Genomic DNA, 130,241 nt, shown 5'->3' on the forward strand with positions numbered 1-130,241 from the left:
AAAATTATTATAATAGTTTCAAACTTTTCCTTCCCTCTAAAAATAGCAAATTAAAAGAAGAAAAAAAAAAAAAAAAACCAAGAGCCAATGTCTTCTACTCACTGCTAAAGTAGCTATTCAACCTACAAATTATGGGTAGCAAAATATTTAGATGTAAACCAAATGGTGTAGTTGTTGATAATTAGTTTATAACTTAATTATTAATTAACGTACTTATTTATTGTTAAGAGCAGCTCTAGCGTATGCTGGAGCCCGATGGACAGGCGACTTTGAAGACCCACACGCCTCAGCAACAACCTCCAGCCCATGCGGGCGATTGGGGAGGGAGGGGGTCCGAGTGAGAGGCTCGGTGTGAATTGGTGGCCCAAGAGCCCGAGGGGAATGTGATGCAATGCTGACGTCAGGGTGGTGTCAGCCATTATTTTATTATTTTTGCGTCAGGCGCGTGCATAACACGCTCGCGTGGGGGCGCATCCCAACAACATTTCAAAAGCCTGGGGTCGGCGGTGCAGACGGCAGAATGTTACCATTGGTGGGCACGTGGCTTTTTCTTGTCCGTTAGATTTCAACCGTTACTTGTTCTGGATTGTTGGATTTCCAACGGGAAATTTTTTTTTTTGAAACCTTTCTAAATATCAACCATTGGATTTGAGATCAACGGTCCACATTATTCGCCTTTATAAATTTTAAAAAAAATCACAATTTAAAATTTTGAAATGTTACCATTGTGCCACGTGGCACAATTTGGAGGGTTGGATTTCAAAATTTTTTTAATCTAACAGCAGAAATTAATTAAGTTAATAAAAAATCGGAAAAAAAATTGATTTTACTTTTCTATAAATACGTTCTCATTATCTTCTACCTTACACCACAATTTCATATTTTCTCAAATACTTTCAACCAAGGTTCTAAAAAACACTAGACGCTACTCGGGCGGCGGGTTGGCGCCTAGCGCCTAGGTGGCTAGGCGGGGTCTAGGCGGGCGCCTAGGCAAATTTAGGTAAATTTCTTGTATATCTTGTAAATAAGTGCATATTGACACTTACAAAAAAAATTAAACTTGCATAAAATCTATGGATAAGATAATAAAAGAATAATAAAATGCAAAAAGAGTATCCAATAAGTCCAAAATTTAAAAACACATTAAGCATATATGTCATATAACCATAGTGAGAAGTATTGTAGGATGACACATGTACAATAAGTTCACAATTTAAAACCACATAAAATGCAAAATAGGAGGAAAATAAGGAAATATAGTAATGTAGACAGGATATATATATTTTTTTAATTTAAAAAAAAAAACAAAAAAAAAAACCTCCTAGCCGCCTAGCCCGCCTAGGCGGCCACCTAGGCCTTTTTTTAGAACATTGCTTTCAACCATATTCCAATCTTTCTCTCAAAGTTTCAATCCAATTGGTTTCCAACAAAATGACTAATGATGCAGTTACGAATTGGAAGCTTATTGAAGATGTTATGTTGTGTTATAGCTGGGTTGAAATTACTCATAATCCAATTACGGGTAATGAGATGCAATTGTAAGAAATGTGGAGTCTTATTCATACCAATTATCTTGAGAAAATTGGTGGGAAAAGAACCAAAAAATCAATGTCTAGTCGTTGGAGAATACTCAGCCAATCATTTAGTCTTTGGAGAGACACCTTAGCACAAACTAGTGCTAATCTTCGAAGTGGGGAAAATTTAGCGGATCAGGTAACAATATATTATTTGTTTGTTTGTACTATACCCAAATTTACATTTTTTTAGCTACTTTGATTATAATTATTTCTTCTCCCGCATTGTGTAGACACTTCAAGCACAAGGTTGGTATATTGCCAAAACCAAAAATAAAACAAATCATTTACCGATGGGAATGTTGGAATATTGTCAAAAATTGTCCTAAATTCAGAGTTGTGCCTGTTGGTCCATAAGTTATCATGAACAACACCTCTCTACACTCTACATCTGTTCATGACTCGCATATTCATAAAACCGAAACAGAAGAAGTGCTAGAAACGCCCCCTGAACAAGCATCGGGGTCGACCCGATATCCAATTAGGCCTTTAGGTAAGAAGGCTTCAAAGAGAAAAGGGAGTGCTTCCAAGAATGATTATGGAAAATATATGGAAGAACTTGCTCGCCAAGGTGAAGAAAGATTCGATTGCGGAGCAAAACCTCATCAAGAACTCAAAAATGGTTGATTTCTCCATCCTCGCTAGGGGTGGGAAATTTTGCCATAAACCAATTTACCAACCGAACCATACCGGTCGGCTCATAATGGTATGGTATAGTTTTGGCATTTTTTCATAATCGGTTGACATTTTATCAAACTGACAATTAATGGCATGGCTTTGGTAATTGATTTTGTATGTCGGCGGTATGCCATAACTACCAATATATGTGTGTGTGTGTGTGTGTGTGTGTATATTTTTCTATTTAGATATTTTGGGTATTTTTTACATGCTTGACCAGTTTTAGGGTTTAGAAAATAAATGACTCATTTGTTTTAGAGTTTAAAAAATATATGTGTATATATATGTATATGATTCATACTATAATAAATATAGAAAATATTGTTAACAAAATTGATAGCATGATGATTACTGATACTATATATACACGTACATATATATGATTTTGAATGTATATGCATTGCTTATGTTTAGGATGATGGAGTCTAGCCAATCAACCGATAGTATGGATTAACCTAAAATGAACCACACAATGCAACCGAACAAGCACCTCAATCTGAAAATCAAAGTGAGCCCTTGGAACTGGAAAATAGCGAGGAAGAAGTGGAAACCACCGGTTGTGCCATTTGCCAACTGAACCAGCCAATAATTTTGGCTAAACCAATTTTTGGCAACCGCAAGAAGACGGTTGGCTAGCGGTAATTGATTTTCAGTAATTATGTATATGTGGCTGGCAGGTGGCACAAGGAATTTGGCACGGTTTGCCAACCGAACCCAGCCCTAATCCTTGCTATCTCATCCACTTGGTCTGCATATACTCCATATGCAAGCATCCACATGGCAACAATAATTTTTTGCTCAAGAAGGAGACTCGTAACACCAAAATCATCATCATTTTGAAACAAAGTAAGAATCATGGTTGCAAATAGCATCATGATTTTGTTGAATAAATGTCGTTCCATTCTAAAATGACGCCTAAAGTACGTATGAGGGAATGCATTGTTACGGGCAAAATAATCGTCCAAAAGATCCTTACCTCGTCGTTGCCTGCTTCTATCAATGTTTGCGGAACGGTTGGGCCTGCAGATCTAAGCCACAACTTCGATGACTCGAGGGGAATGTAAGACTCTTTGGCTTCTTGCTTCGTCATCTCTCTTTTTATGCTCCTCATCCTCTTCCTCTTCCATCTCATTTTGGGCCACCTGGAGATTGAACATTTTATCCCCTTGCTTAAACAATTCTTTCTCTTGCTCCTTGGTTTCCCACAACATCTTTGAAGAAGAAGACATTGTAAGAATGAAGCATAAACTATAAATAATGATAGAGATTTTGATTTTGGTGAAGAAGGAAACAAAAACTATGAATAATGATAGAGATTTTGATTTTGGTGTGTGCTTTCTTAGGATGGATGATGGGTTATATAGAGGAAAAAGAAAGCATTAGGTTGTAGATAATGCCACGTGGCATGCCGTCATTCGTTAAAAATCTGATCGAAATCTATCATCAAAGATTGTAAACAGATTGTGACACATGATGTGACGTAATTGGTTAAAAATCTTATCGGAAATATATCCTCAACGATTCTGAAAAGGTAACGACACGTGGCACGACGGCATTATATAAAAATTTCATCGAAATCTATCACCAATAATTGTCTTTTCAGATAATGACACGTGGCGCAACAAAAACGATTAAAAAATCTTATCCGAAATTACAAATAAAATTATTTTGTATTATTTTATAAAATAAAAATTACTAATATTTTATTATCTATTGCCATTGTTATTCAGTTTAGAGGTGAAGATGCAAAATACAGTTACTGTTCATTAAAAAAAATTACTGTTTACTAGATGGATTCAATAGTGAGTAGCCCTAGGAGATATTTGTAACGCTGAGGTTGCTCTAAGGGCATCTATTAATCAGTGCGAGTGTATAAATAAACAAAGAAGCGAGGTTCCACCAGATTAGACACACCCAATCAACTAATCAGTTTCGTGGGCCCACCCCTCACGTTAAAAACATTAAACTTGTGCACATCATATATCACGCTTCAAATATTTTATTCTATTCCATCTGTAACCTTCTTATTTAACTAGTTCCCAAAAAAACCTCTTCTTATTTAACTATTTGTTAAATTTAGCTCACTTGATTAATTTTTTGGAGTGCTACACTACTTCTTAATTTGCAACCGTTGTCGAATCGATTGCATTAAAAAAAAGATTAAATGACAAAGGAGATATAAAAAGTAAAAAAAGTATATGAATATAACATTCTAATTTTTTTTTCTTTTACAAAGACGCCAGTTTCATTTATGAAAGAAAAACACGATCCATTATGTTCCTCCCGTTTCGTTTACAAACAGGTCCAGTCTAGTTTCTTTAATTTTGGACTCAGCCTGGTTTGTGGCCAACCCTAGTTCGAATCAGTGTTTAAAATATCGGAATCGGTGGAATATCGATATGCAAATTTATGTTAATAGTGATAGATATATTGATATCGGTTGTCTTCGATGAAAATAAAAGAAATTTGCTCAATAATGTGGAAACTTACAATGAAACTTTAGGAAATGTCTCATGGCAATTTGTCAATATTTAACCGATATGTCAAAAATATCGACGAAATCTATCAATTTTGACTAAAATTTAAGAGTTTTTTTTCGATATAATATGAAGTTTAAACTTTACCAATTTTTCAGATCTTTCTCTATTTTTATGATGGTTCTAACTAGGGGTGGGCATAAAAACCGCCAAACCGCAAAACCGCATCGAACCGTAAGAAAAAAAATCGAAAAAAACCGTGTTGACCGGAAAAGTCAACTTTGAGTGAAAAACCGAACCGAACCGTTCAAACCGGTTCCGGTTCCGGTTTCGAATGACCAAGAACCAGCCGAACCGAACCGAACCGTTTTATTAATAATAAATAAATAAATTATATATACACACACATGTCATGGTATAATAGGTTGAAAAATAGGTTGAAAATTGTGTACAAGAGCTGCTGCTTCTTGCTTGCTCTCTGAAGTCTGAAAACTTGCAATTTGTTTCATCATTTTTTTGTTTGTTGACTGATTGACCAGTGCATATGTATTTTAGTTGTCTCTTTTTGTTGACTTGGTGCCACTACCAAAGACATTTGCATTAAAAAAGATGTGTTGTATGCAACTTTATGTAATCAGTTTTAGAAGATGTATTTGAATGCATAATGATTTGGTGTTCAAATAATTTATTATTAGGAACCGTAAACCGACAAGAATCGAATCGGAACCTGTGTAGACCGAACCGTAATATTCTAGTCATAAATTTAAGTGGAACCGCACCGAATCGAACCGTTAATATATTTCGGTTCCGGTTTCAATTTAGGGGTGGAACCGCACCGTGCCCACCCCTAGTTCTAACTAACTTAACTATGTCAAAATACGCAATAAAAGATTAAATATAAGTTGACATGTTGGCCTTAGAAATCTCCTACTTAATATTTTTAGACAGAATATCTGCTAATTATATACCTGAACGTGTTTTTTTTGGTTCAAATTAACAAAAAAAATTTGTCAAAAATGTGGGAGGTTCCGAGTTCGATACTTTGAGTTAGTGAGTTTGCTTAACTGAAGCCTTAAGCAGTGTGAAATTCTCCATAATCTCGCAAGATCCGGAAGAAGTGAATACCTGGAACTTATCATCAGCTATTCCTTTTTGTAAAAAGAAAAAAAGAAAAAAACTTTTTGTCCCTCTTGGACATAAATAACCAAAAACTAACAATCAAACTTATCTTCTGTGGATTTACTTGTGCATAAAGAAAAAGAAGAATCAACTTCTCCTCTTTACTCTCTCTCTCTCCTCTCCTTGTCTTTTTCTAGATATTCTCTCTACATTCTCCTATTAATTGGCGGAGAGATGCTTCATGAGTAAATCCTTTCTTTAAAGCAGCTGTGTGTTTTTCTGTTATTTGGCTGAAAAGCTTGCCCCTTCAACAAATAAACTCCCAAAACGGACTGTGAAAACCTGCGCTGCAAAAGGACTTCCTTTCTGTTTCAGCCAGCCTTTGTTTTCTCCTGCAGAAAATCGACTCTCTCTCCCACTCTCTCTCTCTGTTCATCTTCCCTGCTTTAGTGCATCATGGGATGCTTCTTGATCATGTGGCTGAGACTCAACCACCCCACCAGCTGACCCCACCTGGGAATTCCAGTGGCAAAAGTAATAATTATCACTTCCTTGTTTCTTCTGTCGTTTCCTTGTCTGTGTGAGGTGTTCTTTGAGCTCTTCTGTCATCAATTGCCAATTGGGTTTCTGGGTTTTAACGGGTTTTGTTCAATTCCTGAATTTTGGGTATATTTGGCACTGAGTTGAATTATAAAACTTTAGTTTTATTTCATTTTCTTGGTGGGTTTTTATCAAAAGATTGGAACTTTGGTTTTTGTTCTTTCAAGCTTTTGGTGGGTGTCAACTTTTTGAGCTCTGACAGTTTCTGTATAGTGCTTTTGGATTGTCTTTTGTTGTTTTAAAAGATATGTTTTTTGAACTGGACATATCATCCTAATCAGTTTTTGTTGTTGTTCTCTTTTGCTGTGCAGATTGTATTGTTTTGTTTGTGGGTTTCTATGCAAAGTTGTATTGGGAGTAAATTTTTCAAGTGAAGATTAAAAATTGAAGATCTGGGTCTAGCTTTAAAGTCAGTTTTTTGTGATTTGATTTTGGTTTTGTTGAGTATTCCTGTTGTGGGATTTGGATTGTGAGGAGTGAGGGGATATCAGAAGGAATAAAATTGTGGAAGCTGCAGAACCTTTTGAAATTTCAATGGCTTCAAATGCAGAGGTTAATGGAGACAGTGATACCACCAACAAAGGCAGTATGTGGGTTCTGGATCAGAAGCTTGACCAACCCATGGACGAGGAGGCTGGCAGGCTGAGAACTATGTACAGGGAAAAGGTACCCTCTCTCTAATCCTCCCACTTCCCTCTTACATATGTGTATGTCAATCTGTAACAGTTCAGAAGTAATTCAATGAAGTTAAAACAGTTTTTACTCCCTGTATAAGAGTTTATACCTTCTCAGGCTAAACTATTAGCAAGTAGTTCTCTTTATTCTTTGTTGGACGTAATTCAACTGCTATGAAAACGACTGGAATGTGGTATATGCTTATAGGTTGAGTAATTGCCTGTTATTAGTTGATTTGCAAGATAATGTATGTTCTTGATTCTGTTTGCTGATCCAAATTTCGATTCTCCAGAAGTTCTCCGCACTATTGCTTATGCGGCTTGCATTCCAAAGTCTTGGAGTGGTTTTTGGAGATTTGGGTACTTCTCCCTTGTATGTTTTCTACAATACCTTTCCCCATGGGATTAATGATCCGGAGGATGTGGTTGGAGCTCTTTCGTTGATTATATACTCTCTTACTCTTGTACCGCTCCTCAAGTATGTATTTGTTGTTTGTCGGGCAAATGACAGTGGTCAAGGTAAACCAAACTCTACTTGTAGATTTGCTCCATTAAATTCAACTGTTCTGGTGTTTTATGGGATTGTAAAATGGACAAAGCACATGTTTACTATTATTTGCTATTACAGTTAAAATATGCCTACTTAAAATCTATGCTAGCGTATAAAGTGATCTCTAGCAGAATTGTTTCGAAAAGTAGCATATACTATTGTCTAGTGTTCGGCTTACATTAATGATGCACGCCTATAAATTTTTTACTTACCTTTTCAATCCCCAGCTCACATCATTGGTTATGTGTTTTAAGTTATGCGCAGCAATGTGTGAAGCTATTCTTACACATGAAGTGATTATTTTGGCAACACTGATACATGTACTTCTTAATTTAGAATAAAGGTTTGGTTTCTCCTGAAATTGATTAAATATGACATTGTGTCTGCTTTGTTTTCAATGTTCTCGAACTACATGCCTCCAAGAGTTGCATAGTACCTTTTGTGCTTATGAGTCACCGTAAAGTCTTATGGAGCTTGTGGTTTCTGCGTTGCAGGTGGAACATTTGCTCTTTATTCACTTCTCTGTCGGCATGCAAATGTTAAAATTATTCCTAACCAACACCGGACTGATGAGGAGCTAACGACATATAGTCGTTCTACTTTCCATGAACAATCATATGCTGCAAAAACCAAGAAGTGGTTGGAGGGGCATGCATCAAGGAAGAATGCCCTTCTTCTTCTGGTCCTCATAGGCACTTGTATGGTGATTGGAGATGGAATTCTTACTCCAGTTATATCTGGTACGCATTCCACAGTAGGAGTTATCCTAACCTTTCTCCTAGTAATTAATCTACCTGTTTGCCCTTTTTTTTTTATCTACTTTTTTGGTGCCACAATAAGTGAAAAAAATTAATTAGGAGAAGCCCAATGGTGCATTCAGGTACATAAGAAGTATACACACAAGAAGTAATCGAGAAACAGAGAAACTTCTTATTAAAAGTCCCAAAGAAGTTAAGAAACAAAGAAAAGCTAGAAAAGGATAATGTGTTCTGGAGGTCAATGTAGTTATCGACATGGATAACAATCTCAAAAGTCAGCCTTTAGCCAATACATAGAGTGCTGCACTCAGAAAGATCTAACATATCTGTCTAAACAGAAAAAGAAGTAATCCAAACTGTATGACTCCTCATCTTACTAAAGGGCCATGCCAAGAAGTAAGTGCCGAAGAATGTTCTTGGAAGCATCCCACGATCCACTAAATAACAAAAGCACAAGGGCCTACAAATCACATGACAATGTATCAGGAAATGATTTATTGATTTTCTGCATGCTTACTCAGTCTTAGGTTTTCCCATGTTTTTCTCGGTACTCAGTCGTTCCCTTATTAATCTCAGTGTCCGCAGTTTCAAAGAGTTAATATCTTCATCATTCTCAAGAGAAACAATGCATTCCATTAGTCTTGGTATCTAGTGATGTCTGGGAAACTGTCGCAGGTTTTATTGAAGAAAAATCTGGTTCCATTTCCATGGGTTGAAGTAATGAGTTGGAAGTGGAAGTTGGTTAATGTCATGTCATCCTGAACTATCGGACATGATATGGCGTATTTTCTTCATACATAGAAGACAATTAAAGTTGCAGATTTTAGGCACCATATAATTGAACATCTTCAATGTTCTTTTCTTGATTCTGGAAGCAGAAAAAATTTCGCTGCTTAAGATTTCCTACTTTGTCTAACAGTTTTCCGTAACACCCATACCCTTCTTATTTACGTAATTAGGAATGTACAACTCTCTTGCATTTTCCTTTATCTCAACTCATCCTTCATTCCAAACCATTTGGGTTGGCTGTGTTAATTATCTTTCCCAAACAACATGGAGTCCTCTTTTTTTCTACTCAGTTTGATAAAAAAAGTGACACATCAATATCAATTAAGTTAAATTTTTTCTATTTTCCTCAGGTTCACCGCTCATTAGAAAATGACTAACTATGCTTTGCTTTTGACAGTTTTATCAGCTGCTGGTGGGATCAAAGTCAGAAGTCCTGGCATGAACAGTGGTACCACTAAATTCTGTGGAGCTAAAGTTTATTTTTTATTCTTTTATAATTGTCAATTTTTTATGATTGCTGCCTCTGCATCTTTCTCCCTCATTACTTGAACTATTTCTTAACTTATACTTTCTTTGTTGTGGCACAGATTATGTCATACTCGTTGCTGTTGTAATATTAGTAGGTCTGTTTAGCGTGCAGCACTATGGCACAGATAAAGTTGGTTGGCTCTTTGCTCCCATTGTGCTGCTTTGGTTTGTATTAATTGGAGGTATTGGCATTTTCAACATCTGGAAACATGACAGTACTGTTTTGAGAGCTTTTTCCCCCGTGTATATATATCGGTATTTTAAAAGGAACGGGAGAAATGGTTGGACTTCCCTTGGGGGTATTATGCTTAGTATAACAGGTAAAGTTTCTGTATCCAAGTTTCACTTTCCAACTCTTTTAAGTTTCAAGAAAATTCTACCACATCTCTGATCTTGGATTCTGATGGAAAATTCTGAATGATTACAGGGACAGAAGCACTCTTTGCCGACCTTGCCTATTTTCCAGTTTCAGCTGTACAGATTGCGTTTACTACAGTCGTGTTTCCTTGCCTTCTTTTGGCCTATTGCGGACAGGCTGCCTTCCTTGTGAAAAATCATGCAGACAAAACTGTGCTTCAAGCATTTTATCTTTCTATTCCAGGTTTCTTCTAATTTATATTTTGCATTTAAAGGATGCTCATATCAAACATGGTGGTACACATAACGGTTTTCTCAAAATTGGGGCATAACATTTCAAAGTATAGTTTTTGATAGAATTAAAGAACATGCCCTTCACTCCTCAGTACCTTTTTTAGTCTTTTTAATCGTAACTAACGTAGATTGTTGGGTCTATTTTTTTGTACAAAGGAGGTCAAGGTGGGGATGGGCACGCTCAAACTTTAACTTTGAGTGTGAGAGTAAATACTTTCTACCTTTCGAGCTACAATCGAGCTACAAGTCCCCACTTCTCTATTTGCTGAGAGATTATTTGATCAAATATTTGAACGAATATGATTGCTTTGAAGAAACTCATCAAAATCGATATGACACAAAATATATTTAGTAGTCTTTTAGTTGGAGTGGGTATGTAATATTTCCTGTACAGAATTTTTACTGTGCCATCTCTAACATAATCTAAGAAAAGCGGGGAAACAAGTAATATAATGTCTGATACAGTAGGCAAGGCAGCATGCTGTTGTTCCAAAGATGCTTACTGTTTCTCTTACTGCAGAACAAATATACTGGCCAGTCTTCATTGTTGCGACTCTTGCTGCCATAGTTGCTAGTCAAGCGACAATATCAGCAACATTTTCAATAATCAAGCAGGCTCATGCACTTGGCTGTTTTCCTAGAGTCAAAGTTGTACATACATCAAAGAAGTTCCTCGGCCAAATATATATTCCAGATATTAATTGGATCCTTATGATTCTTTGCATTGCTGTGACTGCTGGGTTCAAAAATCAAAGCCAAATTGGAAATGCTTATGGTAAGTTCATCCTCTGCTAAATCTTGTGAAGCTTACGTAAGCCATATTCTCTACTCTGTGCAACTAGACTCGAAGAACATGTAATGTAATTGCGAAATCTTCTTTGAAAAAAAAAAAAATGGTTGAAAACTTCTTTAAATAAAATAAGAGACGGGAGAAGTATTTGAGATAAACTCAAAGGTGAATAAGTCGGGAGGTGGTGAACTTTTTTTGAGACAATGTAGAAAAATAGTTGCTGACCTGCCGTTGTGAAATTGATTTATGATGAAATTTTTACTAGTTTAAGCTCGTTCTTCCAAAATAAGCTTGCACTCACTTGAGTTATATTTTATGTTGCTACAGGGACGGCAGTTGTAATAGTCATGCTGGCAACCACATTGCTTATGACTCTAATCATGATATTAGTGTGGCGCTGCCATTGGATTCTTGTCGTTACATTCACCAGCTTGTCGCTGATTGTGGAATGCACTTACTTTTCCGCTGTACTCTGCAAGGTTGATCAAGGTGGATGGGTTCCTCTTGTGATTGCAGCTGCTTTTCTTCTCATCATGTATGTTTGGCATTATGGTACGTTGAAACGTTATGAGTTTGAGATGCACAGTAAAGTTTCAATGGCATGGCTTCTTGGGCTTGGCCCCAGTTTAGGACTGGTTCGGGTCCCTGGGATAGGACTTGTGTACACCGAGCTTGCAAGCGGGGTGCCCCACATCTTTTCCCACTTCATCACCAACCTGCCTGCAATCCACCAGGTTGTTGTCTTTGTCTGTGTTAAGTACCTCCCTGTATACACCGTCCCAGAAGAAGAAAGATTCCTTGTCAAGCGGATTGGCCCCAAGAGTTTCCACATGTTTCGTTGTGTTGCAAGATACGGTTATAAAGACCTACACAAGAAAGATGACGACTTTGAGAAGAAGCTCTTTGAAAACCTTTTCCTGTTTGTCCGGCTCGAGTCCATGATGGAAGGGTGTTCAGACTCAGATGAGTACAGCATCAATGGCCAGCAAACTGAGAGATCAAGGGACGGCCTCTTAACCAATAATGGCAACACAACCACTTCTACCGTAGACCTCAGTATCTTATCAGTGGACTCAATTGTTCCGGCTAAATCTCCACCGCACGCGAACAATACCGTGAGTTCGTACGGGCAGATGAGCAGCCAGAATGAGATTGATGAGCTAGAGTTTCTGAATAATTGTCGAGAGTCCGGGGTGGTGCATATACTTGGGAACACGGTAGTGAGAGCAAGGAGGGATTCCAGGTTCTACAAAAAGATAGCCGTTGATTACATTTATGCATTTCTCAGGAAAATTTGCAGGGAGAATAGTGTGATCTTCAACGTTCCTCATGAGAGTCTATTGAATGTTGGACAGATTTTCTATGTGTAATTTTTTTGTCTGTCATAAAATAATTACTTTATATCATATGTAAATGCCAATTGTATTTTTTTTAAATTCTGTATTATTGCAACTATAGTTACAACAATAAAGTCTTAGACCAATAAGTGGGTGGCTATATGTATTCTAGCATGCTAATGCGCCCGGTTTTGCCCCAAATCTTTCGTTAGCTCCAAGTACTGTATGTTTTTTTTCCTTAGAATCTCTTCATAAGTCTTCCTCTATACTTTTAGCCCTAACTCTGCCTGATATTCGCACCTTCTAACCAAAGCATTTGTAGGTCTTCGATTCACATGTCCAGACATTCTTAACCAATTTTTTCTCATTGTCACTTCAATTGCGTCCAATCCTACCTTACCTTGGATATCTACATTCTTAATCATGTATTTTCTCGTGTGCCAACACATTCAACGAAATATTCTCATCTCAGCTACATATTTTTTGCGCATGTTGATGTTTGACTACCCAACATTCTGAAGCACAAAGCATTATAAGCCTTATTGCCATCCTATCCTATATTTTTTTTCCCCCCAAAGCTTTAGTGGCTTACTACAGTCAGTATAATATTAGGAATGCAATTAGACTGTTCAGAAATGTTACAAAAACTTGTGAAAAATGGGATTATCTGTTTTTGCCTTCTGTTGAACTTGGTACTTGTTTATAGCTTTGAGATGGGAAATGTAAATTCTGGTATTTAACATACGTCGAGAATCTTCTTTGTAATTTTTTTTAACAGAAAACATGTCAAGCTCCAAAATTTAGATTTTTTTTTTTTTTTTGGTAGAATAGTAATTTTGAACTCGAGAAAGAGGAAGTGAATTCTCTCAACAAACTGAGAGGGAAACTCGTTGCATGTCAAGCTACGTGCTTGTTGCATCGTGTCACTCAGTTTTCTACAAAGGTCTTCTATTCTACGTAAAAATCTGGATATTTATTTCGTTTTATTTCCCTTTTGTTACATGAAATGCAAAATCTATAAATAGGCGAGGCATCAAACCATGATCCGATTGCATTGCCCTCCGTAAAAATATGAGACGAATAAAAATTCCTGCCCCTAATCCTCTACAAACTGTTGTCCCAAGCACCAAGCAAATTCTGGGGTACCACAAGAAAACCTCAAGAAAAAAAAATGGAAAAATAAAATTATTCAAGTGAAGAAATTGGAAAAATGTTGCTGGATAGGTGAAGTTCGAGCACGGGAAGAAGAACCCATTTGCATAAGTGAGCTGCTGATCACTGCAACAATGTCTGACAATGGAGACACTGAAAAAAAAGGTGGGGTCTGGGATTTGGATCAACAGCTCGACCAGCCCATTGATGAGGAGGCTAAAACGGTCAGAAACGTGTACAGGGAGCAGGTTCTCTCTCTCTCTCTCTCTCTCTCTCTCCCTCTCTAAAACCCAGTTCACCAAATTTGGAAATGTCTAAGCTAAAGTCTTTAACTTGTGTAAGTTGTTGAGATAGGGATAAGTAAAATGATTCAATGGACTGCATTTTCAATTGGGAGAGAAGTTTTGGTAGGGCTGCCCTACTACGGAAGCTCTCACATTGGTTGGAAGTAACATGGGTCAGGTGATACCAAAATATAGGAGGTCCCATGCATAAGTGAGATGTGCCCTACGATTGACATGGTCCGGATGTTGCTACCGATTTTTTTTCTCTTCAATTAGACGTAATCAGAATTTTCTTATTAATTGTAAACTCTTTGATGGCAGACATGTTTTGAATGCAATTAAAAGATATTTGAGGTAATGTGTTATTCCTAGGACTAGCTTTTGGTCCTGCTTCTGATTGCTCTTGGTTCACTTCAGACGCGTTGTTCAGTGGGAACGGTTCTACAGCTTGCATTTCAAAGCCTTGGTGTGGTCTATGGAGATTTGGGCACATCCCCCTTGTATGTTTTCAAAAATACATTTCCTGCAGGAATTGATGACCCGGAAGATTTACTCGGAGCTTTATCGGTTATCATATATTCACTCACTCTTATTGCACTCGTGAAGTATGTTCTTATAGTCTGTAGAGCGAATGACAATGGTCAAGGTAAACTGATGATTGATCTAAATTTAACTGTGTTGATTGTTCACTAATCGGTACAGTTGCATAAAAGATTATGGATGGTTTTTTGAGCTGTTGAGTTGTTTCATGTGGCCTCAACTTTGCGGTCCATTTACTTATTTCACCTTCGTCCTCTTAGGGTTGGTTGGTGGTTCTTATGTTTGTTTCCCTTGGGAGCGATTGAAGGAAGGTTTTCTTCCCGAAGATTTCATGAATTAGAAAGGGGGAGGATAAAGTTGGTGAGGGGGAGGGAACAGATGAAAGTTTGGTGTACAAACACTATGTAAATGTATACAAGACATCCGCGTAATACAAACGTTTGACTAATATCATGCATCCTTTGCTATGTGTACTTTTGATAGTAGTATACTGTAAAATGCAGTTCCTGTAAGCTTATCCTCCTCATGGTTGCAGGTGGAACATTTGCTCTTTATTCATTACTCTGCCGGCATGCAAAAATAAAGACTGTTCCCAACCAAGACCATAGCGATAAGGAGCTAACAACATTTAGCAGTTCTACTTTTGGTGAGAAATCATTTGCTGAATGCACCAAGAGATGGCTGGAAGGACATGCAGTGATGCAGAACATACTTCTTATTCTTGTCCTGATTGGCTCTTGCGCTGTGATAGGGAACGGGATCCTGACTCCAGCCAGATCAGGTATATTATCATCATGTCGTAGACTCGTAGGATCATTCTTCTGTCCATATATGTTTTTAATCATCTTACAGATTTAGATCATTTTCGACAAATATGAAAGTGAGTAGGTTACACGAGAAGGTAAATCGGTTTAGGCAAGTATAAAATGAACAAGTGATGGATAAGCCAGGTTTATCGGATACTTTTCGTAATTAGTAGACAAAAAGAAGGAAGCAAACAGCGGAGAACTTCTTGTATTCATGTTGCCATTTTATTAAGCATCTGCTCTTAAGTTGAATATGTAGTCCCACTTTCTGCAACTATCTGCACAAATTCGAGATGAAAGCGAGTTATATCAATGAAATGTCAAACTTCTCCTTGGACATCTTCGAGGGTATCCCTTATCATGCAATTTGTCTAAATTGAGGAGGAACTTTGAGTTGTTTTTGCACAAGCTTTATTTGTTGACCTGGCTGTCAATCTCTAACACGTATAACTCGCTTTCATATCGGTCTTTGTGCAATTTTTCTAGGGACATTAAGGCCTCGTTTCCATTGAGTTGAATTTGCACAAGGCCTTAATATGTTCTTTAATGCTAATGAGGTGAGTATGATTCTTTCTCAGTTCCATTGGACGCTGCTGAACCATATTCTATTTGATAATTATATGTAATACTTAACCATACTTTCTTTAACAGTACTGTCAGCGGTCAGTGGGATCAATGTCGGATGGTCCCCGAACAGTAACTGTATCTCCATGCTCCTGGATGTAAAGTTCTTCTATTTGCTTCATCGTTTCTGTTACTGAATCATTCAATGTTCCAAATCTGATTACACATTTTTATATACAGGCGTAGACGTGCTTGTTGCTGTTGTTATACTGGTACTTTTGTTTGTCGTGCAACAATTTGGTCCAGAAAAAGTTGATTGGCTGTCTGCACCAATTGTGCTCCTTTGGTTTATCGTTATTGGCCTGTGTTTGCTGTTGCAACTGCAGCTGCTAGTGTTGCAAGTCAGGGCATCATCACCGCCACTTTTTCATTAGTCAAGCAAGCCCTTGCACTTGGCTGTTTCCCTCGAGTCAAAGTTGTATATACATCGAGGAACCCTCACCATATTTATATTCCAGACATTAACTGGATTCTTATGATTCTATGCATCTTCATAGCAGCTCGGTTTAGAAATCAATTCGAAATTGGGAACGCTCTTCTCATCCTGCAGAATGTCCTATAGTTGTTTTCATCCTTTTCGATTACTTTCTTTCGTATCTACAACTTTTCTCAAGTGTTCAATTTCTCTGACGTTCTGACTGTTATTTGCATCAACTGATGCAATCTTATGTGTTGCAACAGGGACGGGGGTTCTTATAGTCATGTTAGTAATCACATTTCTTATGATGTTGGTCATGATATTAGTTTGGCGCTGTCATTGGATTCTCGTACTTATCTTCAGTGTCTTAACGTTCGTGGTGGAGGGCACTTACTTTTCAGCTATACTCCCCAAGATCAATCAGGGAGGCTGGGTTCCTCTTGTGCTTACGCTAGCCTTCTTTATCGTCATGTATGGCTGGCATTACGGTACAGTAATACGCTATGAGATTGAGATCCACAGCAAGGTGTCGATGGCATGGCTTCTTGGACTTGGTCCTAGTTTAGGACTAGTTCGGGTACCTGGGATAGGCCTCGTGTACTCTGAGATAGCGACTGGAGTGCCACGCATCTTCTCTCACTTTATCACCAACCTGCCCGCCATCCACACTGTTGTCGTCTTTGTCTGCGTCAAGTACCTACCTGTCTGCAGAGTCCCAGAAGAGGAGCGGTTCCTTGTAAAGCGTATTGGACCCCAAAACTTCCACATGTTCCGTTGTTTGTACGATATGGCTACAAAGACGACCACAAAAGGGATGATGAGTTTGAGAAGAAGCTCTTTGACAATCTCTTCACTTTGTCCGGCTTGAGTCCCTGATGGAAGGATCTTCGGGCTCTGATGTGTCCAGTTTACTGAACCAGGACGCCACATGGAACAATCACAGTGCCAATGCAGACCTGTCGATAGCATCAGTATGCTCACTTGAACCTGATGATTCTCCGGTGCATATCGGCCAGAGTTTGGCCCTTCTGTCCCGCAGAGCAAGCAGCTGGTGGAGCTCGACGGGATAGAGTTCTTGAACCGGTGTAGAGATGCAGGGGTGGTGCACATACTTGGGAACACTGTCGTAAACGGTAGGGGGAGATCGAATTTTTTCAGGAGGGTGGCGATTGATTACCTGTATGCATTTCTTAGGAAGACATGCAGAGGGAACAGTGCGTTGTTCAATGTTCCTCATGAGAGTTTCTTGAGTGTCGGACAGATTTTCTACGTGTAACACTTTTTTAATTTGTAAGTTAGCTTCTGCCTTCTCCATTAGACAAAAAAGATGCAACATTCAGAACTAGACTACTAGAGCGTGGATTTTCCAACAGGCATATCCTCAACTTCGTGAAAAACTTACGTGCAACATGATGTATATTCTTCTGTGTCCCTACAACACTCTCGGGATAAGAATTTTCACTCTAAATTTGCTAAGAAACACGATGGTTGGCTTAGAAAAACACAAAATCACTTGTGCAAGAGATTTTTTTTTTTTTTTTAATGACAAAATGACATTCTAAATTTTTGTGATAAGGTGAGATTTGAACTAATTTCACTTTTAACATATTACATTGGGGCTTATTATATTAATACCCCACAAATTGTTGAATAAACCCCACATTTGCTTTTTAACTTAAAAATTATCTTAATACACCCCACATACTTTTCCATAATACACCCACACCCCGCATTCTCAATATACAACTTATATTTTGTACATACACCCCACATTTCTCAAATCTTATAACACTCTTTTTTAATTTTTACAGATTGAATCTAATCATTTGAACGTTTAGTTTGCCAAAAGATTTCAAATCATCTGAACGTTTTGTTTGCCGAATGATTTCAAAATGATGATTTGCTAGGTAGGGTAACATCAACAATGGCTTTATTGTTAGGTTTAACTTCGTGCTACGCAATTTTTGTTTTGACTTTCACGAACTTCATTTCTGCAGTGTGGAGCACTTGGAAAACACAAGGTTCTAAAAAACGTTAGGCGCTAGTCTGGCAACAGGCTGGCGCCTAGCCACCTAGGGTCTAGGCGGGCACCTAGGCGGATTTAGGTAAATTTCTTGTATATCTTGTAAATAAGTGCATATTGACACTTACAAAAAATTATATTTGTATGAAATCCATGAATAAGATAATAAAATAATGATAAAATGCAAAAAGAGTATCCAATAAATCTAAATTTTAAAAACACATTAAGCATATATGTCATATAAGTTACATATATAAAGTGAGAAAGTGAAAAATGTGAAGTTTTCAAAAGATCAAGAAAGAAATTCTTCTCCCTATTTTAGGGTTTTAAAATAGAATAATAGAGATAAAATAGTAATTTAAGATATTTTAAAAGAAGAGATATAGTATTGGAATTTAAAAAAAAAAAATTTAAATGGGAAGAGATAAAATCCCACCTAACGTCTTGCCCCACATCTGCAACCCCTCTTTCACGTCACCAAAGAAGTCTCAATCCAACATAATGATGTAATAGTAGAGAAAAGATTAAAGAAATCAATTCTATTATTTAATGATTAATGAAAAGGCATAGTGGGTTTCTTTCTCGCACATATTCTTCTTCTTCTTCAATCTGGTTGTTTTCCATTTTCTCTTCCTCATCACTCACATATACATCTTATATTTTTCTCTGTAAGTTCCCTTCTTCGTCGAGTCTAACATTAATAGAGTTGATTTGCAGATGCAAGTCTGCCTAAGACGAGAGGGCATGGAACAGAAGACCAGAGTTGCAAAGGCATTGGCGATGGAAGAAGACCAGTATCAATCCGCCTAGACATGCCGCCTAGCGTAGCTTAGACCACCTAGCGAGCACCTAGCTCCTCACCGATTTTGTAAACAATTTTCTCTAAATCGTATCCAACAACCACTGCTCAACACCTAGGCGCCGCCTAGGCTGCTTTTTTTTAACACTGGGAAAACATTGGTATCCATTACTTCTAAACACTGAGAAATTGAAGAAAAAATTTATTGGACGAACAAAGTAATGATATTTCATGTAAACTCTCATTGTGATCCCTAAAAGATGAATATGAATATAGAAGTTTAAATAACACAGCAAACGTAAGATTAAATAATTATCGATGTCATCGAAATCACTAAAACAATGAAAAATATGAAGTCTTACCTCATATGAAGCTTCCGAAACATCGATTTCGTGTTTCATTCGTCAAAAACAATTTTTCTTAATCAACATGTTTATTGGTTAGTGTTTTTTCAACATGTTCGTAGCTTCCTAAATATCATAATATAATATAAAATTGATAATAAATCCCTTGGTTTATATTTTCCTCGCACTTGCTTTGACTAATGCCGTACTACTAAGCTAATGTTTGTACGACATTGACTAAGTCCATGTTTGTATAACGTTGTTAATTGGCACACAAAAGTAGCAGAACGTAGAAACATCACACTCATGGTAACATGGTAAAATAATGAGTATATTTGCCACATTTACAATCTTGCATGTTAACAAAAAGAAGCTCATAAAATAACATTCCAAATCTCGTGAATGATTTTGGCATTTGTGTCGGTTGCTTTTCACGTTGTTGGTAATTGTTGATTAAAAATATATATATTTCTGACATGCAAGACATTACACGTTACGAGATTTTTTTACCGTGCTTTAAAAACATTTGTAACTTGAAATTCTCCTGGACATTTAAGGAAGGAGTTGATTTTTAAAGTTGTTGTTTTAACGAAACACTTCTGGTACTGTTCATTTTTAACGAAAAATCACATTTTTATCTTTTTCTGGTACTATTTACTACACATTTAGTTGTCATTTTTCATTAAAACTAAAAAAAAATTAGACTTTGAGTTAGTTTCCCTTTTTAAATTTCTATTCGGAATTGGATCCGCTCCTGACCTTAGTATTCAGAGCTTAGAGTTCAATTCATCTAGACCGTACAAATTCAATCTAACGGTTCCCATTAACTCATTTTTCTGGCCTATCACACAAAATCAACGTCTCTGATTTCTTTTACATACCAATCAGCAGCACATATGATTTGATTCTTAAACTCTAGACATTAAGGTTCACGGATCCAATTCCTTTCTATTCAAAATTTTATATTAAAAAATTAGGCCAAAACACAAACTTGGCAATAACAATTGTCTTAGTGAGATCCAAGAAATTGACCGAGAAAAGGTAAATAACTAAACAGTCACCCCTGCAAGATTAAGAAATGACTCAATGATTGCCAAAACAAAAAAGGGAATGAGCTTGAAGTCTGTAACTCCTCTTTTGCTGGGAAATGGCGTTTTCTCATCTCTCTCACTCTTGTTTTATGCTTTAATGGCTACTCGAAGTCTGTAAGCCAAAACCCACCTGGGAATATCACCTGCAAGTTGCACCCAAGGTAAACACACTAATAAATTTTACTTCTTTTCCCATGTTATTTTACAATTTTTGTGTAAATTATATAATATATATATATATATATATCCTGGGTGTTCTTGGACTGTCATGGATTCAATGGAGTTCTGGGTTATTGTTCATTTTTGGTGTGAAGCTCTGGATTTGATTCATTCAACTTGTTCATCTTCTGTGTTGGAATTCTGGGCGGTGCACTTGTTTCACTTGAATGCTTTTTTAGTGTTTTATACTTGATGATGAGCTTTTTAACTGGGGATTGCATATTGGTGTTTAGTTATTCTGGGAATTTTCCCTGGTAAGTTGGTAGCAATTCAAAAGCAGAATCTTCAGATTTCTAACATTGATATCTGTTTTGGATCTTGTCCAGCAGGACTAAAGTTTCAAACTTTAAATTATAGAGGGGAAGGATTGAAAAGAATCTAGTGGAGAGGTGAATTGGTGGAAGGGAAGTAAAGTCCTTTGAATCATCGGGTTTCGAATGGCTGCAAGAATGGCAGCTGATGAAAGCACTGATAAGAATGGTAACGTTTGGGTTTTGGATCAGCAGCTTGATCAGCCCATGGATGAGGAGGCTAAAAGGTTGAGAAATATGTACAAGGAAAAGGTATTATCTCACTCCTTCACCCCTGTTCTGCAGTGGAACTGTTTGAAAACCGAATTCACCAGTACAAATAGAAATTCGACTTTGAACTTTCGAAATCTAGCAGTCCAGCAATTGGTTGGTTTGTTTATAATCAATTCATTAATGTCTTCAGAGATTTGTTATTAATATTAACTTTTCGTACGACACGGTTGAAACGATTCCTTTATGTAACCTTGAAGGTATTCTGCTATTTCTGAACTATATTTGCTCTTGTTGCTGATCACTTCTTTTCTTATTCTTCCAGAAATTTTCAGCATTATTGCTTGTGCGGCTTGCATTTCAAAGCCTTGGTGTGGTATATGGAGATTTAGGAACATCTCCTTTGTATGTTTTCTACAATACATTTCCTGATGGAATTGGTGACCCGGAGGATTTAATTGGAGCTTTATCTGTTATTATCTACTCCCTCACTCTTATTCCACTCCTGAAGTACGTTTTTATTGTTTGTAGAGCAAATGACAATGGTCAAGGTAATTTGAGCGCAGTCTATCATCGATATATAAGCTCTTCCTTCCCCTCCCCACCTTTGTAATGTTACCGTATTACCTTGAACGCTGTGCTCAGATCATTAATCAAAAGTATCTATGTTTTGATTATTCACTGATAGAGACAATAACATCGAGAGCTATAGATGCTGTTCTTCCAGGTTTTAGTTCATGTAAATTTATCCTCCCCATGGTTGCAGGTGGAACGTTTGCTCTATATTCACTACTCTGTCGATATGCAAAAATAAAGGCTATTCCTAACCAAGACCAAACGGATGAGGCACTAACAACATATAGTCGTTCTTCGTTTGGTCAGAAATCATTTGCTGCAAGAACCAGGAAATGGTTGGAGGGGCATGCATTTATGCAGAGCACGCTTCTTATTCTTGTCCTAGTTGGCTCTTGCATGGTGATTGGGGACGGGATTCTCACTCCAGCCATATCAGGTGCGCAGCTTCATTGTTGATATTGTAGGATCATTCTTCTGTTTAACCATCCTCAACGGTAATTTTCGTGATCATGTAGTTTTGTTTTATGGATATCCCAACACTTTCAACCTGCGTGATTAGTTCCTATAGGCGTAACTTGTAAGGGAAGCATATTGCAATCCCTTATACTCTAACCAATCTTAATTGAGAAACTATTAAAATACTCTACAGTTTATGATAACTCCCGCTGTGGCGAGTATGATTCTTTGTCAGTTCTATTGGAAGCTCTTAACCATATTCTGTTTGATAAATTTACTTAACGCTTAACCATATTATCATTTCCAGTTCTGTCAGCAGTTGGTGGGATCAATGTAGGCCACTCCAAGATTAGTAATGGTATCTCCATACTCTTGGACATAAAGATACTGTTTCATTTGCTTCACCATGTTTGTTACTCATCGAACATTGTTTCCAAATCTAATCATATCTACTCGTTTGTTATACAGAGGTAGTCGTGCTTGTTGCTGTTGTTATACTGATACTTTTGTTTAGTATGCAAAGCTATGGGACAGATAAAGTCGGTTGGCTGTTTGCACCAATCGTTTTTATTTGGTTTCTCGTAATTGGAGGAATTGGCATGTTCAATGTTTGGAAGTATGATAGTAGGGTTTTAAAAGCCTTTTCACCTGTATATGTATATCGATTTTTCAAGAGGGGAGGAAAAGATGGGTGGACCTCCCTTGGAGGTATTATGCTTAGTATAACAGGTAAAATTTCGATATTCCATCCTTTTTTATTTGTGAAATTCAAGCGAGTTTGTGACATAGTCCCTGAAGACTGGTTGTGAACACTTACAGGTACTGAAGCACTTTTTGCTGATCTATCCCACTTCCCAGTCCCGTCCGTGCAACTTGCTTTCACATTGGTTGTATTTCCTTGTCTTCTATTAGCCTACAGTGGTCAAGCAGCATACCTTACAAAAAATCCACACAACGTGATTGGTGCTTTTTATCATTCCATTCCAGGTTTGTTTGATTTCTTTAACTGCAAAATATAACATTTAGGTTTAGGTGTGTATTTTGCCAAAACTGATACCAGCTCAATATGTCTGAGAGATACCATGATACTCAAATTTCACGTAAAGTAGAAATCAGTCATTTAAGAAAAGCCGTTAAACTTTACATATATCATCAGAGTGGGATGAATGCCCTGGCTTTTCGGTAATGCATTGCGGAAAGATTCTGATTAATCGTTCTTGCAGACAAAATATATTGGCCCGTGTTTATTGTTGCAACTGGAGCTGCTGTCGTTGCAAGTCAAGCCACCATAACTGCAACTTTTTCATTAATCAAGCAGGCACTTGCATTAGGCTGTTTCCCAAGATGTAAAGTCGTGCATACATCAAGGAAATACCGTCACCAGATATATATTCCAGAAATTAATTGGATTGTTATGATTCTCTGCATTGCCGTGACAGCTGGGTTTAAAAATCAAAACCAAATTGGGAATGCCTCTGGTAAGTTTAATCGGATGTAGCTTATATTATACATATCTTCCTATGTTACAACATAATTTCATGAAATTTTCGTTGTTTTATCCATCCATGAAAAGACATCGACTTCAGTTAGTATGAAAGTTTTGGTATAGCATTGGTGAAGAAAGAATTTTCCTCCATATCATGCCATCTTTAAATTCTATGAAAATTTTGTAGCGTTAGGAAATCTACGATGGCAATAAGAATTCAGGGTAACCATTTCTCTTCTCAAAATTATGTTCTCACTGTTGCTTGTCGTATCTCATTTCAAGCTTCTTGGTTGAAATTAAGATTGCACCAACTAACAAAATCTTACGTGTTGCAACAGGGACGGCAGTTTGTATAGTCATGCTGGTAACCACATTGCTTATGATTTTAGTCATGATATTAGTGTGGCGCTGCCATTGGATTCTTGTCCTGATCTTCACTGGCTTATCATTGGTTGTGGAGGGCACTTACTTTTCTGCTGTACTCCTCAAGGTCAATCAAGGCGGCTGGGTTCCTCTTGTGATCGCAGCAGTCTTCTTTATCATCATGTATGTTTGGCATTATGGTACGGTTAAACGCTATGAGATGGAGATGCACAGTAAGGTTTCAATGGCATGGATTCTTGGACTTGGTCCCAGTCTAGGACTGGTTCGTGTACCTGGGATAGGCCTTGTATACACGGAGCTTGCAAGTGGAGTGCCCCGGATCTTCTCTCATTTTATCACCAACCTACCCGCCATCCATTCTGTTGTCATCTTTGTCTGCGTGAAGTACCTTCCTGTCTTCACAGTCCCAGAAGAAGAGCGGTTCCTTGTAAAGCGGATTGGACCCAAGACTTTCCACATGTTCCGTTGTGTTGCAAGGTATGGCTATAAAGACTACCACAAAAAGGATGATGATTTTGAGAACAAGCTCTTTCACAACCTATTCGCGTATGTCCGGCTTGAGTCCCTGATGGAAGCGTCTTCAGACTCTGACTTATCTAGTTTACTTGAGCAACAAACTAATCAGTCAGGAGATTGCGAGTTGAGCAATGTCAGCAATATGCACCACTCCAATCAAGTAGACCTGTCAACTGCATCAATGGACTCGATCATGCCTGATGATTCTCCATCGCATGCAAACAACCCGACCTCCTTCATTCCGGCAAGCAGCCAGGCCGAGGCTGATGAGATAGAATTCTTGAACAACTGTAGAGATGCAGGAGTGGTGCACATACTAGGAAATACTGTCATAAAAGCCAGGAGGGAATCAAAACTATGGAAGAAGATCGCCATTGACTACCTATACGCATTTCTTAGGAAGGTGTGCAGGGAAAACAGTGTAATGTTCAACGTTCCTCACGAGAGTCTCTTGAATGTCGGGCAGGTTTTCTACGTATAGCATCTGCGTCAATGTTGTAAACTTCTAACACTTCAAGTTTACATGTTGTCATCCATTTCAGTTCACTGCAACTTGTGGATCGAAATCTAAGTCCCTCCCACAGGGAGATTTTTCGGCCAAATTTGTTTCAGTAACGAGTTTTCTGCTGTACTCCTCAAGGTCCATCTATTGTTTCATATTACTTCAAGTCTTCAATGGCGAATAAATAGATTAAGCAATGTGATTTTGTACTTGTTTATTTGTCTTCAACATTCCACTTCGAATGCTTCTGCTATATATCAGCACAGAAATTATATACACAAGTAGAAGGAAGAAAACAGGAGGAAACAGAAGGCAATTAAATTAAGACAAACATTTAATAAGAGTAAACATAAAAGGTCCAGTAAAATTCAATCCAAGACGGAAATTTGCTCCCGCAATGGTGTCAAATGACTCGAATCTTTTTCATAGGTGGATAATAGTTTATATCTTTGTCGTAGGTAGATAATTAATGATATTAAATATTATCATCATTAAGTAGAAAAGTGCTACAAGTTGATAACAATATTAATATTTCCTTGAAATGTCGAAAGAGGTCTTAAGTTCGAGCAAGGTTTCTTCATTGATTCACAAGGGAGTCGGGACCACATGTTTATCTATCGTAATGTGACAATAGGAATCGAATATTATTGTCAAAGTCACTCTAATGTTTATTTAACTCGCTAATTAGTAATCAATGTTGGACAAGATTTCAAGTTCGAACTCCCCCTCCATTGATAATAAGAAAACGGAAAAGTAAGGAGGGGGGTGATGGGTTCAAATTGGATAGGTCCAGGGTTCGAAACTCTCAAAAGTAACCAAAAGGTTAAAAATCATATATACATGCGTCACAGTATTCTGCTGCACAAAAAGTCTAATATTCAGGCAACTAATTGTGCCTCCTCACTTTCAGGGACAACAATGTCAAGCCTCATCATGGGTTTATATTTCTCAGGGATCTGTGCACCTGCCTGCAAGCAAACCTCTACAACTGCCGGAGCCTTCCCGTAGAACTTCTTAAGCGCACCGCCCTTCAACGGAGGCCCTTTGGGGTCTTCAACATGCCATACGTAATTTGGAGGGAAAACTTCATCCACGGTAGCATCCTGCCAGCCATGCTTCCCATCCCTCCATTGGTGCTTGAATTCCCCACAAAGCTTTGCATTGTGACCCCAAGGTCCCACGTGAACCTCGGAGCAATACCCGCATGCCTTCACTGTGTATCTATCCATCAGCTTCGTCACCCCCAACTTAACAGTTTCATATGCATCCATTGTCTCCTGTGCAATCTTGGGAATATCTGATGGTGGTGGAGGTGGAAACCGCCCACAAGCCCCATGTGTATCGAGATCAATAAGTGATGATGGATTTGCAGAGATCCCTGGTTGAGGCTCCTCAATCAATCCACCTCGATCGATCACTTTCCTTCCAATCATACGGATTGGTTTGGTTCTTCGACGTGAAGGGTACTCAGGGATCTCAACACCAGCTTGGATGCACAGCTCTACAACAGCTGGAATCCTGTCGTATTGAAATCTAGTTTCATGCTTAATGCGCCGACCAAAAGGGTCATAGAGATGATATGCCTCGATGGGTACAAGTACGTCATTGACGGAACCCTTGATCCAGGAGTGGAAGCTCCGGCGTTTAGCACTGGTTGCACCAAGACAGTCCTGTATGTGATGACCAGAGTGGCTCACATGAACCTCAGAGCATTCACTGCAGAAAGAATTGAAGCATTTTATTGTTCCAAGTAAAACCTAGGTTTCTCAGAGGTTAGTACATAGCTATATACAGCCGCATCATAAATTTTGAAGGATTGCCACATCATACAAATAAAGCATACTTACGTGCAAGCGTATACCGGAATAACGTGCAACAGCTGCGCAATGCCTTTAATTAAAATTTTCCAGGAATCTAGTACATGGTGAGCAACGGGAATCAGATCAGGGGCAAGTAATCCATTTTTTGGAGGTTCAAGGGGCTTCTCTATACCCAATTCTGCAAGTTTTTTGTCCTCCTTTGCGGCCTGCTTGATCTTATTTAAGGGAATAGGATACGGTTTCTTCTTATTCTTAGGTAGTACAGGTGGAAGATCCACATTTTGGGGATATGCTTCTCTCTTCCTGTAAGTTGGTTCTACTCTGGTCTTTCTACTGGCAGAAAAGATGGTTCCAAATATACTTCCTCCTTTATGAAGCTTTCCATACTCAAACTGCAATGTGAACAAAACTTAAGCATTAGGTCTCAGGATGAAACTCAAACACACGACTGCTTATATGAATTTACAAATTAAGTAGGACGATATTCTCAAAGCAGCCATACTGTCAAATTACAGTAGCCTTAGAGTGTAACACCACTAGGAACACTTGTAAGAAGCTAATTGATTGGTTGTGAGAATCCCGAAGATATACGTGGGAACATAAACGGTTATAACAGAGTTTCTATTATCAGTATCGAGTTATTAACGGCAACTTTAGGAGGAATCCTTTCAATACTTTTTCATCCCTTTTTCTTTGCATTCATTTATTTTTCTTTAAAAAAATTCAGTCTCATATGGAAACAGATGATTCTGCCTCAGTAGTGGGCAACCAAATAGTATGACTGAAAAACACAAAGTTGAGCTCTTGTCAAGACTCAAAATTCAAAACACAAGAAAATTTACAGTATTCAGATGGGGGTGTGCTATCCACACACCCATTTTTACTTCTCACACACCCCTTGTTAATTTATGTCCGTTGATCTTCTTCAACTCATCCGATCCGATGGCCGAAAACCAAAAAGGTGTGGGAGAAGTAAAAAGGGGTGTGTGGATATCACACCCCTTCAGATATCCATAACCATTTCAAGGAGACGGACAATCCACAAATCGGAACCAACGCTGGCTAAGTCTGATAATTGACATTAGCATTCATATGTTCCATGCTATGATTAGGAATTAGTTGGCTCTAAATTGAGCTTACGCATAGCAAGCTCAACTAAAAAGCTCACAGCAACGGTTAAGGAACTGGGTAAGGACCTTTGCATAATATTTCTCCAAGTCATATGTTATGCATACTTGTAGCACAGTTGCACAATAACGAACAAACAAACAAGAAAGAAAATAAAAGATAGAATCAAACCTTCAACCCAAGACCATACGATGTTGCAGCTGATAACTGAGGCTGCTTGAACTCAATGGTACAGAGGCAAGCACCTACAAAGTTAAGCAAAACCAATACATGTTATTCGTAAACTTGTTTCTAAAAATAAAAAATCGAAGATCGAAAATGAAAGAAGAACTCGATCACCTTTCGGATATGACTCCCACAAAGCAGAGGATGCTATTGGAGGATTCTGGAACATCTAGCTAATATTATTACGAGTCTGCGGTCTCCTAATAAAACCAGTTACCCAATTATTAACATGGCATTTCAATTCCAATATGTAACAGCTGAGACAAAATTGCTAATGAGTGAACAATGATACAAATACAATAAAAAAAAACATGGGTATTCAACCAAAAAGGAAAAATATTTCCAGCAACACAGCACCCCCGCCCAAATCCCACTTTTTTTTTTTCTTGGTTAAAGCCAAAGCTAATGAAATGGTGTTGCTTTTGGACTGTAGAATTTACAGAACCCATCAAATTAATGTTGGATGGGTTCTCTGAGGCTTTTCGTCAAACACTTTGCGTGCACAGCAGACGACGGTCGGATAAACACAACGCAATTCAAAACTTTGAAACAGGCATGCGCCCGTGAGAGAAAGAGCTTACCTTTCGGCAATTTCGAGAACACGACACTGCGAGTCTGCTGCTGTCAAGAGTTCGTGGGTGGCTGTTGTTCTTCAATTAACGGTATTATTTACAGCAATCTTCTCCTTCATTATCTGTTGATGGAAAGGACATAGTTGTAAATAATGCACTAATACGAGGGCATATATAGGAAATTAATTATTATTTCTCGTTGGATAGTTTCTAGACCACGAGTATCATGTATAATCCATCTGCAAACAATTCAACAATGAGATAATGCACACACAACAAAGTTACATTATTATAATAGAATTAGCCGTATTTAGGGGTCAAATTCAAGAAAAACGAGCGTCATTGACTTATTGCACTCGGTAAGTCAAAATTGATATCTCGTCCAACCAAGTACAAACAATTACCGAAAAATTTAAAACTACATGATTTTTTTTTTTTTTTTAACTCCCATGTTTAAGTGTTTTGTTCTTAGTTTTCAACAAGGAAAATTTACTCAATCTTATCAACAAAGCGAATAAGAAAGATTTAAGAGATGGATTAATCTTGAACCAAATGATAAATTAAGTTATTAACATGTCCAGCTAAACCCTAATCCTAACATGAAGAGAATCCCAACTCCACATGTATTTATTGACATGAAAGTGATTAACTTTACCACGTTATGTTTTATATACAAGCAATTTCAAGAAAATATGATTCAAACACAAGATTGTAAGTCTTTAAAAGAGGAGTCAAACATAAAATCTCGAGCACATAACTTTAACATGTTAAAATGTGGGCAAAATACTTTAGAATGTGACCTTTTTATTTTTTTTCTAACCAGTATCATTGTCACATTATGTAAGGAGAACGGCTTGGCTCTTTAAGATTGAGATTTATGAAACTTTGTGTTTATATTCGAACCATTCATATTATAAATCATTCTACAAAAATTATATCTGCAAAAAATCAATTCAAAATAAGATTGTTTTGCCAATCAACTGTACCCTATAGATAGATAGACTATTCGTAATTCTTTTATCAAATCCGTCTATATTTTTATATGTTCGTTGACTATACAATCTCATATTTTATTGATTTTTTGCAATGATGATCTTTACAGAGTAAATTTATAATATGAACAGTTTCAATCATGAGCACAAAATTCCGTTAGTATCTTGAGAAAGAACTCCTCAATCTTGAGCAGCCGAAGTCTAAAACCAAAGTGACCCTTGAAGTAGATGATCAAATGAACATGAAACAATTGTCTTTCACTACTATCTTTTTTTTTTTTTTTTTTTTTTTTTGGTTTATTTCATTGAATTTTGAGCTTTCAAACAAAAGGAAAAATAAAAGTTTGTATTTCACTATGAACACAAATAAATTGATTTACGTATAAAACCCAATTCTTCCCGTTTTATGCACCAAAAACACAATCACTCCGTTCCGTTCTGTAAAATAGTTGGTTGGGAGCCCTTCTCCCTATTCATATAATACACACAACCTATATGGGGTATAAATAATTTATAATAATCGGCTCTCGTGCTTTAGCCGAGATTGCACAAGGGAATCATCGTCCAACTCTGCTACTTGGGGACCTGGTTCTGTGGCTGAACCGGTGGTTTAGTAGGCCGGCAAGCTGCAGTCATCACCCTCAAGCGTTTGGTTATTTCTGTAAACGACGGGCGAGCAACAGGATCCGCGGCCCAGCATTCCTCCATTAGCAACTTCCACTCAGAATCACAAAAGGGCGGCACATGTGGCCTCAATGTGTTATTCACAATGCCTCCTGCAAGTAACCAAGTGTCAGTATTTCCAGTTTTCTCTTTCAATCTCGGCTCCATACACACGAAAAATCAGCACGTCAGCAATGAACACACGCTAAAACACCAGGACTAATAAACAAGATATTATATGTGCTTGAATATCGGACTGAAGCCCAGTAAGACCATGAAGAGAGAACTTAGTGTACACACCTATGATTGCTCCGTAATGCATATTGGCATAAGGCTCCTCACCGGTTAGAATCTCCCATAAGACAATACCAAAGGAGAATACATCAACCTGTCAACAGGCATAAAGTGGTTCAATGACGTTGCATCAACGTGTGTGGAAAAGAAAATCAGCTGAAACTGTGTGGTAGTAACAGTCTTTTTCTGCCAGCAAGCATTAGATATGAATTGTACCATCCTACCTTTTCAGAAACCTTACTGCTGCCACCATTAAGAAGCTCCGGAGCCATCCATGGTAGGGTACCCCTAACACCACCAGTGACCAAGGTATTTCTTTTGATTTTTGACAATCCAAAATCTGCTACCTGCAAAATTATATAATTCTCTGCTAAATACAATGTTTGATTTTGGAACATAATAACAGTTTGGCAAAGAAGAAAGGACGATAAAAAAGACCCACATAATAAGCTCGATTCCATCATGAATTCCTGATCAACTATAGAATCTTATATAGACAACAAGAATTATACAAATACCTTGCAAATGGGTCGTTGAGGGTCTTTCAAGTTTACAAGCAAATTGTCGCATTTCAAATCAAAGTGCACTATGTTTTTTGAATGTAGGTATTCCATTCCAAATGCTGCATCCATCGCAATAATGAGCCTCTTACGACGATCAAGATGTCTGGGAATTCACAAAACCAATATAAGATAAAGATTGAAGTGCCTGGTACACTGGTAAGGATTACATCATTGACGTAACTAAAGAGAACAGTATTACCTTTCCTTGCTAAGTAAAACATGCCTCAGAGAGCCATTCACCATGAACTCGGCCACTGTGGCTAGTGTTCCTCCTGGTCCATTCTGGACAACGCCATAAAATGCCACCACATTTGGATGGTGAAGCTTCGAAAGAATTTCAGCTTCACGCCAGAACTCAACAGTCTGACCAGGGGGAAAGAAAAGAAAAAAAGAAGAAGAGGATCAATGGTTATTGTTATTGACATGTCACATGATGACAAGTTAATGAGCACAATGCTGTAGGTGAATGCTACCCTCCACCAGCCAGCACCGAGAGGTTACTGTAAATATCTGATATAACAACCACTACCAGACTAGACAATGGAGGGATGACAGCCATCTGAATTTGAATCGATGGATTGTTTATAGCCTTCATATTGTATAATATCATAATAGAAATATTTTTTCACGTTTGACTGGAAAAACATATTCACCTAACATGACTCACTCGACCTCTAGCTTAGTGAACTATTGAACAAAAAACCTATCTGTTCCGACTCACCAGTCTTTCTTGCTCTGATGAACGCCCTGTGAAACAGCTCTTTTTTATCCGCTTAATGGCCACATCTGTTCCCCTCCATTTTCCATGATAAACAGTTCCAAATGTGCCAGAACCCAATTCCCTAAGCTCTTCAAGATCTTCATTCTCTATGATCTGCAATGAAATACATAGATGGCCAACAAGAGAATTAACAGACTTCAAAAATCTCCAATTTGCACAACTGAACAAGGTGCGGATGATATTAATAAGGGATAAATGTATGTGTCTGACACTACATGATGAATACACGGCAAGATGTTCCATCAATCAATTTTGCTGTGCAAAAGTTGGGATATGTGATATTAGCATGACAATGAAGCTTCTACTAAACAAATCAAAGTAAAAAAAAATAACCAGGATTCATGTAGCATAGAAACAAGGCAGAGCTGGTATGCAATACATTCTATTAGGCAGTCATTTAGGTTTAACAGTTGTAAAATTAGAGGTGGCAAGATGCCAAAAATGGTATGAAGAAATAAAACTGTAAGTTAGTAATGGCAGTGCCATGGTAGTTTGGGAAGTATAATACTATATATTCTGATGTTTGAGGGATTAGTGGTTTCCATAAAATAGAACTACAGAAAAGGAACATGGTGGGAGTGTCAACACTGCTAATAAGCAGGCTGTGCAGGCAGAATTCTATAGTGGAAAGGCAAAATTTTACTTCCAAATACAACCCAAGTACTACCAGTTTTACTCAAATACTTCCTTGACTTTAATTGAACAAGGATACTAAAAATTCTTATAGTTGGAAGAACAGAAAGTAAAGAAAAACAGATCTGTATAGTTTATTGATTGGTTAAAACGAAGACCACTAGTTAACGTTTCCATAATGCAGATTGAAATTGTAATAGGTAAATTATCTTACCTGCAAGGTAGTAATATCAAATTCTTCCAAAGGAATATCGACAAGAGGTACACCTGTGTTCTGAATATTTAGCTCACCATCCTACAAGAAAGAGCAATAGAAAATTGGTCAGAGGCAATCAATATGATAAGTTGATAACAGTGTGATTTACTAGTAAAAGATACAGAAGAAATACCTCATACTCTGATTCTCTTACTCCATGATTTACCCCATCCAGCTGCTCACTTTCAATTCCCCTTAGTGGCGTAGGATTGTAATCTGAACCTAAATTCACTTTGTTTGGTCCAGCTAAAGCAGGCAAACCTTGACGAATATCTTCATCAAAATTTATTTGGGAATCAGTGTGACCAAAAACAACTCCATCAGACTTCAAAGGTGGAAAGCTGTAATCTACTGGAGCTCCTGATCCAATATCAGTCGGTGGGGATGAGAAACCCAGATGGTCCTGATCCATAAGGGAAACATCTTTTCTTACAAATTCATTCTGAGCCAAATTTCGGAAATACGACCAATGCTTAGGCTCGGGATTCTCCATGTTCAAGCTCAAGCCAGTTCCATCGCCAGGAAGTGGAGGAAGATCAGAAAGATCCCCTGAGATTCTAGCTTTAGAAAATATATCAGACAGGAAGTCACGCGGAAAGCGGTCATTAATATCAATGAGAATGTCTCCCTGCTCCGGAGTGCCAGCACCAGCAGCAGACTCCCCATGAGCAACACCTTTGGCTGGGTTCTCTGCCCTAGTCAATGGTTGTCCATGACCCTTGGCATTATTCTCATTGTCCTTATTGGCAGCAATCTCAGACCATTTAAATTCTGGTTGAACTGAAGCAGAATCATGTGTAAGCTTCCCAAATGTTTCCCGATCAGCAGTTTGTTGAGTCAGCGCAGCCGCTACTTTATCATTGCTACTTGGGTCTTTGTAGTTATCTTTTGGCCAGCCCATTTCCTGATCCAATTTTTGTACCTTTGACTCAAGCCCCTCATCATAAGCATCAGAACTCATTTTACTAATATTTTCAGCAAATGCCAGTCCATCATCAACGTGCAATAGTTTTGAAGGTAAGCCCGGCTGCACAGACTGCTCAGACTGCAAAGGGACATTCTCACCATGCAATTTATCCACGGATTCCGCAATTGGTTGTGAGTGATCAGGATGTGCTTGAGTTACCATAAACTGGGAACCAAAAGAATCACCAGATTTTGATAAACGGTTCAATTCTGCTTGTTCCCTGGGGATCCGCTCAGAATGATAGACACGCTGAGGAGCCACAGGTGGTTCAAGGTAGCTAAAGTCCATTGAATCAACCTCAGAGCCACCATATCCAGGAGTAGAATGTCCACTGGTTGTGTGGAATTGGTCATCTTCATTGATCTTTTTCCCATCATTTACATCTTCAGAGGCGATTGGTTTTTGTCGAGGTTCTTGGAGCTTTTTGCTGCTTCTTGAAGCCAACAAAGGTGATCCTGTCTCTGCTGCTGAATTGGCAACTGAAACTTGATCCCTAGAAATATGATTGGGAACTAAACCGTCAGATGAAGGGAGAGAAACAGTGTTTTCATTTTCTAAATTCCTCGGTTTATCGCTTTCATTTATCTTGTGGAGAGAACTCTCTCTCTTCATTCTTGCTTCCTTTGGTGAAACTTCCTTCTCTAAAGATTGAATTTTCTCAGGTTCACTTATCTTTTTTGCTGAGCTGTTTTTTTTCAATTTTGTCTCCTTTATGGGCAATTCTGAACCTTGCCCACGCATGCCACCATATAGCTGCTCTTCAATCAATCCCCCCTGTTGAGGGGATTGGCCGTGTATTGGCATTGAATCAATATTTCCTCCAGGTGTTGCATGATGTGAAGTGAGAGAACTAGAATCATATTGTAATGGAACCGATGAAGGCATAGCAGTCTGACCATCTTTCCCGGGGACAGAGTGGAAAGTTGACACTGGATGTTGTCTGGCTTCTCCACTATGCATCATCTGCCCCTGGCATGGTTGTGAATTGGATTCATTAGCCCTTGAAGAACCTGGAAATCCTGATTGAGAAGAAAGGTCAGTTGAGATAGGCACATTTGGTGCCGAAGGCGCTGTGCCAGCACCAACTGTATCAGGCACTGCTTGAGTGCTCTCCCTTGCAACGTTTAGACTGAGCAACTCTTCCAAGTTGTTGCCTGGAGAACTTGCCAAAGCAATAGAATTCTTTCTTGAACCTAAGTCAATACCATTTACAGCAACTACATACTGAATCTCAGAATCACCATCCACGCTTTCTACACCATACTGAGAATCCTCCAAATCAACATGAGAAAACAGGAACACCCTAGGTTTCTGTGATCCCCCATCTTGTAGCCCATTGAACTCATCCATCATGTTTTGCAGATCTTCATCACATGAAACAGAAACAAGTGCATCAAGATCCTCACCGGGAAGCTGATACTTTATTGCACGAGTTTGGTCATAAATTGTCAACATTTTCTGCATCAGATCCTGCCAAAAGATATCCCTGTTTAACCGTATAATACGTGTTTCGCCTCCAACATATCTAAGCCTTCCATCACTCGGACGAGGTAAAATTTTACCACCAAAGCTGCAGAGAAACTTCACTTTCCTCACTGAGCTATCAGACATTCCTGAAGAAGCATAATGAAGTCCTCGATTGCTGTCATTCCTTGATGAGGTTTGTGGTAATCGTACTGAATCAAAGTAACTCTTATCTTCGTGTGCATAAGATGCCTTTCTTTCAAATTCCTGGACACGCCCTTTATCTACCATGTTTGGTAACGAAGTATCAGACCCACTTTCTGAACCTGTATGGCTAATTCCCAGTAAGCCCTTTAGATCCATATAGTTAGGAGCACTATTAGGATCCCCAGAAGCTAAATGTTGCCTTGGGTTCACTCTTTCCCTCATGAATTCAAGAGCAAATTCCTCACCGGTCTGAATGGAGTAATTCAACACAGGCCTGGCTCCAACAGCAACATTGTAATCTGGAGGTCTCATGTTAGTACTAGCATTACTTGATGGATCCTGGAAGTACCTTTGATTGGATGACCCATTTCCGTCGTTTCTAGCTTCAACATTATTGTAGCGAACGTGCTCATAGTTTTTGTGTTGATCCATTGCACCTCTACCCATATTTCTATCCATGCTGTCTAAAGTCACATGGATAAACATCCAAGCAAACAAGCAGTAAATATGACACGTAAGCATGTTCCCATGGGTAGCCAACTGCAATCTTTGCCAACAGCAAACATTCTTCCAACAAAGCAATCCTTAACTAGTAACCTGAGAGAGCAAATGAGGTATCACTAGATCAGTTAACCATAAGGATAATTTCTAAGCATGAGCAACGTCTAAGAAAACAACCTTCTCCAACAAGACAGTAGTCAGAAACTTGAAGCATCTTAAGCAAATTATGAATTAGAATTCAAATGCATCAATGATCTGAAAAACAAAAATGTAATCCATATACAGATAATCCAAGTCTAAAGTGCAAACTACATAATCAAATATTTTAACCCAAAAAACCTCTCGTAATTATGTAATTTTCAGAAATGCTATGCTATTCACATACATTGTACTTTGAAGCACATTCATTCGCTTCGAATCACGCTTCTCCCTAAATAAGACAAAAGTGGCAAAAAGTCGTTTATAGGATTTCCTAATTTCTCAATCATTTATTCTTATTCTCAGTGATCAAACAGGCAATAAATCAACACGACTAGAATCCGAAAGACATCCTACAATTCACATTGTCTGGATCAACCTAAGACTGCATCATCAATGACCAACACGACTTCCATCGTATGCAAACCGTATACAGATGTTTGACAACCACACAGCTAAGAATGCTCAGCTTTTCGCTACAGTCAATGCCAGCAACACAATCTTAATAAAATTAGACACTCCACGAACAAATGCATAACTCGTAAAATTGACTAAATCATTAAAATTATTGGACCAGAAAGGACTAGAGGAGACTTCAGATAGATTTTGAGGCGCCGGCATGCAACTCAGATTCAAGATCCTAAACCCACCAAATTAATCCCAACAAAAAAATAAAAAAAAACCTAATTGAGCACACAGAAACACTAAAAATAAATAAATCAAAATTCGCAACAAAAACGCAAGATTTCAGCATACAAACTCCGACCAGTCAACCTCACACAAAATTAGCTCAAAATTAAACATCTAATCCCCAAATTAACAAAAAAAGACAAAATCTTGCGAGAGATCCAGCTGAAGTCCGTACAATAATCGGATAAACAAACACAAAAACGATCCGAAAATTAAAAAAATCAAAATACAATGATTACCTCCGAAAAAACTACAATCCATCAATCAAGAGCACGAACACTCACAGTGACGACCCCTCTCTCTCTCCGATGATAGTTGAACCGTCTCTGAGCTCAAAGACCCTCACTTTTTTCTATAATTTTCTTCTTTTCATTTGTGTTGTAAGAAGATTTGGGCGTCTCTGATTTTACGTCCCTCTCAGCACAGTTAAACGATTATTTAATATGCACGGCAGACAAAAAACAAAAAAACATTTACAAACAAATGAAAGAAGGAGAGCCACGCGTTTTTATGGAGCGTGTAGGACACATGCCAGTTGGAGCCGGAATGGATATTCCCGTGGGCGTACCCAGGTGTGAACTCGGTCACATTTGATATGACCCAATTCGGTGGATTAAATATCAAGTATTCAACAAAAAGATATTTGTTTCAATGCTAATCTGTCAATCTAATGAGTAAATTTTACTTATAGGTTAAGGAAAGGGAATCTGAAGACACAGATTTTTTTTTTTCTTTCTTTCCAACGAGTTCACCCAAAGGAAAAAGAATAGGCGATCTCAAATTTTAGGATACAAAGTCAATCTCAACTTCTATGTTATTTTCCTTCATTGAATTTCATAACCGTCTATTAATATGTCTTTCAAATTCTTCCATTTAATCATAAAAAATTTGCATAACTAAATCATACGTCTAAAAATTCAGGGATATTACATTCGACCCTCTTTAACATAAATCTCGTTCTAGAGATTTCCGATTAGTAAATAATAGAAGAGATGTAAAACCAATCCCACCATTCCATTTATATTGAACGAAATCAAAATCTTACTGTATGATTTCATTCTTATCCGAAAATTAACCAATAAATAATCATCACAGGCTTCCCACATATTATAACTTCCAATCACAATCAATGGCAATACCAATAATCATCATTGGCTATACAAAGATGTTAGCACGATTCTTCTCTCTAAACTCTTGTATACAATAATCCAACTTGATGACTGGTCTCACGGCCAATTACCCTCACTACAATTTCACAACAATGCGAAGTAAGGTGACGAGAGTGTCCATTTACTTCCTACACCACATATCCAAGTACCCTCCCTAAGGACTACGGGTACATGTTCGTTTGTGTAGGCCTCCAGAGGTTTAGGGGATTGAAACCCCAAGGTAGCGCACGGTGCCTCTCACTCCTAGTGCCACTCAATCTAGGAGTGTCCATTTCACTAGCTATACCATATAGACTATCTCGCAATAGTAGCCTGTCCGTATAACACCCTATGAAGATTTAGGGGATTGAAACCCAGGGGAACCACACAATCCCTTTCACTCTCAAGTCTTCGAAATAATTCATGTGAATGCACCTTCATTCACAAGACTCATGCAATGGTTCAATATCATTGCAAGTCATATTTCACACCAATAAGAATGGAGACAGAGCAAGTAGTTTAGCTAAAATTTAGAGAGAATAGAGACTAAATTAACACACAACACTAGCTACTCATATATGCAATTTCCCAATTCACTCCACAGTTTGATTTTAACCCAAAGCTGTGAATATATCAATGATCTTCCTTGTTAAACACATTGCACATGAAATATGTGAGTAGCCCCGTATACAATTCTTGTCAAACGCCAATGTCATAAAAGAGGGAAAATGTCCCGATAAGCCGAAATTATAGCACACATAATTTCTACTAATTAATGAAATCCTCTTTGTCAACCAAAAGAGGGTGAAAAGATAAATTAGTCTTCTATCACACAAAAAAATGATGGGCAATAATGTGATTTCACAAGTCCAAATTTTATTGAAGCCTCACCTACAGGTGATGTTAAAATACCTCCAATATTAAAAATTAAAAAATTAAAAAAAAAACCAAAAGAAAAAACCTCCCACTCCCCCCACATCCTCTCTTTCTCCTTATCTCCTTCTCATTTTCTAAAAAAATGTGTTTATACACAAAAAGTGTGTAGGCAAATGCTAATAACTATAAATAAAATCCTTGTAATCATACATTCTAACTAGAGTTTCCAGTAACTTGGAACTACCTATAATAACCAATGTAGCAATTCATATTAGAAATAGAATAGATAAATTCTTCAAATACAAAAGTCACAAATAATCTCACAATCTATAAAAATAGCTTTTAAAAATTTACCTTGAATTGTAAAGCTCAGCTCCATAACATTGTAGCTGAAAACAATTGCCAAAACTTTGTAGCTCAAAATGATTCATGAATAAAAATTTACACCAAAACTTAAGATTTTTGGGAAAAGGTTTTTAAGTGGAACAACTATTTTCTGCTTTCTGAGCAGCAAACCAACGAAGAACTCAAGAATATAGCATATTGTAGAGTAGAATTGTTTGTTCTGATACCACTTGTAACGCCCAAAAAAAAGAAAAAAATTTGGAAGCTAATCACGGTTAGGCTCAAAATAAAATCATAGTTAATCAATATTCTATTAACCACCATAAATAAAATTTGATCATTTTATGGTTGTATCTAATTTTCTTGTTAGACTGCCTACGTATCCTCAAATAGGATCAAGTCAATCGTAGTTCACGACCTTATTTAAACAGCATAACACTACACAAGAAACAATACCTTCTTGGCTAGAAATTTCAACAATTACATGAAAATAGGACTTACCTCAAAGGATTTCAACTGTATCTTTGGTCACCAGTTTAATTAGTTGTCCTTTCAATTCACTCAACCAATCAACGATATGTATACTATATGTGAAAACTGTCTATATATATATATATATATATATTCATACCCCACATATATGCATACACATAGGAGTTGAGATTGACTTTGTACCCTAAAGTTTGAGCTTATATCATCAAGGGCAAGTGTACAGTTTGAGCTTATACCATCAAGGGCAAGTGTACTGCAACTTTGGCTAAAGTAAGGGTATTGTACATACCCCTTAGCCTCATCTTCTACCCATGTGTTATTGTGTTTGTATATATTTGCAGGGATTTGTGAATATGATTTGGGTTTGATGACTATCTTTTGAATCTACGTCATTGGTGAAAAAATCTGGATGTGGTGTGCTTCTGGATGTGGGTTTGGTACTTTTGTGCTGTGATGTCTTGTCTGTTTTCACCACTCAGTCGTTTCCTCTAGTATTTTTTATTTGACTGCTGACAAGACTTTTGTGGCAGTGATGGTGGCAGACGCTACTTCTTGTGGTCAGAAATTAGAGATTTGGGTTTCCGTTTTAGTTTATTTAATTGGGCTGGGCTTTTATGTATCTGTTCCCCCAATGTATTTTAGTTATTTTGCCTTCCTTTGTCTTGGCTTGTAACCTTCTATCGGATTAATTAAATCATTTTTTCATACCAAAAGAAAATATCACGAATTATAATATTTTATTGGATCAATCATCGTTTGGTATCGAAACACGTGAGTTGAACCGCGAACATCTCAATTATAAGTACTGCTAGACAATAGTACTAGCGTTGAGTTTAACTGTAGTGAGAATATTTATCATTATGTTTAATACAATAGTTTGACTAAAAACGTTTTTGGTAAAAATATTTTTGAAATTGATATTTAGTTGAACAACACAAGTGAATAATTTGGAATCTCAAAACATTTTATTTAAAAACGTTTTAAGTCATCTAAAAAGTATTTCCAAACAAGCTTTTCAATATCATATATCAATATATTAGAATATTTTAATTGACCATTCGTAAGAAATACATCCAAAATAGAAGCAGTGAGACATGTGAGATGATGGGTTGATTCAAAAAGAAGTGTACGAAGAAACAGTAGATTTGGCATTTTCTTACTTTATTTTGGATGAATGTTTAATTATGTAAGAGCTAGTTGCGAAATCCACCCCTTTAATTTTGGGTCACTTTTTAAAAGGTACCCAACCTTTTCCCTTCTTTAACAATTCAAACCACTTTTTTTTTTCTTTTTCTTTTCCTACAAATCAAGCCACTTTAGTTCATACCGTTTGAGCCTACTCGTGCAACAAAGTGGGCCCCACACATGCCACGTAAGTAATTATCGAAAGACTGAAACGACTAGAAGTTTATTGTCATGAATTGTTTTTCTTTCTTTTTATTCAACGATGAAAATTTTAATTAAATTTGAATGAAAACGTTTATATCAGAGGGCAAAGTATTAAACAACCACTCCGTCTCAAAATAGCCCTATCTATGAAGGTCACCCCCCTCGAAACAAAAAAGTCAATGGATGTGCTGCCCTATTACAATCCCGGAGAGCAAAAATAATTTTTACGGCCCTCAATTGCTGTCGCAAACACTGTACGTCGACCTTCAAGCATACATAAGAACATGTACGCATTCATTCATCGTATGAATGTCGAGTGAAGGGAGAGACAGAACCAAATGAATTTGCATTTGCTATTCGACCCAATTAATATCCAAATGTTTTAGTTCAGAGATCCACTTTTGTGTATCTTGAGATACATAGGGATTAGATGCTACCACTTTCTTTTCCTCCTCCACATCGGTTGACACCACATAATCTAGTTTTACATCCTTCCCCAGGTTCGGCTGTCGATTAGGGTGCCTCACCTTCAGCGACAGAAGACGGGAAACCTCATGAAGCCCGCCCCACTTCTCCAATGCACGAGCAATGTCGTAGCGCCCTGTCAAATGTCATAGCAGAAACACAAGGGATATGCCATGGTAAAACATCTAACCAAATATGAATATTTCATGCTTCTGTGTTCTGTCCCGTTTCTTACCTGCGCGTTCAAATGACTTTCTACTTGGCATGAATGAAGGGTCCATTCCCCAACTCCTCTGAAACCGGTTAATCTGTATGCAAGGCGGAAATTTATTAATATCGAGGTTATAGCACAGGTTTTCCATCGATAACAAGAAATTTAGCACAATATGATTGATTACCGTGCCTATCACTTGAGGTTTGCTAGAAGTTGCAACATAAAAATCTTACCTCTTCCTGCATATTGTCAAGGCTGTCCCAGTAGCCCTTTGGTTTTCGGTTTTTGTAAGCAAGAGAGAGGTTCATCAATGATGCGATCCTTCTAAAACCGCCCATGCGTCTAATTGCTTTCTCAATATCCACCCTTCCATGTACACGAAGTTGCTTTCTCATGGGCATAAATCCTTCCTGCCCATGCTCTGAGATAAATTTCAGAAGCTCACTTTTCAAAACTTCAATATCCCTTTGCAAGCCTGGTACTCTCGGCCTTTTCCTAGATGAATTTTGAGCATCAGTATCGGAAATCTGGTCAACTGTTGCATTACTTTTTTCATCATCATGGCCAGTGCTACATGAAGCGGTTTCTTCCTCCGTATATATGTTTTCATCAGATGCTTTTGACCAGTGTGCCGCCTCCCCTTTTTCTACGTAATCCCGTATGGTACATAAATTTGAAGGGAGATCTTCATATATAACCTACAATGCCACAGATATGTGTCAATAGACTGTCCTTTTCAAAGCTCAACATGTAATTACAGATTAGAAATGGAATGCAGACTTGATTTCACAAGAGACAGTTAATCATTCCACCAATAACACCAACCACTTCTTCATATGAAACGCTCGTGAAATTAGTTTTCTTTCTAGCCTCATGGCAAGCTATGAGGTATCTACGCCGACAATGTTCTCAAAAGACTAATATTTGAAAGAATTAGGCAACCAGAAGATAAACATTTAGCATACAGTCGATGGCAGTATAGGCATGATAACGTTGAGAAGTACTATTCCAACCTCTTCCATAATAGCTTCGGAAAGAAAAGTGTCTTTGCGCATTTTTGATTCCACAGAGTACTTTAACAGCGTGTGATGACTTCCTAGCTGCTCTAGAACCCATTTACCTCGAAATGAGTCAAAGTCCCCTTCAACCTGTTCAAAACTTATCTCCTCTTCAAGCTGCTCACACAGGTCTAGGACAACCCGTGCGTGAAGTACCATATAAAGTAATCCCTTGCATCCTTCCTGCATATTACCGGAAGGGTAAGTTGACTTTTGTATCATTTATAAGATGATCTCTGCCTTCGCATCACTTACAGTACTTAAAAGACATGTTTTTAGCACCAAAATTTTAAGGATCAGAAAGTGCTTAACATAATCTGATCCCAAAATTAAATACCGACTATTTAGAAAACTTATGATCTTTATGAAAAGACTGCTAGTACCTGCAGAATGCGGACTTTGTTGTTTTCTCTTGATAATATCCTACTGATTGCCAAGTTTGGGACTATCCTGGAATTTGTAATTTCACAAGGAAAAAGAATCAGGTAGATGAAAGAATTTTAAGTAAATAAAATAGCGTGCCTTTCTTAGAAACTTGCCTGAGCACGAACTGCTAAAAGAACCATGTACTCAAATGAAAAGTGAATAAGCATACTTACTCAGGAAGACTTTCATAAGCAGTCAAAACATTCCATACTTCACGAACAGGAGCTTTTACTGTTACGCTAGCAACAACACAGCGATGAACGCCTCCATTTTCCTTCAGCCAAAATCATTTTATCATCAGTTGCTAAACGGAATAGTCTCTCTCAAGGACAGAAAGGCTTAGTTGAGAGTGTAGGGTTAATTGGTTACCAATAGACCATCAAATCTCCGAAGATGAACCTCATCCACCAAGAAAGGCTTATCAAGTCTGCACACTTTCCCAAAAACGCCCCAGTTACTGTTCAACTCGGTTGAAGGTGGGATCAATGGACCAGGAATAGAGCCAGGAATATTCTCTTTGAACTCATTAAGTGGATAATCCTTTTCACTCAAAGAACCGTCGATGTTTTTGGGGAGTGAACTAGTAGCAGCCATGGATGCGGTAGGCAAGGAACTTTCTGTCATTGTTATCTTCTGATCCCCTACAAAATTCTTTTCTGATCTGCAAGCCAAGGCCCGAAGATTCACCGGAAGATCTGATCTGATAATTCTCTCCAAGAAAATGGCAGGAAAGTTGAATCTTGGTATTACATTAAGTTCATATGATAAAATTGTTGATGATGACCTGCAATCATCAATGAGAAAATTAGAAAATAAAACGCAACTTCAATAGCTGATACAGCGAAGCAGGCAAAACGCAAGCACATTGTACAACCAGTTAAGATTACAAACCAAGTACTCTATCCTTACCTTGTCCCACATCTAACGGCCCATTTGCCTTCGAACTTTTTGAAGTCTCCATCGACCATGGAAAAGTGGAGCTCACGATTATTATGACTCTGAAAAATGAACAAAAGTTTCAAATTACAAAGTGCAACGAAACGAAAGATGCAAACATAAGAACTTTAAAGCAACTCACTTTGCTTATTAAACAACACCATCAAACCCACATGACCATAAATTGAACCAAATGGTAATCATTTTATCTTGGACAAGGCGATATTCTAAACTATTCTACCAGGAGGGGTTCAAACTCGGGTGCAAGGGAGCCAGTTGGACTAAACTGCATCTCGAAACAAACAACAGCATTAAGAATCCAAAAATTGGGTTCAATTTAGACAAACTCACTAAGTTAGAAAATTCTTGAAGGTCCAAAACAACCCGAGCTTCGATATGCCAATACAGCGCCCTCTGCAAGCCTCTCTGCTCCAACCAAATACGCCCCGGATGCGGACATGGAATTCTCCAACTGATATCAAACATTAAGCAAAAGGTCACTCATAAACTTAATAAAAATCAAATCTTTAAAACAAATTTTATATTCGAAAAACTGAAGGCGTTAGTACCTGGAAACAAGATTGGGGATGAAGTCAGCGAGACGCTCGTAATCAGTAAGAGCATTCCAGACCGAATCGATATCGGCATTGACCAAAATATCGGCCTTGATTCGGCGCTCCCTCCACGAAATCAACTCCACTTCGCACTGCACCTTCCTCTCTCCTCCTCCTCCTTCCTCCCCCGCCTCTTCCGCGTTTCTGGGTTTCTTGTAAACTGTGCTGCTGCCATTCCTGGTGCCGCCGTTCGTGAATTGGTGGTACTGATTCCATCTGGGTCCGTCTGCTAGGGACGAAAATACCACGCACAAATTGTTGTTCGTGTTGGTGGTGGTTGTGGTGGTGTGGGGAGTGTGGCATATTCTGTAAATTGGGGCGTGTTTGATGGGTCTTTTGGGAGGGTGGAGTGGGGAGAGAGCTCCATGGTTAGGGTTTGAAGCTTTGCAGGCGATCATGGAGGTTGTGAGAGGGAGTGAGAAAGCAGAGAGTGAGATGGATAGCGAGAGAGTGGAAGTGTATTTTTGGATTTTCGACCGTTAATTGGTAACCACCAGTTTTTGGGTGGTGTCGTTTTCTGTGGACTTGAAATTGTGTGGTGGGAAATACGACTTGGCACTTTTGGCGGGTTGGGCTTGTAGCGCCAAACAAAAACCCAAACCTTTGACCCATTTGGTTTATTTATTTTATTTTAAAAATAATGAAAAATAAATAAACTTTTTTTTGGGCGAAAAACAGTCTTAGTTTGTTTATAAAATTAGCTAAGATGTCATCAACAAAATTAGCATCCTGAAATACTCTTCAACAGAATTTTCTTTATTGGGTCGTCCATTTAGTATGAAAGTTCAATTTTTAAGGCCAAAGCTTCAACAATGAGCACCTTGACAAGCACAAGAGGTTTAGATGTTTTTAGTAGGTAGTTTGTGTTAGGGCGATATGTTGCTACACTTTAAGCCTTTAACAGTTGCGTTGTTGTTACGCTTTAACGGTTACTTTTGTCGTTGTTGAAATAGAAAGAAAGACGAATTCTTGACAAATGACAGTAACGACAAGTCTCGTTAACCTTACGTTTTGGATTATTCGAGCTCTTTTCAGTGTACTTCCTCACTCTGAAACAGATATGAATGCTGCACATCATAAATGTGATCCATGGCACCTTATAAATGTGATTAAGCGTATACGCAAACGCATTTCTACATTGAATATGAAAAATAGTTAAACAATGTAATAAATGTATGACAAACAATTAAGTGTGTAATATGACATTTTCTCAACACTTAAGTGTGTGTTTATGATTTTTAAAAATTGGGTGTGAACTATTGTATTTTAGTAGATAGTTTATTTGTTCTAATCCGTTGTTATTACGCTATAACGGTCATTCTTCTCGTTAAAGAACGGAGAAAGAAATCAAAATCTTGACAAGTGACAATAACGACAAGTTTTGTTTCACATTAAGTTTTGGATTATTCGCGCTCTTTTATTGTATTCTCATGCTTCATAATATAAATAAGTTGCACTTATTGTAAATGCAATCTAGCACAAAATTTATATACCCTTACGCACTCAATTTCAAAAGTAGTTAGACGACATAACAAGCATTTCACAAACACTTAATTTTGAAAACAAAAAAGGAAAATATCTATATTTGGATTTGTATGCATATCAGTAAACAAATACATGCATGGTGTTCCAAAATAAAAAATAAAAAAATAAATACATGCATAGCATATTTGAATGTCCAATTCCGTTGGACACAATTTTCATCCCTAAACTTGTCTTTTTTAAGGTTGTAAATTTCATTGGAAAAATAAGGAAGAAATACTTTAATGCTTTTATTATTTTATATAAAAATGACAATGGTTTGGTGAAGATGAATTTCTATGAATTAATTGTCTTTGAAATTCTATTTATGTTTGAGGTTTAAAAGAAAGACAGAACTGTTTAAGATAATGACAAGAATTAGATATGATCTGTTGTAGTTTAAGAAAAATAGTGGAGTACAAACTTAGTGAGTAGTTTATGTAATATTATATGTTTATGTTACGTTGTCACAACTGCTCTTGTCGTTGTAAAAAGAAAAAAACAATATTTAACTTCACATTTACGACAAGTCTTGTTCACATTAAGTTTAAGATTTTTCGCGCCCTTTCAGTGTATTCCTACACTTCGAAACAAACACAAACAGTGCGCATCATGAGTACGATCTAATGCATAACATAAATGTCATTCTACACCGAATCTTAAAAGTAATTAGACTACTAAACTAAGAAACAAGTGTTTTGCAAACACCTAATCGTGGGATGTGATTTGAAAACTAAAAAGGATAGTATCTGTAATTGGATTTGTATCCAGATCAGTAAACAACCACCGGCATAGCATATTTGAAAGTCCAATTCCATTGGACAAATCTTCATCCCTAAACTTGTCCTTGTTAGTTTCCAAAATAATAATAATAATAATAATAATAATCCTTGTTATGTCCTTCAAAGGTTACAACAACTTAAATTTTCAATTGGAAAAACAAGGAAAAATAGTTTAATGATTTTCTATAAAAATTAAATCACAATGGTTTGGTGAAGTTAAATTTTAATACATTAAATCACAATGGTTTGGTGAAGTTGATTTTAATAAATCAAATTGTCTTTGAATTCTACCTATGTTTTAGGTTTAAGAGAAAGACACAAATGTTTAATATAAATGACACGAATTGGGTACATATCAATTGTAACTAGTTTTTGTTACTAAGATGTGATTTTTGTTACGCTATAACGGTCACTCTTATCGTTATTAAAAGGAAAAAGAAGACAAACTCCAAGTAATTAACAATAACGACAAGTCTCGTTAACTTTAGATTTTGAATTATTCGCGCTCTTTTAGTATGCTCCCGCACTACAAAATATATAAGTGACACACATCATAAAATACGACTTACAACATAATTTAGATGCACTTCAACACCGAATCTCCAAAGTAGTTTAAAAGGAAAAAGAAGACAAACTCTCAACAATTGACAATAACGACAAGTCGCGTCAACTGTAAGTTTTGAATTATTCGTGCTTTTTCAGTGTATTCCCGTGCTCCAAAACAGATATAAGCGGCACACATCATAAATACGACTCACCACGTAACGTAAACCCACTTCAACACCGAATCTCCAAAGTAGTTTAAACAACAAAGCAAGTCTCTCACAAACACTTAATTGTGTTGAATAAAAATAAAATCTATAATTGGATTTGTACCCAAATCAAGTAAAGAAGCACCTGCCTAATATAATTTGCAAGTCCAATTCCATTGTACACAGATGTTCATCCCTAAACCTTGTTTCTCTTTTGGTTCAATATCCCTATTTAATCTTGTTTTTAGCTCCTCAAATAAGCACTACCAAATCCGAGTTACCAAACTTACGCTAAAGATTTCACGAAAAATACAGTAAACAAAAGCTGAGCAGAAAAGAAAAAGTACGAAAGAGAAAGCTGCAGACGAAGGAAGAAAAAGAAAGTTTTGGAAACAAGAAAACAGCCACTCCGTTCAAAAGAAACCAGCTAGCGAATTGATCATGAAAATGGAATAGAGAGAGAGTGAATGACATCCCTATCTCTCTCCTCTCTCTCTGTCTCTCTCTCTGTCTCTGTCTCTCTCTAAAAGCTATTACATAACACAGAAGAGGGTTGAGTTGTGGAGGTGTAATGGAGGGGAAGGAGAAAAGCAGAGAGGGATGATGAGGGAAGGGGAGAGAAAAAGGGAAGAATATGGGCAGTGAGAGAAAGTTCTGAAGAGTCTCTGGATCCGCCACGTGGCGAGTTTTGAGTGGTGTTGAGCTTTCAACTAAATCAAATGGCAACAACATCACCAAACCAAAACCAAAAAACAAGAACAAGATGGGAAGAGGAGAGAGAAAGTACCCGCATTACTTTCTCTCTCTTTCTATCTCCAACTCTCTCTATCTCTCTATCTCTCTCCTGCCATGTCAGAGTGTAACCCCGTCCCCATGACACCGGCGAATCCGTATTTGTATGCTTTCTCTCTCTAGAAAAAAAAATTTGAGAAGGAAAATAAATAAGATTGGAAAAACCAAAAACTCTCTCTTTCCTCTCACCCTATTTATTTTCCTTTCTCCCTTTCGCTTTCTCTCTCCTTCTCGTATCTCCCACAGCCTTGCCTTCCATGCCCTAAACCTCCCCCCACCTCCCCAGCTCTTCCTTCCAATCCAGCTGCCTCATACTGCTGCTCTGTTTCTTGGGTTTTTGATCCATTACTTGATTGGTAAGCTTCTTAATTCATCTTGGCAGTCTTTATTTCTCTGTTTTTGTGCTCATTTCTTGGTTGGTTGTATCTGGGTTTTTTGAATTCGTGTGAGTAGGAACTTGCCCGTGTGTGTTTTGGTGCTGGTTTTGATGTGGGTTTTGTTTGATTGATGAAAGATTGTGTTTTTTGAGGTTTGATTGTGGTGGAAAATGGTGGGGTGTTCTTGTTTAGTGGAATCTTGGTTTTTGTAGAATCTAGATTGTGTAATAAGTTATTAATAGGTGTTGAAATGGGGTTTGTGTTTAGCTGCAGCTGAATGTGTTTGCATGTTTAAGTTTTTGTTGATTTGATTGTTAATTTTATCGTAGTTTGCGTTTGGCATTTGAAAGTGGTAGCTTGGAAAAGATGGTTGAATTGCTCGATTGTCGGTTGTATAGTGTGTTGTTTTTGCAGTAATGTTGCAGTATATATGCTAGTTTCTTCGACGTGTTTAGATTATCTTGTTATCCCATGCTGCTACAAAGTTGACGTTCGGCAATGTACCTTATAAATGTTAATCCAATATCATACTGAAGTGAATTATGCTTTTGTAGCAGGTGCTAAGGTTGAGTTGTTTGGGAGCTGTCACTGTGGCCCGTGGTAGCCGATAAAGAATTCATTTTTAAGAATTTAAATTTTCTTATCCCTGCTGAATCTAACAATTACTCTGGTAAGTCTCCTGTATCCATTATCCTTGACAGAGCTTCTGTAGTTTTTATATACCATACCTTTTCTCCTTATGTTAACATTTTTTGTTTGCGTTTGCGCTAGTCTTATGCTTTTTTGCTTCAAACACTTTATTAAATTAGAGTTGTGTGCCAGTGTTTTTCTAGAAGCTGCAGTGCCTAAGTATGCATGTAGAAGCTCTGATGTGCTGACTAATCCATTATTCCTGACGTGCTTGCTGTCACTGTTGACTATGTTTGTAAGACCCAGGTCTAAAGATGAAGGAAGACAGTTCGTCACCTAGTAAAATGATAAACAGAAATTGGGTCTTGAAACGAAAACGTAGAAAGCTTCCTCATGGACCTGATCAGTCTAATGGCAAAGAAGACACTTCAGTGGCCTCAGAATCTCCAGGGAAGACTTCTTCTTCAGATAAGCGCAAGCTGAAAAATGAATTAATTTCTGAGCGGTTTCAATCCAAGAAGAAGGGAAATGACGGGGTTAGTTTTTGCATAATTGATTAATTACTGAACCGATTTCTTTAACCTGAAAGCAAATCTTCATTGGAATAACTTTATCATTGGGTGGAATTTGTTTTCCATTTTGTTCATTTTATATTACTCTTCATACAAAAGTTATTCTGCAGCCTACTCAACTTCTTTGTGATTTGAAACGCTATACTTCTTTACACACACAAAGCTTTGAAATGGAATAATAGCTCAACAATTTCAATATCGAGTTTGTTCAATTGAAATCTAGAGATTGGTATATACAGTTAAATTGATTCCTGGGTACATGGTATGTGGACGATCATCATAGGAGGCTTGATCGACTGAAGAGTCAAAGTTAATTTCTGACTGAAACGGTTATTTTAGAATATGCAACTGAGAAGTTCAGTTTAGTTGCTGAACTGTGAGTTCCTGGTCTGCCGAAGGGTTAGATAAACATAAAGAATGGGCTCATATTTTTTGGGTTTTGTATTCCTTTTGAGTTTGTTGGCACAACATATTGTCCCAGATACAGTAACAGCATTTATACTGCAGTTATTGCGTCTGCATGGAACATAATATTGTGCACATTAGCAGTCCGATGTTTGCATTCGGGCAATGAGTAGCTACTTATGTTTTATGCCTATTTTGTAGTATTAGTTTCTCTTAAGTTCTCTCTGACTTCATGCAAATTTTTGTCTAATCTAATTCTCTCTCATCCAGTATTTCTATGAGTGCGTGGTCTGTGACCTTGGCGGTAACTTGTTATGTTGTGATAGCTGTCCCCGAACCTATCATCTCCAGTGTCTTAATCCACCTCTTAAGGTAGATATATATTGAGATTGTACTACGATAGCTTGTTTTGCGTGATCAATTTTCTTTTTAGCTGTACTAATGTGCAATTATTGTTTTTCCCTTTATTGTAAAATCTTTAATTGTTGAATTCATCACGTGAAGCGCATTCCGAATGGGAGGTGGCAATGTCCAACTTGCTGTCAGAAAAGAGATCAGAAAAGTAATCTGCTTGAACCCAGAAACTTTTTGACAGAGACCATCTCAAAACGAGCAAGAACAAAACTTGTCACTACTAAGTCCAAAACTGGAATGAAGTCATCTGACAGGGAGAAAGTATCACAGATTTTTGGAAACTCTATTGTTGCAAAGAAAAGATCTTCAAGCAAAGGAAAAGCTGTTTTAACCCATCGAGTCAAATCCTTAGAGAAGAACTCCCAGATGGATATATGTAGCACCAAGCCGACTCATTCAACAGTTGGTGGTTCTGCAGACGGTATTTCATCATGTGTGAATGTTGATGATGAAAAACGATCCAGCATTGTCCCAGAAGAGGATTCCACAGACAGAAAGTTGAGCTCTCCTGCTAAAGAAGTTGCATCTCATTCTAAAGTTACATTGTCAGAGATGAATGATGGAGCTCCTGAGGCATCTGCCTCTCCTGATGTGAAGCCGGATCCATCTTGTACTGATGGATCTCCACATAAGACCATTGTTCTTGCGATCAGTGCTACCACTGACAAGGCTAAAAAAAGAAAACACAAAGGAAATAATCATAAGAGTAAAAAGAAGCCCAGGACTGATAAGGGAAAGTCTGTTGGTATTTCCAAACAATCTGGATCTAAAGCAAATACTACAAAACCGAGGATTGATAAAGCACCTCGTAAGCATAAATCTATCAACCATGGGGTTTCTGCTATTTTGTCAAGAGAAGAAATTGGAACCAAGAAGTCAGATGTCCAAAGCAAAGACGAGGTATCATTAAATTTTCTGATTTTTATATTGGACACATGTTTATATGTAGGAATTGTCAGTAGGCTTTTGATTACTTCTTAATAGTTTTCTGAATCATGCTGGTTTTTTATACTGTTATTTCTATCAAGTAATTTCATGTTCTTGATGTCGATAAACTGTTGCTATTGGGATAAGTCCTTTGTTTTGTTATGTTTAGTTATACGTAGTAATATCATTAATTTGTTTTAGGAGCTTCCTGAGGGAGCAAAAGACTCATCACATAATGCAGATAAAGCTGGAAGTCATGTAGTTGAAACAACAATTTGTAGAGATAGTTTTACTGCTCAACCTCTGCAGGTAAATGAGTTTTCTAGAATGTCAGAATGTTTTTATCACTGGATATATGGAAAATATGCTCTCTTGTTTTGGTTACTTGATGTCGCCATACAGATTAATTTGTTTCCTGTATGCCCATGTCACAGGTTGATCGGGTTTTGGGATGTCGAGTTCAGGGTGATAATGCTCAATCTTCTCGTCATTTATGTGTGACAGCTGCCCCTGACCTGTGTCCTGCTGATTTGCAAGTTTCTGAGACTCAAAACAGACTATCAGATGGAAATTCTGCTTTTGATAATGACATGGATGTCGGAGCTGCAGACAATGTTGTCAATGGTGCTGATGGGGATGAAAGCATGAAGGTTGAAAATCTCACTGAGGTTTGTGAAAATGTTGTCAGTGGTGCTGATGGGGATGAAAGCACAAAGGATGATGTTAGAGTGGACAAATTACATGTGTACAGAAGATCTGTGAACAAAGAAGGTAAAAAAGCTAATTCCATGGATTTGTCGAGGACGGGTGCTAAGGATTCGAGTCCTGCTAACATAATTTGTAAAGATCAAGATGAATCTGCTGTAACTGCAGATGATTCAGGAAAAAACCCTGAAAAAACAGCGACTATGGAGAATATCGAAGTTATTTTGAAAAGTCATGATAATGATGAGGTTCCTGAAATTGAAATGCATGCATCTCCTGACACCCAAGATAAAAAAGATGTAGATACAGAAACTGGAATCGGTAGCAGCCCTCAAACCAAAATTGAGGAGCCTTCACTAGCTGAGCCTGCAGGTGGTAGTGATGGGACAGTATTGTATGAATTTTTAGTTAAGTGGGTGGGTAGTTCTCATATTCATAATAGTTGGATTTCTGAATCTGAGCTAAAATCCTTGGCCAAGAGAAAATTAGAAAATTACAAGGCTAAGTATGGAACTGCTGTTATAAATATATGTGAGGAACGGTGGAAGCAACCACAGCGGGTGATTGGTCTCCGAGGTGTTGAAAATGGTTCAGGTGAAGCTTTCATAAAGTGGAATGGTCTCCCTTACGATGAATGTACTTGGGAAAGACTGGATGAGCCTGTCATTAAAAATTCCCAGAATCTGATTGATGAATTTTATCAGTTTGAACGCCAAACACTGGAAAACAATGCTTCTAAGGATGATTCATCAAAGGGGAAGGTTAGTTGTCAGCAAAGTGAAATAGTTACTCTGACAGAGCAGCCTAAGGAACTGAAGGGTATATTGTTTCCTCATCAGCTTGAAGCTCTGAATTGGTTGCGGAAATGCTGGCATAAATCCAAGAATGTAATACTAGCCGATGAGATGGGGCTTGGTAAAACTGTGTCCGCTTGTGCTTTTATTTCATCATTATACGTCGAGTTCAAAGCCACTCTCCCTTGTTTAGTCTTGGTTCCACTTTCCACAATGCGTAATTGGCTTGCTGAGTTTGCATTATGGGCACCTGAATTGAATGTTGTGGAATATCATGGGTGTGCTAAAGCACGAACCATAATACGCCAGCATGAATGGCATGCTAGTGATCCAAATTCATTGATTAAGAAAACATCTGCGTATAAATTTAATGTTCTTTTAACCACATATGAAATGGTTCTTGCTGATTCCTCACATCTCCGCGGGGTTCCTTGGGAAGTTCTCATAGTTGATGAGGGTCATCGTTTGAAAAATTCAGGAAGTAAGCTTTTCAGCTTGCTTAACTCCTTGTCTTTCCAACATCGCGTGCTGTTGACTGGTACCCCTCTTCAGAACAACATCGGTGAAATGTATAACTTGCTTAACTTCTTGCAGCCGGCATCATTCCCTTCCCTATCCGCATTTGAGGAAAGGTTTAATGATCTTACAACTGCAGAAAAAGTGGATGAATTGAAAAAACTTGTTGCTCCACATATGCTTCGGAGGCTTAAAAAGGACGCTATGCAAAATATCCCCCCCAAGACTGAACGGATGGTTCCTGTTGAGCTGTCCTCTATCCAAGCTGAATATTACCGTGCAATGCTGACAAAGAATTATCAGATATTGCGGAATATTGGGAAAGGGGTGGCACAGCAGTCGATGCTGAACATCGTAATGCAGTTAAGGAAAGTCTGCAATCATCCGTATCTCATACCAGGCACTGAACCCGACTCTGGGTCTGCTGAGTTCCTTCATGAAATGCGAATTAAAGCTTCAGCCAAGTTGACTCTGTTGCATTCTATGCTTAAGATTTTGCACAAAGAGGGTCACAGAGTCCTCATCTTTTCACAGATGACCAAGCTGCTTGATATCCTTGAGGATTATTTGGCCATAGAATTTGGACCTAAAACATATGAGAGAGTAGATGGCTCTGTTTCAGTGACTGAGCGTCAATCTGCAATTGCGCGTTTTAACCAAGATCAAAGCCGATTCGTCTTTTTGTTATCAACACGCTCTTGCGGCCTTGGTATCAATTTGGCAACAGCAGACACTGTCATTATCTATGATTCTGATTTCAACCCGCACGCTGATATTCAAGCTATGAATCGAGCACATCGAATTGGACAGTCAAAACGACTTTTGGTGTATAGGCTTGTTGTTCGTGCTAGTGTTGAAGAGCGCATCTTGCAGCTTGCAAAGAAGAAACTTATGCTTGATCAGCTTTTTGTGAACAAGTCGGGATCCCAAAAAGAAGTGGAGGATATTATAAAATGGGGAACTGAGGAGCTTTTTAATGATTCTCCAAGCACTGATGGAAAAGATACCGATGAGAATAACAGTAACAAAGATGAGGCAGTGGCAGATGTTGAGCATAAGCATAGGAAGCGGACTGGTGGCTTAGGGGATGTGTATACAGATAAATGTACCGATAGCAGCAACAAGATTGTATGGGATGAAAGTGCAATTTCAAAGTTACTTGACCGTTCAGACCTTCAGTCTGGTTCAAGTGATATTGCTGAAGGAGAAATGGAAAATGATATGCTTGGCTCAGTAAAGGTAAACTACATGTTGAATTTATCTAATGCATTTATTAAGCTTTTTTTCGATTAGAAGTTCATTGTTTTCATTTTTGTTGCATGCATATTGGTCTTGTTATCCTACTTTATGCTGTTTTTATCTTTCTTGAAAATTACCATAAAGACTGATAGTCAGCAGATTTGGAAATTTGATTTTCGTCTGCGTTGTTTATCTCATAAAGTTTCTAACTTATATTTTAACCAGGCCACCGAATGGAATGAGGAGCCTGCTGAAGAGCAGGGAGTTGAATCATCTTCAGGTGCAAGTGATGATACTGGGGTGCCAAATACTGAAAGGACAGAGGATAGCGTGGTTACGGAAGAAAATGAATGGGACAGACTTTTGCGTCTTAGGTAACAAATTCTTCTGTAACCCATGTTCACTGTTCCATGTGTTATCACAGCGTAATCTGCTAATTGATATTCTGCATCCAAACTTTAATGTTTCTGATGAGGTTTCCTGTGTACCAAGTGCTTTCCATCTCCCATTTTCTTGATTTATTAAGGACTTACTTGCATTTTGTTGGATTTATAGATGGGAGAAATATCAAAGTGAGGAAGAAGCAGCTCTTGGTCGTGGGAAGCGCCTGCGGAAAGCTGTTTCTTACAGGGAAGCATATGCTGCACACCCAACTGAAACATTGAGTGAGGTACTCAGAGTTAGATATATGCTTGATTGAAGCATGTTGCTTCTTCTACTCTACCTTTCTTTTGTATCTGCACTTTCACATTGCTGCTGAAAATGTCGCTAAGAAAAAACTTTCGTTTTGTTTTTTCAACAGTAGATGCACTTGGACCATCTGGGAAAATTATTTACTGCATAGTTACTTTGGGTTAAGTAGTTTCTTATTTGCAATGGTCTAATTGGTTGCATGTAAGCAGGGTGCTGACGAGGAGCATGAGCCCGAACCAGAGCCAGAGAGGGAGTACACACCTGCTGGACGAGCTTTAAAGGACAAGTTGTAAGTTCAGATCTCCTTCTAGTAGTTCCAAGTAGTTCTACCATAATTGCTTTAGTTCAGCAGCTTTGCAGTGTACCTAGTTGTGTTCTGTAAAAGGGATATACATGTGTAACTTTCACACTTTCACATTTTCGAAAGATGCACTATTCATTTGAGTCAAGCATCCTTTGCTACGTGGGTCAGGCTTTGATAGTTTAAATGATTTTAGAACTGGAGCCTTAATATATGGATTATCAAATCTGAAAATCTCTATGAACTATTTGGTGGATTGCGGATCTCGTTAATTACTTTTATTTTTACTCAACAGTGCTAAGCTCCGAGCTAGACAAAAAGAGCGGCTTGCTCAGAGGAATGCAGTTGAAGAACCTCAACCTAGTGAGGGACCGCCTGAGTCACTTCCTCAGGGTCCCACCAACACTTCCAAAGATGGGGATCAAGCAACTGAATTAGTTCAGTTTTTCAGAGAGAGACCTTCAGTAATTGACTTGGAGGACGATAAGTTAGATGCTCCAAGGGCCAAGACTGATTCTCCCTCACGATTGGGCCGGCTATCGAAGCATAAAAACAGTCACCTTGATCTTTCTGGTAATTCTCTTGACTACATGTCACCTGACATGTTCCTTCCCAGTCACCAGGTTCCGGGAACAAGCTTACTGCCCTCAAATAATTTATTACCTGTTCTGGGACTCTGTGCTCCCAATGCTAGTCAAATAGGATCATCAAATAAGAAATTCTCAAGGTCAAACGGCAGACAAAAAGGAGGTCGGCCAGAGTTTCCATTTAGTTTGGCTCCTCGGTCTGGGACTTTGAATGAGACAGAAGTAAATGGTGATGACACGAAACTATCAGATGCACCAGCTGAAGTATTACATCTCAAGAATAAGTTGAATAGCATCCCAAATGGTGGTTTCCCATTTAGGCCGGTACATATTCTCTCTCTCTCTCTCTCTCTCTCTCTCTCTCTCTCTCTCTCTATGTCTCTCTATCTGTGCGTGTGTGAGAAAATTTGTTGATGCATGACCACAATGCTTGGTCTGTTTGCAGTATCCTCCGACTTTTCAAGGAAATAGTCATGATCGTCCAGAAAGTTCCAGTGCTTCCTTTTCTGATTTCCAAGAAAAGATGGCATTGCCTAACTTACCATTCGATGCGAAATTGCTACCAAGATTCCCACTTGGAGCAAAGAGCATGCTGAGTCCACATCTGGACTTCTTACCTAACCTATCATTAGGTAGCAGACTTGAATCTGCTGGTGGATCCTTGCAAGAACTTCCAACAATGTCATTGTTTCCAAATTTACAGTTGCCACCAGATGCACCCAGATATAATCAGCAAGACAGAGATGTGCCTCCCTCATTGGGTTTGGGGCACATGCCAACTAATTTTCCGTCTTTACCTGATAACCACCGGAAGGTGCTTGAAAACATAATGATGAGGACCGGTCCTGGATCGAGCAACTTATTTAAAAAGAAATTTAAAGCAGATATCTGGACGGAAGATGAACTTGATTATCTATGGATTGGTGTTCGTAGGCATGGAAGGGGCAATTGGGATGCAATGCTGAGAGACCCAAGGTTGAAGTTCTCAAAGTTTAAAACTTCAGAAGATTTGTCAGCTAGGTGGGAGGAGGAACAACTCAAGATTTTAGACGGGTCAGCTTTTGCAGTGTCTAAGTCAACCAAAAGGGCTGCCAAATCCTCACAGTTTCCAAGCATATCTGATGGAATGATGGCACGGGCACTGCATGGTAGTAGACTTGTTACACCACCAAAGTTTCAATCCCATTTGACAGATATAAAGCTGGGTTTTACTGATCTTTCATCTGGCTTTCCACATTTTGAATCATCAGATAGACTCGGTTTGCAAAATGAGCAATATCCCCCTATTCCATCTTGGTTTCATGATAAATTCAGGACTAATTTTTCCGGAGATTCCGCTGCTGTAGCTTCTGACAGAGCAGGGACGTCTTCCAGTGTTCCTGCTGAGCAGCCATTTGTTGTCACTTCTTTTGGTACCAGTTGCTTGGGTTCGTTTGGAGGCTTGAATTCCTCAAGCAGCTATGATGTGCAGAAGAATGAAGATGAACAGGGTGGCCATAGGTACGGGAAGTTGCCTTGTCTGCTTGATAGATCACTGGATGCCCTACGTGATATGAATAATAATTTGGCAAGAGGTGAACCCTCCAGTTCAGGATTGCTGCCTAATCTCAAGAGAGGAATCTTAAAGGGAGATGATGTTGCTGGAAGTAGTTCTTCAAAGGACACGCTACCCCATTGGCTACGGGAAGCTGTAAGTGCTCCTGCTAAACCCCCAGTACCTGACCTGCCACCCACAGTGTCGGCAATAGCTCAATCCGTCCGGTTGTTATATGGGGAGGATAAGCGAACTATTCCTCCATTTGTGATTCCCGGCCCACCTCCTTCGCTACCAAAGGATCCAAGACGGAGTCTAAAGAAGAAAAGAAAGCTGAAATCACATCTATTCAGGCGGGTTCAACTAGATGCTGGAAGCAGCCAGGACTTTCAGAGCAGGCACTTTGGTGACAATGCTTCAAGCTCCATTCCTATGGCCCCATCATTTCCATTTCTTTCACAAGCAATGGCTGCAACTTCAGGCTTTTCACGGATTGAATCCGACCTCAGTGAGCCTCTGCGTTTAAATGTGGTAAACCCATCATCTGCAGCGCCACATCTGAATCAGCACAAGAAAACAACCATGGGATTGTCGCCTTCCCCTGAAGTGCTTCAATTGGTAGCATCCTGTGTTGCTCCAGGTTCACACCTGTCAGCAGCTTCCGGCATGACAAGCTCAAGCGTCCGTGACACAAAACCCTCATTGCCGAACTCTGTTGACCAAGTGGAACTCTTGGGCTCTCAAACTGCCACTGCAGTGGTAAGAACGGAGGCTAAGCAGGGCTCGCCTGTTAGAACGTGTGATACTCAAAGTGCGGATTCTAGCAAGACAGAGTCAGATCCCTCCAGGACAGAACAACCCGATGTAGAGGAAATTTCTTCTGAGGGCACTGTCTCGGATCATCCCATGAGTGATAGAGAATCTTAGCTGTAATATGCGGAGCGAAGATTGGAACATAAATATTCTTTCGTGCTATTCAAGGCTCCGTCGTGCTTAAAATTTTGTAGGTCTCTTGTAGTGCACGATAAACTAGCCGGATATAGGGTTGTTTTAGGATAATTGTGTAAAGCTCATGTAAGAGAATGAAAGTATAGTGTTGTTGCCTTCTTTTGCAATGTGTGTATCCATGGAGCTTTCTTCCTCCTTGTGGTCTCATCAATGAGGTCTGATTACTGAAAAAAATGGCTGGTTTTGGACTTTGAAATCTCTGGTGACCGTTCCATTTGGCGGTCTTGTGAACTGTTGATTTGTTTATAGTTGAATGAGAGGAGTTGCTGCTTTGTGCAACCAAATCTCCACTGCTTTTGTGTATATTTTGTTTTGTTTGGTTAAGTGATAAAGGTTCATCAGAAGAAGTTCGATATAACTATACTATTTTTATTGTCTTGTACACTTTTTTATTTCTGGTCATTCAATGGAATAAACTAAACGAAAACAATGAATAAGATTACACAAGCGCGTGTGTGAAGAAAAAAACGATGCGTGGTTATTATTTTTCTTCTTTTATCATGACCGATTGTGGAAAGAAAAGTGATTTCCGTAACTTCCTTTTTGAACAATTTGCACTCATCCATCTAATTTTTTATCTGTTAGTTCTTTTCTGATTTCCAAAACTTCTATGGTGGTAGGGCTCCCCCCATCTACTGACTGGTGAGAAAGCAAAAGTAGTCACAAATTTTGTCATTTGTTTTGCTTGGGAGTCAAAATTTTCATGTGAACCTAGCAATGGTACGATGATATAAATTTAATTTGGAATTTTGCTATCTTTTGTCCTTGCAAATCTTATTTTCTGAACTGACTCGACATCAGCAAAACATCACAAAAACAAAAAAAAAAAAAAAAAAAAAAAAAAATCACAAATCAAAGAAAATAAAGAACGAATATAAAAAGAAGAAAAAATAAGAAGGTGAAAATTGATCATCAAACTATTATCTACTAGTCAGCACAATAATTAACTATTGGTACAAAAATGTATAAGCTTAGCTAGCTACCCCATCATCATCAACTACCCCTCTCTCTCTCTCTCTCTCTAGAAATCTCAGATGCCAGCCTCTTCCAATATACAAAATACCCATTACATCCAAGTCAAAGATTACAAGCTCAAGCTCAATATATATATATATATATATATATATAATTCTAGTGAGGAGTGGTGGTGATTAGCCTTGGAGTAGAAGCTGAGTTTCCTGAGGGGTTGGCCACAAACCTGGAGGAAAATGCACAGAACTTGAAGTAATCTTGGTCATCCAACAAGTTCCCACATCCACTGGCATCAAAGTTGAGAGAATAGCTCAGTGGATCATAGTGGCACTGCAGTGAACGTTGCCTACTAGCTGCAGCCCTTACCCTTCTCCTATGTTTCCTTAGCTTCCCCACCAGTTTGCTTAGACAAGTGCAGTGGGATGATGAAACATTGATACACCAACTGGCGGCTGCAGCGGCGGCAGCGGCGGTGGCTGTGGTGGTGCCACCTTCTCGGCCATCGGTCTTGGTGGGGCAAGTGGTTTTGGGCCAAGAAATAAGCCACATTGTGAAAATATGGAACTTCTCTAGTTTTTTTGAGAAATTTGGAGTTAGCGAGTTGAAAATGATTACAGCGAATGATGTGGTGATGGAAGTGAGTTTGGATGCGTGTATATATGGAGGGGTGAGAGGGAGGTGTTATCTCACTTTTAAAAGTAAAAAAAAAAAAAAAAAAAAAAAAAAAAGATAAATTAAAAAAAAAGTTGCATGCAAAGCCAAATTTTTGAATGGTTTTGTGGTACTTTTCAATGTATAAAAAATGTATCATCCACATCACAGAAAGCCAATGTGAACCTTTTTAATTTGGTTTCGATGACCAAATGCGGAGGTTCCTAAATTCTAAATCTCGGTTCATTTTTACTGTTTTATGCGTGTTAGAGGATAATAATTTTATAGTTTGATGACCAAACTGTATGAGTAATTTTATTGGTTTAATCATTTATCATTCTCATTAAAATAAAAAATAAAATAAAAAGGTTTGGTTTCAGACATTATTTCCCGAGCACATCTAAATCACAATTAAATTATTAAAGTTAATATTTCATTTTGGGTATAAAATGAAAGTTCATGGGTGGTTGGTGCGAATTTCATTTAACAAATACACTTTAATTGAAAGAGTTTGAAATTTAAAGTATATCGTATAAGTATGTCATAACATTTGTAAAAAATATGTGAAATGTTTAATTTAATGAACTCGACCTACAAGTGAACTCAACAATTCAATGACTACAACGTGTTCATATGCTTTGTAGAGAATCTGTGTTTGTTATATCTGAATGTGATTATGAGATTAGGGAGAAACTACTGTCCTTAAGTTGAGCGTAAAAGCAAGGTTAACTTATGTGGATCACTAACCACCATGATTAAGAGAAAAATGATTAAAGCAAGTGTAGGAAGTGACGCAGTGAGGCAGTGGCATCCCAATCCAGTCTTTGTCAGAGGGCAGAGAAATAATTTGACTGAAAGGACACAAGTGGCCAGCCTCGGTTGGTATAATATTCTTTGCATAGGTCCCACCTATCAAACCAAACTGTCAACGATCAAAGATCTGAATCTGTAATTTTATAATGTTAGCAAACAAAAATAAGTTAATTATTAGAATTATTTGAGAACTATCTTTATATTAATTTCTATTTTTTTTTTATATTAATTCTTCAACTCATTCAATTTGATGGGCGAAAATTAAGATAAATGTGTGGAAGATAAATAAAAATGTATAGATAGCACCACTTAATGTTTTACATGCTCTTGATAGTAAATGACTAAATGATAATTACAATCCCGTAGGAGAGAGAGCTAGAAAGAAGATAGTTACTGAGCTCGCAAAAGACTTGCATTCACCATTACATATAAATTTCAGTAAGTGTTGTATACTATTCTAAAAATCCTCGCCTGGGCGGCGCTAGGCAGTTAGTCATCTCCCTGATTAATGTCTAAACGTTTGAAAATTAAGAAAGAACACCTAGATCTGCTGAGGTGCCCGCCTAGACTGCCTAGGCACTCACCTAGCCAGCTCAAACCAGCCTAGATTGCGACTCACTTAGACAGAAAATAGATAACTTTCATTTTGCATTTTTTTTTAATAAATTGTAAGAGATTTGTTGAATACTTAAATGAGCACACATTATATGCGTATTCCTCATGTTTTTATTGTGTTCTAATACTTCATAATATATATGCCACTCTATTTTATAATTTATGATGAAATTATATATATTTTAAGTATAAACAAACACTTATTTACACGAAATATAATAAATTACTTAAATCCGCCTAGTCCGTCTGAGCGCCCGCCTAGACCATGCCTATCCGCTAGATCTCAGCTCACCGTCCGACTAGCGCCTAATATTTTTTAGAACCTTACTTGTATATAGTATCGTATGCAAGTTTTTCTTATTTATGTCCAGTCTCATGAGTGCCCTATATTATGATTCTCATCATGCTCTTTTCGCTCTTTCTAGATCTCTTCTTGTAGATCGAGTAATAGTAAAAAATCATGTTAACGATTCATTAGATTCTCTGATTTTCCTCTTGTTGATGGAAAATTCTATTGCCTAATTAATGTTAAAATCAGATCTTATCTTTCTCTTCAAATATTACTACAAAGTTGAAAGTTGATGACATCCAAAAATCCATGTCATAACCAAGTATTCTTATTTTTGGGGTTGACACCAAAATCCACATGTCAGAAAATCAAATCATCTAGCGTTTGTTTGTTTTTGTTTGATGGGAGCTCTCTAGTGTTTTAGTTTTGAATTGAAGAAAGCATGCAAGTCAATGTGCATTTGTGTAAAGACGAAGATCAGAGAGAGAGAGAGAGGAGCTAGGGCGTAGTGGATCACGTGGTGGCCCTGGTCAGCAATCGGTTTATACAGAAAAAGAAAGAAGAAAAAGTCGAAGATCATGCAAAGCTGCACATGGCCTCTCCTTTCACCATGGGGTACCTGGATCTTATATACATGTATATGTCCTCTGAGTCTCTCTGTGGTTCCATGCCTCGCGGTTACATTTACTTGAAGTAAAAAGGCCAAAATCCAAAAGCCAAAGACCTATTATTATTATCGTTGTTTTCCTTAACGCATTTTTACTGTTTTTTCATGCATTGTAAACCCTATTTCCCTGCCTCTCTCTGAGATCTGAGAAAGAATTCTGAATCTATGATCACTTGGCTACATGGGCACGGTAAGACTTGTGCAGTATCAAATCTAAGTGTACTTTCTGACCTCTATTATGGACCCTAATACCCGGGCATTCTAGTGTCCTGAGCATTTCTGAACGTAGTTAATAAGATTTTGAGATCAATGAAAAGCATAGTGCAAGAGTAGTGAATTGTGCATTGGGTTTGTAGGTCAAGTCGTAAAGAAAATTTATTAGGATTTTATGCACTCGATGTTTTGTGTTTAATTTTTACATTCTCAAATATGGCTCATGATAAATTTATATATAGAGTTATTTTATGCAACGGTTAAGTATTTTTTGTAGATAATATATCGATAATAACAATTTTAAATTCGTTATGTGAAACATAGTAACGAATATTTAGTCCTTATCAACAACATATCTGCATTTTAACCGAACTTAGAAACACTATAGATATAATGTACAAACTTTCGTGTAATTTATCACACGTTTTGAGTGAGTGTGAACAAGACTTGACCGATCAATGAAATAATACCAACGGCTGAAGTTCTTGTTTTGTCAACTTTTACAGCAATTGCTTGAATTTTTTATCCTGCTTTTGTCAGATTGATTCTTTTACCTGTTTGACAGTTTGACTGTTTACTTTCAGGTCCAGTAAACCCTGACCTTAAGCATATTATTAAGTCTTTATATGTACAAACCTAAATAATTCGCATTGAATCCTAAGTTGCATTACTCCTCTCTTTTCATTGTTTTCGTGGATAAAATAATGATGGTGGGATAAGAACGAGGTCTGCATAGTCTTCCATGTGAAATCATGAATAACATATTCAGGTATATCATGTGCTTAAAAAAAAAAAAAATTTAATTGATAATAAAGAAATAATTTAATATTTTATAAGTTTTTGCATGATTTGATTCTTCATCGAATTAGACTTTGTCCTTGCATTCTTACAGTATACATGCATATTCTCTAATTTTTTATAAATGATATTGTGTAATTCTTTGTTTCATCATCCTTTGACCAAGTTGCTCTGATAAATGTCTTCTTCCTCACGAAAAGTTAGCATTCGGACATATATATTCTACTGTTAGGATCCTCCGTTCGGTCTTAGATTTTGTTTTCAGTTTTTTCATTCAAGGGGCTGAGGTTTCATTATGCTAACTAATGTTCAAGGCTGGTTATGGGATTTTAAGTGCTCAGTGCGAAAAATAATAAGTGGGTTCTTAATAAAAATTCTTGCTACAAAACTAATTTATATGTCTATAATTGTATTAATAAAAAATCTAGATGAATTATTATTACTTGAGCTATAGTTCAAATCAAACAATAACATGAAATAAATAAATAAAATATAAAACTTCATTTTAATCCTTAAAAAAGACGAGTTTTAGATTATATGTCACATCCCGGTCCAGGCCCCCACCACATCCCGAGCTCGACTCCACCGTAACACGATATTTTCCGCTTTGGGTCCCGACCACGCCCTCACGGTTTTGTTTCTAAGAACTCACACGAGAACTTCTCAATGGATCACCCATCATGGGATTGCTCTCGCGCGATCTCGCTTAACTTCGGAGCTCCTACGGAACCTGAATCCAGTGAGCTCCCAAAAGGCCTTGTGCTAGATAGAGATAAGAATATACATATAAGGCTTACATGATCCTCACCCCTGGACGATGTGGGATCTTATAATCCACCCCCCTTAGGGGCCCGACGTCCTCGTCGGCACACTTCCGGCCAGGGATTGGCTCTGATACCAAATTGTCACATCCTAGCCTATACCTCCACCACGTCCTGGGCTCGACTCTACCGTAGTACTATATTGTCTGCTTTGGACCTCGACCACGCCTTCACAGTTTTGTTTCTGGGAACTCACACGAGAACTTCCCAGTGGGTCACCCATCCTGGGATTACTCTCACACGAACTCGCTTAACTTTGGAGTTCCTACGGAACCCGAAACCAGTAAGCTCCCAAAAGGCCTCGTGCTAAGTAGAGATGAGAATATACATATAAGGCAACCGTTGGATCGTAATGAAATTTTAGTATGTTATTTAAGAAGCATAATGTAGATCTTTGGAAGTTACGGATCATAAATCCGAGGAGTGGATCTTCCGGATCGAGTTACGTAGGGTTATGGACCCTACCGTTTACCATTAACCAACAGTTGACTTTTGGTCAATGTGTCTCAAATCATTCTAGAATGTCCTTGGGGGATCTATTTTATGTAAGTTACGTGTTTTATAGATAAGAATTCTGAGATATGGTTTGATAATTGTTCTAGGCGCTAATCGTTCATGACGCCTCGATGTTTGTGCTAGGGAGTTATAGCGTTGACTCTAGGTGAGTGGGTTTTTGGTTTTCTATATATACGTGTGTGTGTGTGTATATATATATATATATGTTTTCCATTTTCCTAGAAATTGTTTTAAATGGATTTACGTTTTTAAATGTCATGTCAATTGCATTACATTTTAGTATATGCATTAGTATAGATATGCATATTATTGCATGACGTTGCGGACGCCCATGTAAGCTTCAGGTGAGTGCATATTGATGATAGCGATTGTAGTGTGTATGGTTATATTTAGATGCATTTAGTGCTCATTATCCTGCACCCCGATGTTAGTACTTCGCCCGAGGCCAGGGCCTAGCCTTCAAGTGATCATTCACCTCCTACACCGCACGCTCAGCTTGGATCCAAGTCAGGTGCCAGCCTGTCGTACAGGCCACATTAGGTGGTTCCGACTCGTAGGTGACATGCGATTTGTCGCATAGCCTTCACATGATTGTAGCACTTGAGCGCACTTATTTACACCCAGCCGGTCGTACAGACCACATTAGGTGGTTCTGACTCATGTGTAGGAATTAGTAGATAAGCTATAAATTCAGCCTTATAGGTCACGTTAGGTGACTCTGGCTGACATATCAGTTTACATTAATTTATTTCACCTGGCTTACTTATTTTATTGTTGAGATACTGGACATGGCATATACTTGGTTTTCACTATTCTCGAGCATGATTTCTACATATGTATGTATTACTATTTTCTGGGAAATTATACGGGTTTTAGGGTGAAGGGTTATTATTTTTGGAAAGAGAAATGGTTTCAAAAAGCTTTGTTATTGCCCATTCATGTTTTCTGTTTTTCGCCCCTCCAGGTTTTAGCTGCTGAAAATTTGTATCGACGAGGATTCTTGGCGAATCTCAGCATAGGTGGCTACCTCTGAGGGTATGATCCTTACCCACACTACTGTACTTTACTTATGCTTTGACGTCGCGTTAAAATGGGTTCGTTCTCGCTCACAGCGCACTCTTGTCTTTAGGCACTTTTAGGTTTAAATTTATTCCATTTTTCACATCACTATACTTTATGGCTTCATCACCTTCCAGGTGTCGGCCAGCGCAGCTCAATTCGGAGTCCTAGTAAACATTCCGGGTCGGGATGTGTCATTATAACCTTGTGTAAAATTAAAATCCAATTTATAGCAAAGCCGGCAAAGCTAAGCTAAAAATATAAAAATGATTTCTCTTTTACATATGGAGGCCATACTTCTCTTATTCACATACAGAACTTAGAAATTTACGAAGATGAAGTTCTTTTACCACAAACCAAGTACATATATATCGTCATCTATTGCACATGCTCAAAACCACAGCTGCTAATGGTTTGGATTGGCATAGAAATTAAAATGTAAACTTTAAAACATTATTTTATAACATAAGACATGAGCTTCCATTCTTCTTTTGCCGCCGTACTTCAATTACTGCCACGCTCCCCTCCTAATCTCCCTTTCTTCCTATTGAATGGTTACAATTAAGTCACGTTAACATTTTGTGTTAATTTTTTAATAATAAAAAAAAGACAAAAAACAATTTGTAAGATAAGAGAAGGGAAGGGGATAACAATAAGAGAGAAGAAAATCCTACTCCATCTTTGAGTTGCTATAATGATCTCCATCAATCTATTATAAATCATGAAAACAGACAACTTCTTTCTTTTGTTGTTGGAAGATAGACCATGTCCAGATACTATGAAAATAATTCTTATGGAGGTACAACCATACGGATGAACATATTCTATACTCATTAAGGAGGAAATACTGAAAAACCGTATTGGATAAAGTTACTACTTGCATCGGTTCACTTTTTACAGAGAAGTGAGACTCCAATTTGTAGGTCTCACTTCCTAAAAAATGAGGTGAGGCAGAGGCAGCCTTAACAAAGACTTATATGCCTAAATTTTGCAAAAGATAATATGTAGTGCTATGTTATCAATAAACTTGCATTCCAAATAATTTGGGAGAAAATAAGAAATAATGTGACGAAAATGGTGTGAATACAGGCTACAGTTTACAGCTTCTCTCTACACTTTTCACGTACACATTTTCCTAGAGCACGTACGTAGCATAATTGTTATAGTTTTAATTAGCACTTCCTCTTAATTTCGTCAAAGAGTAAACCAGAGTTTACTTAAATGGAGGATTTTGGTTCCACTTTTTATAGTCAAAACGATAGTGATGATTACGAAATTAAGGTTTCGATATCAAATATATAATAAGCCTTGACTGGTGATCAGCTGCTCACAAAGATTAATTATCTCTATTAATTAATTAATTAGGGATTCTAACTAGGTAGTGGCAACAACTAATTGTTATTCTACTCTCTCTCTCTCTCTCTCTCTCTCTCTCTCTCTCTCTCTCCTTGTGGTTATATCATACTCTTTGCACGAACATAATATTATTTTTACTTTCATTCACCACTTAAAGAACGTATATTTTTTGTTGAAATTTTATATTTGGAACAATTTAATTTTTTTATTTTTATTGACAGGCAAAATAATAATTTGAATCAAAAATTGTTTAGTTATCTAAATGTATCAATAAATGGATGGTTCTTCATGAGTACTTGGTACCTACAGCCTTGATGTATATGATACATTTGAATAACTAAATGAGCTCCGATTCAAACGATTTTTTGTAGGAATAATCTTTTAATGAAAATCAAGAAATTGAATGATTTCGATTATAAAATTTCCAAAAAAAAAATACATTATTTAAAAGCGGTGGAATGAGCTCATTCTCTCAAAGAGGAACGCAACCATTATCCTAATAGTATATAAGAAACACATATATTTGTGGGTGCATTAATGTTCGAGCTAAGTGTCTATATATGTCTAGGGTTTCTCAAAGTTTATGTGGCTGCATATATTGTAATCTCCTCCACATGCCTTGGGATAGGCCAGCTGCATACATATATATAGTAGTACCAAATTCAAATGGGAGTATACTTGTTATATAAACTGTAGGGAAAATTTCAAGATTTCACATTCCAAGTCCGAGCCAACCGACCAATATTGTGTAGGGGCTATATATATATGTATTGACTCTTAACGAGAGGGTATGTGGGAGCATCGTGCATGCCATACAGGCCCTTTCCCGAGACAGATTTATGCGATCCGTAAAAATAATATTTCCTGAGGATTAATGCAGCATTTGTTATTAATATAATTATTAATTATAAATGTGATTGTGTAAACTTAAAATACAATTTTAAGAAAATTCATCACGATTAGCATAAATAAAGCTACAAGGCAAAGGAATAATGACACAATTCTCATACACCTGAACTCTTCCCTCTTTGACGTCCCCTCTCTCTCACCTACTTTTATAATTAGTTTCAAAACAACATTTTATTTTTCAAGTAAAGTTTTAAGTAAGATTATGATATCATTTTTGTATAAAAAGTTTATAGTTTAAACAACCGTGTTGCCCACTAGAGCAGTTCTCTGTACAAATTGTTTGTTTTATATCACTTATTAAAGTGAATAATGAAAAAAATATATATTATAGTTAAAATGTGATAGTAGCATAAAAGCATGACAAAACTTGTCCAAAAAAAAGAGCATGACAAAACAGTCAGTAGGCAATACCATTCGAGAACCTAGCTAGACCATGGTATTACGTTTCAAATCCAAAGAAAATGTATCAATCAAGGGTGTGTTATCCACACATCTCATTTTACTTCTCACACACCCTTTAATAATTTCTGTTCGTTGATCTTCTTCAATTTATCTGATCCGAATGCCGAAAATTAAAAAAATATGTGAAAAGTAAAATGTGGTGTGTGGAAATCACACCCCTCAATCAAACGATCAAAACTGATAAGACCCAGCAGCAAAAAATAACCAGTACATGAACGCCACCATCTATCTTGCTAGGCACTAAACCAGTACACATATTAATTAATGGGTTATTTCTAGGATTTGTAAACCATGTTTATGAAAGATAATCATCCTAATTAACGGTTAATTAAGTTCTTCAATATAATTGGATGCCAGTGGAAAACTTTGAAACCTATGTTCTGCTACGCAAATACACGTCTTGGTTTAAGTCGCACCTTGAAAAGTGAAAACAAAAACAATCGACCCCCCTCCTCCTCCTCCTCCCCTAATTGACTGAAAACTAATAGTTAATTATTTAGGGTTCAATTCACTTGGAAGTTGGTTAATCATTCTACGACATCCATGCGACTGTGCAATGCATATTCATTGATCTTCAAACACAAGACATTGATCAAGATATCAATCCCAATTAATCAAAGTAAAACTCATGGCTCATCACCTGGTTATACATTGTATTTCTTTGGTCACCTTGAACATGGTGCTCTTAATTAACTACTACATGACTCATCTCATTGTCCTCAAAATCATGAAAAGTTATATATGGTTAAACATTATAAACCAATTCACGTGTTATAAGTGAAGAAATAGATAGTTTTGTTATGTTAATTGTCACACATTCAGTATTTATATCATATTAAATACCGAAAAAAAAACTTAGAGAAAAGTCTAAATTTGTGATAGCATTTGTCTTTATATTATAATTGTTGTATGTACTGCGCTCTTTTTTCTCTATCCAGAAGTTTTGTCTCAAAAGGTTTTCTTTATGGAGATTTTATCAACGAGACCCACATAATTGTTACTTTGGTTTGGTTGGCATTGTATTTTACACATAGTTGACAATGTTGGTTTGTATTTTATTTTACTCTGATAATTTTTCAAGCAACGTGTCTTTTAAAACGGCACAGCTTCAAATTTTAATGGTCATGTTAGAGTTTTGAATAACTTTTATACTTCTTAATCTATATTATCTATTGGTGCTTAAATAAAACAATTTTTACCATAAATATATATATGAGGTGATTAAAAATAAAGTTATGTTGTGGTCTATTTTATCTGACAAGAAGAGAGAGGGCCGACGGCAAGGAGAAGAGAGAGAGAGAGATGTGTTTGTGGAATTGTAGGGGAATGTGTGTGTTGTTATCCCTCCTACTGTGCCTTTATTTATAGTAGTAAAAGAAGAGAAGATATTCTTTCATCCCTAAGGAATACAAGATACAATAAGAAATGATAACTAGAATCAAATCAAATCTACGATCTACACAATCATACTTAAACTAGGAATGTTTACAACACTCCCCCTTGAGTGTGTAAATACTTAAGGTAGATTTAATATCATGCAGAAGTTGAGGAAGTCGACTCATTGACACTGATTCCAAGGAACAACACTTATTCTCAATAAGGTAGGAACTTGCAAGTCTCACTAAAAAACCCTAAGGCTATGGCAAAAATCCGAGGAGGGACAAAATCCATATTCTAAGGAAAAATGTATGAGAAATGCAAAGTCAAAGAAACGTCAACAGGACGTCATTCAGGGATATGACCAACCCAAGGTAGGTGCCTCTTTAAAACCTAGTTAGGTAGCAAAAACCCAATAGGAAAAATGCTCCTAATCGTAGGAAAAAAGAGTACATTAAGATCAAGCAAGTATCTACAGGATACTCCCCCTGAGTTTGACACAGTTCCAAAAGAGAAATAGCAAAGTTATAACTCAGAAAGTTTACGCATACCAATTCCATGAACAAGCTTCTGAAACGTTGTCTTCGGCAGTGATTTGGTGAAGAGATCGGCTAGATTGTCTTGCGAACGGAATTGCATGACTTCAATCTTCTGATGCTCTTGTTGTTGAAGTGTAAAGAAAAACTTCGGCGCAATATGCTTGGTGTTGTCTCCTTTGATGTAATCCTTCTTGAGCTGTTCGATGCAAGCTGCGTTGTCTTCAAAAATCGTCATCGAGCCATTAACGGCAGGATAAAGATCGTATGAGCTTCGAATATGGTCCACTACTACTCCCAACCAAAAGCATTCCCGAGTTGCTTCATGTAAGGCGATAATTTCAGCATGGTTAGATGAAGTGGCAACTGAGGTCTGTTTAGTTAACCTCCAAGAGATTACGGTGCCTTCAATGGTAAAGACATAACCCGTTTGAAAGCGCGCCTTGTACGGATCATATAAGTATCTTGCGTCGACATAACTAACAAGGCGAGAATCGACTCGAGAAGCAAATGGTGCGGCATCATTCGAGGATTTATAGGAATAGAATAAACCTAAATCCGTAGTACCTTTAAGGTAACCAAAGATGTCTTTCACGCCAGTCCAGTGTCTACGTGTAGGTGCATTATTGTATCTTGCCAAAAGATTAACAGTGAAGGAGATGTCAGGTATAATGCATTGAGCTAAGTACAATAAAGCGCCTATCGCACTTAGATAAGGAACTTCAGGCTCCAAAATCTCTTCATCATCCTCCTTCGGACAGAAGGGGTCTCGTTTTGCATCTAGTGATCAAACGACTATAGGAGTACTCGAAGGCTTCGCTTTATCCTCATTAAAGATGCGCAACGCCTTCTGGGTGCAGTTCGATTAATGTACTAGGATTTCATCCTAGCAATGCTCTATCTCGAGATCGAGACAGTATCGAGTCTTACCTAGATCTTTCATCTCAAATTCCGACTTCAAGTGCGCGACAGTTCTCGCGAGCTCTTCAGGAGTTTCGATGAGATTCATGTCATCAACATATACTGCAACAATCGTAAATCCAGAATGTGACTTCTTAATGAACACATAAGGGTATAGTTCGTTGTTCACATATCCCTGACTAGTCAAATACTCACTCAAACGGTTATACCACATTCTTCCAGATTGTTTCAAACCGTAGAGTGAACACCTCAGCCGAATTGAGAGCGTGTTTCGAGGTTTGGAAATATTTGAACCAGTTAATGTAAGTCCTTCGGGAACTTTCATATAAATTTCCGTATCAAGATCCCCGTAGAGATACACGGTTACTACGTCCATCAGCTGCATATCCAGTTTTTTGGAAACTACCAAACTGATAAGGTAGCGAAAAGTAATCACATCCATAACGGGTGAATAAGTTTTATCATAGTCAATCCCAGGGCGTTGTGAGAAGCCTTGTGCAACAAGACGAGCTTTGTAACACAAAATTTCATTCTTCTCATTACACTTCCGAGCGAAAACCCACTTGTAGCCAACGGGCTTCACATATGGAGGAGTAGGAGTTACAGGTCCAAACACCTTACGTTTCGCAAGCGAATCGACTTTGACTTGGATTGCTTGTTTCCAGTTTGATCAATCAGTTCTACATCGACATTCATCAACGGAACACGATTCAATGTCATTGCTCAACATGATCTTAGTAGCTACTGCAAATGCTAATGCGTTGTCGACAATCATCTCATTTCTACGTCACACATCATCTAAGCTAGCATAATAGATCAAAATCTCACGAATCTCGGGAGGAGAATTCGTCTATTCAAGGATGCTTCCATAATCTAGAATTTCCTCATGAGTTAGATAGAATGAGTAAGCGATAGTCAGATTCATGGTAGGCTCTTCGGGACCATGTGCCGTGATTTTCCTCTTCCGGTGGTGTGAATCCTTTGAACCAAGGGGTCTGCCATGCTTTTATGTAGGGCAGATGATTGGCTAGTTGTTAATGTACTTGGACCACCAAGATTGGTGTCCCGGGCAACCTGGAGGGCAATCCGTCGTACATTTGGTACATCCATCCTTATAGGCGTATTAGCAGCTGGAATATGTGATCTTGTCATGTGCGCTAGATTGGTGAAATCATCTGGCATGCTCTGAGCTATGCCTTGGAGATCTAATATGTGCTGCACTTCAGTTTCAGACTGAGCGGTGCAGATATCTAAATGAGACAAAGTGGGAGTCGTCCACGATAATTCGCATCGTTCTTTAGGAATGATAACGTTTTTATCTCCCCTTAACGATGGGAAGACTGTCTCATAGAAGTGACAATTCGTGAAACGAGCGGTAAACAGATCGCTTGTCAAAGGTTCTTAAGTAACGAATAATCGAAAGAGAATCATATCCGACACAGATTCCCATCTTTCACTGAGGCCCCGTTTTTGTAGGTAAAGACAGCGAGATCGGCATATATACCGCACAATAAAAAACGCGCAAATGCGATATGTCGGGTTCGTATCTGGAAACTAACTGAAGGGCATTAAATGGTTGTGTCGCAACAGGCTTTAAGGCAGACCAACTTTGTTGCGTGCAATATTGCATGGCCCCAAGCAGTGATCAGAAGCTTGGTATGTATGACCAATGATCGAGCAATCATTTGTAAGCGCTTAATGAAGCCTCTGCCAGGTCGTTCTGGGTGTGAACATAGGGTATTGGATGTTCAACTTCAACCTCAACTGACATGCAATAGTTATCAAAAGTTTTAGATGTGAATTCTCTAACATTATCCAATCGAATAGATTTGATCAGCTAATCAAGGTGGTGAGCCCTGAGCTTGATAACCTAAGCCAACAATTTGGAGAATGCAGCATTCCTTGTGGACAACAAGCACACATGTGACCAACGTGTGGAAGTGTCAACCAAAACCATAAAGTATCTAAATGGTTCCCAAGGAGGGTGAATCGATCCACAAATGTCCCCCTGAATCTGTTGTAGAAAAATGGAAGGATTCGAACAAATCTTGTCATAAGAAGGCTTAATGATAAGTTTTCCCATTGAATATGTTTGACATGCAATTCCTTGGATCGAACCTAAACTTTGGGTTAGTGGATGCCCGTATGAAGATTTAAGGATACGGCGCATCACTATTCGTCCAGGATGTCCCAAACGATCATGCCAAAGTGTAATTTCGTGCGTGGTCCCAGTAGTAGGGCCGGCCACATAGTGGCATTCAATGGGGCGTATGGTCGTAGTATACAGACCACTCGGGTTACGCTCCATCTTCTCTAGAATACGCTTCTGGCTATATTCGTATAAAGTTATGCACATAAATTCAACTCCGTTTCTACGTGGGTTTCAGTGTGGTAATTGTTATCTCTAATGTCCTTGAAACTTAGCAACGTTCTTCCGGAACATGGAAAATATAGTGCCTTATTAATGGTCAAGATTGTACCATTGGACAACATTATAAGTGCATTACTGTATCCTTCTATCAGGTTGGATGGGCATGAGATGGTTATCAGAGGTGCATTCTTAGGTATGAAGTTAGTGAAATAGATGCGTTCACGCAAAACAGTGTGCGTGGTTGCATTATCTGCCAGACAACTAACTTTCCTACTAGTCATACCTAGAATGAAAAATTAATTTGAATAGGTCACATGCATAAAAGTTCGTAAAAAAAAATATCAATCAAAGTAATTTCATTTATTCAAGGATGGTAATTAACTAAAACTTAATATCCAAAAACAAATCACCAACTAATAATCCAAACATAAAGGAAAATTGCTCAAAAATCAACCAAAAAAACAAAAGGGGTTCGGCCACTTAGTGGAATTCAGCCCCAATTATCTTATTTCAACCAAAAGATAAGTCTATGTCTAAGATTCTAATCTTCCATAGGGGTGGTATCCTCCTGAAAGTCAGAAACCTCCATCTTTGTAGTCTCCGATTTGTCCACTTGCATGAAGTTTGATTTAAACTTCTTACGACGAGAATGATATTCATCTACAACCTTCTTGTGAGCTTGGCAATTCAAACCATAGCGATATCACATATCTGCATCTATGGTTTCAAGTGCTTTGCCCTTATTCTTGAAGTTCTGCGCCTTTGGAGTGAGGTTTGGGCGCTTCTGGGCTTTTTTCCTCCTTTAGATGGGCCTTGGCTCTGTTGACCTTGGTGGGATGGCTTCTGACCGCCCATACCACGCCTCTTTTGGCGTTTTGGGCGTTGGTTTGTGTTATAATGTGCTTCAAGCACAACAGTCGCCCCTGTTCGAGGTTGATGATTCTTCATCAACAGCTAGTTCTGCTTTTTAGCAAAAAGTAAAACAGAGATCAAATCCTAGAATTTAGTGAACTTCTGAACTCTATATTGTTGCTGCAGGACAATATTAGAAGCAGAGAAGGTCGAATAGGTCTTCTTCAGTCAAAGTTTCATTGCAAAACTTTAGAAGTGATCGGATTTGACAAACTTCATAATTATATTCATTCACAGACTTAAAGTCTTAGAAGTGTAAGTACTGCCAGTCGTGTCTTACTTCATGCAAGAATATGTCCTTTTGGTGATTAGAGTGATCAGCCAAAGCGACCCATAATGCACGTGGATCCTCCTTAGCAAGATATTCAGTTTGTAGAGCGTCATGAATATGTCTTCGAATGAAGATTTTAGTGGTGGCTTTTTCAACTTCACCAACAGGCTCGTCTGTTGCTTCTTCAATAGCAGGACGCAAATTCTTTGCAGTGATGTGGAGTTTCACATCTTGAACCCACTTGAGGTAGTTCCTTCTAGAGACCTCCAAAGCGGTGAAGTCGAATTATTTTAAATTCGACATGTTCCTATCACAAAAGAGATGGACAAGATGTGGTTAGTGTAATGGAGAAAAAATCAATCCATTCACGTATGAGTAGAACATACAGGTTCTAATAGACATGTATTGGTTTAATTTTGCATGAAAAACTTTGAGTTTTCATGGGTGATGTTTTTAAGTGAAAACTTCAGATTTTCAAACAAGGCATGTTTATAAGAAACTTCGGGTTTCAAAATAATTATGAACTTTAGGTTCATATATTCCTACAGGCAAACACAAATATAAATGCAAACAAATATGCAAAAATAGAATTTTTAGGTTTATAATTATAATTGAATTGATTTATTTGGACTTCGTGCCAAATTAAAGTGTGGGTGAAAAAAATATAAAACTCATTGGGCCTAAAATAATTAGGCGAATAAAATTCGGGGCCCCAAAAAAATGAAGCCACGGTTGACTAAAAAAAAATGTGCCGTGTATCCCAGGCCCAAAGATTAGGTTGGGGGTCTCAAGTGGGGCTATAGGCCCACGGTGAGCACTGGGCAAGGATTGGGCTGCTGCAGGTAAACCCAAAAAAAACTAAAAAAAATGTTTCTTTTTTCTTTCGCGCAGGCCTTTTCAGGAGAGCCCCAAAAAAAATTCACTTTTTATTTTTTATTTTTTATTTTTATGCTAGCCGTGAGAAACTGTTTGGCTCGAGGGAGCTCCAAAACCCAACGGGCTGGAGTAGTATGCCAAAAAAAAAAAAAAGGCCAAGCCTAGTGGCTTGGGGCAGGCAAGGAGTCGATGGCTCCTAGTTTCGGCTCGACGCAAGATGCAAGCTTGGCAGCACATGGGAGACAATACGAGCCCAAAGGACTAACTATGTGTGCACGGTGTGACCCATCACCATGGATGGGGTAAGGCAAGACACAGGTTCAAAGAATCCTAACTGTTCTAATCGCAATTTTTTTTTATATTTTTATAATTCAATTATATGCATATTCAAAACAATAATATGTTAATTTAATTCAATGTGAGGCATATACAAATATATTTGATTTAATTCATAGCAAATATCAAATTCACCTAATTCAATAATTATGATTATGAGGCATACATAATTTATGTATAATCTAAAATACGTAAAATGTAAAGTTGGGTCATGCATCATGGTGAATGTTCATGCTATCAGGGCTGCAAAAATATCGAGATAAAAACCGTTGTTTTGAAAGAACCTAATTGTATGATGATATGGATGAACTGGTTTGATGCAGAAAAATTCTTCAACATCAGATTCCTAGGCGCAGCGGTAGGAGCGTGCTGATAACGTGTTGTGGTCTATTTTATCTGACAAGGAGAGAGAGAGCCGACGGCAAGGAGAAGAGAGAGAGAGAGAGAGAGAAGTGTTTGTGGAATTGTAGGGGAATGTGTGTGTTGTTATCCTTCCTACATTGTGCCTTCATTTATAGTAGTAAAGAGAGAGAATATATTCCTTCATCCCCAAGGAATACAAGATACAATAAAAAATGATAACTAAAATTAAATATAATTTAAAATTTACACAATTATACTTAAATTAGGAATGTTTACAACAAGTTACTATTTTTTTCGTAAACGAGACGATCAAAATATATTGTTGTAGTCAAAAGAAGAAGGGAAAATAAAGGGAGACGGTCAAAATCATTTTTGGAAATTTTAGGCGGGTCCCACGTGAAAGGGCAGAAGGGCGAGTATGGCAAAATGGAATGCGAGTACGGGAGTCGCAACTCGCAACTCCGAAGCCCTAACCTTCATAGCCCGAAGCTTTTCCTACTCGCGGCCACCGATTGATCTCTTCTACTCTCCGGACCCTGGCCGATTCAGTTCGGGTAATTCCAATTCTCCTTTCCTTATTACTATCAACCCAAAGTTCAATTTTGTTTATCTATTTTTGTTATTTTTGTGATTTTTAATTTATTACTTATTAGCTCTGCACTTCAGTGATTGCTTGCAGTTTCATTTTCCTAATCTGCTTCTAATTATTTTGAATTTTATTTTATCTTCCTTTTTTAGCTGTTGTGAACACTTAGTTACTCTTTCTGGGTTCATTTTCGTTAATTAATGTGGAATTTCTGTTCTAATTTATGATCAGTGTATTATTATGCTCTCTTACTTCTCACATGTAGGTTTTTTGTGTGAAAGTTTTCATTTTTTGACTGCCACTTGTTTGGTTTTTGTGTTCTTCAATTGGGTATTTGGCATTATGCTGAATTATGATGTTTTATGCTGAAATTTAGATTCTTTAATTTTTGTTTTTGTGGGTGAAATCTTCTGCATTGAGTGTTATGTGTAATGTGAAGTAGATAGTAATTAATTAATTCTTATCTCTATAATTTTCATTTTTGTACGTGTATCTTGGTATTTCAGTTTGTGTATGTATCTATAATTTTCATTCTCCTGTGATACTGCAGTGAAATGTTGTTAAAGTTTTTGACTTGTGATGATCCTGTCACCTTTGGTACTGCACCTAGTTTCCGGTTGTACTAAATATAACCCCTTTTTGCTGCCGTGCGCATATCTGAACAGGTTGCTTTAAGAAAATTTAGATTCTTCCAATGGGGATAGATCTTGAACGGCCTTCGGGAGAATGCCGTAAGGAAGGTATTAGAGACCATGCCATTGTGAAAGCTACTAATGGTCCTGCAAATGATGAGGAGGATACAGGACAAAATGAAAACAAGGTGGTTGCCAGAGACGAAATCAATTTGAATTCTACAAAAGATTTAGAACCTCATGATGGAATGGAGTTTGAATCAAAGGAAGATGCATTTTCGTTCTATAGAGAATATGCCAAGTCTGTGGGGTTCGCTGCTGTAATAAAGGCCAGTCGTCGATCAAGAGTATCCGGAAAGTTTATTGATGCAAAATTTGCATGCACTAGACATGGGAGCAAACGAGAATCTAATACAGCTGAAGCACCAGAGTACGTTTCAAACCCCAGAGAATCTAGTATCTGTGACTCTGTTAAGAGAAAACGAGGTCGCTCTAACCGATCTTGGGAGAAAACAGATTGTAAAGCCTCCATGCATGTTAAGAGGCAAGATGGTAGATGGATTATTCGTAGTTTCATAAAAGAGCATAATCATGAAATTTTCCCTGATGAAGCCTATTATTTTCGGGGGCATAGGGATTTAGATCTAGGTAGATATGATGTTGATCGCTTACTTGCTATCCGGAGAAGAACAAAGAAGATGTATGTTGATATGGCCAAACAGTCCGGTGGCTTCAAGAAGTTAGATAATCAAAAAGGTGGTGGGACAAATCAATCACTGAGCAGGAAGCATTTATCTTTAGAGGAAGGAGATGCTCAAGTTATGCTTGACTACTTTCTGTATATGCAAGATGAGAATCCTAACTTCTTTTATGCAGTTGATCTGAATGAGGAGCAGCGTTTGAAGAATGTTTTCTGGGTTGATGCCAAAGGAAGACTTGATTATTGGAATTTTAGCGATGTAGTATTTCTTGATACCGCATATATCAAGAATGAATACAAATTGCCGTTTGTTCCCTTTATTGGGGTGAACCACCACTTTCAGTTCATTTTGCTTGGATGTGCTTTACTAGCTGATGAGAGTAAATCATCCTATGTCTGGCTGATACGGGCATGGCTAAAAGCAATGGGTGGACGTGCTCCAAGAGTAATACTTAGTAGCCGAGATAAAGTCCTGAAAGAAGTGATTACAGAGGTCCTTCCTGATTCTCGTCATTGTTTTTGTTTGTGGCACATATTCGGCAAGATTCCTGATAAGCTTGGTTATGTGATTAGGCAACATGAAAAATTTATGGTTAAGTTTAACAAATGCGTTTTTAAGTCTTGGACAAATGAACAGTTTGAAAAAAGATGGTGGAAAATGGTTGATAGATTCAATTTAAGGGATGACGCATGGTTCCAATCATTGTATGAGGATCGTGGACGATGGATACCAACATACATGAGAGACACTTTTCTGGCGGGTATGTCTACAACCCAGCGGTTAGAAGGTATAAATTGTTTCTTCGACAAATTCATGCAGAGGAAAACTCCGTTGAAAGAATTTTTAGAACAATACAAAACAATCCTTCGAGAGAGGTATGAAGAGGAAGTAAAAGCTGATTTTGAAACATGGCATAAGCAACCAGCATTGAGATCTCCATCACCATATGGTAAACAAATGGCAACTATGTATACTCATGCGGTATTTAAGAAATTCCAAGTTGAGGTTTTGGGAGTAGTTGCTTGTCATCCAAAGAAAGAAACTGAAGACGGAGTAATCAAAACTTTCAGAGTTCAAGATTTTGTAGAGAGTCAAGATTTCATTGTGGAGTGGAACGAAATGACATTGGATGTATCCTGTTTATGCCGTTCGTTTGAATTCAAAGGTTTTCTTTGTAGACATGTGTTGATTGTACTGCAAATGTCTGGTGTACACAGTATTCCATCTCAGTATATATTAAAACGTTGGACGAAAGATGCAAAGAATAGGCAAACGATGAGAGAAGGGTCTGATGCAGCTGAGACTAGAGTTCAACGTTACAATGATCTATGCCAACGAGGCTTTAAATTGAGTGATGAAGGTTCTTTATCCCAAGAAAGTTACAGTATTGCGTTTAATGCATTGGAAGAAGCTCTGAGAAGTTGTGAGAGTATAAATAACTCAATCCAGAATGTAACAGAGCCAATCTCGCCAAAGACTCATGGTCCTCAAGGCTCCGAAGGAGAGAACCAAGGCAACAACAATATCGAGACAAATAAAAAAAATGGTGCATCCAAGAAAGGACAGGTTAGTTGAACTTGTGGTGATTATTATTCTTATATTCCTGGTTGTGTTTTCTTTTGGAAAATTTAAATGCTCATTTGGTTTGGTATGTCTTTTGAATTCTTTTAGGTGCATTCGGAGCCAGAGGCCATAACCATTGGGATGCAAGAAAGCTGGCAACAAGTGGTTAGTCATGCTATGTTATTGTTTAAGCCTTACCCATTTTATAGCATAAAAGGAATTTCTTTATGTGGGTTCCAAACTTGTTGCCGGGGCACTTGAAATTACGAATTCTGGCCCGTGATTGTTTTATAAATCGCAAGAGAGCATGCTAGAGATGGTACAATATAGTTAGCAGCAATCATAATGTTTAGCAAAACACTTCTTATTCACATTGCTGTTTATTATTTCCTAAAATTTAGAGTGGCATGTTTATTCTTAGGCAGAACTCACCTCAAGAGCTCCAAACTTCGATGGTTATTATGGCAGTCAACAAATTGTTCAAGGAATGGTAAGATATTATTCTCATCACGAAATTACAGTACTGCGATTCTGTTCAAGGAAAAAGACGTCTGTACAACAATTTATCCCATGCTTAAAATTGATTTGAGCTGTGTCCCTTGGATCTTCTTGTAGGGGCACCTAAACACGATACCCTCCAGCCGTGAAGAATATCATAGCAATCAGCTTATGCCAAGGCTGGTAGTGCACATTTCCTATTTGTTTAAGAACGTAATTTTATGGATATTTTCATATAAATTTCTAATTATTTATAAAAAAGTACAGTACAACTTCTTCACTAAATCCTTCGTTTCTGCCACAGGGTCTAATAAACTCAATCGTGCCCATCCATGATTCTCACTACATGACTGAGCAAAGACTGCATGCGGTGGTACAGAATTCTTTTGTTTTTTCATAAGCTCATGGATTTTTTTTTCGTTTAATCATAAATGAAAGGAGAGTCCGTTCGTTTGAGGGGTGATGTCATTTGTTACTGTTAGTACCATTTCTGTTTGCATTTCTTGGTATAGTAATGATACCCCGTTGTGTGTAGGCGCAGTTGCATTTCAGACCACAATCTATTCCGAGTTATTTTGACATTCAGGATGGTTTGCAAGATGTGGTATGCAAATACTAATCTAGGCTGTCTGGATTTTTTCTTGGCGTGAGATTCTTGACATCGGTTTTCATTCTTCTTCCAGGACCAGTCTACTGTGGGAACCAATCAACCACATGGCTTGTCATCAAAACATTTGCATTCTAAACACCCATCTCATCAGTAGCGAAGCGTTAGTACCTGTCTACCAAAGGTGAGTTACAAGGGATTGACTACCTGCTCCCAAACGTTTCAAAACCAACCTTCGTTGGCCAGTATTCCGTCATAGTTTTATCGATACCAACCTCGGTTCCTAGTACAGACTTTTCTTTGATTTCTGTTTTCCAGAATCATAAGATTATAATTTAGCAAATCTATTATTTCACACGTGAAGAATATGGGAATGAAGCAACACTCTGCTGCAACTGAGAAATCCAAAATTGAAGGAATCTAACGTTGTAGATTTTGTCGGAGAACAGGGAGAGATCCGACCATGATCAGGAAGACGGAAATACCGTTGGTGTTTGTCCCAGTAGAGATGTGGAAATCCCTCAAGTCCAAGAACTAATATTATCCGATTCTTCTCTTTTTAGCTTACAGCTATTCTGTATAGGTGATTGCCTCCTCTGTCATATACAAATGTACAATTTTTTTAATTAATCCAATTTCCAAGTTCAACTAATTAGCCATGTTCATATTTTCCATCCCTAAGCATTAGCACAATCTGGGGGTTTGGAGAAGTGATTTCCGCACTTCTCCTTCCCACGCACTCCTCCCCTTTTATCCACCGTTGACTTGTACAAATCAAAGGAGGATTGAGAGGAGTGCGTGGGATAAAAGTGAACCGCGGAAATAATTTCCTGTTATCAAACTTGTGGAAATTTAATATCGAGAAGATTGACTAATCTCGCGAAGAGGAGTAGAACACATTGACTAATCTCGCAAAGAGGACTACATCTTGATCGTCTTTTTTATTTCATTCAAGAGAAACTTTTGCGCCAAGAGCTTTCAGCTTCTCTATTAGTTGCTCTCCTTCTTCCTTTGACACTCCTGTCTTTAGCACCGATGGCGCCTTCTCCACTAAATCCTTTGCTTCCTTGAGTCCCAAGTCGGTGAAGCTCCTTACCTCCTTGATCAGTTTTATTTTTGAAGCAGCCTCAAATGACTCCAATTTCAATTCGAATACAGTCTTTTCCGGTTTCTTCTCCTCCTTAGCTGCCGACGGTCCCTTAGTCGCCAATCCTATTCCAGCAGCTCCCGGCTTCATGACTCCTACAACTGGTGGTTCCGTCATTCCCTTTTTTCTCATCAAAATGGAACCCAGCTCAGCAACTTCAACCAGTGTGAGTGATGATATTTCATCTACGAGCCTAAAAACCCGATCAGTTGGAGGACTACGATGCTCTGTGGGATCAAATGTTGCTGGATCATAATCAGCAGGGAGTCTTCTTTGGTCAATCTCCACCTCTTCCTCCTCTTCCTCTTCTTGCCTTGCAGGTTGACCAAAGTTTCGACAAACCCCATTTAAGCTACCAGGATTCAGTGCTCCAAGGGAAGAAATAAAGGGTCTTCTGCAAATCCCATTAGGCAAATGATTCCGTAATCTCAAGATCAAACTCATCTTTTCAAGGTTTGCACAAGACTCGGTTCTCTAACAAATGGAAATCAACCTATGACGAACCCATTCACTTCTCGCAATCGCTTATCTGGATCCGGAATCCACACAAAACCTGTCAGATGCATTTGCTAAGGTTAATAGAGTTTCTAATGCTAAAGAATCGAACGTTAAAGCTAACAAAACAGGCTTGAATCAATACACTCTCAGAAACAAACAGAACTACGCTTCTTCTACTTGCACATCATTTCCCCTTGAAAAAATTTATCCCCGCCAACTCGTTGTAAATTTCTATCATTGGGAGGTAATGATATCCAAAATTTTTGTCTTCAACATCTTCCCATTAAAAATCAACAAATAACTAAAAAGGGGAGGGGAAATGCTTGGTTTCTGAGGGTAGGGGCGGAATCGAATTCCCGAATTCCATCATTTGGATTCCGAGATTGGTTTTGTGTATTTCGGGTATGTTTTAACCACAAGATTCAGACTTTTGTCTTCAACAATCAAAAGCAGAACAGACAGGGCAAGAAATCATTAAAGTTTCCAACTTTTGATTGAAATTTTCTGATCCCATTTTCTGAGTAACCAAACAGAAGGTAAATTTATGAAACTAACAAACAAAGAAGCGCCCATTTCCGGAGCCTGATGGAAACTCAATTAGGCAATCACATGAAACCATTTCTGATTACAAGTCCAAAATCAATCATCACAGAGAGAGAGAGAGAGGAGAGAGAGAGTACCTTACGAGTTCTGAGCTCGTGTAAGTTAGACGTAGAACCCTAGAGAGACTGAGCGAGAAACAAGGGTTTTTGTATATGTTTTTTAAAGGAAAATAAAAATCCCGGGTTTAAACAGGCACGTAAGACCGACCCAAGAGTAGACACGTGCCCCCTATTCAGTCTCATTTTTCCTCAATTGATTAAAGAGAGTTTAAACGAAACTCCTAATACTGTTTACTTTAAAAAATCATATTTTACCTTTTTCTAATACTATTCACTACACCTTTATTTGTTATTTTTCATTAAAATTAAAGTTTTTTTTTTTTGACTTCTTCGTTAGTTTTCCTTTGGTTTTCAATCGTTTTTATGACACAATCTATGATCCACATTTAATTCTCTTTTCATGTTTTTGCTTCGAATCTATTTTCGATTGCAAGAAGTCCTTTACCATGGAAAGAAGTTGAGTCATTGTACGACGGTGTGAGTTCAAATTTCGTCAGTGACTAATCTAACATTTAATGATTCTAATCTAACAAAATCTATTATTTGACAAAGAAAAAAAATCTATTTTCGATTTTTAGAACATGGGAGTGACCGTACGATGCTTCATGATTCTCATCCTTTTCTTGCCCATCATTTTCGAATGATTCAGTGGCTGGACGGAGATGGTTTAACCGGACGATAAGCTTGTCGGAGTAGCTGGAGAAAAAAAAGCATTGCAACCTGCAGGTTTCTTCCATTCCATGGGTGTATTACATTCTTAGTTACAATCGTTGCGCGTTAGAGTGAATATTGGCCGACTATCGTTGACTTTTCGATTAACATTTGTTATGCTAGATATCCCACATTTGAAATTCATGGGATGATACAAATGCTTATTAAGGACTTAAAACCGGATTTTGTAATTGCTGAACATTGTAGCGTGGACTTCCTGTAACTGAGTAGGAAAATAAAGTTGATTGGCACCGAATATTTATAAACTCTGCCATTGTCTAACCTGATATTATAACTAACAGAACATTAAAATGATTGGTTGTGTAAAGAATGAGTTTGCCATTGCCGAGCCTAATATTAGAACTAAGCAAAACATTAAAATGATTGGTTGTGTAAAGAATAAGTCTACCATTGCCGAGTCTCATAGTATAAATGATTGGTTGTGTAAAGAATAAGTCTACCATTACCGAGTCTGATAGTATAACTAAACAGAACATTAAAATGATTGGTTGTGTGAAGAATAAGGCCTGGTTTGATACTGAGGTGATTTTGAAAAAAACTGGCATAAAAAAAAGCTAGGAGCTGTTTTTGTGTTTGGTAAACATTCAGCTTCAGCTTTTTTTCACAGTTTTGGATGAAAAAAAGCCAAAACAAGAAGTTGCCAAACCCAACTTTGAAAAACCGACTTTTTTCCACATCTATTTTACATAAAAGTTTACCTAACACTATAATACTGCTTTTTATTTTCAAAAGCACTTAAATAAAAAAGTTTACCAAACACTTTGCTGCTTATTCTCACAGCACAGCAGAAACAGTTTTTTTTTTTCAAAACACAGCGATACCAAACCAACCCTAAGTCAAGTGGGTAAATGATTCATTATCCTCATGCAATGCCAAATTAAGCATGCGTGGTGCTCGACTCAACTCACCATCCCACAATCACTTTTTAGAGTTAGAATTTGGTTTTTGCAAAACACATAGTGATAGAATTGAAGCATGACCAAAATATGTATTCCAAAGACCTTCACTTTATACACTGCAAATCACCCACTAATATTATCACAAACAGTCAAATATATAGGACCTAACTCACACTCTAGTTTTTCAGTAAAATACAGCCGCACAAATCAAGGGAAAAATACCGATTCTTTCAACTGATTAGAATGTTATCTCGCAAGGGGCATGGAAGGTTCTTCCGCGGCAAATAGCTTCGAGGTTTTCTCCACCGTATGAACAAAGAGGTGAAACCTCTACACCTGCATTCAACAGCAATTGTGTCAATGCAACTTTCCCTTATTTTTTTTGTTTCCTTCCCCTACGTTTATGCACATACTAGAATGCAAATCAAAGCAAAGTGCATGAACTACCAGTTGCATATAGAGGCACTGAATGTGTTAAGAATCCGCCAGCGGCAACTACCCAACGAGTGTGAAGTCGGAGAACAAGAAGCCTAGCACTATCTGGAGTGTCAAAATTCGACCCGTTTGCATGTTTTACTGGTGCAAACTCTTCTTCACGCAATACCTGAATATTTAGCAAACAAATGCAATCCTTAGCACCGCAACATCAAGAAAGGAAATAGTTGGGATTAGAGTACAAGCAGGGGGTAATGAAATTACCTCAAAAAGCGCAGTTGAGGGAGCGTAGGGAAACGCATCAAATATGAATTGCTCTAGTTTGAATCCCATTGACTGTCCATGGATCGAAGGAATTTTCTTCTCAGCAAGATGGTAACTGCATTCACGTGTTTACAATATTATTGTTAGAATAGCCAAAACTATCTATGAGAAATTCCAAACGCAAGGCAATTAGAGAGATCGAGAGAGACTGACATGCTATCCTTCTCAAGGCCATTAGCCACTTGGTTTAGAAAATCCAGGGTAAACATGTGCAAACACACCTGAAACATGCAAAGTGGCAAGAAGCTGTCATAACTCATGATTGAAACTATAAGCTAAAGGGACATGAATTCTCTTCTTCAGACAATTGGACCTCAATCCACTAAAGAAAGCATAGAATTTACAAGACAGTATTTATTTCAAAAGAAAGAAATAGTAGATCAGAGGTAACAATAAGCATTACATTACTCCAACAAAAACGAAGACGTCCAGTTTCTTGATTGATTGTAGATGCCAGAGATGAGTCCATCTCACTGTATTCAACCACAGTTAGAGGTCCCCCTTTTCCTCGACGAACAAACACACCAACCTTTTCTTGTGGGTATGCCTGTAACGAAAAACCCCAAATAACTCAAAATGATAATAGTTCTAAAATTCAATATGTATGGAATGATACAAACTTTCAGAACTCGTGTAAAACTGATGTATCAGTAAAATAGTTATGCAGAAAAAAGTATATTCTTCCAAAAAGATGAAGGAGCAAAAGTAAATATGTGTGTATGTGTCACACAGAGAGAGAGAGAGAGAAATTCTTATCACTTACCTTACGAACAACTTTTGCAGCAGCTGAAACACCTTTATCAATGAAATATCCCAAGAACGTTGGATCAGCTACACGAACCTGCTTTCAATAACCTAATCATTATACCTCTAAAATAAGAAAAACTTCCAACTCTTTTTTTTTAAAGAACAATTTTACACTCCAGTTGATTTAGCTTTTGGTGGAAAATAGACGAAGAATTTTTATTCTCCCTCTTTGTTTGTTTAATGTAGAACCAAAAAAATTTGAAATCACATCTCGGTAGGTTTGGTTCCTTTATCCAACTCCCTACCATGCATCATCTATTTCAGTGGACACTTTAGGTGGGACTGAGAGGAGAAAAAGATGAGTATTTTCTTCCTTGACCAACCAAATAATGGCAGAGATGGACTTTCAATTGCTCCCCCTCTTTTTTCTCCTCCTTGCAGACTACAGACACCATTCGGAAAGGAAGAAATCTCACCAGTGCATTGTCAACTCCATAGCAATCCACATATTTAATTCCTCTTGTAGCCATATCTTCTAATAATCTTGATGATTTTATAGCTGATAAAATATATGGGTCCAATTCATTAAGGAATGTCTTATCGGCAGTTAAGGAAAACTGAGGAAATTAAGCTCAGCAGTAGTAGTTGACATGTTGAACCAAATCTTATGGGAAAATACCTGAATATACTCCTCCATTCCCATCCGGAGCCTTAGCTACCTGACTTAGAAGAATAAACTGGTGTTAATCATAGGCCTTTTTTTTTTTTTGAGGGTGGCAGTATATCACAATCTTTTATGGAATGGGCAAACAGTGCCTGTCAAATGGGCAGTATATCACAATCTTTTATGAAATTTTTTTCCTATTGGTCTATTCCAAGCATACCTAAGGTAAGTAAGTGATTCTAAAAAGCCTTAAAAAAAGGAGGTAAAACAAAATGAGGTTTCCGAACAAACGACAGTTCAAAAAGAAGTCTAACTCTGTATGGAGTTTCCATGATAAATCTGCCATCCTTTGAAACACAAGGTATGGTACCTTGCTGAAAGAAGGTGACCTGCATCAAGGAAGTTTGAACATAAGGAAAGTAAGCAAAAACACGTTTTCCTTCATAGTAAGCAAAAGCATCCCAGATTATCAACAAAATATAAGAAAAATGAACCTGAAAAATTCTTACCTGGTCAGATTCGAGACCAAAGTATTTATGACTTTCAAAAAATTTCCGTGTGGATTCATCAGTAAATGGACTGGTCAGGATATACCAGTGTATTTGCAGTGGAGCAGCAGAACCTGAATAATATAGTAATTAGTATGAAAACCAAATTACTTAAGACCATAAAGAACCTCTTGCAATGAACCATAAAAGTGCCAGCTTAGCTGCTATTAGCCTTGTCATACGAAAATAATTTCACCTTCACCAAGACTTAGGGGTTCATTTATGGTAGGAAGCTACATTGTTTGGTAACCAAGCCTATGGACTGGAGAGAGAGGAAAGGAAAAAACAGAGAAATAAATCATACCCTCATTTATAGCTTGAGCAGCTAGTCTTTGGGCACACAAAATCCGCTCAGCTTGGAGTTGAAAGAGTGACTTTCCAGATGGAAGTCCAATGTCTAAAATATGTAGAAAGTTATTACGCAGGTGATAAACATTTCAGCTAAAAGTTAACATAAAGGTATGATACAGAAAATTCTCTAAAATAAGGTAAAGAATGAAAAGAAAGATAAGACTACTACTCACTGAAGCATCCTTTCGGGTCTGAACTTCCAAGCCGGGTTCCCTGCAAAATTACCAAACACATACTTGAAAAACTGATGGGGCAGGGTTGAAACAACTCAATAAGTTACGAAGAAAATGTGCAGAAGCAGCCCAACTGGAAACAGTTTAGCGGATTTATTCATGACTAAGTTGCCTCAACCACATACTTCATAGCCTCAATCAGCAAACATGGTCAAATGGGCAGAATCATTTTAGTCACAATGAAAATTTCTAATAGCTTCCTTTACCACGATGTTTATTATCCAGAGAATTACTAGGCTTGAGTAGTTTACTGTTACTATGACTTGTGCACACAACACTTAAAATGAGATTAAGTGAGTCAGGAAGCTGAGAATGATGGGCCCCTGACATGAGCCTCAAATTCTTTAAAAGCATTCACCCAGATATGGAACCCGAACATGTCGGTATTTCACTTCCCAATGTGACCAGAGAATGAACTACACTGTAAAACATTTTCACTTTGCCCCATACATCCCCACCCCCCTTAAAACAAAAACCAGAAAAAGAATACAAAGAAAGAATAAAGATTTTGGAATCCTATAAAGCAACTTTGCTGTAAACAATGAGTACTCACAGGGAAAACCATATTCCAATGTTTTTTCCATCACTAAGTGCTCTCAACTATTGTCCCACATGGACATTTAGAAAATAACATCCTACCAACAAGAGAGAGGGACATTATTCGTAAGACTACCTATAATTCCATAAAACGACATCATAGCCAAATAATAGTTAGAGAGAGAGAAGGAGGGGATGATTAAGTGCATTATGGACTAAAAAAGTTTGCTTTAAGCATTAAGTGGACAAACCCTATCTGTAATCAAGTTATCTTTACGTACACAAAACCCTGAAAAGCGACTCCAAACCGAAAGTCATAATTTTAAGGGGAGAGACCGAGAGAGAGGTTCCAAATGTAACACCCCACTTAAAAAAACAAGCACCATTAAACTAATAATTCTCTTTTGATGCAGTAATCAGTATAAAGTTTAACATTAAGCAAAAGCAATGAGTGCCAAGCAATGCTACATTAAGCAAACATATGTAGTAAAAGTTACAAAACATGATTGAAAAAAACTGGACCTTACCTGTCCACCGGACAAAAGTAGGACACCCAACTTTCCCTCGTAGATGGCTTTCAATCCCATCTTCCACCACCTCTCTCTGTCTTCGAGCGTTCGCTCCTCCACCGACGACACATTACTCTCCGGCACCGGCTCAATCGCCGCCGTCGGCAGCCCTGCCAAACCATCAAAATCCTTCAGGACTATTAATCATACTCTAATTATACGACCTTTGTGTGCGTGGGGGGATACTGACCGTGAGATCGAAGCGAACACCGTATGATCCGATCGATTCTCGAAAGATCCAAACTCTGAACAAAAATGTAAAGGAAGTTGCATCAATCAACCGATTCACAAGAAAAATTTACCATGCAATCATATCAACTGTACCAGATTGGCATTCAAATGAAACACATTTATGAAAATTCAGCTGAATTATCGTTACTGGTCCCGAATTCCATCAATGCCGAGCTCTGTTTTAAGAATCTTAACTGTTTGGTTGCCGAGAAAATTAAAACCAGAGAGAGAGAAAGATCCAGAGCAAAAAAATGACCTCGATTTCATTGACGAGAAGCTGGCGTTCGTCGGGGGAGAGCTCGTCCCAGAGGGCAAAGGCGTCTTCTTGGCCGTAATCCTTGAGCCTCTCCAGTAACCCCTGAGGCGGCGGTGGCGCCGACGTCACGTCGCTCGCTGGCTCCCTCATTTTCTCTCTCAAGAACTCTAAATCACTCTCTCTCTCTCTCTCTCCTCTCTCTGTGAAGCTTAATAGAGAAAACGATGGAGAGCATCAGTAGACAGCTAACAGTAGTAGTGGCGAGGAAGACAAGAATCAATTGTCAGTCGGCAGAGTAACCACCTACTGTATCCAATTGACGAAAATGCCCTCGATCCGGGAAGTACCAGTTGGGTCATGGTCCATGGGTACTTGTGACTGCGTTCAGATTTGCGTTGTGGGGCCCGGTCGTGTGGGACTCATTGGGTGTGTGTTACTCTTAGCGCAATTTTAGCGTGTAAGGGCTCTCCATGGTAATTGGCAATTGAATTCCTTTAGTGAATAGTAACTACCTTTAATGAATAATAATTATTTTTTGCATCTCCATCCTAAGAGAACTTATAATGTAGGAAGGCCCCCAGGGCAACTGCGTACTGAATCCCCTCCAGTGAATAGTAATTACTTTTTGCATCTCCACCTCTAACTGATACCCGTGACAATATGCAATAAAATATTATTATTTTTTATTTTATAAAATAATACAAAATAATTTTATTTGTAATTTCGGATAAGATTTTTAATCGTTCTCGTTATGTCATGTGTCATTATCCGAAAAAAAACAATTTTTGGTGATAGATTTCGATAAAGTACTAAATTAAATAAATATACTCTTAGTTTAAATAAAATATTAAATTCAATAAATTGGAAATTACATAAAGTACTCTATTCAATAAATAAGAAATTACAACCCAAAATGATTGGAAAATTATGGACTTCGATTAAAAACAAATTCCCTAGTCCCTGAATGGAAAATCATCACCTAACCAATTTGTGGTGCTAGGACCATCTTCACTTGATTTTGATTCTCTTGCACGCCTCATTCGCACCACGTCCGCTTTCTCCGAATTTCAAAAATATTTAGAATTCGGAGACATCACCTTTACAGGCTCCTTCATAATGTCACGATCTTGTTGAGCCCTTATTTCCTCTTTAAGCTCTTCCCTTTCTTGCCTAAGTAGCTCTCTTTCTCTCTCATTATCTTGAAATAATCTCTTAGTAGCTACAACTTTTGCTTCATCTCTAACCTTATCAGCCTCAAATTTAGTCATTCCCCGCGCCAAAGTCAATTCACCTTGGTGAGCAAGTTCTTCCATATATTTTGCATAATCATTCTTAGAAGCACTCCCTTTTCTCTTTGAAGCCTTCTTACCTTGAGGCCTAATTGGATAACAGGTCGACCTCAACCCCTTGTTCAGGGGCCACTTCCGGCACTCGTTCTGTGTCGTTTTCATGAACATGTGAGTCATGATCAGGCGTAGAGTGTAGATGGGTGATGTTTATGACAACTTCTGGACCAACAGACACAACTCTGAATTTAAGACAATCTTCGACAATATTCCAACCAGATGAATGATTTGTTTTTGTTTTTGGCATTATACCAAACTTGTGCTTGAAGTGTCTACACAATGCGGGAGAAGAAATAATTATAATCAAAGTAGCTAATGTAAATTTGGGTATAGTGCAAACAAATATATAATATATTGCTACCTGATCCGCGAAATTTTCCCCACTTTGAAGATTACTACTAGCTTTTGCCAAGGCGTTTCTCCAATGAGTAAACAATTGGCTGAGTACTCTCCAACAAGGAGAGCGATTGTTTCGTTCTTTTCCCACCAATTTTCTCAAGAAAAAGGGTATGAATATTGCAGAAACAAATTCTCACATTTAAACTATGTATCAGATGTACTAATACCCTACCCCATTCATCTGGAAATCTTGGCTCCACATTTCTCGCAACTACATCTCATTACCCGTAATTGGATCATGAGTAACTTCAACCCAGTTAGAACACAACGTAACATCTTCAATACACGTCTAATTCGTATATGCATCATTAGTCATTTTGTTGGAAACAAAAGTACATAGAAACTTTGAGAGAAAGATTGAAATGTGGTTGAAAGTATTTGAAAAAAATATGAAATTGTGATGTAAGGTAAAAGAAAAGGATAAGGTATTTATAGAAAAGTAAAATCATTTTTTTAAAAATTTTTTAATTTTTTTTAGGATTTTTTATTAATTTTTTACATTTTTATTAACTAAATTAATTTATGTCGTTGGATTAAAAAAAAATTTGAAATCCAACGCTCCAGATTGTGCCACATGGCACAACGGTAACATATCTATTTTTTTTTTCCTTTTTTTTCTTTTTTTAAAATTTTTAAAGGTGAATAACATGGATCGTTGATCTGAAATCCAACGGCTGATATTGTGCCACGTCACTAGTTGTTGGGGGAGATTTGAAATTTTTTTTACTGCTGGAAATCCAAGGGTCCAAAAAAAATATCCGTTGAAATCCAACGGCCGAGAAGGTGCCATGTACCCTAGAAACGGTAACATTTCATAAATTAAACTGCAGGCCCCATTGATTGAAAAACTGTCAGTGACACGCCCCCAAGCGCACGTGTTATGCACGTGCCTAATGCAAATTTTTTTATAACATGGCTGACGTCACCCTAACGTCATCCTTGCATCAGCACGCCCTCAAGCGCTCAGGCCTTCGATTTACGCCTCCCTTCTCACACGGCCCCCCCTTAGCCCAATTGCCTATATAGGCTAGAGCAAGGAAAGGAGGCAATTGGATTGAAAAGGTCCCTGGTCCACGGGTTATTTGCTATTGCTAGACTTGCTCAGGCAATAAAATATTAGTATTTTTTATTTTATAAAATAATAAAAAATGATTTAAATTTAAATTTTGAATAAAATTTTTAACCGATCTCGTCATGTCACGTGTCGTTATCCGAAAGTATAATTTTTATGAATAGATTTTGATAAGATTTTTAACCAATTCCGTCACGCAACATGTCCTTATCTATTTAGAATCATTAAAAATATTGAAATGTAGTGTAAGGTCGGAGAAAATGGTAAAGTATTTATAAAATAAAATAAATTTTTAAAATTTTAAAATTTTTTGGATTTTTAATTAGTTTAAAAAAATGTATTAACTTAATTAATCTGGACTGTCGGATTACAAAAAATTTGAAATCCAACAGTCTAGAATGAGGCACATGGCCCACCCAAACATTTCTGTTTTTTTTTTTCTTTTTCTAAAAAACTTTTAAAGGCGAAAAAATTGTACCGTTAATCTGGAAATCAAACAGTCCAAATTCAAAGGGATTGAGTGGGGCTAACACGTTGACCCCATCATCTGAAAACATGCCCAAGATGCGCCCCCATGCGCCTTGCATCACTCCCTCTCAGGCACTCGGACCTTGGATTCCCGCTTGCCCTCTCCCACGAACTCCCCCTTAGCCCAATTACCCAAATGAGCTGAAGCTAGTTTGAAAGAGGATTGAATTGCAAATAAAGCCTGTGCACAGGACAAAAGAGCACGCTGGAAATGCTCCTATGTTGGAAATCTAGGACACGAGCACGCTGGAAGTGCCCTTATGTTGGAAATCTAGGACACGAGCACGCTGGAAGTGCCCTTATGTTGGAAATCTAGTGCCCTTATGTTGGAAATCTAGGACACGAGCACGCTGGAAGTGCCCTTATGTTGGAAATCTAGGCATAGAGATAAAGCTTCAACGACCTGTTTGGTCACTCTGCCGATTTTGCCCCTGTGAGCGGGTGGGGACCCGGTGGGTGCGACCCGAAAATGGGTCGGTGTATGGAGCGAAAGAAAGAATCTGTAGGGAAGTATAAAAGAAATTATTGGTTTTTGACAAGCCAATGAATGGGGATGATGATGGATTAATCTAGAAAATAATATCATTATTCAATTAGGAGTCCAACACGTGTTTGATCCAATCTCATATGGTATATGTATTTTTTTTCAATTGTGCAAACGAGTTTCTGATGCTAAGTGTATTTATTCTTCTTTAAAGCATGAGATGCTTTAAACTAAACTAAATATAAAGAGATGGACGCACTGTTCTGAGCAAATTAGGCCTAATTCGTACATGTGCACCGTCTTAACTCTTAAGTCTATTAGGAAAGTGTGTATGCATATGGATCAAACTGCCCTATTAACTAGAGAGTCTAGACCAAACATTTATGAAAGAAGCTTGCATACCAACCTTGCCAAATTTTGGTGGGAAGTTAGGGGGATAGACAATAGAATTCATAGCTATCATGTCAAAAGAAATTTGTAAAGCAAATGAAATGGGGAAATTTGGCTTTTGACGTGGAATCATTTAACAAGGTACTAAATGTTAACACTACAATGAACCATTCTACCGGCTTTGTTTGATAGAGATGATTAGTTTAGATATGACTATTCACTATATTAAGGCGTTTTGAAGGGAGAAATGGATGACAACTTCTCTATTTTGTACAAACTGAAAATTACTCACAAAGTCAAGTTTTTCTTTATGATCCTACCATTTTCGTGGGGACTGGTAGGGATATTTTTCTTCATGAGTATCCTTCAACTTGGACAAAATATGGAAGTTCTCATCCATTTCTTTCTTTAAAATGCCCTTCAATGTGGTGAATAATCATATCTAAGTTAATTTCCCCTATCAAACGAGACCATAGTGTTCAAAAATTTCAAGTCACACCACATAGCATTACTTCTTATTATTCTCTAATTGGGTATATTATCAATTTCCCCCCTGAACTTGTGACCATTGGCCAATTTCCCCCCTGAACTTTAATTTTGGCCAATTTCCCCCCTCAACTCTCATAATTAGTCAATTCCCCCCCTGAACTTTAATTTGGCCAATTTCCCCCCTGAACTCTCAAAATTAGTCAATTTGCACCCTACTGTTAATTTTTTTTTTTTTTTAATTTTCCATCTATTCTTTTCTTAATTTTCAATCTTTCTAATAGCTTCCAACAAAGTACTAAAATTAACATAAACTCACCTGCATAATATAGGGTAAAATGTACAAAAACATAATACAGTTAGTATGTGACATGGGTTGATTATAAGAAAAAGTTATGAATCGGGTTTAAAGCATGTAGAAGAAGAAATAATAACAAAAAGAAATAATAATCCTAAACTCATGGATCAAACCTATTTCAATAAAATGGGTTATTCTTAATAAGGAGTCGAAAATTATGAATAGACTAGCCATTTTTTTACTAAAGCTCGATTCTCCGCAATTTACTTGAACTTAGCTTTCACTTTTATAAAGAAAATTGTATTCACATACAAAAATTTACACATCAATCCTTTTTGTTATCAATTTTGTATAGTCAAAAATCAAATAAAATTACTCCATACTGATTTATTATGACTAATAATACTATCTATGATAAATTGTAAAATTCTAAATTTTAATCTATTTGTAATAGGATAAAGATATAGGAACATGATTAACATACATCTTATTTAGTTTCTTACACACACTTGTTTAATTATGATCAAATTAAAAATTTAACAGTAGGGTGCAAATTGACTAATTATAAGAGTTGAGGGGGGAAATTGGCTAAATTAAAGTTGAGGGGGGAAATTGACTAATCATGAGAGTTCAGGGGGGAAATTGGCCAAAATTAAAGTTGAGGGGGGAAATTGGCTAATGGTCACAAATTCAGGGGGGAAATTGATAATATACCCTTCTCTAATTTGGTAGCAAGATCATTTTCAATTTCAATGTTGAAAAGTAAAAATTGTTGAATCCTATGAAATGGGTGAGTTTTTCTAGGCCTTAAAATAATGTGAGTAATATTATTTAGACACATTTGTTGGAGAATATTTTTGCTCACTTATTGTGTATTGGATAGACACGAATTTCAAAACATAAATTCATCAAATGGTAATGAGTAGGGTGGTGAGCATTAATACCATTTAAGGGTGGTGAGGAAAAATGCATCCCATTTGTTGATATACTTATGCACCAAGGTTCTAAAAAGCATTAGGTAGTAGTTGGACAGCATAGAGAAGTTTAGCACCGGCCTAGGCATTTTTTGTTATTTTAATTAAATTTATTATAATTATAAAATATGTTTGTATGTATAAAATTGTGGACTCTTTTTGTTAGTTTTGTATCGTTTTTTAAGCCCATAATATTTGTTGCGCCTTTTAATCTCACAAAATGGAAGGTTGGGCCTTGTATTTCTTAGTTTTGATAGAGAATTGTCACATGTTCAAAAAAAAAAAAAACCATGCCCAAAGCTAGCCTAAAGGCTAAACCAACGTCGCCGTCACCGATCTCTGCAACTGCAGATCTATAACTTTATTTCTGCAACTCTTTCTCTCGTACATCTTCCATCATCGACTCCTTTTCTAGCACACCGAGAGGAAGACGGCCAGGCTTATCGAGACAGCAAGACGACGCAATGCAAATTTCCTTCTTAGTGAGTCGTGAGTCTCGCACAATATTTTTTTTCCAGACCACCCCATCAGCTGCTTAGCCACCTAATGCCGCCTAACAGCCTTACTGATTTAATAAACAATTTTTGATTAATCGTGGCGGTGGTTAATCAAAAATGTTATACAAGGTTGAATTGAAGAAACTCCGCTTACAAGCAAGACACACCATTAGCACAAACACCCGATAAAAGGGAGAGGGTATTCGTCAAAGGGCCTTTAACGTCTAATTTATAGAGATAGTAACAAAGAGAATTTTGAGTAGTAAGGGACGATTACCAAATTGTTGGAATTTTAGATAGATGGGCCCGGAGGGCCTCATTAATACTGTTATCAACTTGTCAATTACCACTTGTTCAATCCATCAGGTGTGAGATTTTATCACAAAATATTTTGGCATTAGTTAGAGTGAGATAATCATATTTAAACACTTTTTTTTTTCTTTAGCCCACTGATGTGGGATAGCTAACCCAAATTCCCTGTGCAACTTGGTTAAGAATGAATGATGAAAAGTACAAAATATAATTTCGAAGTCATTAAAGGCCTTGCTTTTTTGTGTAAAATATGACTTATGTCATTTGAAAAAATGAAAATGTTCAAATGTAAAAGTTAGTGCAAATGTTGCCAGTATTTTTCTAAAAAAAGGAAGATTATGGAGAAGGACTAACTCAATTATTGTTATCCAACAAAACTATGCTAAATTTTTTTATCGTCCTTGTAGTATCATGACACTTTCAAAGTCACTCTTGTGGTGAAACATTGTTAACTAAACCCTCATGATGAGCCATTAGCCATGTTAGCAATTGAGGTCCAAACTTCAACTTTCATTAATTTTTTGTTAAATAAATCCACGTGGGTCTACGTGGAGAGGCTAAATTCCTCTTTCAAACCAAACAAAGAAACCAGAAAACATAAGTTGTCAGATACTAGGGTTAAACTGAAATTGGAATTGACTTGACGAAAAAAAGGCTTGAAACTTGAACGACAAGGATGAGAGTGTGGCTGGCGATGGATCCGGCGAAACTTTGACATCCCATGGCAACAAATCTAGCAGCTCCCGTGGCTGCATCCTTAGCGAACACGAGAGTGAAACTGATTCGTTCGGTGTCACAACCCCTTGGTGGTATTTGTTTTGGCAAGAGATACAGGCTTCCCTCCCTCCTCCCCCCTTCCCCCACCTTCCTGTTAAAGTACCTAGTGGTTGCATGGGCTTTTTTTTTGTCCTGGTGGTTGCATGGTTTACTCCACCAATCCCTTGCTCTTTGGTACATATGTAATTAAAACAGCCTTCAAATTTTGAATCACTTGTGTGGCTTTTAGTTTTGGTGTTGGGCCTGGAGATATTAGTTCTGAATGTCTTATCCAAAGCTCAAACATTTCCCTGCATGTATGTGCCATCTAGTTTTGAATATACAACGACATATGGTTTTGGTTTCTTGATTTGATTTGAAAAAGACCAACTTCGTCTCTCCGTGTAAGATTCATGTGAGCTTATTTAACAAGAGACTACAAAAGTATAGATTTGGATCACAATTGCTAACGAGGTTCACTACGAGAGTTTAGTTAACTACTTTTTCATGATGAGGGTGACATTGAAAATGTCATGACACCACGGGAAGCACAAAAAAGATTTGGCAAAAAATTAGAGATAAACAAAAGTTAAACAATTTTAAAAGTTTGGGACTCTAATTAGTGGGTCTCCTATCATTGAAGAAAAAAAAAAACTAATTGACCCATACGTATAGATGAATAGTTAAAAATAAAGGCTAAAGTTTAAGTTTTTTGCCCCTATATTGAAGATGGTGTTAGGAAACACTTCTAAGTATCTTTCGTATGAAACACAATAATAAGAATATAACTGCTTAAGAACAAAAGTATTCTCTAGATAAATAACCCCAAACCAACCTAATTGATTAACAAAAACATGAATTTCCAACCATTGTTTTGTTATACATTTTGTGGACCATGTTCCCGACACACTGAAAAATCTCTCCAAATGATCAAGCCTTATTAGAGTAGAGTCTTTGTCTCGGAATGCTACTTAATCTACGTTTATTGCATATCGTTTATTATAATGGTAATCAATCAATACCTCCTTGGACACTATTCTTTCGTGACTGTTAATCAACGACTGCAGAAAAATGGTGAATCGTTTAAATTTATATATTAAATTGAGATTATTTGGAAAATATTGTAGTATGCATGATATATATTTTGATATTAATTTTATAAAAAGGATCCCATGAAAAACAAATTAAATTGATCACAAGAAAAAGAAAAAAAAAATTCCAAAAGAAAAAGCTCCTAATATTGTGATATTAATTATAATATATATGTGATTGTATGAATCACCAACATATTGTATTTAGGATTATACTTTGAAGTTTGTCTTACTTGCAAGACAAGTAAATACGCTATAATTATTATAAATGAAAACATAAATAATAAAAATTATCCTCCACTTAAAATTTCTCAATCCTTCTTTTTATCTCTACCGCGGGCCTTTAGTAAAATAAATAGGCTACAACACTCAATTATTAGTGATATTTTTCTTAACTTATAAGTGAAAAATCTAGATTTGATTTTCGCCAGATGCGAGTTTGAACTATATTATTGTTAGCCCATTATGAGACTAAACTCATCTCTTCTCTTAATATAAAACTATAAATAATGTCGTTTTTTCAAAAAAAAAAAAAAAAAAAAAAAAACACCCAATTATACTTTATAATAATTTGGAACATTCCTTCCGCAAAAAGGTTTAGGTTAAACCCTCTCTACATATTGCAACCATTGTACAGAAATTTAATCCAAAATTCAAAACCCCAAAACGTCCAACAGCTGACTTACACCACTCTCCCTCTCTACATTCAAAAGCGAGACAATGTTCGGAGATCAAACTTCGTCGTCCCCATACGTGACGCCTTCGTCGACCGCAGCCTTCGGGCCGCCGTCTTCAACCCCAGCCTTGGGAACGCCGCCGTCAACCCCAGCCATGGGAACGCCGTCTGGGAACTCAGCCTTCAGGCCGCCGTCGTCGACCCTAGCCTTCGGTCCGCCATCTTGGAACCCAGGCTTCGGGCCGTCGTCTTGGAACCCAGCCTTGGGGCCGCCGTCTTCGAACCCAGCCTTCGGACCGCCGTCTTGGAACCCAGCCTTGAGGCCGCCTTCGTCGACCCCAAATTTGGGGACGCCGTCTTGGAACCCAGCCTTCGGGCAGCCGTCTTGGAACCCCTCCTTCGTCACTCCTTGGACCCCGGCATTCGTAACTCCGTCGACGTTTCAACAGCAGACGCCGTTGTTTAACTTCCAGCAGCCTCATTCTCCTGGCGCCTTCGAATTTGAATTTGAGAGTTATATGCCGTTGTTTGAAGAGCCGACACCCTTCCCTGACTTTGATTTGATGACCGAGATTGATCATGTTTCTCTCCCCTTCTCTCTCCCCTGTCGCAAGATCCCCTTCTCTCTCCCCAATCGCGATATTAAAGTAACTTTCCCTTTTGTTATTGGTTGTTCTCCAGTACAAAACCCTAACCCTAGCTTTCAATTTTCCTTTTGATTTTGAATTCTAATTTTTGAAATTTTGAATACTAAGCCCCTTACTATTTACGTTTCGATTTGAACTCTTGGTTCAAAAAATTGCATGCCCTTTTCACCTATATATATGGTCTATCAGTTGTTTATCCATATGGGATTTAGGGTTTCTCAATTTTAAGTTAATTATTCTTGTGTTTGAATTCCTTGTAACTTTTTGTTTGTTTCTTTCTCAGTCGACCAAAGAATCCATCAGCAACCTAACCGATGTGTCTCTAAAAATTACTAAGCATCTACTCACCACTGAAGGCAAAGACAAAAACATGGTGTATTCGCCGCTGTCCATTCAGATCGTCATGTGGCTGTTAACGGCCGGGTCAAAGGGTCCCACAAAGGGGCAGTTGCTCTCTTTCCTTAAGTCTAAGTCCGTCGACGAACTCAACTCCCTCGCAACCCATCTTGTTCCTCTGGTCTTCGCAGATGGATCCCCTAGAGGCGGTCCCTGCCTATCATTTGCCAATGGCCTTTGGGTTAAGGAGTCTCTCTCCATCAAACCTTCTTTCAAAGAGGTTGTGGACGCTTCTTACAAGGCAGATATAAATCATGTTAGTTTCCAAAACCCTGAAAAAGTGAGACTTGAAGTGAATTTATGGGCAGAAAAGGCAACGAAAGGTCTTATCACTGAGGCTCTTCCTCCTGGATTAGTTGACAAGAAAACCATTCTTATATTTTCAAATGCCTTATACTTCAAAGGCCTTTGGACCAACAAGTTCAATGCATCAAATACAAGAGAGGATTTTTTCCGCCTTCTCAACGGTCATTATGTTAAGGCACAGTTCATGAGAAGCTACGAGGCCCAGTTTGTAGAAGCCTTTGACGGCTTCAAAGTTGCAAAGCTCCCTTACAAACAAGGCGAAGACAAGGAGAGGCAGTTTTCTATGTACTTTTTACTTCCACATGCAAGAAATGGGCTGCCAGCTTTGGTTGAAAGAGTTTGTTCCGAGCCTGGTTTCTTAGATCGTCATCGCCCAGAAAGACAAGTCCCAGTTGGTGCCTTCAAAATCCCCAGGTTTAAGATTACCTCTGGCTTTAAAGCTTCCGATATTCTCCAGGATTTAGGACTGGTGTTGCCATTCACTGATGGTTTGACAGAGATGGTGGAGTCAGATATAATTAAGGGAAAGATATTTCATATATCTTTCATCGAAGTTGAAGAAGAAGGCACAAAAGCTGCAGCTATTTCTACTTTTGTCGGTTGTTCAGGTGCATCGGGTAGACCGATTGTACCGATTAAAAAGATAGACTTCGTGGCTGATCACCCATTCCTCTTTTTTATTAGAGAGGAGAGGACTGAAACGGTTATGTTTATTGGTCAAGTGCTCAATCCTCTTAAAGAATGATTTTATCATAGATAGGGTCAGAAAATCTCTCTTGTTCTATCTCTCTTTTAGGTTTGATTATCCCTTAGATTTAGATTTGGTAGTTTTGCTCTTTTTTTGAACGGAAACAACTAGTGCTCTATATGTTATATAATTTGGATGTATGATTGCGGTTGGGATGATTACTAATTTTTATTCATTAGTTTTCTTTGGAGCAGTATTTTGACATTTGAGGAATTCAGTGATTGCTTTGTGTTTCTCAGAAAATTATTGATTTTTGATAAGCAATGAACAAACACGATGATGAGATAAACTGTGATTTAAACGGTATAATATTCAATATTAGGAGTAATAAAGGGACAGTGATCCCTCGACAAGTTGATCCAATCTCTTCTCTCTTCTCGTTTGTGTTTTTTTTTATTATATTTAATTGTAAAAACGAAAGTATTTCTCTGAACTCTCTCAAGTCCTCATCTAAATGAAAACAAAATTTCGTATATTTCGTATATCCCTACGGCTGAACCCCCTCCCCCGCGGCGAAAGGTCTTTTAGTACCTTTTTGAGTTCTTCATTTTTTTTTTTTTCCCAAAAAATTTTAAAACTGTAAATGCCTCACAAGCAGTGAGGGATGGTTGCCGAGATGCGAGAGACAGTCGCAAGAGTCTGACCAAAAGAATGTGGATGTTAATAAAACGAGTTTAGTTTTAATTTAAAACTTGGCATAGATAAAAATGTCGGTGAACTCAAATAAAAGGTGTTGTGAATCTTAACCGATAACTAATAATTTTTTTAAGGACCAACCACCACACAAAGTTTTGTTTATATACATACTTCATACGTACTAAAAAAAAGATGCTTCATGACTGGTGTTGCCTTTCAATGGTGGTAATTTAACCGAGATGGTGGAGTCATCACCAGCAGATGCCACAATGTATCATAAATCGAAGGCACAGAAGTTGCGACTGTTTCTAGTTGTGTAGTTGTTTGTTTCGATTCTGGTGGTCCGATTTCTCGCAAAAAGACAGATTTTGTGGCTGATCGCCCATTCATGTTTTTGATCAAAGAGGAAATGACTGAAACGGTTTGTTCATTGGTCACGTTCTCAATCCGCTCGAAAAATGATTTATCATTAGGGCAACTCTCTTTTTAATCTGTTTTTCTAGATGCTATTGGAGTAGAAACCTGTCTCCGAATTCTCTTAGTACTACGGTCTAGTGGTATTCTTCTTAACTTATAAAAAGAGGTCTTAGGTTCGAAGGTTCGATTCTCCTCAAAGACAAATTTGAATCACATTATTGCTAGCCCATTGTAAGGCTAAATCCCTTCCATTTTATTGTGGATAATATGTTTGTTCAAGAAACTGTAATCAATATAGGATTCCGTCCGGAAAAAAGATTACTTAGTTTAACCTAAAGAATGAAACCAAAGTTCTACCCCGCTTTTTTTGTTGTGTGTGGATGTTTATCCCTTAGTTTTATTGAGCTTTTATTAGTTTAATTTGCTTCTTTTAATAATTCCTATTTGTTAGGAAACATGGTGGTCAGTGTTTGACCTAACTATTGTACAGAAAATTAAACCAAAGTATACCCCGTTTTGATCAGAGGATTGGGTTCAAAACCCTAGCTAGTGTGGCTGGCAAAACGTTGAAAAGATAAGCTACACCATTTTACACCAAGTGTTATATAAGTCGAGATAAGTTTTATATTTTAAGTTGTTAATTTTTTAACATAAATATCTCACCATTTATATAGTGACACGAAGTGTACCACCCTTGTTTTGGACACATTGAAAAATCTCTCCCCATCACCACGCAAAATTTTGTTTATTTGTAATTATTTACATACACCAAGTGATATTGCCGGATAGAGTCGAAGACTAAGACACCAAAACAATTGAGGTGTGTATGACGCTGTGTATTAATTTGATGCAAGTTGTAAATGTATTTCATTTGAGGTGTTATTAAAAAAAGTGCGCTATACAAAATAATTGCTTTCAAAAGTGCTTTCACAGCCAAAAACGCTTTTGTAGAAAAACTTAAATTTTTAATAACAATTCCAAAAATGTTTATACTAAAAACAATTAGACCATAAACATAAAGTAATGTTATTTATACCATGTTTTTGTACCACATTTTCATACCATCTTTGGTGGCATCTGATGTGGACAGCCACATCATTTGAAAAATTTGCAAAACCTAAGGAAAAGAAGAAGAAAGACTTCTCGTATATCACAATCATCATTTAATTAACTAGTTTTTCTTAATTATTAGTTTATTAAATAATTAACTAAATTTAAAATTTTGATTAATTCAAATGATGTGGCTGTCCACATCAAATGCCACATTAAATGGTATGAAAATGTGGTACAAAAATATGATATAAATAACATTACTCTTTTCTATATTAAAACGAACATTCTATCCCCTTCCACAATAAAAAGCTCACTTAAACGCCTCTAGCTTCCCCACCCCCTTCCAAATCTACTTCAAAACCAGCGTGGCTGCCAAAATTGTTTCGTACAACATGTTGAGTAGTCTTTTCATTATTCTTCCTTCAAAACCCTAGCCCTTTATTCTTTGAAATTAAGAACCATACTATTTAGGTTTTGATTCCAAATATTGCATGCCGCTTTCACCACTGGGCAGTTAGTTGTTTCTCTATATGGGATTTAGGGTTTAGGGTTTAGGGTTTAATGTATGTTAAAAATGTTTTCCCTAAACTATATAGGGGTCAACCCAATGTTGGTTTAATTGTTCTTATAATATAATATTTCTGGATGATAATAATTAAATTTTTGTAGCACTTTTGACTGTTGGAGTTTAGAATTAAGCATTGGTAATTCACTTGGGGTTTTTGAATATCTATGATTTCTGGTTGATTTCTAAACCCTATTATTTGTGTTTAATTTCCTTGTAACCGGAGGTTGCTTGTTTGTTTGTACGTATCTCAGTCGACCAAAGAATCCATTAGCAACCTAACCGATGTCTCTCTCAAAATTACTAAGCAACTGCTCACCACTGACGGCAAAGACAAGAACATGGTGTATTCGCTGCTGTCCATTCAGGTCGTCCTGTGGCTGTTAACGGCTGGGTCAAGGGGTCCCACAAAGGAGCAGTTGCTCTCTTTCCTCAAGCCAAGTCCGTCGACGAACTCAACTCCCTCGCCTCCCATCTTGTCCCTCTGCTCTTTGCAGATGGATCCATTAGAGGCGGTCCCTGCCTGAACTTTGCCAATGGCCTCTGGGTTGAGGAATCTGTCTCCATCAAACCTTCTGTCAAAGAGGTTGTGGAAACTGTTCACAAGGCGGCTATAAAACAAGTTAATTTCCATACCAACCCTGAAGAAGCGAGAGCTGAAGTGAACTCATGGGCTAAAAAGGCGACGCAGGGCCTTATCAAAGATGTTCTTGGTCCTGGGACAGTTAACAACAAAACCACGCTTATAGCTGCAAATGCAATATACTTCAAAGGAGTGTGGAGCGACCAGTTTGATGCATCGGAGACAGAAGAGTGTCGCTTCTACCTTCTCGATGGTACTTTTGTTAAGGCACCATTAATGAGAAGCTACGGGGACCGGTTTGTAAAAGTCTTTGATGGCTTCAAAGTCTTGAAGCTTCCTTACGAACAAGGCAAAGACGAGAAGCGGCAGTTTGAAATGCACTTATTACTTCCCGATGCAAGGGATGGGCTCCCAGCTTTGGTCGAGAGGCTTTGTTCCCAGCATGATTTCTTAGATTGCCATCGCCCCGAACCACTAGTCCCAGTTCGTTTGTTCAAAATGCCAAGGTTTAAGATCACCTCTGGCTTTTAAGTTTCCGTTATTCTCAAGGATTTAGGACTGGTGTTGCCTTTTAGTGATGATGGTGAACTGACAGAGATGGTGGAGTCACCCCGAGGTAAGGCCAGACTTATCCATAAGTCCTTCGTTGAAGTTGATGAAGAAGGCACAAAAGCTGCAGCTGTAACTGTTGATGATGACATAGGATTTTCTCTACACGATGAACCGATTAAAATGATAGACTTTGTGGCTGATCACCCATTCCTGTTTTTCATCAGAGAGGAAATGACTGGAACGGTTCTATTCATCGGTCACGTGCTCAATCCGCTTGAAGGAGATGAGTAGAAATATATAACTCTGTTGGTTTATTTCTACATGCTATAGTTTATCCCTTAGACTTAAATCTGGTAGTATTCTATATGTTTTCCTTTCCTTTATGTTTTTCAACTATTTACGTTGTGGGATGATTGCGTTTAAAGATGGTTTTTACTTCTTTCAAGCAATATTTTAACAATTGAGGTTCAATGATTGTTTTGTGTTTCGAAGTTAATCAAAATTCCTCTAATTCGTTCCCTCTTTTTTCTTCTTTTCTTTTTGGTGTTTGAGGTTCAGTGATTGTTTCCATGACGAGTCGATTCAATCTCTGTTGAAATATTAATGTAAAATTTGTAAGGCTTTTATGAGAAAGCTATAATATTCAAAAGAAGTGGGCAAAGCCAATGATACTTTAGACCATAGGCTGCACGGAAGAGGATACTCTCCGGATTCACTTTGTGGGGATCCTAAGGATTCTCACATCCTAACCATTCATCGAATATCGTGCGATCAATTTTCGTCTGGTACTATATATTTGTGTTTAATTTTAAATAAAAAAGTCAAATGATTTCTGATTGTACGATGTACGATAAATGACTAAGATGCGAGGATCCCTAGAATCTCCACAATTTGAATACAGATGGGATCCAAATCCGCACACGAAGGCTTAGAGCCGTGTACAATGAATAGGGTTGGAAGAAATATGTCCAAGATATGCATTGTCTATGTAGCTTAGTGCGAAGTGCTTGCTTGTAAAATATCTCCAAGAAATATCCTATACAAAACTTAAAAGAGGTATAGAGAGAACAATCTAAAAGTGTGTGCAGTAAGGGTGTCAACCCGCGCAAGTCTAATAGGAAAAATCCGACTGTAATATTATCATTTTGTGAACATAATGTTACTTGAATGGTGTTGATCGTGTACACATTTTATTTATGACTCGTACGGATTTCAAATTGCGTAACTTATCGTGTCCGGATTGGCATTGGGCGTTTCAATTTTACCAAACCCAAACCCGAGAAAAAAATTCGAGAAAAAAAAAAAAGAAAAAGAAAAGAAAATTAAGGGCCCAAATCGTCGATAAAGAGTCGAGACTCTGCCACGCACAGCTCTTCTCAGTCCCAACGAGAATGGCAACGGCCTTCTCATTTGCGCAGACCACTCTCTTCTCCAAAACCTCACCTTCTCTCCGCGCAGCTTGCCTCAGAAGCTTCACTTTCTGCCTGCCGTTCTCTTCTTCCTCTGCAGCTCTTTCCTCCGATAAGCTTCACAGCAAGAAATGGAGGCAGCCGGTGGCTTCGGTGCTCGAGCTGGGCGGCGTCAAGATTGCTAAAGATGGTAACTTTAACCATTTCCCTCATCTGGGTTGCTCTTGTTTTTGATATTTGCTGTTTTTCCGTATTGGGTTTGAGTGGTGATGAGATTTTTGTACTTGGCTTGCATTTCTACAACCTGAAACTTTGAATTTCTTCATTCCGTAAGTTGTAGTTTTCTGTGAAACTGTTATATTTGAATTGGTTTTACGTTTTTACAACTTGGGTTCGCCCTTTTATTTTATTATTCATTAAGGCTGCAGTATATTTTGTTCGGTATGCAATTGGTTGGTTGAAAAATTTTGCATTTTGTTTCGTATACTTGTTAGAATTGTATCTCACATAAATTCGTTGCACTCTGGAATACTTGTTTCCGATTCGAGTACATTCCATTCCAATGTTGGATGGCTTAAGTCTAACAAATTTTTGGAAGAATGTTAGAACTCTCATCATATGTTGCTTTTGATGCTGTGTCGGATATGTACAAATGGAAAGTTGGCGACTTGGTTTTCTGAAAGATTTGTTATTTGCATAATAATTTTGGATTATGCGTTTGTAGATGTGCTGAGGGATGACCCCACAAACAATGTTCCGGATACAATTTTCGCAAAGCTTGGACTCCAACTCCACAGAAGAGATCAGCACCCACTTGGGATTTTGAAGAATGCAATATACGAGTATTTTGACACCAATTACTCGAATCAGTTCGATAAGTTTGATAATCTTAGTCCAATTGTGTCTGTGAAAGAGGTATGACCTTGATTTTATTAAAAATTGGGCCATGAAATACGCCAAATGAAGGGATAAAGAATCTTTAGCTTCCAGTGTTTATCATTTCGTATCTACTATGTTTGTGGATTGTTAACCTCATTGATGATGTCATGCATTTTTCATAAGAGAAGAATTGTAGATGTGCATTATTGCAATGCTCTTTTATCCTTATAAGATTGTAAGAACCTATGACTTACTTCTTGACAGTGAATAAAATTTTCAATTCTTTCAGAATTTTGACAATGTTTTGGTTCCTGCTGATCATGTGAGTCGAAGTTATAATGATACATACTATATTGACTCTCAAACCGTTTTGAGGTGTCATACAAGTGCTCATCAGGCCGAAATATTGAGAAGAGGACATACTCACTTCCTTGTAACAGGAGATGTGTACCGTAGGGATTCCATTGACTCAACTCATTACCCTGTGTTCCATCAGGTTTCTTAACTCTAATGCTTACAATAAGACTTCAATGCTTCTTAGCTTCTTGGGATTCTGCCTTATGTAATGAATTTATTTCCTGCCCATATAGATGGAAGGTGTTCGTGTTTTTTCTCCACAAGATTGGGAGGCATCTGGGACAGATGGCACATCTTATGCTGCTGGAGATTTAAAGAAATGTCTAGAGGGTTTGGCACGCCACTTATTTGGTAAAATCTATCTTGAACCACTGTGCTTGGTATCTCATAGACAAGCTATAATTTGGTTTGCCATTTGAGTACTTTAGTATCCAACAAATAGCAAATAGGTATATGGAGTGTTATTTGCTTTAAAAATTCTTCAATTGTTTTCTTAGTTTATTTTATTTATATATTTATAAATTATATGAATGATACAGTTGTTTTGGAACATCTAAGTTGATTAAATTGAAATTTTCAGGTTCTGTGGAAATGCGCTGGGTTGATACATATTTCCCATTTACCAACCCATCATTTGAACTTGAGATATTTTTTCAGGTATACTACTGACTATGATCATTTTGGGGGCACAAAATAACATTCCGTGTTTGTTTTGGATTGTGAATCTACTTCATGCTATTTCTGATATATGTATAATTGTATATATATAATATGGATACTTCCAATTTTGGAACTCTACTTCTGCCTGTATAACTTGTTTTATCTACTGCCTGGGATATCTAGGAATTCTAGAGTGGAAGTAGGTGTTTACGCTAGATTTAAACTTGATACCTCTCCTAGATTACATGTAGGTCCCTTGAGACCCTTAGAAACCAAAACACAAGGAGTTGAATGCATGTAGATGAAAAAGTAATAGAACTTTTTCTTTCTGGTTACGAAAAAGTATAACTTATCAAAAATATATCCATGCAACTCCCAGGAGATACTTTCTATTCTGACTGTTTCTATTGCTCATTATTACTGTTCATATTCAACTAGTGCTTTTGATATGCTTTGAACTGGGACACCTGTTGATATTTAAATCTCATGTTGAACTAGTGGCCATTGGTACAAGGTGTGGTTCTTAAATGTTAAGGAAAGTTTTCTGTTGTTACAGTTCATGCTTTGAAACCGCTTGTCATTTCTTTTGAATTGACGCTTGGATGCATGAATATTTTTAGCATTAAATCAATTTTATAAGCTGATGTTGAATACAATACCAGGAAAAATGGTTGGAAGTTTTGGGTTGTGGGGTGACAGAACAAGAAATATTGAGGAGAAGTGGCAAAACAGACAACGTTGCTTGGGCTTTCGGACTTGGATTGGAACGGCTGGCAATGGTTTTATTTGACATCCCTGATATTCGGCTTTTCTGGTCAAATGATGAGAGATTCACTTCTCAGGTGGTTCCTGAGTCTGTTAAATATGATTTTTTTCTTCTCTTTCCTCTTTTTTTTTATAGATATATTCCATTAGCTCGATTTTAAGACTTACAAGTGAAATAAGCAAGTATTAGAGTCCTTGTCATTTCTAATCCAGTATCTGATTGTCCAATTTTGGATTTGGATACAGTTTTCGAGTGGCAAGCTGGGAGTCAAATTCAAGCCATTTTCCAAGGTAATGTTGCAACTCACACAGTGGAAATTACCATGTTTTTATTTTTTATTTTTTTGTCCTGGTCACTTATTATTGTGTAAAATTAAGATAAAGTTTAGTGAGATCTTTGACCTCCATCCCTCCCTCCTTCATGTGTTTAGAGCTTGGGCTGCCCCTTTGTTATATCTTGTAAATCAAAAGATAGAAAGCAAAAATTGAATCATGAAAAAGGAAAAAACAAATAAATGATGATCTTACAGCAGTTGCTTCTTAAGATCTTGGTAGTTATGGATCTAACTATTAATTTGAGGGTAAATTACTGCTTGCTAGCATTTCTTATAAAGTTTCTTTCTTTTCGTTTCAGTATCCTCCTTGTTACAAGGATGTCAGTTTTTGGATAAATGAGTCTTTCACCGAAAACAATCTATGTGAAGTTGTTAGAGAAGTAGCTGGAGATCTTGCAGAGGAGGTATGCCTGTTTTCACTCAAACTTTCTGGAGGTGTGTAGACGTTGAACATTATGGTTGAAGGGATACATTAATGTTTATTGGAAATGAAAAGCAGCTCTAACTTGACGTCTTCAGTGCAGCTAGTTTTCTGAAATGATTTTCTACCGAAGAGGCTTAAAATTGGAGGATTCGAAAGTTAAATTATAATCCCCACACTCAAACTGCTATATTAATTAACTGTATCAACCTTACTAAGTTGTTTCGGTGGAATAATTCCTACACCTGGAAAGTTATTTGTAATCCGAGTGTAGAAGTTTTACAAAAATCTCTTCTATGATTACCACTGTGATATTTGTCCATCAAATATTTCGCCCCAACATAGTCTGGAGTCTGATGAAGTGATCTCTAATACCTGACAGTATATTGGAAGTGGGGTTATGCAGTTTTCTGAAATAGCTATTCCATGATTGCCAGGTACAATTGATAGACAATTTCACAAACAAGAAAGGAATGACCAGTCACTGCTACAGAATCACATATCGATCCATGGAACGCTCGCTCACAGATGATGAAATTAATAAGTTGCAGGCAAGTCCTATAACGAGAGACGATGTATCATATCTTTCCTTCATAGGAGCATTCACACTTCCATAACTGTTTCGAATGTGTATGCCACACCTCCATAACTGTTTCGATTCTGTATGCAGTGGAATGTAAGAGAGTTGGTGCAGAGCAAGTTGAACGTCGTTCTAAGATGAGAGGTCTCGGTGCAGTAGATGGCAATCATGATTTATAGGTGTTGAATTTTTACCTACATTGTAAAATTGTTCCCTTTTTTTTCAGCTGCCTGTGAATACAGATTTTTAAGCCTGCCTTGGCAAGAGATAAAGAGATCAACCTTCCAAGAATTCAAGGGGGAGAAGTTGAAAATAATTTTTTTTTTTTACTGGAGAAAGAAAGGTTGTAGTATGGAAAATGGTTTTGGCAAGCGAATGTATTATTTCAGCAGCGGTAATTTGTTTCAGGGAGATGCGCAGGCCTGTTTTCTCTTCATGCACACGCTTATTTATTTCCGACCTTTTAGTTGAGTAAATCAAAGATGAATCAAGGGCCACCACGCAAGATATGCACTTTTGGTGTTTTACAGGCAGTGACAGGAACTGTATGCATATGGGCTTTGATTATATCCAAACGGGAAACCTAGTTCGACCTATGGCATCCCCAAACTTGGTTCTTCTATGCAGAAGCATGGCCTCCACAATTTCGTTGGAAATTGCAAGCTTCTGGAGGTCGCATCTAGAGCTCACATCTAGTTCGTTACAGATTTTGTGTGATCTGTAAACTGGTTTGTTCACATCCTCCTGCGAATGAAAGAGCAAACTCACAAGGAAATCTTATATTTAAAGATAAACGCTCTTAACCACTCAACTTACAAATTCTCAGAAAATAAAAAGGAAGCTATATTAAGAGAAATACAAACATTAGTTGAAGAATACAATGCTAATATTCTTAATGCAGGAGGGTAAACACAGTAAAGAATTCTGCATACTTCTTTTGTTTGCACATTCTTACCTCTTTAATCTTCTTTGCTTTAATATATCCAAATGTTATACACAAACAAAAGAGTGCACAATTACGAGAAGAATGTAATTTTGTTGAACAAAGTAAAAAATTCTATATCGGTCATCTTATAAAACAATCACAAATAATACTAAATGGTTGCAATTTTAATTTCATCAAAACTTTGGCATAAAAATCTCGTACTTATTGATTACATGAATAATTAAGTTAAAACAATATCGATGTAATTAGTGGTAGAACGTCATTCTATAAACTTCAACAAATCTTGTATAAAATGTATACCACTTTTGCCGACGATGTGTTATTGTGTTGCCATGAGCCAGAAGGTAATCGTTCAGGACGGCAACAGGTCAAGGGGGAAGACAGACAAAGAGTGCCATGAGTCAAACAATTAGGACAATGATAGCCTCTCGAATATCTGATGTCAGGTCCCTTTCCACCTCCACCCTTGTCGACGAGAAATTTTTAGGTGTACCGGGTACACCAAAAAAATTTGGTGTACCCTCTTCTCAAGGACCAAGCAACGTAGGAGGCAGGATGCCTAGCTCATTCGAATTGAGGATCCTCTCCGATCCTCTTTGTGAGATTCTCATCATGTTCGTTCATTGTACATTGTACAGTTAGTTTTTATCAGGTATTGTTCATGTTTAATTTTAAATAAAAATATTTAAAATGATTTCTAACCACACGACACAATGAACATGCATGATTTGAGGATTTTCAAAATCCTCACAAAGAAAATCCGAAGAGGACATTCACAAAGAGGATCCGAAAAGTATCCTCATTCAGCTCATTCAACATTTTCCCCCAAATTTTGTTTAAGGAATACAGTCCACATTTAGAGGATTAAGCACAAAGGTCCTCTCCCTATCTGAATGTCCACTTCCCATAGCTATGTGTTCTCTACATTATCTTCAAGGCTTCAACTGTGTTGTGGTGTATACAACTAGCTAGAAAGAATTTGTTTTATATCGTTTTGGGTTCTTCTCTTTCAATCCGTGTTAAATGCTGAAATGAATAGACACATCGAAAAATAATATCTTATGATGAGACGATATATACAAAAAGATATATTTAATCAATTGAAAAAAACATATTCGTTACTAAGCTGGAGTGTCGTGATGAAGAAATGAGACATAAAATGATATACAATTATTTACAAGTCAAACTCTCTCATTTCTCACACAAGTTGAATAAATATAGAAAGTTTTAACGAAAAGTTCGCGGTACTATTCATTTTAATGAAAAATCATATTTTTACACTAAAAAGTCAATTCTGGTATTATTCACTTTACCTTTTATTTTGTCCTTATGGTTAAAACTCAAAATTTTCAAATCTTTTTCATTAATTTTCCTATAAATATAATGCTATATCATGATTAAAATATAAAAAATATACTTTTTGTAAAAGCTACGTTACGAACAACATAATCAGCATCATACACAAGGTTCTTATCTAGAAGGGCGGAGCAATTCCATTCACACTGTTAATATTAACATCAAATCATAGTTGTCTCGGAATGAAAATAAATGATTAATTATACAAAAATATTATTTGTTATCATAAACGTCAATTTAAAAAACTCCTGGCATATCTCGCAATGAAAAGTGCTTTTCCTCCAATCAGGGAGAAAGTATTAAAGAAAGTCCAGCGGTGGCCCAATCCGCAGACAATTGCATTAAATTGCCCTTGACCCAAAAAAAATGATGGTCCAACCGGTGCAAAATTGAGACCTAGATTGTCTGCCTTTTCCATTTCCATTTATTTCTGTGATTACGGTTAAGATCATCTCCAACCAAAGACTGGTCAGATGGCTCGTTTTAGCCCTCTGGCCCTCCAAAAAAATTAATATTTTAATGAACAGTACATGATCATATTTACCTCAGTGTCCAACCGAGAGCCATAGGGCCAAACATAATTTATTATTTAAAAACTACAACTTAAATTCAAATCCAATAGCTAAATGACGTCAGCTAGCCGTTTCATTTGAATGTTGTATAATGGTTTAGGAAGTTATAAGAAAAAAAATATAATTTAAAAAAAAAAATGAAACAAAATTTGTAAAATAGAAGTTATAGGAAAAAAATATAATTTAAAAAAAATATGAAACAAATTTTGTGAAATAAAAGTTATAGGATAAAAATAGAATTTAAAATAAAATAAAACAAATTTTGTGAAATATAAGTTATAGGAAAAAATCGAATTTAAAAATAATATGAAACAAATTTTGTAAAATAAAAGTTAAAGGAAAAAAATAGAATTTTTAAAAAATATGAAAAATAGAAGTTATAGGAAAAATTTTGTAAAGAAAAAAATAATAATAAAACTGTAAATAAAAAAAAAATTCAAATGTAACGGCTAGCTGACGTCAGCTAGCCGTTGCATTTGAATTTTTTTCTTAAGCATTCCTGTTGGTTATAACCGATAGGAAATAAGATTTTTCTGGCCAGCCCTCTCCAATTCCGTGGGGCCCTCTTACATTCCACATCCCTCTAATATAGCCCTCGGTTGGAGACGGTTTTCGGGCTATTTTTGGCCCTCTGGTCCTCTGGACCCTTCGGTTGGAGATGACCTAAGCTACGTCAACATTTTATATTTCCATTGCTTTTTGTCTTATTATTTCTATAAAAAAAATATCAAGATAAAATGTTGACGTGGCTTAACCGTGACCACATAATATAGGAGGGGATGAGAATGGTATGGGATGGGGAGGGCAGACAATTCAGGTCCGCAAAATTGGGCAGGCAATTGGTGGTCTCCGAGAAGCTTGTTGGAATGCCCTTGCAACAATTGTCGGGCCTTGAGGCTGGTGACTGTAGGTGACGTTGGGCTTGACGTTAAGCAGCAGAAGGCCAGACCCACCCACGTGCACTGAAGTGAGCCAAATGACTCCAATTTGGGAATTGGATCCTCTCCTGAACTTGGGCTCAGGAGCTTCCTGACCAATACACAAGGGCCGTTGGATTTTGATCCAACGACTATAAATAGGAGGTCCTCTAAAGTTATAATAATTGTAGTTGTTGGATCAAAATCCAATGGCCCTTGTGTGTTAGTCAGGAGGCTCCTGAGCATAAGCTCAAGAGAGGATCCAATTCCTCCAATTTGGGAGCGCCAGTCGTTGGATTTCCAATGGTTTATTGATGAGGACCTTGGATTCCAACGGAAAAAAATCGAAAATGAAGCTGTTGTGGCACGTGGTGTTTTGTGACGCATCTAATTTTAAAAAATTTTAAAAATTCAACCGCTAAATCAATTCGACGAATAAAAATAAATAAAATACCAAAAAAGTCCAAAAAACTTACAATGTTCACTCTTAAAAAATCTTACAAAATTCACAACTTAATTAAACAAAAATATGAGCAGATACTACTAAAGAATAATCACACGTGACACTACATGAATAGTCAAAAATCTTAACAAAAATTTGAGTATATATTATTAATGGATAATAACACGTAGTGCGATGAAATTGGTTGAAAATCTCATTAAAAAATTAAGGCAATAATGACACATGAGGATAAGGTCAAGAAAATATTAATAAATAAAAAATATATTTGTGAGTAGTAATCGCCCTTATTCTTGTCCTTCGTCTTTCCAAATAGATGGACTTTCATAAAGAAAATTAGTGTTTAAAGTGAATAATAAAGACCAATTTCATTACCTTTACCCTTGCATTCTCTTACTCTCCCAAAACGGATGGACTTGCTCTTATCTCTGCCTCGCCTCATGCATGTGAGGGCGCTGCCACATGGCCCATTCCTATCAATGCTATCTCGCAATTAACATGAGACCTATAGTGTATAGATACACTCTACCATCTGCAGAGCGCGTTAAATCGAATATGAATTTTCACATCAGGATTCAGAAACAGCGTGGTGGCTTTGGCTTTTTTGCAAACCCACCCAGGTCAGATGGAAGGGACGTAATAAGCCGCCGAAAGATAGACAGAGAGAGAGACAGAGAGAGAGAGAGAGAAGAGAGCCAGGTGCAAGTTGTAAGGCTGACAAGTGTGCGTTCGATGTGTGATCGATGTGATTAAAGAAATATTGTTTAATTCGACCAAAAAATAAATATTGTATTTAAACTAACCTCTGAACTCTCTCTCTCTCTCTCTCTCTCTCTCTCTCTCTCTCTCGCGTATGGATCATGCATCTGCTTCCCAAAGTCCTACATGAGTCCCAACCACTACTCAGATTCTGCAGGGATCGACGGTGTCAGATGACCTCATGTCTTTGTAAACCTATCGATGTAAACTCCAACTCGTCCACGAACATGCTGTTGAGCTTGTGAGTTTTCCCCACAACCCGGCCATGCATTTTATTTAACTCTATTGTTAATAAGTTATTAACTCTTAATCTAAATTTCCCTTCACAAGTCTACTACTTACTATTCAGCTTCCTCTAGATAATTAGGGTAAACGTACAAATAATGAAAGGATGCGTGTGAAACTAGCACCAGAAGCCCTTAGCATTCCTACCCTTTGTACGATACAAACGTCGAGAGGGAAAAAGAATTGGTAAATGAAATTGGAAAGTGTAGCATGCAATCCAACAAGCACAAGGATTGTCTGCCCTCTACCTTCCGTGCCTTTCTTGTGCCCTTTTGTTTGTGTGATCACGGTTAAGTTACGTCAATATTTTATACTATTATTGACGTGATTTAATCGTAATCACACAAATTAAGAGGGCACGAAAAAAACACCGAAAGTGGAGGGCGGACAATCCTTGTCCATCCAACAAATGCACCAATTAGGTCATTTTCCATTGGTAGCTTGTGACAAACACAATGATGATGGATTTTGAATGGGGATTTTAGTCAACGCTTGGTTAGTCAACTTCATGGGTGTGCCCCATGAAAAAGCATTTCTGTATGATAATGAAAATGCTTTAAAATTTTCAAGTTTGATTTTTTCTTCTGCAGAAAAGCAGAGAGCTCAAGAGTGGTTACGAGAACTGATCGATTGAAACAAACAAACGCCATCTATAAGGAAACCCACGACATTTAGCATGCATATTAATTTAGAGTTATCTTTGTTCTTAATCAACTCATCACTATGCATGAATTTAGCACGCATACAAAATGCTCATTTGCCCTCTGAACTATCACTTAATTTTCAATTTTTTTCCAAAACTTTTTAATCGAAAAATTAAGAATTTAAACTTTTTTTTTTTGCCGATTTGCCCGTGTTGTTAATTTTTTGTTCATTCCATCTAAATTTCTGTTAAATGAAAGCATGTGCACAACATGTGAGGATAGTTCGGTCGTTTTATTCTTTAAAATAATTGAAAATCTTAGATTTCTAAATTATAAACCTATGCAAATATGTGTGATTCTATAGCTTTTGTGTCTAATTGTTTAGTAAAGAGATGCTTTTGTAAAGAAGAGTCATGTGGTGTGCACGTCATAAAAGTTAACATTAATTTGGATGATGAAATCTATTAAAAACTAAAGGGTGGGAGGAAATCAGTCAAAAAAATTAGTTTTAAGTCCTTCATTTTCCAATTAAAAAGTTCAGGGGGAAAATCAAAAGTTAAGTGATAATTTAGGGAGCAAATTGACAATTTAGCATGCAAACTCATCACTCATCAGATCTAACTAGCAAATAGGGTTCTAGCTAGAGGAACCAAGACTTGGTGCCAATAACATGACCTAACTACTCAAATTTTAATAGTGTTAGATTCTCTTGATAGTTTTCATGCTCAAATTTTACAAATCAACTTGAAATATCACAATGTGTTTTGAGCTTACATCAACAAAGTCTATCATGATTCATAATTAACATAATCTGATGTATTATTGAACATTTTTTTTCGTAGTACCTACAAGCATTTAGTGCCAACACATTTAAATTAAAGGATCAAATACTGTTGTATCCAATTTCATAATTTTTTTTTTTGGTCTAACGATAAATTTGTTAGATTAGATGTTAGATTAGAGAGCTAACGAGGTTTGAACCCACGCCATGATGCAAGAGCAACATTCCTCTCTACCACTATGGTAGAGGGCCACTTGCTATCCAGTTTCATAGTTAAATAGATGTCGACACTGAGCGTCCATAGATGTTAAAATAAAAAGTCTATATTTTGAAAGGAGAAAAACTTGTCTGTGACAGCCCGTCCCGAATTATTTGTACCGTATGTGTGAAATGTCGTTTTTTCCATTGGTGGGTATTTGTTATTTTGGGTGGTTGTTGTGTTGTTTGGCTGGTTGCATCTGGACCACACACTCACCCTCATCTTCATCTCCTTCCCCCATGTACCTTCTCTGTTTCGAACCTCTCTCTCTCTCTCTCTCTCTCTCTCTCTCTCTTTCTCTCTTCTTCTTCCTTGTACGGACGAGACCCAAATCCCTTGCAAACGTCACGGATCGAGGTGGAAAATTATACCTTTGTATTCGTGAGGACCATACGAGTTCAACCATACCAATTTCAAGTAAGGAATCCTTTGATTTCACGTCGAACTAGGAATCTCCGATTTGGTCACTGTTCATGCACACGTGAAATGTTGTTTTTCAGGGAATTTGAAGCTTATAGGAAGCTTAGTGAGGTTCTTAGGAAGCTTAGGGTGGTTCGTTGAAAGGATTTGGACGTCGGGATAGTGAATTACAAGTTTGGCTGATTTTCCTCGAATTTCTCCGGCGAAATCCTATGATCTTTGAGGTTTCAAATAGCTATAACATTGTTCTACTCATCTCTAGCTTTCCACTGGTGCAAATTTCATAGAAATTGGTGAAGAAACGAGTGAGAATGAAGGGTTTGAAGTTTTTCCAGTTTTCCAGCGATCGGCGATTCGCCGGAGAAGAAGACGGAATATTCTATCAATTTGGACGGAATATTCCTGACGGCGTTAACTGACGCCGTCAGTGTGCCTGGTACGTGGCTGCGCGTGGGGGGCGCGTAGGTCCGTGCACTCGCCGGCGCGTGGAGGCGCATGGAGCATGGAAAAATTATTTTAAAAACATGGGGATGTTCGTGAGGTTGAGTAGATCACGTTGGTGTATTCATACACCCCATTTGAGCATTGTATAAGAAGTTATTACGTAGTATTGGTTATGTGCTTTAATTGACGTTTTTATAGTTGTTTCGCATATAGGTGAGACCTATCCCGAGGACGAGCACGGTCACTCGAGGCAAGGGGGTTACGGCCCTTCCACATATCAGTGAGTGGGCTTTTGGTTTTCCTTATATACCTATATACTTGTGGTTTTTCCCAGAAAATGAAATGGAATGTTTATATGTTTTAAAATGCCATGCTTAGTGTGTGCCTATTTATTTATGCATAAGTAGTTGCATATATGTATGTTTGGTGCTGTGGACACACAGATAAGTGCCAGGTAAGTTATAGTTTATAGTTGTGACGTAGTAATTATGTGATATGCATAGAGAGCTCATAACTTGCACCCCCGGTGTTAGTGCTCCCGCCCAGAGTAGGGCACAGTCCTTCACGTGATGTTCACCTCCCGCACCACACGCTCATCTTGGATCCAAGTTAGGTGCACAATCCTGTCGTACAAACCACTATAGGTGGTTCCGACTCGTAGGTGACCTGCGATTATTCGCCCAGTCTTCACGTAATCGTAGCACTTGAGCGTATTTATTTACACCCAGTCCTGTCGTATATACCACTTTAGGTGGTTCCGACTTGTATGCAGGTATAGTTAGTGAGTTGGGGATTTGAGCTCTAGATTCAGCCGTACAGGTCACTCTGGTTGACATATTACTTGCATTGATTGACATTACCTGGGTTACTTACATTTTATGTGGAGGCATTCGACATGGCATATTTCTGAGCATGTTTTCGCTATATGTGTATATTCTATTTTCTGGGAAACTATATAGGTTTTACGGCGAGGGGTTAGAACTTTTGATAATGAAATGATTTTTGAAAAGCCTTGTTTTTGCCCACTCACACTTTCTGTTTTGTGCCCCTCCAGGTTCTAGTTTGGATTGCTCTATTGGTGGCTTACGGGGAATCCACGGCATATCTGACAGATTATCACCAGTGTAGGACCTGTATTTAGTTATTATTTTTCTTCTGGACTGCACTTAGACTTTCTGTGCTCTGAATATTGTTTTTCACACTTACACTTACACTTGTACGTTAACTACATTGTTTAGTAGTTTGGTTTTTATTTATTCGTACTTTTATTATTATATTTTGCTTCCACACTGTGCACACGACTATGTCACCCTCATGTGACGGCCATCACGCCTTGATTTCGGTCAGGGTGTGTCATTATCTGTGTGCAATAAAAATAAATAAAAAAAATCTATGATGCTCAAAAATATAAAATGTTTTAAGTATTGTAACCGTTGAATTTTTATTTTTATAATTTTAACTAAAGATCTAATAGTTACAAAATTCAAAATATCAAATAGCAAAGTTTTTCTCAATTTGTAAGGTTTCCAAGTGCACCAAGTGGTTTAACGAAAAAAAAAAAAAAAAAAACCTGCATCAAGTAGCTCCTAATATATTCCTTTGAGCAATTAACCGTGCCCAATTGAAAAGCGGGTTTCCATTGAATGTCAAACCGTGGCCAAGTGCCAAACTGCATCCCGAATCATGAGCTTCATAGTTTATTAGCTAGATGGATATATAACGTTATTCACATATTTATTTTTACTTATAACACGGTATGGTTAATTTTTGACCATCGATCTTCTTCAATTCATCCAATCCGATGGCCACAAATTGAGAGGTATGTGTGAGAAGTAAAAATAGATGTGTGGATAGCACTACTTAGCTGGATATGTCATGCAAGTTGAATAGATAATTAGGGTTTCAAGCATTTGTCATTTTAACCATGCCATTGTAGCCCGACTCTCCTTTCCAAAACCAAACCCTTTCTCTCCCTGACTCTCCTTCAAGCATTGGTTCCACTTCCATCAGCTTGTTTCCGTGGCTATGACGCTTTCCTCTCAAATTTGGTGGCTGCATCCTTGCCCGCTCAGATCCTGCAGACTCGCCGCCTCGAGCGTTCAATGACGACGCCGCTATCTTGTGCAACCAAAGCAGGTGACTCCGCCTTGTGCGACCTGATCTTCTCAGGGATATTGTGGAGCTCACTAATGTGCTAATGGTGTGGTCCTAATTTGGGTCTTGGTTGCTGCGATGAAATGATCGGTGGTTTCTTTCTTTCTCGAAGTAGTATGTAGTTGGTTTTGTTGCCTCACCCTATAAGTTGTGGTCGCGTGTTTTGTGGTGGCTGGATTTGTCTTTGCTTTATGCGATTGGTATGTTGTCTTGTTTTTCAACGATGACTTATTGTGGTCTCACTTGCGATGACTCTATGTGGCCTATGCGATGACTATGTGTTTGCCAATGTTAATTTGTTGTGTCTGTCATGTTTTTGAAACAAATTCGTACTGAAAGACATCTTGTGGGGTAGGGCAGTGCTTGTGGTAGCCGTTTAGGGGTTTATTGTTGTTTGTTTACTTGCGCAAATTTACTCCAGATCAATTTCTTGATCATTGGAGCTTATGTACTCGATTGGCAACCCTTGTAATTGTTTGTGAAGTTCAATGAAATACCATTCTATCGTTTCTTCTCAAAAAAAAAAAAAAAAAAAAAAAATCATGTCATTGTTTCACTGACTATAACAAATCTACAGCACAGTTATGATTCAATGTAAGGCAATAATGTAGGGTGTATATAAGTTTAACCACAAAAATAAAAACTTGCATTTTTCATTTCAACCATGACATTATTTCATTGAGAATTACACTAACATAGTTGTATTTTCAATATGCATGCAAGTGCTCCGAAGGCTGAGAAGGAAGTTGCATTTTGCGTTTTAGCTAGCCATGCCATTATTTCATGGAGCACTACAAGATGATTGTATTTTGTATGCAATACAAAGATGTAGGGTGCAGATAAGTATCACTTAAGTTGAAAAGAAAGTTGAAGAGACTTTCTTTCTTTCTTTCTTTTGGGTAAATGGAGAGAAACTTTCTTTTGTATCATGTCATTATCACGTTGGGTTTCATAATGTGTAATATGAGAATCAAGTTTCATGAAAAGTTATGAGAAAAACAAAAGCTGAGTTTCATATATTGTCGTAGAAAGCTTGAGGCTTTAGATGGAGAGATTTTAATATGTAACAAAGTGTATATTCTTATCACTGTCTCATTATATCACATTATGATAGTGATACTAATAAAAGAATATACTCTCAGTTGTAACTTGTACGAAAAAATCTACCTTCAAATGGAAGGAGGTAGTGTGGATAGTTGGTAGCATAACCATAACCGTAGTGTCAATATATATATATGTATATTATTTCTTGTAATACTCTTAAGATAATTTTACAGTACAAAATATCATATACTTTAAAATTTTATTGTTAAATCTTAATCATTCATCTTTAACCAAAACGTTATCAATTAAAAGTTATAAAATAAACACTACTCTAATCCAATAACCTGAATAATGATTTTCAGATTACCTCGAGGTTGTTCCTCCTTGGAAATCACACAATCCCCCCTTCTTTCCATCCCTCTCTCTCTGTCTCTGTCTCTGTCTCTGTCTCTCGAAAACTTAGATATGCAACACACGTTCACATTGGAATGCTCATCCAAGCCCATAATACAAGCTTTCTACACTGCATCCTGCATGGTAGTCCACAACTCAAGACCATGGGCAGTATTTCTTTTCTTCTTTCTTTATTGGAATTATTTGAACAACTTCCACCAATCCACCTTCTGATGAAACAGAATAAACAAATAAAACCCTTTAGCAAGACAATAAGAACGTGTGACATAGAAACATTATTAACAGGAAAATATCTTCTGCATTCTTTTGTAATTCATATTTATTTGATAAAATTGTACGCCTGGTGTAGAGAAAAGTTTTAGGGTTTAGGGTAATTCATATCTTCTGCAGACTTTACAAAGATCAGTTCTTACACCTACATATTGGAGCATTCTTGATGAACACTTCCACAGTTCTTTTACTCCCAACATTTACCCTTATTTAACACAAGTTGAAAACTCAACTAACAAAACGATATCTGAGGATTCTTACAGGAAGATCATCAACTGAAAAGCCATACTAGCAATTTGCAAATCAAGGGCAATTCAATGGACTGAATAACTCGCGTCTACCATAATATTTACATACATTGTACAAAACTATACAAATAAAAAACCTAATTGTGATACTTTATCATACACGTGGTTTGCATCCTTGTAAGAGAAATAGTGGATGAGTCAAAATAATATTTCTGCATGGCAGACTTGCCACCTGTAACAACCCCAACGATGCCAAGTAGGAATAGGATTTTCTCATTTTCTATTCTCATCTTATTTCATCCCCTCCTCTCATATATTATTTTTTGTTTTATTATCTTTATAAAAAATTAATATAAAATGTTAACGTGATTAAATTGTAACCGTTCAAATAGGAGGAGAAAAAAAAAAAAATAGAAAGGAACATAATTTTCCTCCTGCCTGCCTAGATTGGTAGGTCCTACAATAGAAACCGAAAATAGAATGGGACATAGCCATGTGATTTCACCTGACCCCACCTATCAATAATGCCATTCTGATCCCACATTCTAAAAGGCGTACCCTAGTAGGTGCTTTTGTGGTTATACTTGACTGGAAAACTGGATTCTGCTTCTTGTGTGTGCTCACACATAACTCTTGGTCACGCCACACTACATACCTCAAATGGAAGTTAATAAATTGAATGATTTTGATTATAAAAATTTATAAATTTATACAATGAAGATACATTACTTACAATTGGTAATATATGTGCATTCTTCAATAAAGAGATCCAAGTATTATCTAAGTTTAACACTTATCCAGTATATCTGGGTCTATTAGACTGAATTTAGAAACTTAATTAGCTGAAATCATATCAAAATGTGTTAACTTAAATTGCTTTATGCGTTAAGGTTTGTTGTGTCCATCGAACTGTCCTCTCACAAATTGAACAGAACCAAAAAGACTCCTATAACGTATATAGAAAGATAATGCCTACTATGACATGGTAATACCAGGATTCAAAAACCAGAAAATTGAGGACAAACTGACATATCCTTTATTGTATACCCCTTTATTTCTCTCTTACATTTTTGCCTTCATTTATCTTATTACATCATTATCTTTCTGGATAAACAACTGACTGATGCAACAAAAAAAAAGTGATTTTTACACACTTATTATTATTTATTTATTATTCTTTTATTTACTCAATCAACATATAAAAAAATAAACAACAATGCGCAAAATCATTTTTCTATGACAAATTACATGAAAGGTTTTTTTGGTAAATAAATTACATGAAAATTTTTTGTCAGTGAAAAAGAAGGTAATAGAAAAGCTGAGAACTTTGTTGCAAAAACTAAAAGATTCGAAAGGCTCAATTGTAGTGCAGCATGTGGTATGGCGGGAAGCTCAGCAAAGCCTCGGGTTTATCATTGTTATCTTGTGCTGCAAAACCAGGTCACACTAGTACATGATTGTAGGCTACTTGTGTCCATGTCCGTCCTCCTCAACGATCCCATACAAAATGTGCCCTCTTGTTAATCCCCCATACCCTTAAAACCCAAGATCCTTCTGTCGTTTAAGATCTTGCCTACCCTAATTTATAGGGTAGCTAGTACCGTTGTAGTTGTACACTAACTAATAGCATGCATTACTCATTACTTTACGAGAACCTGAAGAGAGAAGATCGCAAGATGCTTCTTCGATATCAAATCATGAGTCTTCTCCTATCTTATTCACCTTCTGAAACATACGGGGCTTCAAGAAAATATCAAGTTTCTGGAGGAATATTGTCTTTCATGGAAGGTTCTTACAGTAGAATTTATAATATAGTGATTAAAAGATTAAAAAATTATTGTCAATTTCATTGGAGTACGATGACTGTTGATAAAAACAGTGGCTATCTAGACTATTGGTTTTCCAACGGTAAAATAAAAAGTTTACAAGTACAGTGTGAGGCCCTTGGTTGATGCTGCATCAGCAATTGTTAGCGAGTAACCTGCAGCTGCATGTGAATATGGAGTGAGAGACGTTGTTGTGCATCGTTCATGTGGGTGGGGTTTGTTTCCCACTCAAAATCAACCTTTGAGCCTACTATTTGAGTCCCTATATGGTTTTCACATTTGTGGAATTTTTTAAGATCTCCGGCAAGTCCTCCTACCAGAGGGACTTTAACTCAACCTCATTGGAAACCTTCTACACCCTATACATAAGGACATATGATGGTAGGGAAAAAATTTAGAGCACCATTGGAGATGCTCTTAGAGAAATGATAGAGGTACCAAAAGAGATGAGAATAATGCACATATGATATATCACAATTAGTTGACGTTAGTTTTACTTAGAGAAGAAATTTGAGCTTACAAGTTTGCATTGAGTAGTCAATTAATAAAAGAAAAAACATGAACTAAGTTGTAAACTCAAATATTCGGATCCTAACTTGAATATACTGTAACGCACGCGCATAAATGACTATGAGCTACTAATGCATGTAAAGTCAATGCGCTTTAATGACTCCGAGTTGTTCAGGTGCATGGATCCCAAAATTCATCAATAAATGGATGTTGTATCAAAAAAGAATATGAAAAAGAGGAATTCGCAGGATTAGCGTCGTGGGAGCCTATGGAACCCCGTCCGATGGAGAAATGAGCTATTCTGCGCCTCTGCATCCGGCCTATGCTAAGATACCACAGGGACTCACAGGAGACGTAGATGAAGTGTCACAAGTCATAATGATATAGTATCTGTGTCGGGTCAAACCACGTTGCCAAAACCAAAAAGAGCTATTGGCCTATAACAATTCTTGCAAATGAAAAACCTACCCAATTTGGATCCTACCTCTTCCCGTGAATTTTCCTGCTTCCCAACGAAAGAGAGATTTTTCATAAGCCGGTACACTCCTATCATTCATTATATAAGTAAACTAAAAAATGTTTCTTTTATTCACTTATATTATAACACATAATGTACTAATTCGCGTTTTAAATACACATAAAAACCTATCCCACCCTTTAAGTACTTCACTTTGTGGGTTGGTTTTTTAAATCAACAAGGACACCGATTTGACCATAATCACAAATATCGTCACATATTCGATAGTTTGCAACTTTACATCATTTCTCAAGACTGGAAAACCCACCCCCTTACATTGGATATAATAAACTTCTCTAGGAATCTACCAAAACAATTGCAGGTGTACAATATATTTTTAAGCATATTAGAAATCCTCAAGATTTCTTATATTAGTAAAAAAATGTGATGAGGCTGTGTAGCTCAAATAATATAGAGAATTTATTAGTAATTTCATGTTGCAGTCCTAATAGTTTAGGAATGTGATTGTGTAAATTCTAAGAAATTGTTATGGGATTCTACCATATTTTATCTTTAGATATTATCCTATTAGAGTTGTAATCCTACTGGAGTAAGGAATTTAGGTTCCCTAATACTATAAATAAAGACACTTTCTCACCTCAAAATTCACCTAATTCTCTCTATGCTTGCCGCACCCTCTTTCTCAATCTCTCTATAATTTTTGCAGTCAAATAGGCCTGCATTTCAGAGGTTTTACACTCGATTTTCTCCACATAAGATTGCTTGTACAAAAAGAAGCTAATTTATTGCAAAAAACGAAAACAAAAAAAAAATTATTACAATCACATTTTCTTCTTTGGCCTTTTTTTAATAGTGTGAAATTCAGTACTGTTAGACCATTTCCAATCCTTGGGTTAAAAACTAAAACTTAGGTTTTAAACTAACTCAATCTTACTCCAATGGTGGGGCTGAAAATAAGTTTTGTGTTAAAACCTAAAATTTGGGCAAATTTAACCTAGAAGTTAGGCTAGGATTAAAAGGTTGGACCACCAAAATTTAGGTTTTTAAACTAATTCAATCATTCTCCAATGATTGAGGCTAAAATAAGTTTTGAGTTAAAACCTAAAATTTGGGTTTTACATACATTAAATTCAATGGCTGAGATTGAATATGATAAAATCTAACAGTAAAAAAAAAAAATTTAATGGCCCAAAATTAAATCTAACGGTTAAACTAATTAAAAAAACTATTTAATTGACACACTCCGACCGAGATCAGGGCATGCTGGCCGTCACGTGGAAGTGACGTAACCATGTGCACAATACGGAAGCTAAGAAATAATAATAAAAGTACGAATAAAAACAAACCTAGCTATACACAAAGTAAATAACATACATGTGCAAGTGTAAGTGTGAGAAACAAAGTTCAGAGCACGGAAGACCTAGTGCAGTCCGAGAGAAACAACACTAAATAAACACACCCAAATGTGGTCCTACACTGGTGATAATCTGTCAGATAAGCCGGGAAAATCCTCTGGGGAGCCACCAAAAACACTAGCCAAACTAGAACCTGGAGGGGCGCAAAACAGAAAGCGTGAGTGGGCAAAAACAAAGCTTTTCAAAAATCATTTCATAAACAAAGTTCTAACCCCTCGCTGTAAAACCTGTATACTTCCTAGAAAAATAAAATATATATATATATATATATAATAACCATGCTCAGAAACATGCCATGCCAAATGCCTCGAAATAAAATGTAAGTACTCATGTAATGCCAAACAATGCCATGTAATTTGTCAGCTGGAGTCACCTAACGTGACCTGTATGGCTGAATTTAGAGCTCAAATCTCCAACTCACTAACTATACCTGCACACGAGTCGGAACCACCTAAAGTGTTCTGTACGACATGACTGGGTGTATAATAAGTACACTCAGGTGCTACGATCACGTGAAGACTGGGCAAATAATCGCGGGCCACCTACGAATCGGAACCACCTAAAGTGGTCTGTACGATAAGACTGTGCACCTAACTTGGATCTAAGATGAGCGTGTGGTGCGGGAGGTGAACATCACGTGAAGGACTGTGCCCAACTTTAGGCGGGAGCACTTACACCAGGGGTGCAGGTTATGAGCTCTCTATGCATCTCAAATCACTACTGAACATAAATATAAACCATAACTTACATGTACGTCCGCAACACCAAACATATATATATATATATATGTGCAACTAAAAAAACATAATTAAACGCCAATCATAATGCATGACATATAAACGTATAAACGTTTCATTTCACTTTTTGGGAAAAACATAAGTATATAGGTATATACGGAAAACCAAAAGCCCACTCACTGGTATGTAGAAGGGTTGTAACCCCCTTGCCTCGAGTGACCGCGCTCGTCCTCAGGATAGGTCTCACCTATATGCGAAACAACTATAAAAACGTAAATTTTAAATCACATAACCAACATTAAGAAATAACTTCTCATACAATGCTCAAATGGGGTGTATGAATACACCAACGTGATCTACTCAACCTCACGAACATTCCCATATTTTAAAAATAATTTTCCGACGCCGCACGCACCCCACGCGCAAGCACTTACCTGGCACACTGACGGCGTCAGTTAACGCTGTTAGGAATATTCCGTTAAGTCTAACTGATTCCGTTAACGCCGTTAGGAATATTCCGTCCAAACTGACGGAATATTCCTTCATCTTCTCCGGCCAAACTCCGGTGCCAGAAAATCAGGAAATTTTCTAAACTTGATATCTCACTCATTTTTCAACCAAATTTCACAAAATTGGTACCAAAATGAAGCTTACAATAAGAGGAACAAATCCATACCACTTTCAAGCACTAAAACCAATGGAATCTCGCCGGGAAAACACCACCAACTCCGGCCAAACCTGCAACTCACGATCCCGATGTCCAAAACCTTCAAACGAACCACCCCGAGCCTCCTAAGAACCTCACCAAGCTTCCTACAAGCTTGAAATTCCTAGAAACACAAGAATTAACGTGTGCATGAACAGTGACCAAAATCGGGGATCTCGAGTTCGACGTGAAAACGAAGGTATCCTTACCTGAAATGGGTATGGTTGAACTCCTAAGGACCTCACGAGCACAAATATGTAGTTTGTTTCCTCGATCCGTGACGATTTCAAGGGTTTGTGGTGTTGTCCGTACGAAAGGGATAGGAAAGGGATAGAGAGAGGGACTCGGGACAGGGCAGAGAGAGGGAGAAATGAGTGTTGTGTGTGTGGGGTCCAAAATCAACCAATCAAAACCCAAAAACAACCACACAATGAAACAACCATACTAGGGGCAAAACCGTCATTTCGCCCATACGGTACGAAAAGTCCAGAATGGGCTGTCACATTAATTGTGTTTCAGATTCTTTCACATTGTTTTATGAGGTCGGTTTAGTAATTTTTCAATATTTATTGAAATCTAAATATTTTTAGATTAAAAGGTTTATAAAAATAAATTAAAATAGTGTACATAATTTATTTTAAAAAAAAAGTTATTTTAAATAAAAATTTATTCTTTAATAATTTCGAATTAAAAATTTTACCTAGCATAATGGAGCAGAAAAA

At 37.5% G+C, this 130,241-nt stretch overlaps 12 protein-coding genes and 2 pseudogenes across 32 annotated transcripts; 8 read left to right on the forward strand and 6 right to left on the reverse strand.

Moving 5' to 3' along the window:
- The first annotated feature begins 5,955 nt into the window (after positions 1–5,955).
- On the forward strand, positions 5,956–12,726 carry LOC137725210 (potassium transporter 11). 6 transcript variants are annotated; one of them, XM_068463813.2, is made up of 9 exons: positions 5,956–6,382; positions 6,760–7,114; positions 7,416–7,641; positions 8,167–8,412; positions 9,617–9,667; positions 9,807–10,067; positions 10,175–10,348; positions 10,919–11,173; positions 11,516–12,726. In XM_068463813.2, the coding sequence occupies exons 2-9, from the start codon at positions 6,983–6,985 to the stop codon at positions 12,556–12,558; spliced, it is 2,388 nt and encodes a 795-aa protein (XP_068319914.2). In that variant the 5' UTR covers positions 5,956–6,382; positions 6,760–6,982; the 3' UTR covers positions 12,559–12,726. The 6 variants fall into 6 exon arrangements, with proteins under 6 accessions (XP_068319914.2, XP_068319915.2, XP_068319912.2 ...); XM_068463814.2 differs by having other exon boundaries at positions 7,419–7,641; XM_068463811.2 differs by having other exon boundaries at positions 5,979–6,382; positions 6,999–7,114.
- Positions 12,727–13,811: 1,085 nt separating this feature from the next.
- LOC148696648 (potassium transporter 10-like) lies at positions 13,812–17,625 on the forward strand (annotated as a pseudogene).
- A 2,793-nt stretch (positions 17,626–20,418) lies between these two features.
- LOC137724663 (potassium transporter 10-like) lies at positions 20,419–25,475 on the forward strand. 2 transcript variants are annotated; one of them, XM_088694014.1, is made up of 9 exons: positions 20,419–20,767; positions 21,152–21,388; positions 21,672–21,897; positions 22,113–22,358; positions 22,686–22,736; positions 22,847–23,107; positions 23,198–23,365; positions 23,602–23,856; positions 24,203–25,475. In XM_088694014.1, exons 2-9 carry the CDS (start codon positions 21,263–21,265, stop codon positions 25,243–25,245), a joined length of 2,376 nt encoding a protein of 791 aa, XP_088550140.1. In that variant the 5' UTR covers positions 20,419–20,767; positions 21,152–21,262; the 3' UTR covers positions 25,246–25,475. The 2 variants fall into 2 exon arrangements, with proteins under 2 accessions (XP_088550140.1, XP_088550141.1); XM_088694015.1 differs by having other exon boundaries at positions 20,448–20,767; positions 21,155–21,388.
- A 498-nt stretch (positions 25,476–25,973) lies between these two features.
- LOC137726285 (APO protein 1, chloroplastic) lies at positions 25,974–29,161 on the reverse strand. Of its 2 annotated transcripts, none has more exons than XM_068465189.2 (5): positions 29,021–29,161; positions 28,554–28,639; positions 28,386–28,459; positions 27,114–27,478; positions 25,974–26,982 (listed from the first exon to the last, which is right to left on the reverse strand). In XM_068465189.2, exons 2-5 carry the CDS (start codon positions 28,606–28,608, stop codon positions 26,145–26,147), a joined length of 1,332 nt encoding a protein of 443 aa, XP_068321290.2. In that variant the 5' UTR covers positions 28,609–28,639; positions 29,021–29,161; the 3' UTR covers positions 25,974–26,144. The 2 variants fall into 2 exon arrangements, with proteins under 2 accessions (XP_068321290.2, XP_068321291.2); XM_068465190.2 differs by having other exon boundaries at positions 28,554–28,629; positions 29,021–29,145.
- A 1,191-nt stretch (positions 29,162–30,352) lies between these two features.
- On the reverse strand, positions 30,353–37,876 carry LOC137726797 (RAF-like serine/threonine-protein kinase 24). Of its 2 annotated transcripts, none has more exons than XM_068465757.2 (9): positions 37,460–37,876; positions 33,327–36,428; positions 33,152–33,232; positions 32,245–32,397; positions 31,723–31,886; positions 31,479–31,626; positions 31,185–31,307; positions 30,967–31,054; positions 30,353–30,779 (listed from the first exon to the last, which is right to left on the reverse strand). In XM_068465757.2, the coding sequence occupies exons 2-9, from the start codon at positions 36,351–36,353 to the stop codon at positions 30,577–30,579; spliced, it is 3,987 nt and encodes a 1,328-aa protein (XP_068321858.2). In that variant the 5' UTR covers positions 36,354–36,428; positions 37,460–37,876; the 3' UTR covers positions 30,353–30,576. The 2 variants fall into 2 exon arrangements, with proteins under 2 accessions (XP_068321858.2, XP_088550142.1); XM_088694016.1 differs by lacking the exon at positions 37,460–37,876 and adding an exon at positions 36,888–37,307.
- Positions 37,877–41,801: 3,925 nt separating this feature from the next.
- Positions 41,802–45,692, reverse strand: LOC137725244 (polyketide cyclase/dehydrase/lipid transporter). Its single transcript, XM_068463869.2, has 10 exons — positions 45,139–45,692; positions 44,921–45,041; positions 44,543–44,631; positions 44,003–44,417; positions 43,807–43,907; positions 43,591–43,657; positions 43,163–43,390; positions 42,383–42,847; positions 42,171–42,243; positions 41,802–42,071 (listed from the first exon to the last, which is right to left on the reverse strand). Exons 1-10 carry the CDS (start codon positions 45,579–45,581, stop codon positions 41,824–41,826), a joined length of 2,250 nt encoding a protein of 749 aa, XP_068319970.2. The 5' UTR covers positions 45,582–45,692; the 3' UTR covers positions 41,802–41,823.
- A 3,301-nt stretch (positions 45,693–48,993) lies between these two features.
- On the forward strand, positions 48,994–60,016 carry LOC137725231 (protein CHROMATIN REMODELING 4). Of its 6 annotated transcripts, none has more exons than XM_068463852.2 (12): positions 48,994–49,386; positions 49,965–50,077; positions 50,230–50,573; positions 51,285–51,386; positions 51,519–52,328; positions 52,557–52,664; positions 52,790–55,609; positions 55,835–55,983; positions 56,165–56,279; positions 56,512–56,591; positions 56,899–57,514; positions 57,636–60,016. In XM_068463852.2, the coding sequence occupies exons 3-12, from the start codon at positions 50,352–50,354 to the stop codon at positions 59,649–59,651; spliced, it is 7,038 nt and encodes a 2,345-aa protein (XP_068319953.2). In that variant the 5' UTR covers positions 48,994–49,386; positions 49,965–50,077; positions 50,230–50,351; the 3' UTR covers positions 59,652–60,016. The 6 variants fall into 6 exon arrangements, with proteins under 6 accessions (XP_068319953.2, XP_068319956.2, XP_068319954.2 ...); XM_068463855.2 differs by having other exon boundaries at positions 49,011–49,386; positions 50,344–50,573; XM_068463853.2 differs by having other exon boundaries at positions 49,030–49,386; positions 49,962–50,077.
- A 607-nt stretch (positions 60,017–60,623) lies between these two features.
- Positions 60,624–61,336, reverse strand: LOC148696649 (uncharacterized). The gene has a single exon (XM_088694018.1). The coding sequence runs from the start codon at positions 61,251–61,253 to the stop codon at positions 60,864–60,866; it is 390 nt and encodes a 129-aa protein (XP_088550144.1). The 5' UTR covers positions 61,254–61,336; the 3' UTR covers positions 60,624–60,863.
- A 16,886-nt stretch (positions 61,337–78,222) lies between these two features.
- Positions 78,223–83,075, forward strand: LOC137726332 (protein FAR-RED IMPAIRED RESPONSE 1). 3 transcript variants are annotated; one of them, XM_088694019.1, is made up of 9 exons: positions 78,224–78,390; positions 79,088–81,321; positions 81,427–81,483; positions 81,740–81,808; positions 81,934–81,999; positions 82,121–82,189; positions 82,358–82,420; positions 82,500–82,607; positions 82,782–83,075. In XM_088694019.1, the coding sequence occupies exons 2-8, from the start codon at positions 79,117–79,119 to the stop codon at positions 82,578–82,580; spliced, it is 2,610 nt and encodes an 869-aa protein (XP_088550145.1). In that variant the 5' UTR covers positions 78,224–78,390; positions 79,088–79,116; the 3' UTR covers positions 82,581–82,607; positions 82,782–83,075. The 3 variants fall into 3 exon arrangements, 2 of the variants coding, with proteins under 2 accessions (XP_088550145.1, XP_068321347.2); XM_068465246.2 differs by having other exon boundaries at positions 78,226–78,390; positions 82,352–82,420; XR_015962449.1 differs by lacking the exons at positions 82,500–82,607; positions 82,782–83,075 and having other exon boundaries at positions 78,223–78,390; positions 81,744–81,808; positions 82,352–82,365.
- A 220-nt stretch (positions 83,076–83,295) lies between these two features.
- LOC137726333 (uncharacterized) lies at positions 83,296–84,882 on the reverse strand. Of its 2 annotated transcripts, none has more exons than XM_068465248.2 (2): positions 84,749–84,882; positions 83,296–84,123 (listed from the first exon to the last, which is right to left on the reverse strand). In XM_068465248.2, exon 2 carries the CDS (start codon positions 84,012–84,014, stop codon positions 83,370–83,372), a length of 645 nt encoding a protein of 214 aa, XP_068321349.2. In that variant the 5' UTR covers positions 84,015–84,123; positions 84,749–84,882; the 3' UTR covers positions 83,296–83,369. The 2 variants fall into 2 exon arrangements, with proteins under 2 accessions (XP_068321349.2, XP_088550146.1); XM_088694020.1 differs by having other exon boundaries at positions 84,754–84,879.
- Positions 84,883–86,404: 1,522 nt separating this feature from the next.
- On the reverse strand, positions 86,405–91,605 carry LOC137725897 (UDP-N-acetylglucosamine diphosphorylase 1). Its single transcript, XM_068464734.2, has 15 exons — positions 91,257–91,605; positions 90,960–91,014; positions 90,728–90,879; positions 89,604–89,643; positions 89,384–89,476; positions 89,041–89,153; positions 88,846–88,920; positions 88,547–88,586; positions 88,344–88,426; positions 87,884–87,961; positions 87,524–87,667; positions 87,274–87,341; positions 87,061–87,175; positions 86,809–86,965; positions 86,405–86,697 (listed from the first exon to the last, which is right to left on the reverse strand). Exons 1-15 carry the CDS (start codon positions 91,404–91,406, stop codon positions 86,600–86,602), a joined length of 1,461 nt encoding a protein of 486 aa, XP_068320835.2. The 5' UTR covers positions 91,407–91,605; the 3' UTR covers positions 86,405–86,599.
- Positions 91,606–100,655: 9,050 nt separating this feature from the next.
- Positions 100,656–102,858, forward strand: LOC137724664 (serpin-ZX-like). Its single transcript, XM_068463403.2, has 2 exons — positions 100,656–101,212; positions 101,496–102,858. Exons 1-2 carry the CDS (start codon positions 100,721–100,723, stop codon positions 102,657–102,659), a joined length of 1,656 nt encoding a protein of 551 aa, XP_068319504.2. The 5' UTR covers positions 100,656–100,720; the 3' UTR covers positions 102,660–102,858.
- An 849-nt stretch (positions 102,859–103,707) lies between these two features.
- LOC137724665 (serpin-ZX pseudogene) lies at positions 103,708–106,759 on the forward strand (annotated as a pseudogene).
- Positions 106,760–107,730: 971 nt separating this feature from the next.
- On the forward strand, positions 107,731–112,281 carry LOC137726302 (phenylalanine--tRNA ligase, chloroplastic/mitochondrial). 5 transcript variants are annotated; one of them, XM_068465215.2, is made up of 11 exons: positions 107,782–108,067; positions 108,602–108,792; positions 109,046–109,252; positions 109,347–109,464; positions 109,694–109,770; positions 110,436–110,615; positions 110,785–110,829; positions 111,173–111,277; positions 111,732–111,869; positions 111,965–112,018; positions 112,101–112,281. In XM_068465215.2, the coding sequence occupies exons 1-10, from the start codon at positions 107,860–107,862 to the stop codon at positions 112,013–112,015; spliced, it is 1,320 nt and encodes a 439-aa protein (XP_068321316.2). In that variant the 5' UTR covers positions 107,782–107,859; the 3' UTR covers positions 112,016–112,018; positions 112,101–112,281. The 5 variants fall into 5 exon arrangements, with proteins under 5 accessions (XP_068321317.2, XP_088550148.1, XP_068321316.2 ...); XM_068465217.2 differs by having other exon boundaries at positions 107,784–108,067; positions 111,732–111,845; XM_068465216.2 differs by having other exon boundaries at positions 107,731–108,067; positions 111,732–111,845; positions 111,965–112,281.
- The last annotated feature ends 17,960 nt before the right edge of the window (positions 112,282–130,241 follow it).

The sequence above is a fragment of the Pyrus communis genome, chromosome 5, assembly GCF_041283825.1.
Source record: "Pyrus communis isolate YQ-2024b chromosome 5, ASM4128382v1, whole genome shotgun sequence".
Taxonomy (NCBI): domain Eukaryota; kingdom Viridiplantae; phylum Streptophyta; class Magnoliopsida; order Rosales; family Rosaceae; genus Pyrus; species Pyrus communis.

Coding starts and splice junctions, on each gene's coding strand:
- LOC137726285 (XM_068465189.2), bottom strand. CDS start 28,608: ATGTTCCAGAATCCTCCAATAGCATCCTCTGCTTTGTGGGAGTCATAT. Junction 27,479..28,385: donor CGTATGGTCTTGGGTTGAAG/GTTTGATTCTAT, acceptor TTCACATTGCAG/TTTGAGTATGGAAAGCTTCA. Junction 26,983..27,113: donor ATTCCGGTATACGCTTGCAC/GTAAGTATGCTT, acceptor TTCTTTCTGCAG/TGAATGCTCTGAGGTTCATG.
- LOC137726797 (XM_068465757.2), bottom strand. CDS start 36,353: ATGCTTACGTGTCATATTTACTGCTTGTTTGCTTGGATGTTTATCCAT. Junction 32,398..33,151: donor TTGATATTACTACCTTGCAG/GTAAGATAATTT, acceptor ATTTCATTGCAG/ATCATAGAGAATGAAGATCT. Junction 31,887..32,244: donor CATCAGAGCAAGAAAGACTG/GTGAGTCGGAAC, acceptor CCCCCTGGTCAG/ACTGTTGAGTTCTGGCGTGA.
- LOC137724664 (XM_068463403.2), top strand. CDS start 100,721: ATGGGAACGCCGTCTGGGAACTCAGCCTTCAGGCCGCCGTCGTCGACC. Junction 101,213..101,495: donor TCCCCAATCGCGATATTAAA/GTAACTTTCCCT, acceptor TTTCTTTCTCAG/TCGACCAAAGAATCCATCAG.
- LOC137725210 (XM_068463811.2), top strand. CDS start 6,310: ATGCTTCTTGATCATGTGGCTGAGACTCAACCACCCCACCAGCTGACC. Junction 6,383..6,998: donor TGGGAATTCCAGTGGCAAAA/GTAATAATTATC, acceptor CTTCAAATGCAG/AGGTTAATGGAGACAGTGAT. Junction 9,668..9,806: donor AAGTCCTGGCATGAACAGTG/GTACCACTAAAT, acceptor GTTGTGGCACAG/ATTATGTCATACTCGTTGCT.
- LOC137726332 (XM_068465246.2), top strand. CDS start 79,117: ATGGGGATAGATCTTGAACGGCCTTCGGGAGAATGCCGTAAGGAAGGT. Junction 82,000..82,120: donor ATCAGCTTATGCCAAGGCTG/GTAGTGCACATT, acceptor TTTCTGCCACAG/GGTCTAATAAACTCAATCGT. Junction 82,190..82,351: donor AGCAAAGACTGCATGCGGTG/GTACAGAATTCT, acceptor CGTTGTGTGTAG/GCGCAGTTGCATTTCAGACC.
- LOC137724663 (XM_088694014.1), top strand. CDS start 21,263: ATGGCTGCAAGAATGGCAGCTGATGAAAGCACTGATAAGAATGGTAAC. Junction 21,389..21,671: donor GAAATATGTACAAGGAAAAG/GTATTATCTCAC, acceptor TTATTCTTCCAG/AAATTTTCAGCATTATTGCT. Junction 22,359..22,685: donor TCTCACTCCAGCCATATCAG/GTGCGCAGCTTC, acceptor TATCATTTCCAG/TTCTGTCAGCAGTTGGTGGG.
- LOC137725244 (XM_068463869.2), bottom strand. CDS start 45,581: ATGATCGCCTGCAAAGCTTCAAACCCTAACCATGGAGCTCTCTCCCCA. Junction 43,391..43,590: donor ACAAAGTCCGCATTCTGCAG/GTACTAGCAGTC, acceptor GGTAATATGCAG/GAAGGATGCAAGGGATTACT. Junction 42,848..43,162: donor CCGAAGCTATTATGGAAGAG/GTTGGAATAGTA, acceptor GTGGCATTGTAG/GTTATATATGAAGATCTCCC.
- LOC137726333 (XM_068465248.2), bottom strand. CDS start 84,014: ATGAGTTTGATCTTGAGATTACGGAATCATTTGCCTAATGGGATTTGC.
- LOC137725897 (XM_068464734.2), bottom strand. CDS start 91,406: ATGAGGGAGCCAGCGAGCGACGTGACGTCGGCGCCACCGCCGCCTCAG. Junction 90,880..90,959: donor GTGTTCGCTTCGATCTCACG/GTCAGTATCCCC, acceptor ATGGTTTGGCAG/GGCTGCCGACGGCGGCGATT. Junction 88,427..88,546: donor GAATGGAGGAGTATATTCAG/GTATTTTCCCAT, acceptor ATATTTTATCAG/CTATAAAATCATCAAGATTA.
- LOC137725231 (XM_068463852.2), top strand. CDS start 50,352: ATGAAGGAAGACAGTTCGTCACCTAGTAAAATGATAAACAGAAATTGG. Junction 55,984..56,164: donor GACAGACTTTTGCGTCTTAG/GTAACAAATTCT, acceptor TTGGATTTATAG/ATGGGAGAAATATCAAAGTG. Junction 56,592..56,898: donor CGAGCTTTAAAGGACAAGTT/GTAAGTTCAGAT, acceptor TTTACTCAACAG/TGCTAAGCTCCGAGCTAGAC.
- LOC137726302 (XM_068465213.2), top strand. CDS start 107,860: ATGGCAACGGCCTTCTCATTTGCGCAGACCACTCTCTTCTCCAAAACC. Junction 109,253..109,346: donor ATTACCCTGTGTTCCATCAG/GTTTCTTAACTC, acceptor CTGCCCATATAG/ATGGAAGGTGTTCGTGTTTT. Junction 110,830..111,172: donor AATTCAAGCCATTTTCCAAG/GTAATGTTGCAA, acceptor TTTTCGTTTCAG/TATCCTCCTTGTTACAAGGA.
- LOC148696649 (XM_088694018.1), bottom strand. CDS start 61,253: ATGTGGCTTATTTCTTGGCCCAAAACCACTTGCCCCACCAAGACCGAT.